Here is a 121,896-nt window from a genome sequence, read left to right on the forward strand (position 1 = left end):
ATTCTCCAAGCCTAAAATTAAACCAATGTTATAATTTGAATATATATAAAAAAACCTTAAACAATATTTTTTCTGAGGGGAAGAATACGATGCAAAGCTTATGTAATGGCAACGTTGTACAACATGGGTTAAACAACCATTGAAAAGGTTTAAGCACCTGCTGTTAGCCAGCCAATACTCCTGTTTATATGCAGTGGGTGTTTTTATAGCAACAAACGGTAGGGTTCCTATTGAATTGTATATTACAAACGATACATAACAATCTTCATCAACGAAGAGTTAAAAATTTAAGCATTTTGACACGTTATACTTTAATTTTGGACTGACGGCAAAATCCAAAAATTATCCAATAAATGTGCAATGTCAGTCTTCACAATGCATAAAATAATATAAACAATATGCCTAAGTTTAGAATTTACTATTTACAGTACTTCGGTTGAGTGAATTCTGACAAGTTGCGATAAATATTAGTAATTTTACTATTGCAGTACAAGTTAATTTTAAGATGGAAGGAAAAACGTTATGAGCGAGTAAGTTAAAGTATTGATTAAGTTTTCAAATCAATAACACCTTAGTGAAAAAAACCATCAATAACCTAGTGAAATTCAAAAAGAAAATATTTAGCAACACAAATGCATAGACTAGACCTGCTGAATAAAATAGACAAACAACGTAATTATCCTTAAAACGCCAGTTTAAAGAAGATAGCTTTTCTTAATGATGAACAGCTTATAAGGGAGGTACAATGCTAATTCTATTCCTCCAGTAAAGGTGCAACTCAAAGGCGAATGTGCTAATATCATTCATCCATTCTGAAGACAAATTAGCGTATCAAATCCGCTACCGTCTTAATGATCTCTGTTGAACGGCGGAACTAGTCTTCTTTACAAACCTGATTTAACTGTGAAATCTCCACTAAATCATTCAGGTTTGCCGTTACCTTCCCTTGTTGATTTCCATGTTTTTGGCCTGACAATATGATTAATACAGACAGATTAGTTGGCATGTTAACTCCTAACTTGTCACAAAAAGAATGGTCCAGATTGTTGATGAAAGGTTCGTAAACTAAGATAGGCAAGAGGATGGTTCTAAAAATGTATACTAAACAAAAATACTACTTTTTGCATGAGGACGAAGCATTTTACTACAGTATTAGGTTTCCAGGATTTGTTGTAAAGCTCTCAAAAGATAATAAATTGTTTCATCCTGACTTACGGTTAACTATTCATTAAGTATTGATTATTTGCCCATATATTTGTATTTTGGCAGTTTCAATGATAATCTACTTATAAATGTTGGGTGAACGAAGTATTTTTAATTTTTGCTCCACTTAACAGCAAGTTAAGTCATAAAAAGTCATTTAAGTTGTTTTGCAGCGCACATTGGGAAGGCAAAGAGGCTGTACAGTGTACATGTCCAAAAGTCTGCTGCCAGAGTCTGCAAAGCTGTGCCTCGTGCAGTCACTGGTTCTGTCAGTGTTTACATATTGTCTCCCTGCTTATGGAAATAGCATCTCTTGAGAGACATGCACTGATTAGAAAAAATGCAAAATTCTGCAATTCATTTCATTTTTGGGCTCAAAAGAAATGTCTCCCCATTCAGAGCTGTATCAGGGATAGTAGACACTGTTTGCAGGATTATGACGTGCTGCATGGTACACAAGGCTCTTGTCCTACAGGACTACATGAGCCTCAATGCCTTCTTGAGAGGCTCTCTTTCCGGCAGGAGATCTCTCAGCGCAGTACCCGCCATGAAAGTCTCCAACTATTTCAAAGAGTGAGGCTTGAGTTTGAAAGGAGAAGCTTTTCTAACTTTTGCCCAAAGCTGTACGAAAACCTCCGCTCTGGCCTAAAATACATGCCTTGACATATTTTACAGTTAAAATCAAAGAATCGTACAATGATGGTTAATTGGTATTTAGACTGTCTTTTTCTTGATTTGTTATTGTTTCTATCTCTTTATTTGTTATTTTAATTATTGCTATTTATTAAGACGAAATTTCTCTGGGGAGCAGTATGTATTGAGAAGCGTTTAATAATTTAAGGCGTCATTATTTATTTCAAAATTTAAAGTCTTTAAAGATATCCAAAGTGTATTAAAATATCCTTTTGATTTAGATACTGTGTGATTTTTTCTTAACATTTCCAGCATTCGACATCAATTAGATTCAAATCCATGAACATTTCTTTTACAAACATACAAGTCAGGTTATTAGATTTTAATTTCATTAAATACTCCATAGCCGATAACGGCTAGATTTTGTTTTTGTGTGAATCACTTCAACAAACAACTCCTCAGTACATATTAATTTAATTCAATCAACTCAGACAAAAGAACCTCGTATTCCCGCGATTCCTTTCAATCAGAAGGAGACACTCCCATCAATTGTACAGGTAACTTGGGCATACTTTACTCAATGGAGGTTGGACCGAGTAATTATAGTACAAACCGGGAATCAGCCGAGTTGTTCGGACCGGTGAAGAACAAAACACGTCTACTGGAAGTCTTTTCACCAGTTGTACAAGTTTGTACGCAAGCACGCTTATAAGTTTTGGGCGGGTTCCGTAAGGGTTGATTCGGGCTGACATTCGTACAAAGAACCCTGGGGTGTAGGTCGTTGGGGTTTACACGGATTAATTATAACTTACAGGAAGTCGAAAAACTCAGGCTGAAAATTTAGACTTCTCACTCATTGTTGGGCCTTTGACCTCAGTTGAACTGTATTAGGTCAGTTTTGTCGGGAAGATTGGGGTGCGTTTCTTGGTATGCATTTCAAATAACATTATATTTTACGATCAAAAGAACATTATTAACAGCTTTAGACTCAAATATTGTAATCAGCACAACCCTTTTTGAACTCATTATAAAGGCCCTCCTAAAATATAGGATGATTACATATGAAATAGACAAACTGTATATTAATTAAATAACAACTGTCTATTTCATTTGTAATCACCCTGTATTATATTACTAGATACTTTTGTAGTATTAGCATTGCAATGGTAAAGCCTTGAAATGTACTATTTAAATCATAGTTCGGTTTTAGTAGGGTAAAATATATACAGCCGGTCCTGCCTGAGCTTTTAATCCTGTTTCAAGAACTATAATAGTGTTTTTAATTTATCAATAATTTATATAATAAACGAAGTACCTTACGAGTTATGAAAATGTTAGAGAAAAATTGCTCGCTTTCATTGACTAAACAGGTACAACCCTGTCAATTTGTAATATAAATTTCCAATATAAGTCACAAATTATTTTAAAAATTTATAAGAAGATTTCCTGTCAATAAAGCAAAGACTAGGTTATTAAATGAACTGTCGTGTTAAATGGATATTGAGATTTTGTCACTCATAAAAATTAACATTTATTATTATTGAAAGACTAAATACATGTGTAATTTATTTTCAGTGTCCTCATATGTTGGTAGAATGGTAGTACACAAATTCTCTCTTGGACATAGAGTTCATTTTATAGTAGTTTCATATTTTGTCAAATATTACAATTATATTTTACTTTTTAAGTAGTCTATTCAAGTAACAAAATCTGGAACTCCTCTTTAGTTTGAAACCGAAGAAGAGGGAAATACAAAAGTGCAATGAACTATGACACTACATATCTGAGCTGTAAAAGAATTTATTTCTCTTTCGCTGGACAACAAACAAAGATTTAGAGAATGTCATTCTGTTAATCATTGGACAAAGGTTTTTTTTACTAAAACCGAAAGCAATGCCACAAACCATACTTTAAAAGGTTCATTGGATAGATCATTTTTTAATTAAACTTTAATCAAAACAGCATTGAAAATGCAATGCATTTAAACTTTTACAGTGGTAAGAAGGTGGCTTACCTCTTAAATTTTTGGATGATGGGAGGGGGTTCTTTAGAATTTTTATTTTATTCCCTATTCATTTCAAAATTATTTTAGCTCCAACATTTTATGTTTTTAAACCTTTAAAAGTAATACTGTACAGCTCAAATATAATTTTCTATAGTTTATTTGCACTTTACAGTCAAGTATGCAATAGTTATCAGTTAAATAAGACCTGTGTGCACCATTTCCAATTAAGTTGTTCAAAGTTTAAAAAATACCCCAAACGTAATCCCACCTGAAAACATAAATGTCATCATTATGATTATATGTCAAATTGGGCAAAAAGGAGGCACCCTACAATCAGTGCAATTTCTTAACCTCTACACCACACAAGAACACAACCTAGAGTTCTAGAGAAGAAACTTCGGTAGCCTACGGTCAACAGCTCGAAGCTTGTGTTTCTTTTTGGACCCGCTCCAGCTCCCGGAGGTTAACCGGGCCCAAAAAATAAAAAGGTCTAGAGGACTCGTCGTTATTCAAATAGGGCGACGGCGGCGCGAAATTAATAGCAAGGTGAAGATGCGACCTTGGGCGACCGCGCGTTCAAGTCTCCAGACGTCGCGGTGCGGTATTGAACCACTAACATGTGCCAGCAAATCATCACGTGTTACGTTGACTAGCCGCAGTGGACTAGGATATATTGAAATAAAATAAAGGCTAGTGTTAAATAAATACTTCTACACACAACGTAAATACCCAAAGAGATGTGGTTTTGGTAAACGTGAAATCAGAAGTTACAAGCAGTCAGTTACATGGTGCAAAATTCAAATTCTCTTCTAGGTACTGCGACTTTCTATGATGCGGTTTGACTATCTTGATTTTTTTGTAATTAGCAAGTTGTTTCGAGGTTAAAAATTATTTAATATCAAGGTAGATATGCTATTTATGTTGACGTAATAAATAGTTTGCGATACTTAAGAAGCAAAGTCTTAATCAATGTAGTTTATTTTACATTTCCTTGAACAACATCCTACATTTAATTGAATCCGAACACATTGCCACACAATGTTTTATTCAAGTAAAATCCAAGTCAAATTCAAATCAAATCCAAGCCAAGTCTCTGTAATATACATAATTAATTTATAAGCTACTAATTTATTTCACCTGAGACTAAAATCAATGATTATTATTTTGGAAAGTGGTTATCGGGTTTGTTTTCATTGGCGTTAGTTGGCGTTCAGTTGTTTTCCTACCAAGAATTTAACAGTTACGAGAAATACTTTTAACTATGTTCTGTAAAATTGTTTCATCATTATTATTGTGTTCATATTATTGTTTTATCAGATATTATGATTTCAAAATATATCTACCTTCATATTTAAAAAAAAAAAAAACTGTTATCACATTGGACACAATTCATTCGCAAAAAAACATCTGTCTAGAGTAACTCGGAAACAGGTTTACACCTTTGAATTCCGGAAGAACAAGATCATACTCGAATTCGAGCATCAGACATGCAAACAAGTGTTGCAGGTTGCATATTGTTCCCATGCGATTAGAAATCACACCCGGGTGGAGGGAGGGGATATCACAGAAAACAATAGCAGTGTCACCCAAAACTGGAGTAAAAAACCCTTCCCATTGGTCTTTTGTTGGGCAATTTTAACGGCAGCCGAGTCGGCGCGGTGGAGGGGGGTCTGCTAGTGTGTGTATGTGTGTGTAGACCGCCGGTCTGACTCGATCCCCAGACCTCAGCTCAGGTAGCTTAGTGACTCTCTGTCGGCTGGAATGTGAATGTCGGAGAATAGTCGCGAGTGTTGTGCTTGGAATATAACCTATGTATGAACGACTCAGGTAAGTTGTGTTGTGTTCCTCATGTTGTCAATTATAGTTTATGATTGTTTTCTAGTGTTTTGTGACTTGCTACTGAGAAACCTCTACACAATGTTTACTTTGAAAATATTTTGTGAAGTTTTTTTAATAGTACGTGTTTGTCTTCGTTGATTTTGATGTTTGAAATGTCTTGAACTCTGCTTTTATTCATTATACGTGTTAGGATTGTATCGTTTTCAAATTGGTTTTGTTAGCTTCGATCGTTTTACTCTATGTGATATTAGGCATTACTTTTCATAAACAACACTACCTGTACCTAAGATTACAGGAATTTGTTGTTAAAGTACCGTTTCGTTCATGCACTAGTTTCTATCCAGTCAAAAAGGTCTATCGATGATCGGTATGTGCATTTCAACTAGTATTTTACATAGTCTTAACAACCAACCAAAACATATCAAACATCTTTTTTCACCAAATCAAGGTGCTTGATAGGTATTACAAAATATTTTTACCTTGCTACATACAAATAATTCATATTAGCTTAATACCGTGTTGGTAAAAGACTACAATATCTCGTGTTATCCTGTATTTGTTCTCTATATTCTTAAGTTTATATTTATTGCAAACAGTCCTCTACAACTCATCTCACCCTATGCTAATTCTAAATTGATCAATCATTAAAGCATTTACGACTTAATAATTTGTCTTCACCTTCATGCGATCTCGAATACTGGCATTAGGAACACGCATTTCCTAAACTTAGATATGAAAATACATTTCTAAAATATCTAAATAAAAAGATTAGAAAATACAATCAGCAATGGTGTTTGATATTGATTAATCTAAGCAAACCAACTTTGCATTGGAATCGACCTCATAATAGAATGCAATACACTCAAGTAGGTCTAGAATTATGAAGCAATTCTAAAAGAATCTTACTGGCATAACACATAATAAAATTAGGACTTTCATATTTATGATGGTTTATTTCTGTGGTGTGATAGAGTAGATACTTTAAACACCCTACATTTTTTCAGAATCTTATTTGGATTGAATTTGGTCCATTTTTGTCATCGTTGATGTTAATGTCTAAAAACACGTATCAATTATGAACACTATGATCTTTTAACATGATGTTCATAGAACGATCATTGGTCTATAAGCAATTAATTGTGTTCATGACGAGGTAGCAAGGCACAACCGTTCCACTAAAGCAATAACACTTTACAACAGGTTGACAAATAAACATTAAGGTCTTTGTACAGAAAACAACAGAACCAATAGAAAGTTCCAAGTTTTATATGTATATCTGGAAACCTATAGAACGTCAGAAGTGCTAATCCTCCTAGCTATTGGCGTTCCACAGACAATTAAGTGTGGACTATAGTACGCTAAACATTCGTGCGTGTGTAAATAAACTGTATAAAACATTTCTTTACTGTTTAGAAAACTAGCTTCCAACCATCGAAACCATCTCTATAATAGCTAGAAAACAACGAATGTTAAAGAACACTATTTTCATCAACGTATTGTAATAAATTGTCGATTCTGTTGAGTTTCTTAAAGCATGCAAACTCAATAAGCTAACTGCTCTCCGAAAAACCAATAAAATATTCACGTTGTACGTTGACCAGACACACTAACTCAAAAACTCTCCCTTGTACACGTGGATTCGGTGATAACGAATTTTAAAACTCGCTCGAGGTTGATCGACTGCAGTACTTTTGCATGCTCATTGTGACATGGCCATTGGACAAGATACAACCTGGCCTATATATTACTCGGCATACCACCGTAACACCGACTCTGTCATTAAATTTTCTGCTTCAGCTGCCAATAAATTATGAAAGGGTAGACACCAGTCGGGGGTGACGACCAGATGGTTATGGTCTGAGACGTGACGTACTCCAGTGACCACCCTTGACACTTGAGGAAGTGGTCGACTGTTCCTTGGTCATGGAATGTGCTCTTTACCCAAATACCCCAAGTACCCAAGGCTTTTGTGGCTTGTTCAGAAGAAGGAAGATGGAAGTGGTCAACAGTTTTTTTTTTTTTTTTTTTTTTTCAGTAGAATATGTTCTGGTCTAGCATAGGCAAAGGTTTCTTTAAAATCCCCTTGAAGGAAAACTCAAAAGTGAAAACTACGAATGCACCCTATAGGACTTGGGGACTAAAAGTCCTTACCAGGCGCTTAAGGGGAAATTGGAGTGGGTTGATTATTCCCTGGTTATGTACAATAGGCAATGTACTGGTTTAGGCAAATGTTGGTGTGGAACCTTCTAGAAGGCAAATTCAAGAGAACTATGAATGTACCCTTGGTTTTGTGACCCTGTTATTTATCAGGCACGAGAAGGAAGTAAGAAGATTTTTGCCAATTTTTGGTAACTGAATATGTTTTGGCATAGGGAAATTTTCCTCTAAAACTTGCTATAAGAAATAGTCAAGTATGTAGACTATGGATGAATCTAGGACTTTGCACCAAAAAATGTTAGTGTTGTGGTGAAAAATGTTAGTTTGAGATTGCATGATGTTAATGTATCATTCAAGTAGCATTGTAAACAAAAACTATACAAAAAATAAACATTATTATTTAAATATAAGATTTACGTGGTTAAAACTGTCATACTCTCGTAAAAAAAACTGTTAAAAACTGTCATACTCTCGTAAAAAAACGGTTAAAACGGTATGTATACTGGAGAGTATACATACTCTCACTGGCTACATACATTATCCCTGATAGCCAAACCCCAAATAACCATGCCTAACTTCTATGTGCAAACGACGTTACTTCTTTCCTTTTATCACAAAATCAATCCTTACATCATAAAATAAAACCATCAATTAGAATGGCACAAATAAAAATTTTAATAAAGCGTATGCGTGGGCAGAAAATAAAAGTCCCTTGATCTTTTTAATAGATACCTACCGTAGTTGACTGTTTGTAAATACAGCCCCAAATGCGTGCTCCAGCCCCAGACAGACAATGAAGTATCGATTACGTCATGTGGGGACAGTGACATTATGCCTCATGTCGGTTGTCATGTCGTCACGGTCACCTACACTCCGGCATGACACGCCATTATGTAATTACAGTAAACGCCAACGATTTAGCCTGTTAACATATGGCCTATTATTGCTCCCCTACAAGACAAGCCCTCGTCAGTTTTACGGGATTTTTGAAACCAAACTCTGGTTGGGAAATTCATTTGAGTCAAACCAACCGTAAATTTGGAGAGTTTCGGATAAAGTTTCGTTATTATAACGGACAGCAGGGACTAGACGTGCTAGATTTGTGCTTTGGTTGGATTATAACATTTACTGTTTAGTTTTAGAAAGTTATATAATACAGTATATAACGTATTAATTAATTTTGTAAAAGTAACAAAGTATGCATTGTTCATATTTGTTTATTATACTCCCAATCTCCATCAACCTCATTGAACACCTCATAATACAGAATCTCTTAATCAATATGTACGATTTCGCATATTTTCACCAGATGAAAGCGAACTTTGTATGAACACAGAGAATAAAATGAACATTTTCGGAGGATTTCAAATTCTATTGAATTGAATGAAAGTTTCGAGTACAAATAACAAGTTCATTTGTTTTCATTTTAATTCAAACAATTCTTGATTACAAATAAACACGTTATTCTACCAGTGGACACGAATCGAGCTTAACGTTCACGTGCTGAGGCAATTCTTATAAAATACTAAAATGACATCTTGTAGTTTAGATAGTCGTGACCAATGTGGCTGCCAACCTCTGAAAAAAGCATCAGATGCAAAAAATCTATTACTTGAGATTATAACACAATTTAACATTGGTACAAAGAGTATCGATATAAAAACAATCCAAAAAATATACTGGTATATTGTTTACCATTTAAAACCTATGTAGGTATTTATGATTTTGCAATTGTTTCCAATTTAAGTACATATTTTTCTGTGTAATGTTGGTTCTTAATCATCCTCTCAAAAACTATTCTTTATAAAAATAAGGATAGTTTCGATATTTAATAACCAGTTAACTTCATGAATTCGTAAACTTTTTTCCATACGAACCCCGTTACTTTATAAAAAATGTATTCAAAGAGCTTCCGAACAACCCAAAACCCCCACGAACAGCTCAAACAATACACAACATTGTTAAAGCTCACTATATCTTATAAGTCTATTACCCCTCGCCGTTACAATCGGACACACATTAACACCCAGCCCATTTAGCGTTCTGGTTAACGTAATAAATCAACAGACACAAACACAGTGAAGTGCGGACTACCAAAACTAATGACATCGATGTAATCGCGCGCATCTGATCGTATGTACCGCGATAAGGGACAATGGCTCAACCCTTTTGTGCAGCCCATTGTACTGGACATTCGGACAGTGGCTCGGGGCGAAGCTGCACCCACATGCAAGCAATGCTGAGATTAGCAAAACTGTCATTGTCCTATTGTGCTCCCAGCTCCACCTAGATATGCAAACATACATGCTAATAAATGCTAATATTCCCATTGAGCGATGTGGAATCGAAATCGTTCAATGGAAGTCAAAACGATGCGATCTGTCCAGCTGTACGTTTGATTGTTCCCAAAACGCCGCCGGCCGGGTTTGTCATTGACGCGTCGAGTTTAGAGCTTAATTTGAAACTAGTTTGAAATTAAACTCCCGCTGTTCCATCACGTTGTATAATGAAACAACTACAATTTTTTTTTTTTAAAGATATGATTTTACGTTCCTAATGTAATAGACATTCAAGATCATGTGCAGGTTTTGATAAAATAAATCGTATACAAAATAAAATATCCCCAACTCAAACCTACAATAACAATAAAATAAGGTAAATCGTATAGTTTTTGTTGCACAGTAAAACTTCAAAAATATTGTAAACACACCATTAGATTTTGGTCTGTGCTAGTTTGAACACGTTTGACAGAAAAATAAAGCATTTATTTATTGAAAAAACAGCAAATCACTCCAAATGTAACACTTCAACGTCCAAATTACAAACTATATCCATTTTAAAACATCAATTAGTAATGATTTATTTAATTGTTGATTTCGAACTGTTTCGTTGTCTATAGAAGGTTTTATTGACCAGAAACATTTTTCCATCGCCATAATGACGAAAACAGATCAGCGTGTAGTAAAAACCACGGCACCATCAATAGAGTTCAATAGTTTCAATAGAGTTTGTTATCCATCTAAAGAGTTCACAAATTATTAACACAAACAGATATCACAAAAACATATTGAAACAGTAAACCACCAACAGTTGCAGCTAAAACTTCGCATTAAATCAGACAATTAACATGTAATACTAATTTGTTTAAATACTGTACCATGACATGTTATCATCAAGCACTGACGTCTGGCTAGTCCAATTAGTAGACTGAAAAGATCGTTCCAACCAAGGTAACATTTACAGCAATTACTATAAAAACCAGAGGGTTGGGGACATGAAGCACTTGATGAGTGAAATCGTTACATGAATATGTAGCAGGGGCTGCGGCTGCTGCGGCCTTGTAAAAAGTAACATAGCAAAAACTGCACTTTGTAACGTACTGTTGGCTTCCTGCACTCTGCACTCGGTAAACTATTGGTTATGTTTTGTATGGCGTGCAAGTTAGTTATGTATTGTTTATTGTCAACAATCCTCAGCTAACGTGGTTTGAACAGTTGTTGTGTTGTGAATATTTTTATTGCCTTACTTTAGGAACAACATTTTGACCAAAGTTAACTCTAATTTGAACACCAAGATCTGGTATTCATTACAGAAAAACATATGTTCATTAATTATGTACATCATTGGAGTAACCAGGATGTAGGTCAGAGGTTGAGTAGTTGAAAGTCCTTTAATGAAAATGATAGCTAACTGGAAACGTTAAGCCTGAGTGTAAACCACGAATTTCTTAACTGGAATCAGTATAATATGTAAAAAATATTTCCAGTGGTTGTCGAACTATTGAGGTACAACACGAGCTGGTCGATAACATACACGTTTTCTTGATACATACAAACAACTATAAAATACTATATACCTACGTATACGTAAGTGATAAAACCACATTACCTCAAGGCATCTCAGTACGAATTCAGTGGAGTTTTATGGGGTAATAATGATTTTTCCCATTTTTGACTCTAAAAACAATTAATTTCAAAACTTATTTCCAGACCATTTTGTAGAGCTTAAAAAAAGAAACAATTTTGTGTATTGCAGCGTTGTTGTATGCCTAACGGTTACGGAGATAATTTAAAAAACTCAAAATTCACATGTTATTCTTATGGAAAATAAATAAACTGTTGCTTGTTTATGGATATATTTTGATCAAATTTTTCAATTTCGTTAATTTCATAATAAGCTATTCACATTTCAATAAAAAAAACACATCTCAATACCTTCCCTGTATTAGCAAACCTAGGTACTCATTAAAATTAATGTTAATAGGAAATAAATCTTACCATTTTCAAGGAACATTTTAGTAGAAATCCAGCTAGGTAGATGGAAATTCGCTTAGTCTGTAGGTTTTGGCGGGACATTATTTAAAGTAGAACGTATTCAATAATTTAGAAACCTGTCTCAAGTTTTAAGTAATTATTTAGATCGACAGATCAACCATTAATAAAATATAAATATGTTTATGAAAGGTCTAATCACATTTGTCGTCACCTATAAACTATTTATGTTTTCAAATAACAAGTAATGTAGATATATTTGAAAACAGGATCTTTTCTTCGTGTTTAATACGTAAAAAGTACAAATGCATTTTTAAATTATTAAGTCAATCTTATTATTTTAATCGTATATTAAGTAAAACCTAAAGTAGCAAACCTTGGCAATCGTCAGAATTTCCAGTTGCTGGATTGAATATTTCTACATTTTTTAATTACAATAAATTAATAGATTGATTCCCATTTCAGATACTAGATATTTACACACATTGACTACAGCAAGTGCGTAGGTTTACTGGTAATCCCAGGTTATTCAGGTTGGCAACGTGTGACAGGTGTAGGCTATTCGTCCATTACGGCGAACTACAGCAATTAATTAATTGTTCTCCGTAAGAACAACATTGCTGGAGGCAATGTCCTCCAAACTCGATAACTCTAAACGAGATAAATTTCGAACAATTTATGCTTGATTATTTTATACAATTAAACTGAAACTTCGTTTTAGTTCAGATAAATACTACCTAACTAGTTTGCATATTTATAATGTAGCAAATATACAGGGTGAATAAAAAGTCAAGATTCGCCCCCCTCTAATATTTTTCCAAGTAAATATACAGAGATATCCTTTTGGTGGTCAAGCACTCCTACCAAGAAGTTTCATTTTATCATTTTGAAATTTTTGAGTGTCCCCCCAAAAGGGGGGATTTGGGGGGCATCTCAAATATTTTAAATGTAAACCCCCTTCAAGTGACACCTCATTTTGAAGTGTTTACAAAAACTTAAAGAATGGTGAAAACTAGAGGTCGCTATCTCTTCTCTATCCAAAATGGTAGCCCGTAAAATGTTGTGGAAAATCAACGGTAAAATTGTTAATATTGGCTGCCATTTTGGATAGAGAAGAGATAGCGAGCTCTGGTTTTCACCATTCTTTAAGTTTTTGTAAACACTTCAAAATGAGGTGTCACTTGAAGGGGGTTTACATTTAAAATATTTGAGATGCCCCCCAAATCCCCCCTTTTGGGGGGACACTCAAAAATTTCAAAATGATAAAATGAAACTTCTTGGTAAGAGTGCTCGACCACCAAAAGGATATCTCTGTATATTTACTTGGAAAAATATTAGAGGGGGGGGGGGTTCTTGACTTTTTATTCACCCTGTAGTTATAGATTCTTTAGTCCATAGTTTCAGACACAATCAAATTTACGTTAACAATTAAGGAAAAAATTGAATCCCGAACAACACAAATAACAATTCCATCCAAAGATGTTGTTATATGTTAAATGTTTGACGTTATACTCTACAAAAATAATACAAATAAAGACCAATTTTGTAAATGCAACTTTATACATTAATCAAACTCGTAATTCGTATTTAAATTAAATTTCTTTTCGGGAAAACAACCCCCCCAAAAAAACTGAATTTAAATAGTCCCCAAAAGTATAAAATGTATCCAAGTGTTAATTTATCTAACGACATTTATCTTGCAACGTCCGCGTGTCCAGTATTGTTATACATGGCAGCTTTGTATAGCTTAGTCAGGATTTACGCTTATTTAGTGAGTTTCAAAGATTTCCGAGGATGTGAATCGAAAGGAATATAAAGCCGCAGCTGCAACCCACCTATTTGTACCACGTGCTGGGGCGTCTTGAGCATGGTCTTGATTCTTAGCCCGTGCCCCCGTCGCCGTCGTCGGCTTTTTGGCGGTCCGCCCCTGCAAAACGAGTTTAAAGGTTCACCCCTCTTTTTTATCCCGCCCTTTGATATATTTTTTGCACCTCGAAACTGGTTCCTTTAACTTATAAGTCGTTTTAGAACTGTTGGAGAATTTAGCTTAAAACGTTAAAGCAGAAATTGAGAGGAATGCAAAAAGCTTAACATTTTTATTTCTTTAAACATGTTGTTAAAAGAAGTTGGCATATAAGAGAGTGACGGAAAATTGGCTCGTAAGGGATGTGGTACGTAAAATTATCATATTAAACAACTAATTCTGTAATAGTAGGATGTGGAAGCACTGTGGATGCGATGCTCCCTGGTGTGGATTAACGTCCGCACTAGTGAGTACTACGACTATCCGCAGTACTATCCTGTTAATTAGACCAATTTGTTAATTACAAGGGAAAATGTGGTTCGGATTCCACTATAAACTGTAGGTCCCTTAGTTCCCATTGGCTGTATAGGTTCTTAATTAATAGCTGCTGGCTAAGGAACATGTCGGCCTTAGTCACTGACAAGACTACAAGATCGCGCCACTCATCCTACACTCATCCTTCACTCATAGTTGGGTTAAAACACGCACATAGAGGCGTCCCAATCTTAAATAATTAAAATAATTGATTGATAATTGATATGGTCCAAGGGCGTTAGATCATAATGCTTGCCAATGAATCATCTGAAAAAAATTATGACATGAATTAATAATACTTTACTTTTAGAGTATCAGATACTTACTGATAAAGTATAAGTCTACTATTTACACAGGATGTTAAAGAACATTAGGTAATTTATCACCATGTTAAGATCCCAGGGGAATTTCAATGTTCTGTTACTTTGTATGATATGGTATAATAGGATCAACAATATGTAGATCATAATCGGAACAAATGTGGATAGCGTCATGCTCTACTTTACTAGCTAGAAAATCATATTGTGTTTGTCGCCCCAATAAATTCAATATTATACATTGAATCTATCATATTATTCGATCCTAGAGTGAAAATTAACGTAGAACTTGATATAGTGTGAATTAATTTCACTCCCTTTCCTTCAGAACCGGGTTGGATTTTTTTTCATAATTGGGTACAAAATTGAAATCAAGATGGGATTTGCATTGGGGCAATCAATAACAACATAAAATGCAGCATTTATTTGCTAATTTTTCTCTCACCACTTCTGTAAAGGCATAGTCAGGAGGTTGGTGAAATGCACATTGCAGCCCCAGACAGGTCAACCAAGTCACCACCATTGTCTCCACCGAAGAACAAGACCGACATTATATGCGTCTCGCCGTTCCCATGCTTCCTGTTGGAATCGGATATCTCCATTGTTTGGGGTAACCAGTTTTACTAATCTTCGATTCTGTATTTCACGTCGACGAAAACCAGGGCGAAATTAAAGAATAGCGAGAGTGAAGCCTGAATAGAAGGGAAAGAACTGGTTCGGAAGAACGAGACCGAGGGGAGTTTCAACGGAGTTTGTAGATTCTAATGGTCTAGTATTGATTTATGACTAGGCTAGAGAATCTAGTAACAGTTGAGGTAGGTACTAATGCGGTTGGGTCTAGTTTCACCTGCGATTGATAGTAATGTGGCGTGTATTATGAATTATTGAACTGGTTAAGGGATAATTTAGTCTAGGGGACATCTATAGACATTTTAAACGTTGCGAATTGATTATAGCTCTAGGGGTATGGGATACATTGACGAGATACACTAACGAGAATTTTTTTAAATATGATAGGATGGACCATACTCATTGAACCAATTCGCCGATGATTTTTTGACAATTGTATACAACGGTTGATTTTGTGAAAATTTTGAATGTTGATTTCAAATTATAATTAACGTGCTAAAAGTAGGAATGGAACAGAGATGACCTTAAAATACAAAAAAATACGAAGCATTGGTGCATACGTTTTGAAAATTAAATTAGATTGCGGATATGCAGGTAGGAGTGTTTTCCTTTAATGTTTTCCACATCCATCAAACTTTTGAAAATCTATAGATATTATTGGCTTTAAGCAGACACCGACTCCAGATCAACGATTTTATTGGATAAGCACAATTATCAACACAATCATTGACAATTCTCAAACTTTTATATTGTTAATCAGCACGATTCGAATGCTCTGTATTTGCTGGACCACTGGACCGAAACTGACTAAATTTTACAGTCTGTCAAGCGATTTTGAATACTTGGATCAATCATAACTTCGGACCGTAAAGGTAAAAGTCGCGGGCACATTGTGTTGAAGGGCAGTGGGCAAAGCACGTTACAATACGGGCAATCAAGGGCAAAACAGCTGCGTAGTGCGTCGTAAACATTTCAAAACCGCTCGTAAACCCGGCATCGTACACGTTTTGGGGCTTATTCTGTAACAAAGTATTGTTATGTGGACGGAAATGTTGGGTAAATAAACTAGTGGTAGAAACAGTTTGGGGTAATTTAATCAATTTGTATCAGAACTCTGTGGGGTGCGCACATAATAAAACATTATTCGTTATTTTTGTTTATTTTTTCGTTTTAGTATCAAAACCAATAAATTAGATGTCTAAATACCAATAAAGTATATGGATTGTCTAGGAATAATACTTTTTAGTTTTTTGTTTCTTTTTACTTTTTTATAGTGTTCATAGAATGCACACAACAAACAACAATAATTCCATAAAAATAAATACATTAGGTACTCATGAATAAATCCAATACAAAATTTAATATAACCTACAGTTTCCAACTTCTTTAGTCTAATTTAGAAAAAAACACGAACTCTTCTAAGTAGTTCGTAAACTGACTGATACAGCACGGTCTTTTCAAAGAGGGTGACATGGGTTCAAAACTATATTTTGTACACTAAAGTGAGACGTTGAAAGTGAATTTAATTTAGTAAGCTTTCATTGTTAAGTTTGAACAGGATGATGTATTTTGTTTTATCGCTATAATTCTAAGGAATATTTTCATAAATTGAATAGAATAATGTAAAATTATCAATATAATCTGTTTCGTTTACACAAAAACGATAAAACAACAAAAAATTAAAATTGTCATAGTCTCCATGATTGCTGAAACAAAGGAGATTGATTAAAAATAGTGTTGGCCGTTTCAAGGTTGAACTCAGTACAATAAAAGAGTAAAGATACAAGTATTCTCTCCAATACCAGCTGATTGATCATATGATTGGTCTTTGCGGTCACCGGTTCAATCAATAAACCATTACGAAACCATCGACTTATTTTGACCTTGAGAGGAACATGGAATTCTTCAATGTTAGTGAATGTGTCGTTCGTTAACATGAATATTTTGCCATTGTAAAACCTCCATAACAATAGTTAGTTTTAAACTAGTCTACTTGGTATCTGGAGGAATGTTCAAAAATATTGTATGGTTTAAATCTGGTTACATTCGATTTGGCATTCACTTTTCAATATAAAGTGTATAAACACGTTTTTATTAGCAACTTAAAAGGGATAAATTTGTCGCGATTAAAATTAATATGAGGTGTTTCTACCGTTAGGTCAAATATTAGACAATCACATACGAGGTCTGATCGTTGCGTTATTGTTAAATATTACATCATGGAATCATATGTTTATATTGTTGCAGTTGTTGAATAATAAATCACTAGAACAGGTGTTTCGTTGGTTGTGTTGCAGTATTGTTTAATATTTTAACAGGTGTATATATTTTTTTACTATGAACTTAACAATTTACCAACTTTAGAAGAACAAAATATTTCTAATCTAAAACATGTAGGATGTTGTTGCAAAATGCAACATATAATGATTTACTTCGACTCACTAAAATAAGGGGAAACAAATTTGATTGAAATGTTAAGCGTTTTACCGGTTGTCTCGTCGGCTGTAGACACAACTACGACCTCTAACTCCAGACGGCAGGGGCGGATCCTAGATATGACAGGTGTAAGTGTGTGTGAGTGTGAGTGAATCACTCAGTCACTAAGTCTGTCTGTCTAGCCACTCAACAGACAGCCCTAATCAATGCAGGCTACAGGTTACCCCTTCATGTTTTTGGTAAACCCCATCGTCAGGCCAGGGGCAATTCTACAGGGTGTCCCATAAGTAAAGTGCCAAACTCTGGGAATAGGTTCTATGGGTCAAAATAAAGAGAAAATCAAGAATAAAGTTTTTTTCAAAAACGCTTCGTTTACCAGATATCCGCCATTTTGTATTTTTTACTAAATAATTTATATCTTCTGATTTTTTCAACCGATCCTTATAAAACTCGGTAAGTATGTTTAGATAAAAGAGACCTACTGTAGAAAAAAAATTCAACTTGGTCCAATTTAAAATTTCAAAATGGCGGCCATTTTGAACATTTAATCTAAAATTACGGGAAAACGGTAAAAAATACAAAATTGTACTAAGAACACTTTTTTTTATAAAATTTTATTTCCAATCTATCAACACCAAAAACATGAAAATCGAACAAAAAATAACCGAGATACATTAAAATGTGTGTTAAGAGGCAGCAAAAAATCCATTTGTTGTAAATAGCCCCAATCACCAGATCAGCTGTTTTTAGAAAATAATTGTAATTGGTATAATTCATATTTTTTCAACCGACCTGTATAAAACTCGATAAAAGAGACCTACTGTAGAAAAAAATTAAACTTGGTCCAATTTAAAATCTGAAAATGGTGGCCATTTTAAACTTGTAATCTAAAATTAACAAAACAATAACCGAGATACATTGAAACCATTTATTGAGTGACAACATAAAAAATGAGGAAACTAATTAAATACAAAATCAAATCTTAACAAATGATAGCTTTTTTGAAAGTTATCAACTACAACAAATGTTCCATGTGTCCTCCATTCATTTCTACGACACAAACCATCCTCTTTCTCATCGACTCCCTCACTCTTTCAAATACCCCAGGCTTTTGTCTTATCACTTCACAACCTGCTACAATTCGTTCCCTTAAGTCCTCAATACTGTCAACAGGGGTATGGTAAACCAAAGATTTTAAATAGCCCCATACAAAAAAGTCCAGGGGATTAAGGTCAGGAGACCTGGCAGGCCATGGGATGGGCCCCCCACGCCCTATCCATTTATTTCCAAACACTTGATTTAAATGTCGCCTTACATCCAATGAAAAGTGTGGTGGCGCACCGTCTTGCATAAACCACATATTGTTTCTCAAATGAAGGGGTAAGTTTTCTAGCAATCCGGGAAGATCTTGTGTTAAAAAGTTTAAGTAAGACACACCATTAAGTCGGTTGGGTAAAAACCATGGCCCTATAAGATAGTCCCCAACAATGCCTATCCAAACATTGAGAGAAAAGCGCACTTGATGCCTTCTTTGTGATATCTCATGGGGATTTTCATCGGCCCAGAAGTGATTATTATGAAAATTAAAAATTCCTTCTCTCGAGAACCCAGCCTCATCGGTAAATAAAATGTTGGAGAGAAACAGAGGAAGTAATGCGATCTGTTGCAAGAACCATTGACATAAGTTAATACGGGGTGGAAAGTCCCTATCGGTTAGGCATTGCACCCTTTGGATATGGTAAGGATACAACTGCTGATTATGTAGAATCCGCCACACAGAACTTTTTGAAATACCATGTTCAAGCGATATTCTTCTAACACTAGTACTTGGGTCTTCTTCCACGGCCGTCAAAACTCTTTCTTGATTATTTAATGTATCTACAGAAACAGCCCGTCCGGTCTTCTCAGTGAATTTTAGTGTTCCTCGTTCCCTCAAATTCCTGTGAACATTTACAAACACTTTCCTACACGGAATTCGTCGGTTGGGGAACGTTTCTGCGTAAAGGCGGCATGCCTCACGCGAATTCCCATTACCTAAGCCGTAAAAAAAATGAATATCAGCTAGCTCGACATTAGAATAGCTATGGTTCGGCATTTAAATAAACTTAGAAAATATCAACCTAACCTGATCACAATGATGATGTTTAAAGTAAACAGAACAATAATAACAACAATGCAACTCAACAAACACATGTTTTTCAATCAGCTGTTCAGCTGATTGGGGCTATTTACAACAAATGGATTTTTTGCTGCCTCTTAACACACATTTTAATGTATCTCGGTTATTTTTTGTTCGATTTTCATGTTTTTGGTGTTGATAGATTGGAAATAAAATTTTATAAAAAAAAGTGTTCTTAGTACATTTTTGTATTTTTTACCGTTTTCCCGTAATTTTAGATTAAATGTTCAAAATGGCCGCCATTTTGAAATTTTAAATTGGACCAAGTTGAATTTTTTTTCTACAGTATGTCTCTTTTATCTAAACATACTTACCGAGTTTTATAAGGATCGGTTGAAAAAATCAGAAGATATAAATTATTTAGTAAAAAATACAAAATGGCGGATATCTGGTAAACGAAGCGTTTTTGAAAAAAACTTTATTCTTGATTTTCTCTTTATTTTGACCCATAGAACCTATTCCCAGAGTTTGGCACTTTACTTATGGGACACCCTGTATAAGGGATGACAAAAGAGGGGTGGGAACTCGGACGTTATCAGGTACCGAGTGGTTTCTCCCCCCCCCCTCCCCCCCTGGCGGGGTGGCAATAGAAGCAATTTAACAGTACTTAATTTTAATCGGCTCGATTCAATGGTATGGGGATCTTTATTGCACAATCCACACTTGCTACATCATTCAGACATGGAGATGTAGTCAAAGTGTGGCATTGAATTTTGATTATTTTTCCAATTCTTCGTAAATATGTTAAATATTATAATTTACACATAAAAAATATAATGTTATTCAGTTTTACACAATTATGTAGCCTACCAATTGGCGAACACCTTTTACATAATTGTTCAAACTATTTTTAAATTTTGCTTGTATAGTTGGAAACCAAATTCTCTACTACATCAAGATTTAAAACAGTAAATTAGTTTGGATTATTATTTAAAAAAATGTATTTTATTTGGGTTGTTAATTTTGCAAAAAAAGTAGTTAATTTATATTTGAATGTTCTTCTAAAATTATTAATACAGTCGAGTCATAACAGTTTTTTGTAAGAGACTTTAACAAAACTGCAGGCTTGCCTATATAATTTTTCACACAGAAAAGGGATTTTTACCTTCATGCAGCCTGTGCTACCTTCATAACGTTGTTTTAAAGACCAAGTTTGGCGCAAAGGTAAAAACGACGAACCTGAAGCACTATTTCAATTTATTTTAAGTATATCTTCACGTACCCTAAAATTGCTTATTATTGAAAAACTAAAAACATTTCATATATTTATGTACCAATGTATGTATCAAACTCACAGAGCACTTAGTACTTCACGACAATTAAAACTTTCTAAAGAACGACTCCAAAATGGGCAGTCTAGATCGCTGGGAAGATCAGAGCTCCCCTTCTTTTCAACTCGCGGTCTTTCGAAACCGAAAACCAATTTAAATTGGGTCCCAGGTGTTTACACGGGATTTCAGGACCTCCCCTCCAGACGGTCGCGGGATGTTACAAAGTCCCAAATCCCAGGCGCGGCTGGACTCGTCCCCCCGCGAAAGTCTTTTCTTATTCAAATTATTCAACCCGTTTGAGAAAAACGGGAGATATATTGAGCTCTTGTATTGTCTGACCGCGAGTTAGTGTGACCTCGAGGGGTTGCCGGAGACGTTGAAAAAGTCACATATTTACTTTCCACGGTTCATTATTCGTTGGAGAGCGGTTACTAAATAAATCACAGTTGTGTGATTGTGAGGCGCTTCTTTTTAAGGTGTACATTTTGGTTTAAAAAAGGTTATGTCAAATAAGTGTTAAAATTTAAGGATTTATATAAGTCCAAGACGCTAACGATTCCAAAAATTGCAGTACAAAATATATTTTAATTCAAAACACGTCAGAAACCATTTTCACAATTAAAATATCTAAAAACATTTTACCTATTTAGTGTTGCCATATCATTACTACAAGCTTGAATATTTGTTTCAATTTGTATTCCAACTCCAAGCACAACGTACATGATGATGTTAGCACGGCACAGTTTTGAACACTGCTGTTATAGGAATGTTGTGTGATAAATCAAGTGTGCATGACTGTGAAACATATGGGATGTCGTGTCTCTTCGGGTTTGTGGCTTTTAATGTCTGCGGAAACTGTTGCTTCATTGGGTAAGTTGTTTAGTTGTATCTCAAATGTAAAATATTGTATTGTAGTGTATAATATATTGAGTTTAAACGTAAGTTGATTTTGTTTTTGGAACATAATAAAATTAATGTAAACTACTTATACAAAGAAAATAGTGTGAAAATCCTAAGATTACAGTAGTTGTGTTCAATCTTAATGTCTTGTATTACAATATAACATTGTTTCTTCAGTAACTATTGTCTTCACGCTATTAATTAATGATGTGATCTAAAAAGATACTTTAGGTAGTAACTATACCTGAGTTTTTAGACGGCTCCCTTACAAAAAAAACATAAAAATACCAATGGCGTCGAAGTACAAGTAAAAAATAAATAAAACGTTTACGGTATATGGAACGTAGTGACGGCGACGCTGTGTTCGGCACCTTGTACCCATATCACGTTCCCCGCAATTCAGGCGTTGTCCACTTCAAACTCGAGTGATATCGATCCTTGCCTTTGTCTCATCTTTGCAAGCTTTATGCAAACTTTTCGTGAAAAATGTTTACATTACACTGCTGAGTCAAAGATAAATGGAACCTGTAGGTTTAACAACATACTATGCAATATGTATTATGAAAATTGATTGCGTATGGGTAATATAAAATGATTTCGTATAGTGGTGTGTAGGTTTAGAATAGCTTTTTTAACGTATATATGTAAAAAAATCAAATTTAATCCTTTTTCAATCATTTAAACATTTGTATTATGGATTTTCAATATTTTAGACAATAGCTTTTAAATACCGTCGCTGTCCATAAACTGATTTATCTATTTTCACCCCACGCTGTAAATGAAAAAAACATGTGACTGTAATTAATTTCTTCCATTTGTTTAGATTTTCTGTTTATATTTTGTAACAAGCATGACAACCCATAAGGCCCATGTTAGTTTTTTAAAATTTCAAATTCAATTTTTGTGCTCATTTTTGAGCCTATATTAATTTATAAAGGGAATTCTGCGCATCTACAGGTAAATATCTTTCTAACAGTATGCGTATATTTTCCTTGCAATGCACACGAGCTGAGAAAAAGGTTTTAAAGAAACATGGTTGCCTATAAAGATTCCAATTTAAATAACATATAAATGTGTTCATGTTATTTTTATCGAAAAAAAAAACTAACTCTATGCATAAATAAAACATTTTACTCAATAATAAATTTTGTAACCAATCCCACCCACCGGTTGAGCCATTCAAGATTTGAAACAAAAGAATCTTGAAGTCATGTTGAAAGTCTTTCAAGTGACTGAAATGCTTAAACTATTCAAAACTCCGACAGGAAATTGACAACTAAACCGGAAGTAAACGGAGAGAAATGTCCGACTAAGGACTTATCAGCTGATCGGCAGCTGCAGTGCCACTGCGACATTTGGAAATAATAGTTTCTGGAGGGCTGCTCCAGTTTTTGTGCTGAGATCGCAATCTGTGCGGTGAAATATAAGCTGACATTGATATCGGTGAACTCGACTGCTAGAAAGGCAAATTCATTAAAATGAAACGTTTGAATGTATATGAAAATGGTGATTTGTATTTGTACTTGTTGAAATATGATTTGTGTGAATAGTTCATTTTGGTATCACATGTGTTCTGTGTACAAATTAGTTGTCATGGATACCAGATGTGTTTTGTGGAAAGCTATGTTGTGGTTTTGTATTGAGTAAATCTTGTACCTAAAACACCTTTCTCTTTATCATTCTACATAATTTAAGTCCATTTATAACAGGTTATGGGCCCAGGATATTTTATTCAGTGCTTCATTTAAAGAATACCAACTTCGTAAGTTTGTAACAGCAATATGACTCAAAATTCATTACCAATTGAAAGGCTTAAAGGTCGTGAGAATTTTGATACATGGAAGTTTGCAGTACAAGCTTACCTGGAAGATTTGGATTTGTGGGACTGTGTATCTGGTGTAGAACAGGATAAGAAAAAGGACACTAAATGTCGATCAAAGCTGATCTTATTGGTTGATCCGGTGAATTATGTACATATTCAAAACACAACCACCGCAAAGGCAGCTTGGGACAATTTAACGAAGGCTTTTCAAGATGATGGTTTAAGCAGGAGAGTTGGACTTCTCCGTATTCTAATAACTACAAAGCTGGAAGATTGTAGTTCTGTTGAGGAATACGTGAACCGCATAGTCACAACTGCTCACAAGCTTACAAATGTGGGTCTGCAGGTAACCGATGAATGGGTTGGAACAATCTTACTAGCTGGTTTACCCATCCGGTATGAACCAATGATAATGGGAATTGAATCTTCAGGCAATAAAGTCACAGCGGATGCAATAAAAACAAAGTTATTGCAAGATGTGTCTCCGGTACAACGTGATATGACTTTTGCAGGAACTGATTCTGCACTGTATGGTTCCAGTTCAAGAGGGACAGTTCACAAAGTGTATGAAAAGAACAGAAACACGAGTAGTTCGGACAAAAATGTGAAGAAAGGTCCGAGATGTTATAGATGCAATGTTTACGGTCACATCTCAAAGAACTGTACATCTACAAGAGTAGTGAGCAAAAATAACGTAAACTCTGGCAAATCTAATACGTCACTCTTTGCTGCATTTTCAATGCAATCGGGCGTTAGTAATGAGTTCTTTTTAGACAGCGGTGCATCTTGTCATTTATGTGTTGATGTTAACATGCTTCTGAACGCAAGAAAAGGCCAAGCACTAACGATCACCACAGCAAATAATGAGACAATGGTGACTGATACCGTCGGTGATTTGAAGCTTCCAATATGTATTTCTGGTGAGGTCTCGGAAGCAAATGTAAGTAATGTACATTATGTGCCTAACTTAAAAGTAAATCTTTTATCAGTGAGTCAAATTGTAAATAAAGGAAACTCTGTGGTATTCAATAGTGATGGAGCCAAAGTTTTCAATTCAACAGGACAGCTCATTGCTTCTGCTAGTTTAATAAACAACCTGTTTAAGTTGGATATGCCTATGAACACATCTGCATTATCCATGCAAAGCAGTGGCTTAACGCTCTGGCATCAGCGTATGGGACATTTGAATTTCGATAGCCTTACAAGATTAGTTGATGGCTTGGCTGATGATATCAAAATTTCTGGTAGTAAGCCAGAAACTGTTTGTGATATCTGTATGATAGGAAAAAGCCATCGTTTACCCTTTCCTAAGAGTGAGTCTAAAAGCAGTCATTATCTGGAGCTAGTGCATTCTGACTTGGTAGGTCCTATGGAAGTGAATAGTCTTGGTGGGTCTAGGTATATTTTGACCTTTTTAGATGACTACAGTCACATGTGTTTTGTTTATTTTTTGAGATCAAAGGACGAAGTCAATGGTCACTTTAAAACGTTCAAAGAGTATGCTGAAAAACAAACTGACAAGAAGATAAAAGTGGTGCGTACAGATAATGGTACGGAGTACTGTAATCGAAACTTAACTAAGTATTTTAAGTCATCAGGTATTGTGCATCAAACTACATGTCCTTACACACCTCAGCAAAACGGAAAGGCAGAGCGTCTCAACCGTTCCCTCCTAGAACGAGCAAGATGTTTGCTGATAGAGTCTGGGCTTCCATCTAGTTTTTGGGCTGAAGCTGTGAATACTGCTGCTTACCTTCTGAACAGATCACCATGCAGGTCCGTGGAACTAACTCCAATACAAGTGTGGTCAGGTAACAAGCTTACTCTACAACATCTCAGAATTTTCGGTTGTAAGGCATTTGGTCACATTCCTGCCGAGAAACGTAAAAAACTTAGTCCACGATCTACTCCTTGTATATTTGTTGGTTATTGTCAGTTTAGTAAAGGGTACAGGTTGTATGATACCCAGAAGAAAATAACTTTCATATCTAGAGACGTCACTTTTTCTGAAAATCAGTGGGGAAGTTCTTTATTGAAAAATGTGAGTAAAGACTTTAGATTTTTATGTGTTTCCCGAACCAACAGGAAGTTTGTCTGATAGTCAGGACAGTACTAGTGGTCAGACACAAACCGGTCCTGATGTGTCCAATAATGATGATGTGCTTCCAACAGGATCTGGTGTAAACCGAAGTAACGACGATGTTACTGATGTTACTGACATGAACATTATTCCGGACACAACAACTCGACCGCAGCGCGTCAGAAACCTCCCAGCTGCGTTGAACGATTATGTTACTTATTTCTCTGGCGAGCTATCCGATCCAATATCTCGCGAAGAAGCATTGAATAGTGAGTTCAACAGTACTGAAGAATTTGATTTTTATAACGTTTTCTACTTTTGGGGTTCTTCAGCACTATGAACGATAAGTAAGAGTTCAGAAAAGTAATGATTCAAATCGTAATTTCAATATATTTTGTCTAGATTTTTTACTAAAAGTCAAAACTACCTCGGTTTACTGATTTAATAGGCTAAGTTATATCTTTACAAACTCCGTAAACCTTGGAAATTGTGTGATGTGTAATGAAATCGAAAAGGCCTAAGTACAAATAGCAGTAATTTAATCAAATTTATCTACAGTAGGCCTACTTTTTCACCAAATAAACAATTCAAGTAACAAATTGGTAAATTAATAAGTCATACGATTGCTTAGTGAATATTACATTCATTTGTTTCGTCTTTCATTGACTATTCAAAGTATGTAAATTACTATTAGGTATTAAAACTTAAACTTGTTTGTCCTCAACGACAATACCTTGTGGTTTTCTAACTATTTGTTTTCATGCAATCATTATTAGATGTGTTTTGATCAAGTAATTATCCTATACACCAAAAGGTTTTGTAAAACGTTTGTTAGATGGTTTTTTTTTCAATTATGTTGTTTTTTAACGAAAAGCACTAAAACACTCACTTAAACCACTGCTGCGTGACCTCACGAATCATCTTTAATTGCACGAACTGCTCTAGTTCTAACGAAGATTCTCACACTGTAATCCTTCGTGACTTGTACTGAGTGACTTGGACCGGAAGCCCGAAGGAGGGACAGATCCTTATCAAGGAAGGACGAACAGGTGCAAGATATCCTGCAGGAACGGCTCAACAAAGAGTCCTTAGAGCAATTAAAGGACCGCTGAGTCAGTCTTGTGAAGAACAATTGAGTTTATCTGCGTTATCAAGCGTAAGTCACGCCTGCCGCCGTACACTCGACCTAGTTTTGTGTTTGTCAACTACGAAAAAGACTACGAGACTCAACCCTTCTAGAATACTTTTGGCATTCTGTGAAATTTAGCGGTTCTGAGCTGCTCCTGTTTTGGAATTCAATATTTAAAGTTGAAAATATAACAAGTGGTGGTCGCCTTCAAACCCGAAATTGTTTGTTCGTCTCATAAGGGATGTTTTCTGGACCCAGATACCATTTGTCATCTGAAACAATAAGTTTTTAAAACTTTTTTATTGTGAATCGTAAGTCTAATTACGTCACCATGTTGTTCCTAAATTGGTTTATTTTAATACCCTAATACCTTAATACCTATACCTCCTTCTTCGTATTTTACCCACAATGTGGGATTGACAGCGTCACTTTATATGGTTACTAATAAAAAAAAACTATACTTACAACAATTCACATACTTCCGGCAAGCTACAGGTTTCTTAAATCATCCCTTAAATACTCTGAGATATTGTAATAATAAATTTTAACAGGCGTTTCGGCCACACGCACTATAAATTTGGACAAATTTTATAAAGTAATAAAACTGCAAAGAAAATGAATGATTTTCCATTGTTTTGTTTCTTAGATTATATTTTACCAAGTATCCGTGATTGTAGCCTATAAAAAATTGTTAAGATTTTCTTTAGACAACTTTTTTCTTCTGTAGGTCATAGCCCCGAATAGCGTATATTCAATTTTGTAACCAAGGGAACAATATATTATACTTACCACATAGTCACGTCATCGGAGTACAGTTGTATAAACAATGACACACTCCCTACAATTCCTTTTCCCAATAACCTTCCTGATCAATCCTTACAAAACGTCATGTTGCATTCCCAAACATAATGTATCCCTTGCAAAATGAAATATGCCCAGGCTAACCTGGCACAAACAATAGGAATCGACAATGGGACTGTCATATTGGCTCAAAATCGAATCCGTTACGGAAATACAAGAAAGGCGCCCTTCCCCAGGCGCCCAGAACAATGGGGGCGCATCTTTTATCCGGGCGCATTCATTGTTGATACGGCAACAACTGTCGCATCTTCAAGGCTTTTCGATCGCTCCCATGTATTCTTGTCCCCTCCGGACTTGAGTTCGTGTTTTGTTTTTCTAGTACAATAGATTGCGTTTTTTGAATTTCAATTTTCCCAGGGATATCGGGGTTTGAAACGTATGACTATATTTACATTGGATCTTTTAGTTTGCAAAATTAACAACCCAAATAAAATATGTTTTAAATAATAATCCAAACTAATATATTGGAGATTTTTGTGATGATTTTTATTGGAAATTTAAAACATTTTGCAACAATCAATTTGTATTTCATTCTAAGCTGTTTGGGCATTAAAGTTTCCCTTTTCTGCACATGTATTCCATTGTGTTATAATGACACCATTATCAATTTTGTCAAATTCCATTGTTTATCTAAACTAATATATTTAAAAAATTTTTCTGTCAGATAGCTTAAAAATATTTTGAGCACTTCATAGCTTATTGCTGAGGATATATCTTTTTGCTTCAACTCCTCAATAAACTTGTTGCCTAAGGTAATAAAAATTGATTAAGTTTCAGGTGGGCAAAGTATAATATTTTTAAAAATATATCCATATTGTTGTTCTTTTAACGCCTATTCAAATAACTTAAGGGGTTTCTCTGAAACTTCTGAATAATTCAAAAAGAAACCTGCCCAAATATAACGTTACCTTTCAAATTTCCAGTGAAAATATCCCGTATACACATTATCCGTTGACCACCATACACTCAACACCTTGCAGATCATAATTTTCAACGGCAATATCTCCGCACCTTGACCACTATACGTTTACGTTGACCATGTCTACACCTTGGCCATCATAATTACGTCCCGCATCCCACATACCCAAGACGGTTGAGGAAGTCAGCGCTCTTTGCTCCAATCAAATAAATATTAGGAATTACGAATGACTTGACAATGCTACACCGGAAGTGGCTCACAGCTGCACGCGTTTCCTGGGGCGCGTGCCTTAGTTTCAGCTGACAGATGGCCAAGTGTGAATTCTTAAGCAGTTTCTTCACTGGTCACCACCGCGTCGTCCGCGTCCACATCCTGGTATCACTGGACCTGGTCATGCGCGGTGAACCGGTGTTGTACTGAACAGACCTCCCACTAACTGAAAACACCGCTCGTGCTCTAACTGTCACTAGGGTTAAGAAGTAGATTGGAGAAATATTATTTTTGTAATTTTAGAAATGCGAGATGGTGTGAGTTTGGAGTTTTGGAGGATAACAACTTAATCAATTCACTCAAACGAACTAGTTTGTTTCCAAAAGGCATCATACGTATGTGAACCGTGGGTGCCTCCACCGAAACCACTCCATGTGAACGCAGCGTGGTTGAAGAATGGAGTGAGATCATCTTTTATAGATTATCTGTTTATTTGTCGAGGATTTACGACCTAATCCTAATTTAGGTCGTATATACCAGCATTTCAAATAAGGAGGGTGGTGAAGATTTCTTTCTAATTGTCTACATTCTTCTAATGCTTCTAAACATCGGAACTAGACTACTTTACTACAAAGTTCCGATCAAACACAGATGGGGTAAATCTATATATTAATAGGCAAGCATGTTTCTTGAAAACCCTTTTTCTCAGCTCGTGTGCATCACAGGACATATCGACGAATACTGTTATTTCCTTGTAGATGCGAAGAATCCCTTTATAAATTAAAAAACAAGCTAAAAAATAAGCACAAAAAAAGTTAAAAAATAACATGGTCCTTATGGGCTGCCATTCTGGTGACGAAATAACAACAAAAGATATGGAATTAATTCCAATCTCATATTTTACTTACAGCGTGGGGTGAAAATAGGGAAGTCTGTACATTACATATTTTTGGTCGAGTTTTTGACCACTGGAAAACATCTAGTACAAATTAATCACAAAGTAATCATTCACGAATTTTTTTGAATACCGATTTAAAAGAATAGTTTGGTTATCCGTTGCGTTTAAACTTGCAAACAACAAGTAAATTGGATTATAAGTCGTAACGAATCAACCGTATTATTTGGATGCTGTAGTTTGGCTATTGAGAAATATGTTTATTATTTTATTAGGAATATTAATTATTATGCAGATAATAATTTATTATTATTACTGGATTCAACAGTGTAGTTAAGAGTAAGGAGCAATACGACCTCCTATACGACACTATACGATCATGGAAAATTAAAATAAAATATTGAAAAGAAATTAGAGTACACATATGAACACAATGCAAGAAGTTATTGAAACAAACGTTATAAGCAAAGTTTGACTAATATACAATAAACAGAAACAACAATTAAATTGGGTATAAGGAGACCAGTACAACCATTTTTGACTGCTATCTAATATCCTTATAAATAGACATAAGTTAACAAAATTATAAATACATTTTGCATAGTCACTTCAGAATTCGTCAGTTTGAGAGCCTTTCAAACCCACCCTCAGACGTGTGATGGATGTACAATAAATCAGCTGTGATACCTCCCCCAGCCAAAACACCTTCCTGTACACCCTCCCCCTCCCCCTCCCCCAGTGACGTCACTCAATCATCCATGACAGTGTAGTGTGTCAGTGGTGACGGGCGTTTACACTTGAACTGTTCCAAATCAAATTACAACTAGTCAAATGATATCCCACTTATCCAGACGTGTTAGATAAATGGACCCATCATTTAGTTTGGATAGTGAAAAACTAGTGATAAAACCTGAAATATTTTGTTTGCAAAGAAAAGTGTTTACAATGACTTTGAACACGAACACTACAGTAGACTTCTTATGTTGTAGCATTTAAAGCTTGTTTTCATATTTGTTTCATGACAAAATAAGTTTGAATGAGTTTTCAACTACAAGTCTGTTCTCTTGGGTTGGGTGAATTATAAAGTGATCTTTGGTTATAATACCATAGAAAATATTTGAAATGTATCGCTTTTTTTGGTAAAGCCAAGATTTTATCATGGCAAAATGATAAATTGTGATGGTGAAATCTTTGAATACGTTTTAACCACGAAAATACATAAAAAAGTGTCATTCACTGTTAGTGTTTGAAAAAGTTTATGTAGGTTGAACTAAAAGGTTAATCATCTTTATTGATCAACTGGAGAAAATGTAGATGCCTCAATTATTACACAGAACCAACGAGTAGGAGTAAGAAGATAGTAAGTTTTAAACGCTCTTAGATGAGTTTTGCCAGGTCCGCGTAGAAGACATATTGGTTATCTATATACAATAATGGTTCTCTCTGTAACATCTCTTTTTCAGCTGTCCTATTTAACCGATTTTAACGATTGAGATGTTATTTTAAAGCTTATGATCTAGCGCACGCTGTGAATGGTAGCTACAAGGGAAATTAATTACCTTGATGACGCCTGCCTTGTGTTTAAATAATTTCTAGAATTCACTTTCAAAGATCCAGTGTTGCTGACATACTTTCTTTTGAACGATGTGAAAATGAAGTATAATCTAACATCTGAATCCTTCAGTTGATTGTTTAACCACAGTTAAATTGTTAACAAGAGAAATATGAAACGGTTATTGAAAATTGATTTTAAATATGCTACTTTTTTATAATAGCTTCATGATTGAGGTGGATAAATTACTCTTCAGTCTTTATGGTGTAGATATAGATCTTCAAAAAGTAAAATGGTATTGCATTTTTTTATTAAGTTTTAAATCCGATAAAAATGTGTGATTTGCACATGAGTTCTCTGGTCGATTTTATAACTGAATGAAATGAACTCATTTATTCTTACACTATTTCCTTTTCTCTGTTATTACATGCATTGGCCCAGAATCGTGTAATTGCATTTTTTTTAAATCTTTGTACACGAGACAAACATTGCGCACTCAAACGCAGCCGACCATGAAATATACATACAAATAAGATTATGCAATTAAATGAACAGTCTACAACATATCATTATATAACTCAGTGGTACACGGCATTTGACACATTTGTTCACTACACTCCACAGTTGAAACAATTGATTGCCAGAAGAATTACTGTATCGACCCTAACATTCGCTGATTGTACTGGTGGAGTTGATTGTAATTAATGCTATTGAATGGCTTAATGCATTCAAGACCTTAATTAAAAGGATTTAGGGCGGATAACACTCATCAATTAATTTGCAGCGTTGCCTCGTCAGCTGTTAGTGTATAGTGTACAGTGTTATTGACAAAATGTATTAAGTAGTTCAATGGTTAACTCATGGCTTATCATACTTTTGATGAGAAATATGCTAAAGTGTGAGGAATATATATTTGCATGCAATATCTATTCCATATTTGTTGTTTAAATTACACTGTCATTGATATTTGTATGTCTAATTACGATTATTCGTTGCTAATATTAATTTAATTATAGTAACAAAACAATCAACTAAATATATAAAGTAACTAGCTGTAACCCGCGGGCTTTGCCCCGTTTAACTTCTTAATTTTCAAGATTATCTCGTTCGCATGGCTCAATCAGGTCCTGGTTGAAGTTTGTTCGCTACGCTCACTCACCTTTAGGTTGGAGCTCGTTCGCTACGCTCACTCACCTTTAGGTTGGAGCTCGTTCGCTGCGCTCACTTGCCTTCAGGTTGAAGTTCGTTCGCTACGCTCACTCACCTTTTGGTTGCAAATTAGCTGTTGTCATAAATGTAAAAGAAATAATAGTGCTGAACCCTGTTGGTAATCCTTGTAACTTTAATGCTATTGAACATCATAGAACAGAACCAACTTGTTTAATTGAAACAGCTGATAAGATTCAATAATTCCATTTCTCATAAGGTTAACATGGGAAACTCCAGAGCCACTGGGGCGGAGCCCGAAAGGATTTTTGAAATAAGAATATGCCTATATGTTAATCGGGAATGTGAGCTATCATCATGCCAAATTTCAGCCCAATCCGACCAGTATTTTTCGCATTCATTTGTCACAAACATACATCCATACATCCATACATCTAAACTTTCTCATTTATAATATTAGTAAGATAAGATAAAGTACACCACAGCATACAAAATTCTAAATTATGTAGTCAACCGACACATATTACGTAAATACAAATATATTACTTCATCCTTGGTTAACTCTCACTATAGCTTGGTAGAGCCCACTATTTTGACAAACACAATAACAGCTCACTAAACTATCACTGTCACGTCGTATACCTAAGCTACCAACATGTCGCAGAACTTTGTTATTTGTTTAAAAATATTAAATTATATGTTTTCAAGATACAAAAGAATACACCATCAGTTTTTACACCTGTACAAACACTTTCAAAATATAAAGCTTAGCGGTCCTTTTCAACCGAGCCGCACTAATAATTCAAAAAGCTTCTATTTCACCCCGGAAGCATTTCGATTAAACTAACAAGCTGTTATAACTCTATAAAGAGGTGAAATATATTAATCGAATGAGGGTTAATGGGTTCGTTACACGCTGTATATCAACTCTTGTCAAATTGCTTCCTGTATGTTGGCAGCCCTGCGTTCCACCTGTTCCATCCCTAGTCCAGGGTTCCGATTCTTAATTGTCCATTGTTGCGAGTGATCGGCGTTCAACAGGTGAATTCCTGTAATTACTTCCTACAGCAGATTGGAACCGTACGATCGTAGAAGAGTTTAATCGGAAGAAGAACGTTACAGCAATGAAGATTAAACTCGTAACATAATGGCTAAAATAACGCTTAAATTTTGCAATATATTTTATGAAATGATACATATAATTGTTAAGGTTTCACCTTAGACTCTGAATAAAACTAGACATTCCATTTCCTTTTTTAAACTGTGAACAGTTATGGATTAATGGAATGGCTTAACTTTTTAACCAAGCTCAATTTAATTTACAAAGACGTAAACTACCGTATCTTTCATAACACATCAACTACTGGTAATGCATCACAGTAGTTGAGGTTAAGGACTAACATTCTGTGACTTAATTAAAAAATTTGTCCTTGAATAAAAAATTGGCTACAGCTTGTCTATAGTAGGTGGGTCTTTGTGCGTGAATTCCGCTAATAAGGTACTAATTAACATGTTTCCTAATAAAATTCAACTCTTTGTTTATATCTTTATAAGGGTATTTACTTTAGCCTAAGAAGTCAGGGTTTTACTGTTTAGTTCTTCGATCAATTATAGTGGTAAGTCATAGTTTACATTGACAAAGTTAATTAAAGCACTATAAAGGATTCTAATGTTAAATCACGGACAACAATGTTCTAATTAAAAGACCGCGAGAACCTTGTAAGAACTCTCTTCAGGTAGAAGTATTATTTTGTTTCAATTGCATTAAACGCTCTATTGGCGTGATTTTTCAAGTTGTATATTTTCAATTGTAGAATGATGTTTTACGATTTTTTGAGCTCCTATGCTGTTTATTTTTTACATTTTTATTTTTATTTGTATTGTTTGTAAATAATTAGGTGATTAAAAAGTACGTATGTGGTTTCTTTTGGGATCTAAATTTTTTTTACGTCTAAAGATAATCGTAACAGTTCAGATGTTTTGTCAAATCTATATAACTAATACGCTACATGAAACTTTGTCGGTTGAACTCCTCCTCCATTTCTTAACAGATTTTATGCATTAACGTCTCATTGGAAAGAGCGTGTAGCGTAGATTTGCAAACTGGTCTTACATTTTTGAAAAATTCCCTTGGGCTCTGCCCCAGTGGCTTTAAAGTTTCCATGTTAACCTTATGAAGAACATAATTGTTTACATTTTTATCAGCTGTATAATTTAATTGCTTTAATTTATTTTCCATCACTCCTCGCCGAAAGTATATATTTTCGATAACAGCTGTCACCAACGAAAGTAGCTGTTTCCCTCGCTCTAATTAAGGGCGAGGGAAAATCGATCAGCTGATTTTCCCTCGCTCTCAATTAGTTCTCCATTTACTCACTACGCGTGCTAGTTTTTATTACAAACAACTATTATTGATTTATTGAAAATGCTTGTAGTAACAAGCATTTTCTTTGATCTTTTTCACCATATTATCTCTAGTCACCTCAAGATAGTTTTGCATACGTTGTGCGTGTTTGAATGCTATCCGTGAACTCTTATCAGCATTTCGTGTTTTTGCTCAATGTGGATTTTATCTTGACATTCGTCTGATGAAGGTATAAATATCCCGAGACTGTCCGATACCTCACTGACTAGATATAGTCAAGATTGCTTTTGTCTATCACGGTGTGTAAGAGGAATTTGTCTTGTAATTTCGAGATTTAAATTTTAAAATCTGTGAAGTTGTATAATTCACACGTATTGAAACATTTGATTGCAACTACATTATACAGGGTGGCTGAAAAGTAACTTGCACCCCCCTTAACTTTTCAACCATTAGATATATTTGAAATCTGTTTGTAGTAACCTTCTTAGCTATAAGGGGCTACCAAACTTTGCCCTTAGGCGTAGTGGGGGAAGGGGGTAGCTCAAAAATTTTCAAATAACAAGAGTTTAGTATCATTTTACAAGTCTTGACGAAACATACAAATTGACATAAAGAAACCGAAAATCGGCCCACTAATAACAAAATGGCACGCCAAAACGTTTCAAATCCAAATAACCAGTTAATGGCTGAAAATTAACTTGCACCCCCTTTAACTTTTTAAATATTTAATATATTTGAAATCGGTTTGCGATATGAATCGGTTTGCGGTTGTTTGGATATATGGCTACAATAATTATGGTCAGTTTTGAAAATTTTGCCCTAAGGGGTAGAGGGGGTAGGGGGTAGCTCAAAATTTTCGAATAGCAAGTATAGTTGAGTTAGGTATCATTTTACAGGTCTTGACGAAACATAACAATTAACATAAAGAACATAGAAATCGGACCATTGATAACAAAATGGCAGCTAATAATGATTAAGACAATGGTTATTAAAAGTAATTTTGAACTGCCATTTTGATATTAATGGTCCGATTTATATTTTCTTTATGTTTGTTTATGTCTTTATGTATTGAATCTATGGAAATTTAATATATATCACGCACTAACATCATGGAAATTATTCATAGTATGTCAAACGAAATTATCTTGTGTAATAAAGTAAAAATGAACCAAATGTTCAAAAAATATTGTAAAATATCATAGCAACTTTCCAAGTAAATGGATTCTGTTATTGTGGAATCGTCTAGAAAAGTCTGAATGATTTGAGTAAAAACTCAACTCGTTACTTTTATGTGAATTGCCTGATACAAATTTAACTGAACTACTGTGGATGAATAGTTATAAAGAGTCGCTTGTAGTTAAAATAACAAGTGCGGTATCAGTAGGGAACGCAGCGTACCTGTGGCCAATGAATACAAAACTTATTCATTGGTAGCTGGTTGGCCACATTCCCAATAGCCTTACTTATTTGAACAAACTATAATTGTTTCAATTTCAAAGTTATGTAGTACATTTATAACAAGAATACTATTCATTACAAAAATTATAAATCTACTTAAGCATTGCTAAACACTCACTGCGAAACCCAGGAAAGTTAAGACATCAATAGAAACTCCACCAGCTTGTAAGATTATTTCCCCCGCACATTTTTTTCTTCAGTATTTATCTCCATTGCTACTGTCCTAACAGTAACATTTACACAACAGCTCAATATATTTCACAGTTATTTTCAATTATTTCAACCCCAGGGGCCCTGGAGTCCCTGGGGCCGGAAGTTTGGGCTAAGTTTTATCAGATCCGGACGAACAGATGCCACAACGATATCTTCTTCGCTACTGTTGGATTGTTTTTGTTTTGTCTGTTTGCAGAACAAAAGTAAAATACCTCCGCCGCAGCAAACCTGCCGTCTAAGCGAATTTCCATTTGGCTGAATTGATTTTCAATTGATCTATTTAAATAACATTTATGTTTAACGAGTACCTAGGTTTGCTGCTACAAGGAAACTAATAAAGTGTGTGTTTTATGTCAAATAATTATTGCTTAGTATAAAATGAATATATTTGGCAAGTTTGATCAAAAGATATCCATAAACAAGCAAACTACAACATTTTACAATATTCTCCATAAGAATAACATGGGAATTTTAAATTTACCATTTTTTTAGTTTTCTCCGTAACCAATAACCGTACAAAAACACTTTGATATACTGAATTGTTTGTTTTTTAAAGCTCTTTAAGAAGGTTTAGAGAAAAATTGGGAAATTTTGTATTTTGAGGGTCTAAAGGGAGAAAAACCTATTTTTACCCCATAAAACCCCCCATAAAACCCTGTTCCCATGGTCCGATCATGCTGGATCGCGAACTCATTCAAGTTTATCCCACCTTACACCTTCAAACCAAATTTCATCAAAATCGGATCAAAATTACTCAAGTTATCGTGTTCACGGACACACACATATATATATATATATATATATATATACATATATAAAAATTTGAACGAATGGTGTTTTTGGCCTCTGGGGACACCAAAACGAAAAAGTAAATCGGTCCCGGGCCTAAGTCTTACCATGAGACCTACGGTAATAGCTACTTCCCTATAGGGAAATTCGCTAAAAGAATTCTACGATTTACCAAACCTTAGGGTCCTTAGTGAGAAAATTTATGTGAAAATTCCGCCTGTGCTTAAAAAATGAAGACATTTGACGATTAAACAGTTAAGTGTTAACAAATTGTTTAAGTACATCCATTTAAATTGTACAATTAAACTAGTGTTTTATTATTTAAAAAAAACACTTTTGCACTTATAATCCTGGTTCGTATATGATTCCAAATTACAATGTAATAATTTCATAAATAAAACACATTTCCTATGCTGTATCTAAGAGATACCTTTATTAAAAAAAAAAAAAAACTTTATCAACTATTTAAATAGTCATTTTTGTAACTATTAAAGGAATGGCATGTGGGGGGGGGGATCTAATTGATTACATGACTTTCATCGAACTGTTATTTTCCGCACAAAAGAAACTTTTGAACGTGTAAATTAACAAAAAACAGTTCAACTACGAAGTTTTTATTTCAAATTTATACGATTTGTAGTTGTATATTAGTGCTAAGAAATAATAACTTAGCAATAAATGTACACCTAAACGATTAAAATACAAACGCATATATAAACGCAATTTATAAAAGTTTAAACGTCTTAAGTTTGACGAACAAAGCATTAAAAATGGAATTCACGGAATAATTACAATTCATCCAAAATTTTAAATTCATAAAAAATTAATGTAAACCCCCAAAACGTCTTTTATTTAAGCAAATATTTGTTGCAAAACAACAATAAAGAGGAAGGTTTGGTATTAATTATGATTCTGAGGAGGTTTACTTACCGCTAAGCTGACCTTTTGCTACTCCTTCGCCATCCAAACCACAAATCCTACCTCAGATTTTCAAACACTTTTCTATCCTTTTGGTAGTTTAAAAACGCATTTGTATTACTTCATGTATTTGAGTGTATCATATTTTATGTTTACAGACTGCTAATTTACTACCACCTTTATAATTTTTTGTGGATTATCACAATTTTCACTGGCGGTTACGTGAATGTCGCATTTATTAATAACAAAAGTTATTAATAAAAAAAGTTAAAAAAAGTTAAAGTTATTAAGTTAGTTTAGTTTATAAAATTAATGTAAGTTTTGTTACTATATATCGTTTAGGAAAATACAAGGGGTTTTCATAATGGTGGGGTTTAGTTATCAAATGAAAAGAAAACGAGAAAAGATACAAAAAACTATTTATTTAGTTGAATTCCTGACATAAAAAAAATTATACGTAGCTGGTGGTTATACCATTTCTTGATCTACGGACGTCTAAATGGTGAACTGGTGATCTACCAGGCCTACTCAGCTTTTTGACCTAGTGTTTATAAATTACTCCAAAGACAAATATTATTTTCATGAGGTGGAGCTTTGATGTTCTTCTAAATTCCCTTTGTATTAGAGTCACTGATTTTAGTTCACTTAATAAAATTATACACTTAGCCTTTTCTTGATCGGAAAACATGTTTGTGAATAAAACACAACTTGTTTACTTTAAAGAATAAGTAGGGGTTTCGATAAGCACAACAATCAACACAGCTGTTTTTTATTAATGTAAACAAAACTCTTTAAGCTGCAGGGGTACCAATATGAAATATTTAATTCGACTTACAATAGTTTTACAGACGGTAGAAACCCCTGTACTTTGGAATAGACTTATCAAGTCAAACTGGGATGACTATAATTGTTCTAGGACCAAAAAGAAAATAGTCATAAGAAATCTGTTAGTTCGCTTCCATCCTAATTTAGACACAGTAAAACCTACACACCCGGTAAACGTTTAAAGAAAGATGGGTCTTTTTTCAAATCTTATAGGTGTACGGAATTTAAAAGGCCTATACAAAGTCGTTCACTGAAGATTACGATTTAATGTAGCATTTAGTACACAACCTCCCGCTTAAAATATTTTGAAGTAAAAACAATGGGTTAAAACACCAGTAAATCCCGCCAGTATATCCAGGTGACCGGTATTGCCTATCGTGTAGTATCAGTCCGTACTGTTCTAGGGTCCATACTAATCAGGTAACGGCACGCCGACCTCACCCATGTGAAACCACACATGTTCTCAACGGGTTACACGTTATACATATAACTTTGTACCAGTTGATGCATTCAACAAGTCCAAAGTTTTACTCGGAGTTTGGAGTTTTAATTGTTTGGTCAAATGAGTTTTGCTTTAGGCACTTCAGGCAGTCGTTGTGTGTTTATCAGTTTCGCGATTGTTTGGTGTTATTGTTGAGATAAAAAATTTTCGGTAGATAGTTTTCATAAATTTTAACAATATTTTAACAAATTATGATTTAGGAACTCGTCATACAACGGGTAGTAGGGTGTGTCAGGTGTTGATTTGATCTACGTTGTCCTACAGTATCCGATTTCTCATTTACCCTTGTTTCATTTTAAGACAATAGAATTTGTTTACGTAATTGTGTCCAAAGCCCTGGTATTGATACTCTCATAAGTTGACATTTTTGTTAGCATCATGATAGCTCAATGACAATACATCTGCATCAAGAATCTATCTCGTTTATGATTTAACTAATTTCCCCATGTCAATGTAAGCACTATAACCTACTCTGCTACACTCTAATGAAGTTTGGATGGACAAGCAATTAATTTACAATAACACAACTCTTGTTGTTTTTGTGTTTATATACAACGCTTTTGGAAAATATATTTGATTATAACATTTCAACAGAGTACATTCTATGTATTGGGTTCGTAGCTTTATCTGTTCACAATTTTGGTTATTCTACTACAAATACAATTTTTTTATGTATCAGAGCGATTGACGTGTTCAGATCTTATCATGAAATCACAGCATTAAATATTTAAATGTATGATTATTTGTAAATAAATATTTGTAGCCTATTTTTACACTTGTTTCTTAAACTATATAAAGTGCTATATCAAGTGTATTTCCAAGCCCTATATTGATTACAAATATTCATTTATATTTACATAGTTACATCGAACAATTAAAATCCATATTTGATACCAGATTTAAACGATACCCTTTTAGACACACTTGAACAGCTTTTCCATAGCCATTTAATCCCGACACAAAATAATTTACACCCCAAAACACCAACACCTGCTCATTAAAATTCAAACGACATTTTGCGTTCCCTAAACGTCCCCCTTCAACCGCTTCGTACCCTCCCACATCAATGCTCGGACTATGTCTATCATTGCTAAATCTGTTACTCATTTAATTAAAGCGCTCACTTGACCCCGTCATGTGACAATGGAGCCACTGAGCATGTAATTAGATTATCAGAGACAAAGTGGAGAGGGAGTCAAAAGTCAAAAGTCACAGTAGGCTGAGCGGCGGCGGCGGCGTAGGCGCGGTGGCAGTAGATGTGACAGGCTATCAGCTGTTCTAAACTACAGCTGGCACTGCCTACCCACCTGGCACCTAGGGTTGCCAACCCACGCACGAATATCAACATTTGAAATTTAACGATCAATTAAACATAATGTTTGTTTTGGGAATTTTGTACAGCCGATAAACATTGAATGTTTAAAGATCAAAACTGTCCTCATTACAAGTCATCCTAATTGCTCATCCAAATCAGTTTGGGTTTTCAATATGAATAAAGTAGCAAATGTGCATGTAGCTTTCCATATTAAGTAATAATAACTTGGCAAGAAACTACCCGAAACTAACCCGAATAGATAGAATGTACTCTGTTGAAATGTTATAGTCAAATAATATATTTTCCTAAAGCGCTGTATATAAACACAAAAACAACAAGAGTTTTGTTATTGTAAATTAATTGCTTGTCCATCCAAACTTCATTAGAGTGTAGCAGAGTAGGTTATGTGCTTACATCGACATAGAGAAATTAGTTAAATCATAAACGAGATCGATTCTTGATGCAGATGTATTGCCATTGAGCTATCATGATGCTAACAAAAATATCAACTTGTGAGAGTATCAATACCAGGGCTTTGGACTCAATTACGTAAACAAATTCTATTGTCTTAAAATAAAACAAGGGTAAATGAGAAATCGGATGCAACCAACAGAATATTTTTGCTCCTTATTTCTAAAAGAGTCCAGTGGTACGGACCGAGATCTCTTGATGAACACTACTAAACATTAATCACAACTTCTCTATAGAATACGTTAAAACAATATAAGAATATTTCACAAAACATTGTAAGCACACAAACAACACATAATTGTGATGTTCCCATGGGAGAAGTGTTTCCAATTTCCCTGGTGCTGGACAGAACAACATGAACATTGTGTAGCTTCATAACAATGAACTGAATGTTTTGTTCCATTGACGTATGGAAAGTGTTTCGGTTTCAGGTTTCAATCACTGTGTGTTTATCTTAAGCGCACCAGCTGATGAAAACCAACCAAACAATCGTTTAGTTTCCACTCAGTTCAGTCAATTGTTTACAGTTGGAATGTAAACTCTATTCACTCAATTGTTCAATTGCTTCGGGTTTTAGGTCTAGAATCGCTAGGAGCAAAGACGAGGTCTTGAGCGTTTGACTTTGTTATGATACAGAATATAATGGAAAAATGTAAAATAGGATTAGGTTAAGATCACGTAGAAACTTAAGTACATTACTATATTCCAACAAATTATGACACAGGAAATAGTCTCTATGTAGATAGTGTCTATACCCACAAGTCGAAGTACAATAATCTACGGCACTGTATTACCTACCATCATCATATATATTAAAACGTGACAGGGTTTTTTTCACGATTCTGAATCAATTACTTGACGGATTTTCAAGATTTTTGTGTTGAACGAAAGATAATTTTGAGAATTATGGAATGTCGAAGCCATAATTTTAGTTTAGGGACTTAGTTTTTTAGAAATTAGGTTTTAATTTTTTTAAAGTCTAGCAGCCGACGTATACATTCTAGACTAGCGTTTGCTATAATACCATTTGCTTAACGTAACAGCTGTAAACATTCAGCGCTCGCATCACAAATTCAGCATTTGGATGAAAATGAAATGACATACGTAGAATCATAAGGGAGTATGTTTTATCCATGGTAGAATTGACCATTGACTTATTTATACTATGTGTAATGCTATAATCATTGATACGTTCATTTATTCAGTAAGAGGATGAGTGTATATAAAATATACAGAGTAAAATACTAGAAGTTCTAATTTATTTTTGAGCAGTCTTTAAAATATTTAGTTTGTTTTAGTTTAGTGCAATTTAATTTGTTATAACTAACAGCTGGTTGAATAAAAAAATATTCTATAGAACTGTGAGGTCAGTTTATTTACTCATTTTGTCATTGATTATAGGAAATAAGTAAGATTCATCACAGATATTTATTCATCTTAACAGCTTTTTCTTTACTATACATTTTTAACTGCTTAAACTATGCTTGAATTAGTAATAGACACACTATACAGTTTTAATGGACTACTCGATTCCCGTACGTAGGACGGACCAACAGCTCGTCATTTGTAAAGATTCAAATTGCCACTTAATCTTATCGGTAAGGAGTATTGACACGTATTGAGTACATACCTATTTATTGTTCTGTTCTTTGCAATTAAAAATACATTACCTATGTCAAACCTTTGAGGTTTTCCAACATTGATCCTTTACTCATATTCTCTCCCTGGTTTTTCGGCTCATAAACATCTGATGTAATCAGAGCATACTTTTTTTACAGTAGGTGAATTATTTTGCAGTTTTCCCTTGCAACCAAATACAACACTCAGTGTACAAAACTGAATCCTCCTGTTACAGGACTCGATGCTAAAGTGGACGGTGCACAAGACTGGAGGTGGCTGTGGAGGTGGCGGCGGGGGCGGCAGGTCACCGTCGCAGTACGGGGGCGGCGCAGGACCTTGCTACAGCATCAGACGAGCCGCCGCCAGGCTCTCGCGTCACCGCCCCCGAGGCAAGGAGAACTGTGATGGCGACCAGGAGGTACACAAACCTAGCACTAAAACTGCTTACAATTCACAAAACACAAATCTTTGTAAGCGTACCTTAAAGCTGAAGGAAGCCAGCTTGAAGATAAAAGTAAACTTACTTGAATAGAGTTTTTGACAGAGTGTTCTGATATAAATTACTGATTTTCGTCGAATAGCCGTTTAGAAAAACAACTTTTTGTAAAATTTTGCATTTAAATTGTTATAACCTTTGACTACTAATAAACAAATTTTCTTTTTGAATAAAAGTTTAGCCTCAGCTGATCCATTTTTTTATATCACAACTATCACAGCAGTAGGTTGTTAGACTGTAGACTGTGGCTCACTATGTGAGCTTTAGCTAGCCAACTATATTTATTACTTTAGTAAATTTGCTACAGTTCGTCCAAAGTCAATAACAGAACCTACGAAAATTCAAAAACAGAAATATTATGCAAACGAAGACTCACGTCTCAACTTAAATTGTAATTTGCTATTACTACTACCTATATGAAATTTGTACTCATTGTCATCTTTGCAGAACGACTACAGGCCTTCGCCCCGCAAGCGAGACAGTATCTACATGTGTCTGGACTCCATCCCAGTGGCTCTCAGGGACGTCAGCAACTACCAGAGCGTCCCTCGGACACCTGAGAACCAGGCGAAGTCCCTGGGTAGGGCCAGCCTGGGGAGTCAGCCTAGACCTCGCCTCAAGACACCTTGTTCGTCTTGTTCGCCTCACAGGAAAGAACTGCTGAGGGATAGACAAACAGGAGTGAAGCGTGGCAGAAGACAAACACCTTCGTAAGTGTGGCTTTATTCCTTGAGGCGTTTTATTAAACAAAGAATTGAAAGAGCAAAAGATAGTTAGAACAAAAATAGTCATTGGTGTAATCAAAAAGGGGATATTAAGCGTTTAACGAATAAACAATTGTTATTTTAAATTTAAATGCATGCTACTAAAGTTTAGAATGATATTTTAATTTGAAGCTAGATAAACATAATAGTTGTGGAAGTTGCTTGAGCATAGGTTCACCGAATGGTGAAATTAACAAGCAAATTAACTTTGTGTACCCTATTCCAATTTACCTCTATAAAATCTATTACATTGGACACTGCGTGGGTTTAATCTTATTTGTTTTTCCTCTTTTACAGGCATCTGGTTGCAGGAGATCCCGATAGAAAGTGTAGGGCAGAAAGCTTCGTCTGCGATAGTGTGTCTCCAGTAAGAAAAAAACAGCCTTGTTCAAACTTCAGACACCAAGACCTGGCAGCCTTCTCAGACCAGACGCCGTCGACGAGTGAGAGGTCCACCCCTGACCTGCCTCACATAGAGTACTCCCCTTGTCCTCTCAGGACAACACAGAGTCTGGTAGCTCTCAGACAGAGGATGACAGACACCTTCCCTTTGATATCACAAGGTATAAGCTTGGACAACCCTCTGTACTACGCGCTCAAGCAGTCGCCCACCCCCAGTCCCGTGGACCTGGTGAACAAAGAAATACCCACCTTCAAGAAGGATGCTTCGGAAACTCCAGTCCATACGAGAGAGTTCATGTCGAACTTTATCAAAAATTTGAATCTGGGGTCAAATGAGTCTGACGAAATCAAACTGCGGCCTAGGCAATCGATTCTTCCCTGTGATAAGTTTCAGTCGTGTTGGCTCTCCAAGGAGAAGGCGAAGACGTGTGAGGTGTCGCCGTTGGCGAGGAAATTAGCGTGGCTGAGACTAAACAATGTAGATAAAAGTGCATCGGGGAAAAGTCCTAAGTGCGATGACTTACTTTCTAAAGAAAACACTGTAAATTTTTCCATGTCGGATTCAATTTTTGAGAATTATAATTTTTCTCAAGGACGTAGTGTTTCATGCAACCTTAAAACGTTCGTTCATGAACACGAGGATTGTGAAAAGAGGAAGGACATATTGAATCAAAGAGTAGGTGATATAGTAGTAGGTTCTAGTGTTATAAATATCCTAAACACCAACCACGACAGGAAAAAGTGCGAAAACGTGTTAGCGAATTCATCAGAGCGACCTGAAAGTGAAGTTACAAATTTAGATATAAGTAGGAATAGTATTATCAAAAATTGTGTGAATCGGTCTAATGAGGAACGCGAATTGAATGCTGTGCTGAAAAGACGCGGTGTGATATTTAATGAGCGGACATTTGTGTTGAATACCCCACCGACGTCTGACTCCGACGAGAAAAGAACGAAAACATCTTCTGGCTGTACGTCAATAGACTTGGACGAACCTTCTACATTGAAAAGACAAAAGGTCATTCGTAGACGACGCCTGCGGAGTATTAGTGATGATAATCTCCCACTATGTAAAAGAGTGGCTAATAGACATCCAATTTCCTTTCTAACGCTCCCAAAGGGTCTACCAAGTCCTTTCGACACCAAGAGTAACCAGGGTATAGAGGAAACTCCAAAAACCACAAGATCGAAATCAACGTCTCAGTTGCAGCTGACTAGTCCCAAAAAGGTAACATTCGGTTCCCTTTACGACATTGAATACTCTGACAATGGAGATCCGAGCCTTTTGGGGTTAACACTTCCTAAAGGAATACCAAGTCCTCCTAGTCCTAGTGAAGAAGAAATACCCGGAGTCAGACCTCTTGATTTAGACATGGCGAAAGCTGGAAATAAAAGGAAAAATGACGTCACAACAACCGCTTCGGATTGTTCAGAGGAAACGTGGGACTCTCACAGACATTACTTGAAGACTCCGAAACTGTCAGAAAACTTGCTGAATGACGGTGACGTGTCGTTTGCTGAGTCTTCAAGAACGAAATCACCCGCTTCTTCTAAAGCCAATGACGAAGATGACAATGATGACGATTTTTCCAGTCTTGGTAAGTTTAGACAATTATGATTACTTGCTATTCTATACTCAAGGAGGTTTGATACATACCTTTGACCATACAATAGTAAATGGTCAAGCTAAGAAATAACTTATTATATAAGGAGTACATCCCTTACAATCTAATTTAGTTTAATTTTTAACTTTTTGCATGACTCTGTCACAAACTATTATTTCCCTTCTAGCGTCCAGCATAGTGACTGACAGTCCACTACGTCAGTCCCGCTCAAGAAGATGTTTGTCCTTTGCTTCGCCCAACAAACTGACGAGGTCGAGGAAACGGATTTTCGGCAGAGGTAAGTGAAACTCCCGGAGATTTAAAGCCAATTGATATTGTATCACTACAAAAATGCAGACTTTTCCAAATAAGAACAAATTATAAAACATACTTGCAAACTTTTGCCGATCAGTTATTGTACTAAAGTAAATACTGCAGACAGTTTGATAAGACAAGAACATACGGAAGTTGCAGGTGTTTACATCATCACTACCATAATGCAGTAGTGTAGTGATAAGCCATTTACAGGTGATGGGATGGAACTTTGACAAGACTCACTAAAACGTTGGAAATGATAAGCAGGTGCAGCGGAGATAAGTAAATACTGCAGACAGTTTGATAAGACAAGAACAAATGGAATTGGCAGGTGTTTACATCACTATCATAATGCAGTAGTGTAGTGATAAGCCATTTACAGGTGAGAGGATGGAACTTTGACAAGACTCACTAAAACGTTGGAAATGATAAGCAGGTGCAGCGGAGATAAGTAAATACTGCAGACAGTTTGATAAGACAAGAACAAATGGAATTGGCAGGTGTTTACATCACTATCATAATGCAGTAGTGTAGTGATAAGCCATTTACAGGTGAGAGGATGGAACTTTGACAAGACTCACTAAAACGTTGGAAATGATAAGCAGGTGCAGCGGAGATAAGTAAACACTGCAGGTGCCGCCTGGCGGTTCCCAGCCTTGTCGATATTGTCGATCAAAGTGCGAGTTGAACGGATGGGATTTTGTGAAATTAATTTTACCTACGACCGTTTTTTTTTTTTTTTTTTAAAGTAGGCGTTTCAGTACAGTTCTTAGAATTGAAAAGTATCTCATAACAGCATTGTTTATTTTCATAACAGCATAGTTTTACTCATAACAACACGGGTAACGGACCAATGAGGTTCAGGGATTGAGAGAAAAGAAGCAAAATTTTAATTATTCGAAATTCAACTAATCAGCTGTTCAGGCCAATTTAATTGTTGATTGGTGCAATTAGTGTTTGATTCGTTGTTTCACTGTCAGTGGCAATGAGAGGTTATAAACAAAAACATAACCTCTCTTAGAGGTTATGAGTAGTGATTTTTAGTAATTAAAACACCGTCGTAGGTAAAGTAGTGTACGCAACTCGCGTAAATAGTGTTAACGACACTCGTAGAAGTTTTTAAGGCACTCGCCAAACTACTATATTCGGTTACTTTAGTGAACATTCATATACTGATTGGTAAGAACCACGTGTTACTAATTTTATTACGAGGTACTTTTTTATAAAACGTAAAGACATCTTCAAGCAATAAAAAGTATATTTTTTTAATATAAATATAATAATAATATAACGCACCTTGGTTGTTTCAGGTGAACTGGAAGTTTCGCTGAAATGTTTGGACAACGTACTTACAATTCACGGTAAGTCTCGTTGAAGTATTTAGAATATTTCATGATTGTTATTAATTGTGTAACGTCGTTTTACTGTTATATTTTTATATACATCTATAAAGCCAAAAGTACCCATGAACTTTTGAGAAAACTATAAGTCGCAACTCCATAAACCATATACTTAAAATGTTCGTCATGACGAGAAACCTTGCGCAAATCTATCCATTATTCCAAAAATTGCCCTTTAAGGTCATAATTCCTTTCTAAAGGGAAATTTCCATATACATTATGTTAAAATACCTCAGCTGTACTTATTTGTATGTTGTTCTTTCGATTTATTACCTTATCAAAATCAGGTGTCATTATTTGTTTGTATTACTGTATTCTGTTTTGTTTATTTCAGGTTAACTTAACCAATCAATAGTTTTATTAACACTTATCATTTATGAGGTCAAACGGGGAGAAGCCCGTTAATAACAGCTAGTTCTACTTAAATTGCATTTTATTTGCGTTGTTTGTTTATAACTATTCACTTATTATCCTAAGATATTTGGTTATATTTGATGAAGAAAAGATGTTTCGTCCCTCAAACGGAAAGATTTTAAGATGCATCATGTTTCTTAGTTATAAACAGAAATGTCAAATAAAAAAAAATAAAAAAGCTCTTAAAAATATGATTGTTTTTCAGTAATTCGCGGTAGAAATCTAGGACGACCAGGAGCAGAACCTTGCAATGCTTATGTAAAGGTAAGTTATTTGACTATATAAAAGTTATTTGAAATTTCTTTAGTACCGTATGTATTTCAAAACTAAAACTACATTTTTGAAATTTTTAACAATAATGCTATGCCATTTAATTTTTATGAATGCATACAAATTGAATAATAAAATTAGAAAAAATATTGCAATTTTTTAAATGTCCGTTTTTAAACAGTTTGGTACCATAACAAAGTTTTCATTTAGTTGTTAATTATATTGATATGTGTTTCACTTTAAATGTGCAATATTTTCGGATCCAACCAAGAAGAGGGTTTGCAACAGGGGTGCGGGGTTTCCTATGAATGCTTGGGTTTGAGTGGGGGGTTTGTATTGGCACAAGTAAAACATAACTTGGTACAGTTCAACAAAATTAGACTTTATCAGTGACTATTAGTATTTAAATAACTTTTTCTGTAAACTGAAATAACGTTGTTCTTATATTTGATTTTAACAAACGATGTTGTAAACGTTTTTTAAGGTAAGTTATGTTTACCTTAAATAACGACTATGTGCGTTTTTTAGTACTCTCGTTCAAAACTGAAACTCTTAATTTAAAGGTGTATCATTTCTAGATTACCAATTGTGTGCTTTCGTCAAAATCGAACTATTCTACCAACAGTTTTATTCGTCTTAAAACTTTAAATGTTCGGTTAAAAACAAATCAAAGGGTCGCCGGAAGACTGCCCCCCGGAAAACTACCCCCCCAAACAGGTCCCTACGTCATATTGACGTCAGAGACCGGGGGGGGGGTAGTTTTCCAGTCACGGACACTCAAATTTAGTTGTCAAACAGTTCTAATCTAACCTAACCTAACCAACCAAACTTGCTGTAACATTTCGAAATCCTGTTTTATATTCACCACATCACCTTTCTATTATCCAATGGAATTACTCGAATTAAAATTAAAATTAAATAGCATGATTTGTCCAGGGGGGGTAGTATTCCAGTCGCGGACACGGCTTCCATATTGGTTAGTTGGCAGATTTTGTGACGTCACGTTTCACCTGGGGGGGTAGTTTTCCGGGGGATAGTATTCCGCATCCCCAAATCAAAACTATTCCCCCAATGTTACTAAATAAATTATTTGATTTTTCAAAGATATTCCAATAATAAATTCCTATAACACCTCTAAGTGCTACACAAGAAAATCAAACATTTGCCTAAACTCACCCTGAGTAAGATAGTTTCATCACGCGACCGGGAAATATTCCCCGTCGTTTCCCCACGATTGGCAGCCCTGGCGATGTCGGTCATGGTGACGTCATCGGTCGATGGGCCTCAGTCTCTTGTGGGGCCTGTAACAACACTTTAACTATTCATCCTGCCTCAGCCTGCCATCCCATCTTACCATCTATTTATTATTTTTCTAAGACGCCGAATCAATCAAGCCTCACTCGCGAGTGTAGGGCCTGTAGATTAAGGTGAACATTCTGAATAAGAATTGACTGGAAGACGTTTTACAGAAAGGTTAAATATGTAAAGCGAATTAATTTTTCTTTTGTGCTTTAGGGGAGTCAAGTAAAATAAATAGTTTTGCGGCTATTTACTTTAAACATCATAATAATATTCCCATTATATTAAAACAGTTGATTCTTTTTCTTTCCGGTTTAAATTTTCTGCCATGATAAAATTTGTTTCGTCTTTGATCTAGTGGTTTGACGTACTTTTGCACTCCTGTAACATAATATCCAGAAAGCACTAGAAGAGTGGACATTTTGTTGATTGAAAGACAAACAAACAAAGAGATAGTTCTCGATCCAACAATTAGATATGAAATCAACATAAATCAACCTAATGAAGTGAATGAAGAAAATAAACAAATTCATGAATCAACCTTTAAATATTTCAAGCAAAATTACAACTTTTCAAAAATGGAGGTGATTGGATAGTTTATTGGTTCTAGAGGAACATTATCAAATTTGTTTTTGAACTTTTGAAAACAATATGATTCGGACAGATCCTTTTTGAAAATTTTTATACATGAAACATTAAGAGGCTCATTGACTATAATGAGAAATCATTAAATGGCAAACATGAAACTTAATCGGTCTTATAGCTATTATAATCATTAAATATTTTAAGTGTATGTTTTTCTGTGTCATTGGCAACCTTATTTTTTAAGCAGACGTGTTTATTTCATTAATAAATACTTTTCTCTCGCAAAGGATAAATGTATGTGTGTATTTCATAAAAAAATCATATCCTCTCTATAAATACTCAATACAAGCTGGTGTTCTGCACGGTACAGTTTGATGAGCAATTTATTGTACTGTATTCGATTCGCACCACAACTTCCACCGTAAAAAATACATAAACGGTATGTTCCGTTATTCATTGATTAGAAAATCATTATTTTAATCCAATGTTGTGAGACACAATCTCCAAAGCTCCTTGCCAGGGGGAACATAATAATATGTAATTCTTTATTTGAGAAAGGTTCAGATAAAGGTCTACAATCCTAGAACATGTAGGCCTACACAACTTGTTAGCAAGGGATAGAAAGAGAAGTTGGGGTGCAAAACGGGTTACAAACCTAGTCTCCCAACCTAACTCAGGCTCTAAATTTGACACTGAGATTATTTTATTTAAGTACCGGTAACCGAAATTTTTTCCAGTGTTCAATCATTTTGACCTACTTCAAAAAATAGTTCCTGCCTATAGATGTTTACCAGTTCGTGCCTGTGTCTCTGATTAACCGACTGTTACCCAGGTCTGCCTCATCCCCGGTAACACGGACCACCAGTTCCACCGTACCTGTGTCCGGAGATATTCCAACAACCCCAGGTTCGATCACCGCTTTCTGCTGCAACTTTGTGACAACGACGCTGATCGCAGAGTGCTCGTATCCGCCTGGCATCGCGACAGGGCGAGGAGGTTTGTACCCAAGTTTGTAGAATTGTTTTTGGCATGAAGATGAGTAGGTAGTATGAATGGTTTTCAGAGGTTCTTTGACATATTTTGAACATTCACTTTTAAACTCCTGTGTCCCAAAAAAAATTAAAAAGTATAATATCATTACAAAACACTACAATTGCACTTCTCTCTCTTTACCTAGGTTTTATTTAATAAATTATACTAGGTCAAAAATACAGATGCATGACAACTTCCGCAAGCAGAAGACATTAGCCAATTGACAGTACACGTAGACAATATACACAAAGTATATAAACAACAGCCAACAAACAGTAAATTTGATGAGAACACCAGATAGACAGAATTATAAGTGGTTTGTGTCGTACCAGTCCTAAGATTTATCATTCCGTCGCTTCAATAGCCAACGTCGCGACTCGGTTACAACTTTTTATTTCTTATTGTCTGTCGAATCTCTATTTTGTCTTTTACTATTTTCTTTTGTAACAATAATTAACTGAGGGTATTTGGTGTTGAGATGATCGATTGTGAATAATCGTACATTTTGTACTTGATACGACTTTGAATGTATTCAGACATTACTTAAACCCGTTAGATAGTTGTTTTTAAAACCGTTAATTTAACTTTAAAATCACTAGATTTTATTTGAAAAGCGAGAACTGTAAGAATATACGGTGCCCTTTATATAGCCAAGCTCACCTCCTGTGTGAGCGTAAAAGTGGTCTACTGTCGTGTAGGGCAGCGAAAAGTGAACCTTTGCAATTTGTACTTGTAATAGATATAGGATATGTGGATCACACGCACTTTTGTGGTATTGAGTATCTGGGCTTAGATCACTAAAGTGATATTCCCATTGCAAAGCTCGGTCCCCAGTGTGCGTTTCACGTATACACATTATCTTAGGTCAGAGTAAAGTGCTAGAGGTAATTAGTTAGGGTTACCAACTGACTGAGGTACAGCCTCGGCGATACTTAAAGAATGGATCACATAGCGGCTCACCTTTGTTATATTAAGGATCTGAGCTTTGCTCACTAAGTATTCTCTCTGCCAAGCTCGGTCCCCCAGTGTGAGTTTCACGCATACACGTCATCGTAGGTCAGTGTAAAGTGCTAGAGGTAAAATTTTGGTGATACTTGAGATATGAATCACATATTGGTCTTGAGGATCTGGGCTTAGCTCAAGTAAGTTGGTAAGTATTCTCTCTGCCAAGCTCGGTCCCCCAGTGTGAGTTTCACGCATACACATAATCGTAGGTCAGTGTAAAGTGCTAGAGGTACAATTTTCTTTGATACTTGAGATACGAATCACATATTGGTCTTGAGGATCTGGGCTTAGCTCGCTAAAGTGATATTCCCATTGCAAAGCTCGGTCCCCAGTGTGCGTGCAGCGTGTACCCGTAGGACAGCTAGGGATGCCAGGGGCCGGGAAGCTGGGACCCGATCGATCACAGATGTACGCGCCAGCGCGGGAAGCCACGGTGGGGGATATTTTCCCTCATCCGGGAAATATTCTCTCACTTGGGATATAATTGCATTTCATTCCACAAATACAAAAACTACGATTATACCGTATTTTTTGTCGCGATCACCTAACCGACTCCATGCAAAATTAGTTGAAAATCAATGTATTAAAAAGTTGTTCACAAAATGGAAATTTATCTTCATGTTTATTTCTAAGAGGGATATAAGGGATTTTATGTTCTAGGTGGGGATAAACATTTCCCCCTGTGGAAACTCGGGACGCCAGTCGTACCCGGACCCCGCGAGTGAACGTTTTGTGTGGAGTTTTGAGAGTTTTCGTTTACAAGTGGCACATTAGTTAGTTCAGTTTCTATTGGATGGGATACTTACCTGTTTTACCCCGGATTACAATTGGAGTATGTCCTTTTAAATTATGTGTTGTGATCTAATTTAGTCGTCGTATACATAGAAAATATTTGGTCTACAGTATTTGGTTTGATTAGGCTGTAATTTTTATCAATGTACAATCAATTATAATTTCTCTTGACTCTTTTTGTAAATGTATCACCTACATAGTTTTATATTTTAGTTAGAAAATATCGGCACTTTTAGTTATATTTAAAAAAATATTTATTACTCCTTATTATGTTATTTATTTGCTTCATTTGCACCATGGAGTTGATTAATTCTAGTAGTACAACGTTTCAAACCTTGAAATCTTTGTTTACAAACCAATTGCAAATAAACGATTAAATTCGTAGCCTACCACAAGTCACGCCGTGCAAGAGAAATGTGTGTACATGATTATTTTACCTTACATAAGAGCAACAACGAAAAAGTTCATTTATCTTTTAAAAGCCTTAACTAGTATCTACCGAGAGAGAAAAAAACGCGAGAGTGTTCTAATTGGGCTATTTACCAAACCAATCTTAATAGCACATCTATTTAAAGTAGCCTATTGTTTGTCGATGGAAACGTGTTTTATTTTTAGGGTTTGAATGTTTTTGCACTAAGTTTTCCTAATAAACTAACAGGGCAGCTAGATGGAAGATATATCGTTTCACGACGTGTATATAAAAAAATTACCCTTAGATTATAACCATTGTTCAGTGGAGATAGTTGGACGCCTCGATAAAAAATGAGTTCGAAAACATTTTAATATGTACTTAAAACGCCAGTTTCCATTACATTAACTTTTTAAAGAGAATTACTAGTTGAGTAAAATTGTTAGGTTTGGTTACTTTTAGTTTGCGTATTTATAGATAGTGTTACATCGTAGCGACAAACGTGCACATGTCCGACGAATTACACACTTTTAGGATGTTTTACCCTTATTTTAGCCCACAAAATTACAGCAGGTACCAACTTCAGTAATACGCCTTGCCGTTGCTATTCATATAGGCAATATTATCAATCGCACATTTTCAGTTACTAAAATAATCTATTGTTATTGCACATACTGATTGATTGTCTCTTAACCCAAATTGATTAAATTGGGTTTAAATTTAATTTAGTTGAAATAAAATATTTCAGAATTGCATAGCTTGGAGCATTGAGGATTTTTTTTCTTTCATGTCCAAAAACAAAGTAATCATCTCAATTTCGTAATGCACTTATTATTAACAGCTTGTAATGCAAAATAAGAAACATTTTTGAATTTAAATAGGTTGTATATTGTTTGTACTAGGTGTACGATTTTGTATATATGTGACATGTGACGTTCAACCTCATTGCAAGCATAACCCAACAAATAATCGACGATCGTCATAGCCGTACATATATGACAAGACATGTAAGCAAGTTGTTGTAACTCTTCATCGATCGTTCGCCTTTATTTCCAGCGATCTTTCTTGAGTGAGGCTAGAAACCTTTTTATGTATCGTGTTCAGACATCTTTTAAGTCTTTTTTTCGAGCACGATTGTTGGTACTGTTTCTAAACTATAATGATGCTCTATGATGTCTTGTTTTATTTATTGAGTTGTATGTAAACTTTTAATTTCTAAACTTCTTGTTGAACAGAGGTTATGTATAATAAAATTATTTTGTTGACGTTTAAAGTACATTATAAATACGTATAAATGAAATTGCTATTTGAGGTTTCAGGTAATTACCTAATTAAATCTTGGTATTGACAGTTATGCTCCTATACTACCATATCTGCTTCTGCGATACAGTAAACATTATATTAAATTTATCGACGATCATGCACCATTTATTTGACGCGCGTTGTATTGCACGGTTAAAATATCATGTTTTATATCCAAATAACATTAGCTAATTACATAGCCTATCATATAACGATCGACTCTTCAGTAGGCCCCTAGCTTATATTTGCACCGGACATTTTCGATCACCGATATTTGTTGTTTTGGAACAATTTGTTTATAATTTGGTACGCGATGATTGATAATATATTGTTTTAGGAAACTCAATATGCTCAATGTCATCCTGCGTATCATTTAACAAATGATTTATTTCCATAACCTAAATTTATTTGCCATTACAGGTTGTTTTAGTTTCAAAAGTAAAAATTGAATTTAATTAATGTTTATTCACCAAATTTTCATATAATGTATACAAGCAGACTATGAACATATTCACAGCAGGCTATAAATAAACGCCCAAGTTCTTGAACAATTATAACTGACACTGACAAGTCTCCATTTCCAAAAGAGGAAAGACTTTCAGCAAGTTAGCCAGAATGTCCTTAGTTTCCCAAGCCGCCGCAGGATGCAGGTCTGCTGCTTGTAAGGACCCTTTACGGCGTGTGTACAAGTCGGAATTCCGCCGGTAAGAAGTAGCAAAACGTAGTTTCATTCAATAATATAGGATAACAAATGGACTTATACCTTATACCACTTTAGAAAGCAGTCGTTACCGGCTATAGCACAATAATGTTTACTTTTTCAACCAAATGAAGCTGCACCAATAACTACACAAATAGACACAAGTTATCAAAATGGAGGTAGTGCTTACACAAATCAGCTGATAGTAATTAGCTCACAAATCACGGATACACGATGAGATTTTAGAGCAATCTTGTTGAGCAAGCTTTAAGGTTTGACAAATTTTCTACGCTTACCATAATTAAAAGAGGCTAGAAACCGCCAACACACAATTCATAGACACAAATCTATATCATTTAAGTAGTACACTACACTACACCTGGATCGTGGTTATAGGTCACAAATCATAAAATCAAGACGAGGAGAACAATCTTAGCAAACATCAAGTTTTCCTAAACTTAAAATGAAAAAGATCAGGGATAGGAGAAAAAGAGGCTAGAAAAAAGGCAAGGAGCCTACTCATTTTATGCAAAAACTCCGAAGCCCAAGAACCATACAAGTACTCTCGTTTTTATTTTTTCAAGGGCAGTAATTAGATTGTTATACTAAACCCTAAACCTAATGCGTTCATAGGTGTGATTTTATTTAGACGTTTCAATGAATCAATTCAATAATACAGTACGAACACTTTGTTTTATTGTGGTTTGAATGAGTACAAGACAAACGGTTCAGCTATAAAATTAAGAGCACGAAATAATCTTTAACTAACCTGTCAATTAGACCATTGACTATTTACTGAAGTTGTATTAATAGTCAAAGTTTGGACCTAGTTCGCCAAATTACTCTGTAAATTTGAAAAAAGCGTTATAACCTAATCTGGTAATTTATGGCTAGAGCTTTATCATAATGGAATGCATAGTTCTACTCATAGTCAAAGGTAAGAGTTTCTAAAGGCGAAAACTCCCCAATTGAGACACCAAAGCATGTTAGGCTTGTTAAGTGTAATTCACTGTCAAGTATTTGCAGTGTTTATGTTGATTGGTTATGTTATGAACTACGAACATGCGGCGTGCATGTTCACATTGCATGCGACATAGCGCTAAACTGCTCAACTGCTGCGGTCTGTTTACACATGACAGACGTTCAAAGCACGCTTCTATTAACAATCTTCATCTCTCACGGGAGAATCACTTGCCTCATTCCATATTCATGACTTTGTTACCGAGTTGAAGTGATGACCGTCAAAGCTGAGTTGGTATGAGTTGTGCAAATTTTTTATTAGTTAAACAGTTTTCAATGGGATATTGCCTTAGAGTTGTTCTAAAACAGTTTATTTCATGATAACAAGGGGAACCTTTGCGATTTCGCATGTAAAGAATATTGAACTATGTTCTTGCATAAAATGAATCAATTTAGTTAGTAAAGTAATCAGTATAAGGTAAGGAATAAAATGTATATAGTTGAGCTTAAATTCACTACTTATCGCCTATTTTTGAACGTTGGTTAGGATTTTACAGCGTTTGCGAATATCAATACTTATTAAAGTCAAATAACACTCACTCACTGATCACTATATCTCAAATACTACAAGCCATAAAACCTCAGGAATTGGCATGGAAGTTCCAATCAACCTTTAGGTGTGTAATAAGAAGCGTGTTCAAGAAATGCCATCATGGCTCTGCCCCAGTGGCTTTATAAGTTCCATGTTATCCTTCTGGAGAATAGATTTGTTTACATTTGAACACATGAATACGCATTTGAATCTGCATTATTAATTAAGGGAACAGCTGGATATATTTTATTACATGAAATGAAAATATTCGTTGTGGTTTTTAAGATCTGCGTGTTCTATAATTTAATACCAGTATATTACTCACGAATACTAGAATAAACGTATTTTTATAGTATTCGTGGAATAAACCCTTACTTTTTAATTTAAAATTTCGTGAGCGAAGAGACGACGGGTTTACTAGTCTTTTATAACAATCCTTGGGCATCAAATTATTTTGAAGGTTTGTCCATGGGGGACGCAGGCTTTGTTTACTTAGCGGATGGTTGTTTACTTGGAGGACGTAGGCTAAGTTTTAGCGTTACTTTTTTAGGGCAATTCGCTAAAAATGAAGATGATTTACAGGTAAAACTAATAGGTTATATATTTTAATTAAGGGGTTAACTGGAGTTCCAAATTGATATTATTTTCACATGTTTGTTTTATTTAGACTTCTTCTAAATGGGGTTCAGTATAAAAACTAATCTCTTCACACTCTTGTAAATCACAACACATAAACTCTAGAGCATAAGAGGCTATGCATTTTTGTCTCGCAAATCCTTAAAGTTCGACTTTGAAAGTATTATTATATAGCCTATAACCATATCTTAGTATTCAGAGAACTTAATTCATGAAGAGTTTTTAGATTTTTTAAAATCTAGATACAATTTTAAGACTTTTTTACTCTTTGCATTCTTTGCATACTCTTGCATTGTATCTAGATTCTAAAAAGACCATAACATACACAGTTTTCCTATTTTAAAATTTCCCTGCCATTTTGGAAACAATGGAATCAATATTTGTTACAATACAATTTTAAGACTTTTTTACTCTTTCCATTTTCGCTCTAAACGTACTCGTTTAGGAACTACATGATGCAGAATGTACACCACAAGGCATTTTTTCGTAGTTGTAACACACTGTAACTCCTAAGAGAAAAAATCCCAAGAATAAAAACTTTTTTAAATTGCATTTACTTTCTTAAACACTCATAAACTAGAGGGTCATCCATAAGAAAAATCAAAGTTGGCGGCCATATTAGAAAAATGGTGGCTAAAATTATTGTTTAACTTGACCAAATTGTTTAAATAAAAAATCCAAGGAATAACTTTCGAATAAAATAGCCTGTCACACTAATATCAATCACCCTGCATATAGGCCTATATTTTATTCTTAAACCTCTTGAACAAATTAAACACCACGAGCAATACTCGACCCCCCTGGTACTACAGTTATGACCACTAAAATGTACTTAGTTAGATTTAACTGACTACTCAATACAAGACACAGTCACAGCTTGACGTTACTTTAAGAAGTATATTTTTTTCTTAGTAATAAAATTATAACGTTAAAAAATAAATGCAAAATAAATTACTATGATATAAAAATCGTGTTGCTAACATAAATGAGCAAAATAGTTGTTTATGAGAAGGGGGTTGGCATTTGCCCAGCAGTCAGTTTGTTGCCAAATGCAGTCTATGTCGGTTCAAGTAAATGTTTGTTTACTGATTGTATATACTAAAAGCTTCTGAGCATTAACCTACAACTTATTTCCATTGACTATTCTGTAAATATAAATATATATATATACTTATAATAAAATGTATTTTATTAGGTATCCCTAGACTGAAACTTGTGAATGAGATTACTGCATTTCCGATAGTCTTCTTCTTTTAATTTATTTTTATGCGGATGATTGGCACATTTCTAAGTATTTGAAAAGTTAAATAATATATACCTATATATGTTACTTTATGACTTTGTTACACATGACAATACAAAGTGCTGCACGATGCCAAACATAAAACAGAGCTACACGAGCCTTAACATGAGGATATTCATGGCACATAACAAAAAGTTAAACAAGATATAACAAAAGACTACACGAGGCAATATTAAGCATAGCACAAGGTTAACTAGTCATCATATCACAATCACAGGTTACAACACAAGGCTGGACGAGTATAACGTGAATTAAATAAAGGCATATAACTTACTACCCGGTAAAACTCAAGACTATATAGCATAAGTGACATAACTTATTCAGCACTCATAGTACACTTAAACTTGTCCATATATACTACCTAACACTCATATTTACTGTGTAGCAATACCTTTAGAACCTTTCTACAGTATTTAATTATTTCCTGTTGTTAATGTTGTGTGTTGTGTGTTGTGTGTAGAAAATGTCTGTAAACGACACTTGATTTGAGGACAAATGTAGTAGACTGGTGTTCTGGAATTTTATTTTTAAGTTTTAACCTCTCTAAGGGTAAACTTTGGATCAATTATAGTGGTAAATTAACAAATTACTCTTGAAATTATCTTAAACTATACATGTTTTAAAACATAACAGATTTACATAAAACAACTACTTCATCCAATTCTTCGTATTAAGTTCTTAAAAGTGACTTACCTAACCTCTTTAAAATCAATTTTTTTGACTAATTGTTAAACATTTTAGATGGGAGGAGATTCTTGAACTACAGCTTTAGGAAATATTTTGTTGTATCATTAAAGTATGTACATCTGTGGCATTTTTGTTCCCTGACTCTTGAGCTCTCATTTTTATCTACCCTCAGGATGAGTACAATGCACTCTGCATCGGATGTAATATTAAACTATAAATAAGATATCACACACAAAGTCATCTTTATCTGCATTTATCAATCACTGTTTTCTCCCTCTTCTACCATCTGGCCTCAGACACGAATGCTGTCAGATTTACTTGTATATAAAAGCCAGAAGCCATGTGAAGAAGCCATATACCGTGACCTGACTATTCAGGGTGTTGCTGTGATCTGTGTTTCTATAATATACGAGACAGCTCAGTGAGCCAGCAAAACTAGTGTTTGGTGTCATTGTTTAGCTGTTATTTTTATTGGCTTTTTGTTTTTCAGGAGAAGTGAATTCCTGGGATGTATGTCCTTTGCTGTCAAAAATGTCACAAAAAAGGTAGGTTTAAGTTTGGTTACTATTAGCTTTGACTACCAATATTCAATTCTATTAGATTTTGGGGTTTTTTAACTTGTTCTCCCTTTGAAAACACCAATACATTAAAATCTGTTAATTTCAATTAGTAAGGAACTAGAGCTCGCCCCGTGGTCGAAAACTTGACCAAAAGTATGTATTGTGCAAAGCAAACTTCTCCATGATATGATGATGGTATGATCAGGATAGCTGTCATAAGTTTTGCAAAAGTTATTTTAATATAAAAGACTTAATTTTTTACGAAATGAGTATAATGTTAATACTGTAGGCCTACATGCGTTTCCTTGAATAGCATCAGCATAGGTTGAGTTTGGTATCAAATTAAAGGTTTTATTTAGTAAAATACACTGCTGGAAACTCAAACTCAAACGGACAACCGAGTCAAAATGGCAACCATTAAAATATTTCTTGAATCTGCCATGTTTTACCCAGCTGTTATTTTGAAGCTGCTCGGGGAAAATCATTAGTTTACTCTGAAAGCAATCTTAGTATTGCAGATCCATTAATCCAACTTCCACAAACGGATCCCACACTCCGCACTGCTCGCCTTTACTACTTCCATCACCACTTCCTACGTTTTGGACCTGTTTCCCTCCCTTCCCATAGCATTTAAGTATTGCAGATCCAGATCCATTAATCCAAATGCCACAAACAGTTCCCACACTCCAGACTGCTTGCCTTTACTACTTCCATCACCACTTCCTACAATTTGGACCTGTTTCCCTCCCTTCCCATAGCATTTAAGTATTGCAGATCCAGATCCATTAATCCAAATGCCACAAACAGTTCCCACACTCCGCACTGCTCGCCTTTACTACTTCCTTCACCACTTCCAACGTCGTGGACCTGTTTCCTTCCGTTCCCAAAGCATTTTAGTATTGCATACCGGTATACATTAATCAAAATGCCACAGACGGTTCCTTCTTTGAACGACTCCGTAAAATAATTACCTAATATAGTAAAATAGAAGTCTTCCAGTGGTTGAAAACTTGACCCAAAAAATTACAGACTTCTCTATTTTCACCCCACACTGTAAATAAAACATGTGATTGGAATTTGTTTGGATTTTCTGTTTACATTTTGTTGTTATTTTGTCACCAGCATGGCAACCCAAAAGCCCATATTTTATTTTATTTAAAATTCATTTTTCGTATTTATTTTTGATCCTATTTTAATTTATAAAGAGATTCTGCATATCTACAGTAAAATATCTTTAATTTGGTATCAACCACGTGTAATTCGGTCCAGTTGTATGGCCAGGCTAGCTGTCGTAAGTTTTACTAAAGTTTTTTAGTATATAAAAGATTTCGCTAAAAAATCCTTGATTTAGTCATAACATAGTAGATTCGTTTGGAACACCCTATAAGCATAGGTAATTTGTATATTCTGTAAGCAAATTGATCTACAGCTTTGGAAGAATCTATTACCATACATGGTTTCATGGTAAACCAATGGTAGTACTGATACACTTGTTTTAGGATTTGCAAAAGCCAAAAATTATTTTTACTCAATTAATCTTTTACTTTTTTGCATAGGTTAAAAACAAATTTTCATAATTAAAATTGATTTCAAGAGACAGTCATATCATATTAAAACTTGGATAATTTTTGTTGTTGTAAGATTCCAATCAGTAAATTTTTTTTATTTCAGCAGCAAACCTTACTAATCTTAGAGCAAATGTTTTTTGCTACATAGGTGAGGTCTGAATGGAAAATTCATTCTAATATTAACCTCTAGTAAAAACATTTTAACCACAAATTCGCCTATTACGCTGCAAAAGGAGTGTTTAGTGTGTGCTCAAAACAGTTTTTTTAGAAGTTAAAAGCTATTTTTAATGGATGATAGTTTTGAATGAATCATTTTTTTTTTACATTCAGTCTTAGGTGTTAGTTCATCTTTAAACTACTTACAAATGTTTAAAATAGCTATCAATCTGTAATACAAGCTTGTTATTAAACAATAACAACTTATGTCTATAAAGCTGATATACAGTTATTTTTATAACCCCGCAACTGCATTTCAGACATGCAATTGTTGTTTCCCCCAAGTAACTATATTAGGCTATTATTTTTTGTAGCCAATTTAGATTATATTTTTCATTAAATCATGACTGTGGTTTCAAGTTACTAAGACAATGCCTTCTTGTTATATTAAAGGGATCAATTTATAAGATTAGTCTCTGATAAGATTCAAAGGTCAGTTACATTTGGCTTGAAATATCAACGACCCACAACCACACCCATAGTAGATTTGTGATTACAAAGGGTAAATAAAGCTTCTGTAGGCTTATTCCTCCATCATGCATCTAGTTTACATACAAGATTGGTCTCAAAGCTCAATATATCAAACTCTGGTGCCTGTTGTGTTTAGCAGTTCTGTTCTGGGAGTTTAAAATTGTCTCATAAATGTTTATAAATCTACGCGTTTCAACAAAACTCACCAGTGATGATTATAGGCTTACACTCTATAAGTTTGATACAAAATTATATTTAATTAGTATAAAGAGACTCATGGATTTAAGAATGAGAATTTGGCATTTATCTTGTATCTCTAGCTCTTGTCTGCACATTAAAGACTTTAATGGGTATAAAAAATCAATACCTCCGCCATAAGTTTGGAGTGAATAGCTTGTACTGTATTTAGTAGTTTCTTTATTGAGATTTAATTTAAATTATGTTCATGATAAAATGAAATTATACTTTCTTATACATCCCATGGATCAATGAGTTTTAGGTTTGCTGCCAGAAGGAATAAGTTTACATAACAATTTTATTTTTCTTAAATTTATAAAGCTTTCAGTAAGATTTTTAGTGGCTGAAAAAACTTTGATAACAAGGTGGAATCGGGAGAGTCTGTTACAATTTTATCTTTGATCTGCAAAAGGTGTTTGATGTGATTGCTTACTGATGAATTAAACATCCAGTGATCACTGGCTACAAAAAAAAAAAAAAAACATCCAGCCAATTTAAGTTGTATTGTGTATGTGCTATAAGCAGTGTCCGTAGAAATTTTGTTTACATTTGTTTAATACTTTGCAACCTCGATAAAAAGGCCCTCCATAACATGTCATCCTTGATAACGAGTGTCATTTTCCAATCCCCTTGAATTTATTTGATCTCTAATTACATGTTATTCTAAACCTCAATAAGAAGTCGACCTTGATAACAAGTATTATTTAATAAATCCCCACGAGAGTCTTGTTATCGAGGTTTTACTGTATAATAGATTCGATCGAACAACTAATAAGTGAGCTGGGAAAATGTCTAGCGTTCAGGTGAGGTTCGCTAGCAGCCAAAAAAAAAAAATAATCTAGAAGACTTTTTTTCCAAAAAATATGATAAAAAGTGTAAAAGGTTTTTGCATGGAATAGCCGGTGTGTTTCCACTGTCTTAAAATCCATGAATTACAATCATATTTATGAAATGCATGATTGTTTTTTTGTTTTTGCAGGAGATAAGTGGAACGTTCAGACTCTTGTCACAGCAATGTGGCAGGACACAAAATGTAGCCACCACATCCACAGCTGCTGACCATCCAGGTGAGATGAAATACATTGATAAGAAAACATAAGATAAGATACATTAAGATAAGGTAAGATAAGATTCATTGATAAAATAACATATTATATATTATGTAGCATGAGTCAAACATTTGTCTATCAAAGGTGAATATTCTAATCAAACTAGTCCATGTTGTAAATAGTTGAAGTATATATTGAATTAAAAAAAGCTGATTGATTTTTAATCATAAAAATAAATTGACTAGTTATAGTTCGGCCTGCGCGCTAATGCTAAACCAATGCTGGAGGAGGTCGCTTTCTAAGCGGCCGAACTATAGTACTGTGTTTGCAGGATAATTCCTGAATGCCAATTGTTTAACTTATATTGATTTACGAATTGTACACAATTTGAGGTGTCTAAAAATTGTTATTTTGTGTTACAAAGTTTAGACTAAACCTTCTCCTTGGTTGTTATAAAGATTTCTTTCAATTATCAATCGATTATCATTATTCAAGATGGGGACGCATGTCCGTATTTTAACCCAAATATGAGTTAATGATGAGTGCAGGATGAGTGACGCAATCGTTTAGTCTTGTTAGTGACCAAGGTTGACATATTCCTTAGACACAGCTGTTAATTAATAGCTCGCCAATGACAACTAAGGGACCTACATTTTATGGTGGAATCCGAACCCGATTTTATCCTTGTGAACGAATATTGGTCTAATTATCAAGATAGTACTGTGGATAGCCGTAGTACTCACTAGTGTGGGCTTCATGTTAGAACAACTAATTAATCCACAGTTTTAAAGTCTAAAACAAAATTAAAAAGAAATCGTACATGGAAAATAACCGTCAATCAAATAACTTTTCCCTCAAAGAATATTCTTTGACTTTTTACCTGGCAATTACAATAGCATAGTGTTGCAAAAGAAAGTGTCATTGATCAAGCGATACACACTACTTATGATACCAACATTTACAATTATTACTAATGAATATCATAGTGATTGTCAATGTCGACACTGTTTTCCTGATGAAGTTGTATTGTTTCTGCAGATGTAATGGCAAACCAGTCAGAGTCCAGCGTGGAGGAGTGTGTAAGCATCGAGGAATCGGATGTCGCACCCACTCCCGACCCTGGTAAGTAAAATCATTTTAGGCTATTTTATTTTTACTATAACTTGACTAAAGAATTTTTCCCTAAAAGAGAATGAGTTTTAACATTGTTTTACAAAACTGCTATACTATTTCTCAATTTTGCTGTCTTAACACTTTTTTCTTTACAACTATTGTTTTCTGTGGGTTTTCGGCTGTTGGCCAATAACAATAGCAAAGTCATCATCATCAGCTCTTATCTTAATGGATATATTGATCCCCTATAATTGGTAGCCTGTAAGCTCAATCTTTAAAACTTTTTAGCTTTTTGATTGTTCAAAACTGGACCCAGCTTTTCTTAATTGTTGGATTTTAGTATACTATTTTGTCTAAGGATCTTTGTCAGTAACAAAACTTATCATTTTCACCCTTTTAATACTCATCCTCCAGACATCTTCACCTTAAATTAGTTAAAATACACACCCTATGTATGTTGGCTTTGCATACAGTCTAATCTCAGAGTTTTCCTGATTGAATCTCTCCCATGCTTGTCGCTCTAAAAACAGCCTCTCCTCTTCTTCCACTTGCTGTGTTTGCCATTCAGCATCAAGTCCTATTTTACAATATCTTTCCATTCTACTTTCAACTGTTCTCATTCCAACAACACAATTTTCTCTCCCGGACTATATAATAGCAAATTTTCCTTCATATGTCCTTTCCTCGAGACTTTTCCACCTTGGTCTTACTATTTTCACTTTTTCTAATACTAATTTTTGTGTAATAGTATTGATGGGAGATAAGATTAACTGGAATACACTTTTGTTTTTCAGCTCAAGAGAAGCGGACATCAATATCGAAGAAAGATGTGGATAAAACATGTAAGTTTAAATACCATAATATCGTCAATATTTGATTTTTACATTCTGAAACTGTAATTAAAATACTTATGTTAAGCTTGTACTTCTTTCTCTGCTCTATAATAATGTTTCCCCTTTTCATACAGGAAACTGTGTTACACAGCTCAGCTCGGGAAAAATAATATTATAAAATTCAGCATAAGAAAAATTTAAAACTTTCTTTTTCAATAAAGAGACCTGTTCCAGAATGCTGTTTCACTGCATCTAGTAAATTGAAATCTGGATGTTGTTATATAGTATGCTTCTTAAATTATGTGGAATATTAGTTAATTTACTGTGCTGTAGTTAATTTAGCTGCAAATTTCCACAAAAAATGTGCATATCAATTTCAATTAATCACACAGAATCATCCTAACAACTAACTGTTTTGCTGCAGCAAATGAAGACAGCATATTCCTTAAGCATCTGGAGCTGGACCCGCCAGTGGAGAACGGTCAAAGCAAGGGTCAGCTGCAGGGCAGCAAGGGAGGGCGAACACCTTTCACCACGACCAAGAGGCTGTCCAGACAACCGGGGACTAGCTTCGGCTTCTCAATAGCGTGGACGCATCCCCCGAGGTAACTACCGCTGTCTTGTTAGAACTTGTATCACACTTTAGTGCTGTAAAGATATTGTAATGTTAGTTGTACCAGGGTAGAAATTTTTTTGTTGTGTTGGCAGAATAAATTGTCTGTGTACCGTTAGAGATGTACTGTTAGAGACGGCCTTATTAACCGTTAGAGTTAATAAAAAAAAGCCCTTCGGTAGACAGATTTTTATCCTCACTTTAAAACTTTGTAATTGTGAGGTCTCTATACTTCTCACACATGTTACTGTGTTTCTACATTGGTTTTATTTACATCCTGACCATCTCTAACTGTGCATACAACAGACGTGTTGCCAACACAAAATTAAATAGTGGTTTACTCATAAGCCGTGTTTACACGAAGCCTGTCGGCAGGCAGGTTACTTGCCCCAGGTAATTTGAAATACACTAGAAGTATGTAACCTGACTGCTCTACTGAGCTCGTGTTCACTTGGCTTTGCAACTACAGTAAAAACAAAACATATTACAGATATGTTTGTGATGTAAAATGGTTAGATCTTAGTTTAATCATACTTACATGTCCTTATAGAGCTTTCAGAATAGGGTTGAAGTTCATGGAAAAGTGTGATGTGACTACAATAGAAACTAAATGGGTTAGAAAATAAATGCCTCATGATTATACTAGGAAGAAGGAGGCAAATATATATCTTTAGGTCAATGAAGCTGATAATTTTGTAATGTAAGCCCATTAATTGCATAGAAAACAAATTGTTTATTTAAAGAAATATAGTAATATGGTTGATTTTTATATATTAAAACCGTGCCACATTTAATCCTTATTACCTTATTTACCTTTGAATATTAAATATATTATACCTTGCGTAGCAAGAGTTTTAGAAAATTAAAGCAGAGTTAAATTCAAATGTAGTTTCTGGCACGTTTTTCATGACACAGATGTGGTAAAATCATAAAGCTTCTAGCGTAAGAAGGATTATGAGTATTTTGATCCATAAATATACTATATGACATTGGAATGAAAAAAGCTATTTTCAAAAATAGCATGTCTCTCAGTGGTGCTGTATAGCAAAAGTATACAATTTTTGTCCATTGTGGATATGTAAACAAAAGATATTGTAAATAAAAAGATAATATAGTCTAACACTTGTGGTTTGTTGACAGAATAGAGCGTGTGGAGGCAGGGTTACCAGCAGACCAGGCAGGGTTGAGGCCGGGGGATTACGTTATCTTTGTTGACAAGACCAACGTGGTAACACTGCCTGAAGAGGAGATCCTTAAGCTTATCAAGTAAGAGAAATAAAAAACAAAGAATACCACAGAACAACAAAACCTCCATGCCTAGCCCCCAAAAATAGCATCCCTTGGACAAAATGTTGTAATTTTCCAATCCTTAAACATTAAAAAAATTTATTGTGGTACCATAAACAGCTTAAATAAAGTTTTTGCAACAATGAGAGTATTGGATTAAGAGGCTATCAAATTGTTTCTTTAAAATATTTAAGCTTGTAGTTCTGTTTTTATGTGTTACTAGGTTTAGTATCAAAATCATTGAGAGTAATTCATACACGTATAACTAATATGTGCTTACACATTTTTTTTACTCTGAAAACATAAAAGTTACTGTTTTAGGAAAACAAAAAAGAAACTAGCATATGGCAAGACGGGGTGTAATAAAGGGAAAATTATTTATAACAATATTGTAAAGTTAAATGAACCTCTCCCACACACTTTAAGGTCAGAGACATTAAAGGTAAGGTTGGAGTCATACTATATGTGTATTTCCAGAACTTTGTTACAAGAGGCAATGGTTTGATTCCATGATACCTAAACAAATTTGACTGAATAGATTACTTTCCTATAAAGATGTTTATAGTTTCTCCATTCTGGTTTTGGGTTTTCCATTACGTCTTTCCTTGTTAAACTTGTATTACTACTGATTATATCCTTTTATCTAATTCTTCCTAAACTATTACAGTAAATCCCTTGTTGATCTAGTAATTTTGAATTCATAACTTTATATATAACTAGATATTATTTTAGAAAAAACTTGAGTCCATACATTTTTAAAAACAACAAACTGTTTATAGGTCATGTGGCAACACTTTAACGCTGGAAGTATACAGGAAGGTTTCGGCTAACGGAACGATTGCCCGAAGCTCGCTTGTATCCACCGTTGGTCTGCCAGTGGCGCCTCGACAATACACCTCCACCACATGTTCAGCAGCCACTGGCGCCACTACGACAACCGCCTCCGTCCCTGCAGACATCACCAAGAGAAGGCTACACCTGCCTCAAGTTACCTTTACTAGCGAGGTTGGTTCAGGGATAATTGTTTAGCAATTGGCTGTAACAAGTACCGGTCACAGTCAAAATCAGTCCGAATATAATCAACAAGCATTTTCACCTATGAATGATATGGGATCAAAACTATGTATAGTTCGGCCGCTTAGAAAGCGACCTCCTCCAGCATTGGTTTAACATTAGCACGCAGGTCGTTTTCTAAGCGGCCGAACTATAGTTTGTCCAACTTTCAGAGTGAGCTACAGTGAAATATATTTTACCAAAATGTTTCTCCATGGATGCCTTTGTTCTTGATTGAAGTTGTGAAGAATGACAACCAATCAAGAACTAAGGTATCCATTGAGTGAATATAACGTTTAGTATGTTTCTTGAAATTGAGTCCAGAAATAATTTATTTTTACCTTAATGGTCTTTTAAAATTTGACTTTCGATGATAACAGATTTTTTTTTCCTTTTAGTCAGCCAGTCAATGATTTGTAATAAGTTTATTGTAGTAAGATACAAGATCAGAATTTTTATAACTATCTGTTTTAACACCGTCTCTGTTAAAAAACTAAACACATAAAAACTGAACAACTTCAGTTTCAGAGGTACTTTCAGAGGTAAAGTGGGCTGCTGTCAACCATTTTTTACATTTTTTTTGCTCTTTTAACACTTTACTCTTGATAGGGGAAGATTTTTCTCTCTTTATTATTGGTGGATGATTTGTGAAGTTTATTAGTATAGTATACAAGATCGGAATTTGGATATTTCCTTAGTCTTGAACCACCAAAAAGTAAAACAAGATATAAAAAAAAACTTACTCTTTAATTTGATCAAATCTCACATAGAGCTGAAAGAAATGCAGTAAAAAACAGTCCGTGGAAGAACACACTTCATCAGTGGATTAATCAATCTAAAATATCATAATTAATTTTAGCTTACCATTGTAGCTCACAGATTTACCTTGTAAAATGGACTTAGTAAAACCCCACTACCCAGTAAGTTTAGACTGATATTGTTTCTTAATTGTAATTATTTATGAGGTGTATTGTAAAATGCTGTTGAAGTTCTGATTATGACAATTCATTTTTAATTTGATTTACTTTGTTAACATTTCTCAAGACTATGATTATTTTTTAGTTGATATATTTGATTTGGGTATGTTACAAGTACTCAAAATAAATATCATAATTAAAAATTGTTAGAAATAAAACCCATGTTAGGTGCAGTATTCAGCCGTTCCCATTTAGTAGGTTTTCTGAATTCAACAAATAAAATATTTGTTTTGGGAACCAAAAAATTTTATTAAAAGAGATAATTTAATTTGCTAAACAATTATTAAATCAGCTAGAACTTAAGATTGTTTCATACAAGACACATGTACAGTGAAACATACTTATAACTTTTGTATATATATTTCACGGTGAATTTGTCAAACAATTCTTCACATACTATCTAATAACTTGTTGTACAGTTTCTGTAAGATAAGTAAAAAGTTTCCTCGGAAAAAGGTAACTAAATGTAACTCTGATAAGACTTATGATAAGTATTCAAGCCAGTCATCAGGGTATTATAGGGATTTAGTAACTATCTTGTAGCAATAGCAGACCATTTAACAGCATTTTTCCACAGCATTCAAATCGTGGAAGTTTATTTAACTAAACAAATGTTTTTTATTTTAGGCCCATAATGTATTATTTGTTACCAAATTTTCCCTTTTGTATTTATTTCTAGTTATTTTCCCCTTTGGAGTATTATTTGTTTTTGTTATCCTTAGTATGAGTATTTTGTTTCATGTTTGCGATCGGAATTTGATGTTGTTGAATGTAGCTTGTTCCTATTTTAGAGTACAATGCGGAAGGCCAGTATAGCAGTTATTGTTATTTATTATTTGTGATAGGTGCTCTGACATTACATTCTGCTTAGTTATTTATTTTACGGTTTGTAAATAACTTATTATATGTTGATATTATTAATTTTATGCTGCTGCAGAACATTTTTGTTTCTTAGTTATTTTACTTTTGAGAATGATGTCAGTTTCACGTGTATATTTTTGTGATAAACCTTTTTGTGTATCTTGAGTTTCTTTATTTTTCCTTTAGTTCTATTTTTATTTTTTAAATTACCTATAAAGATGGTATTGAATATGTTCACTATGTTTTGCTTCATCTTTTATTTTTTTTTTCATCTACATTCCAAGATCGATTTTTTTGATTTTGTTTATTAAAAAAAAAATTGTAATGGTATTGTAAGGAATTGGTCCGAACCCTAAAATTGTTACAATCTAATGTCAACCTTATGTTAGGTAGCATTGATAGCCCAATGACACGTGGCACTATAACCAATCGATCGGCTACTCAGACCAGACAAAATGTGTATACTCCACCCAAAAATTATAGTATTTAATTCTCCAAGCAAACACCAATCAAATTTAGAGATAAATTATACTCATCCTGTCTAATATATTTTTTATCCAAAAAAGGTAAACAAAAATTGTAAAGGTAAAAAAACCTGTGTATGGTAAAGAGATTGTACAATAGCAATGCAGCACTGCATAGCTAATAATTGCATCAATGCAATGTTATAAGTAATGTTAATTAATGTTTTCAAAATCTGAAAATTGTTATGTTGTTTAGCCTCATGAGTTCCAAAACCGTGCAATCTCAAACTCTTAGAAGTAAAGTAAAGGAATCTCTATAATTTATTTTTCAGTTTACCTTACAAAATTTACCATTGGCCAACCTGTTTGAAGTTAGGACAACTCAGTGAGTATTTCAGTTAGCCCAGGTAGCATTCTTCGCTGAGAAGGATTCTTTCACTGTCTGTTAGTTAAAGTTGTTGATTTTTAAATAGTTTTTGATCGCCCCCTGTAACTAAACAATAAATTATGTTTTACTTCAAAATTGATTTTGCAACAAAATATTGTGAGATTTTCTTAACTCAAGCTTAAGAAAACAACCCCAGATGGAGGAGAATAAAATAAAGTAAGAAGTAATGGCGTTTGGCTTAGAGGCTTATTTTTTTAACATTTTATTTCTTAAAAACTAACATCAAACCAAGCACGTTGATCAGATATTCTTTTACTCGGGTAGAAAGAAACATCACGAATATGGAGAGGGTACAACTGGCTTTAGATTCATATCAATGATTTACCTTTTTACCTTGTTACTGACCAGCGTTGCCTGAGCATGTACATACTATTTGCACAACCTCCTGCCAACAAAGGGTTTCTTTATGATTTAATCATTTCCTAATAAAAGTAATATGATTTATAGATGCTAAAAGCTAAAATTGTCATTCAACTCTAAGATGTAAGATGTAAGAAATGTGAAAAAATGTTAACAAAGTTTGTTTACTGAATGGCAGTTTAAAGATTTGGCATTTCCCCACAAAGAGTATTTATAAGAAATAGCTGCAAAAGTGCCCTTTGACTATGACTAGTAAGGATTTTAGAGAGTACTTGAAAATAGGATGTTCACTAGGGCATGCAGTAGCTACAATGATAGTCAACAAGAGTTTATTTTCTAAACTAGTGGAGTTCTACTGTAAAAAGTCATTTCAATTACTAACTGTCAAACAATCGCTACTTTATGGATAAGACTATAGATATTATGTATCTACATTGCTTTGATTGATGTGATCGCTTGATTGTTCACTTTCTGACTGAATTTTAAATCATCCTAGTCAGTGTATTAGCTAGGGGGTTAGAAATGTTTTGATGTATCCATCTCCCCCCCCCCCAAAATAAAAATGTGCAAACTATTCACAGGAAGTCATTGATTACACAGTTTACTCCCGAAATAGAAGCATTAAACAACATAGCTCAATTTTACACAGTTTTCTGGGAAAGGACTTCCCCCCATTTTTGAGAAAATTTGGTATCGATCCACACCCTCCCTTGAAAAATATCAATGGCTACGTAACTACACTACTGAGTGTTGTCTGACAGTTTTGGCAAAACTGGAGCTCACACCTGCTCTAATCAGTGAGAAGCGACTGAGACTAAGACCAGGAACCTTCAATGTGAACTAATAAAAATAGCAAGCATTTACAGAATAATTTAGATTTAATTTTGCCAAAATCTTAATCTAACAACAGCCCCTATGTTTTCTTGGCTAAATCAATATTTTATATTTTCATCTTTTTTATTGTTAACCTCTTAAATTTAATATGAAATATGTAGAGAATATTTACAGTCATTTTAGTAACAGCCTAAAACTTAGGACATCTTATTGTTTCTTACTGGAGCCCTTTTCCGGATACCAGGGTAATTTTAGTAAGATTTTAACTGTCCTGGAAAACCAGGACATATATATAGCTACAGTAGCCAGACACCATTTTTATTACTAAAGTCTGAAGTCCAATCACTAAATTTAGGTGGTTTAAGGGGAAAGTGGGTTCTTCCTACCACTTCTTTTAGCTTAATGCAGGGGTATCCATATTTCCATATCCAACCTTTTTTACTCAAGGGCCATATTGACAATTTTTGGAGGAAAGGCAGGCTGGACTGTCAAGTAGAAAAGTGTTTCAGTGTAGGAAAGTAGCCCACCTTCCAAATTACCCACAAAGATGAGGTAGATTTCAAAGAGCTCAGCAAAGAAGTTTGAAAATTTCTTGCTGATTTTTTGTTGCTATATAACCTACTAACCTACTATAACTAACTGAAATTCTTAAGGTGTTTGTGTGAATGATGCTGTATGACCAATCAAAATAATTTACCTACCCACATATTTTTTTTATAAGTATATAAATTGTGTTTGTCATTTTTATACTTTGTCATAATAAGTAGGCTTATGATTATTAGAATCCAAAAGAAAGTTAATATAAATTAAATTTACAGTATATTTACCAAGATATTAGTGTTCTATAATGGAAGTGTTTAAGTAAGACTGATGAAAACACAGGATGGTACAACACCAAATATTTTTGATGTAGGTACCAATCGCAGGAGATGATCGCGGTATCGCCAAGACTGCAAAACTTACTTACCGGTGTTGCCGCGAGTTGATGTTGTCAGCTGTCAGTTGTTGTTTCCAAGTTAAAGTGAAGTGGTGGAGGGGATGAAATCGCTTCCCCTCAAACCGCCTAAATTTTGTGAACCAAGTATGGATCTATATTCCATATGCCACAGCAATAGCTGTTATTAAGTATCTGTCAATTATTTTTTCTTCTGTTATTAGGTTGGTGGCCAAATTCAAATCAGGCGTAGGCTAACCAAAATCCCTATTTGTTAAACAACCTTGAAAATGAACTCTAGGTGATCATTACCTCTATCATTTGGTGTTGGTGCTCAAGATGGTGGGGTGTGCATATGTAGTATGCACCAAATCCTAGAATTAGTGGCATACCCTCTTGCTGATTGCAAATTACATCATCCATCCCCTCAGAGGATATTTATTTTCTCCTGGATTTGGGAAAGGATATATGGAGTCCAGGCCGACTTGTATTGTTGCCAAGGTATCTATTTGTGAATTCTGGAACAATTAAACAATGACTGTGTGCATGAGTGAACGTATGCACTACCTATATCAAATTAATCAAAATTAATTTATCAATTTGAGACAGGAGTTCTCTTATGGTTCCTCTTCTGACGCAGAGTTCTTGGAGTAGAGCTCCTCATATAACTCCTGATCAGGACCACTTTAAATCCTTTGGTGTGGTGGGGTTGGCTTTAAGATTTGGAACTTAATTCCTTGATATGGAGGATCTCCATGTCCCTCCACCATGATGCTAAGATCCTGTCTTGCCTAACCTGTATCCCTGCTTGAAGTTGGAGGAAAACCTTAATCTTTATTCTCTCTTTTAGGCCTGGACATCCTGACAAAGAGTTGAAAGTGTAAAGAGCTCTCTCCCCTTATGTTGTTCCTTTTTTCTTCTGGCTGAGAGGTTAGCTTTGCCACATAGGGATCAGGTTGTTTGTCTCAGGGATAGCTGAATTCACTGCCTGTCACAAAAACTAGATGTGTGATGTTGTGCAGGGCAGCCCTGAGAGCTCCAGTGAGGGCCGGAGACAGGCTGTCTACCAGCTGCTACACCTAGAGCAGCAGTACACTCTGTGCCTTCAGTTCGGAATAGCCAGGTTCCTGTTGCCCCTCTCAGAAAGGAGGGACATCATTACACCACAGGATCACAGTGTACTTTTCCAAAATGCTCAAGAGGCAAGTTAAATTTGTTTTGTTTACTGCAAAATAATTACCATCAATGCTAAAATATACTGTAGAATAAAAGAAATGGGCATAGAGGTCTGATTTGGCGAGCTTAGTGTTAACTTATTGTGTGTGTTTTTAATTAATGTAATTTTCTATTTTGCTCCAAGCATTTTTAATTTGGCTGCTGGGCTAGCTTATGACATTGAACTAGACATTTTATCTACATGGACCAGATTTAAACTCAAATTAAACACACGCTAAACTTTCTTTCACGGATTATTATTCCAGTGTGGTTGATAAGGATAATAACAAATTTACTTATCAGTTTGGTACTGTTGAAAATGTTTTGTGTAAAAGAAATAGTATTTACAACAGCATATTCTTGTCTCAAATTAACATTGATATTCTTTTGTTCTGAAACTGGTTCCAGATAATATGAAAATAAGAGCTCAATTTGAGAATAGAGAACCTTTGGTCAAAGCCAATGGTTGTACCTAAGCACTGTGCTGAATTTGAATTTTTTTCAATCCAACCAAATAAGTTACTGTAAGTTTATTGTTGTTTTTTTTTTGTTTTTTTTTTCAAATCGATGTTAACTTTTACATTTTATACATCTTAAATATGAGTATATTTTTTTGGTAATGTAAATCTGCTAATGATCATCAGGCCTGTAAATTAAATGATGACAACAGTATTACGGGAAAAGCAGCAATATTGACAAACTGAAGGCCAATAATAAAGATCAGTGAATGAATAGTATATTTCATTACTAGGACCGAAAGTGGCATTTTCCGTCGCGTGCTCAAGTTTTTGTGTGAGGCGAAGCCGAACACAGGGAACATCAATTTCACGTGCGAGGCGAAGCCGAGTATGTGAGAGCTATTTTCACGTACGAGGCGAAGCCGAGGACGGGAATAATGGAGCAAGTGCCGGATAATAACTTTCGGTACGAGTTATGAACGATACTTTTCATCACAACGCAAAAATACACAAACACAGAATAGCAGACCTCAGTAATATTACAACTATTTTATTTCTCAATTAATTTGATTGAACATCAAAATAAAATAAAATAAAATAAAATTTATCTAAAAGGAAACCTACGTATATTTCTCAATACATTTTGTTTAAATATCAAAATAAAAGAATAAAACAACTTTGAACAATACATACAGCTGGTTCAAATCTTTAAATTTAACCATAACAAAACACTAGCGCGCGTAGTGAATAAATGGAGAACTAATTTAGAGCGAGGGAAAGTAAATTTAGAGCGAGGGAAAATCAGCTGATCGATTTTCCCTCGCCCTAAATTAGAGCTTGGGAAACGACTACTTTCATTGATGTAATCTGTTATCGAAAATAGTTACTTTCGTTACGGAGTGATGAAAATAAGTTTTTCACCACACTATGATGTTTTTGGCTGTATTACATACGTTAATTGGTGGCTGAAAGTTACGTTTTGCTGGCCATGCCAGCTGTCATCGTAGTTTGGGGACCGAGCAGGTTTTTACAGCCCGGGGCCGCAAAATCAGCTGTCCGCTTACCTACTTAATTCATGAATGCATTTTAAATACACAATCAAAATCCATAGCACTGCAATAGAATTGTGTTATTGTCACCGTTGCCTAGCAACTATTTATTTTTTTTTTTGCTGATTCCTCAAATTATTTCCTCACATAACCTTAAAGTTGTAGTTGTGTAGACTATCAGTGTACATTATTATAGTGGTGAATAGTGGTAATAGGGTATAGTGTGGTGAAAAATAGCGTTCGTACCACGGACCGAAATGGTTTTGCAGCTCTCGATTGATTTAAGTTCTCGACTTCGTCTCAAACTTAAAAACTATCTCGAGCCGGCAAAACCTAATTTTCGGCCCTAGGTACGAAATATACTGTTTTGACTTGACACATTCATCATATATTTATAATATCTACTGTAAAATGTTTAGGTATTTTATAAATGAGTGTTGCTCTATTACAGTTATTACGACTCACTGAAGATTTGTTAGAGATGATGATTCAAGAGGAAGGTGAACACTTTGGGATGTCAGTAGGAAGAATATACTTGAGAAAGGTAATGCATTACTTAATATTGTCTTTTGTAACAACCATTAGAGCTAAATCACTAATATTTGTTAAGGTGAACTCTTTTGGGATGCAGGATGAATATACTTAATGAAAAGGTAATACATTACTCCCCGACTTGTCTGTAACAATCATAGTTTAGAACTGAATCGCTAGTACTGTATTTAACACGGTGGATGCTCTGATGTCAGAAGGAAGAATATATTTCCACCAAATCAAAAATCTGTCCATCTATCATTTAATACAGTAAGGGGTTTCTATGTAGCACCTCTATTTTGCCCGTCCTACTAAACGATTTAGATTTTTGACCATTTAGATATCGTTTTAAAGTTTATGATCTAGCAGAGGTACTAATGATGGCTAGGAAGTTAATTTCACTAAGAGATTACTGCCCCCCCCCCTTTCTCTCCTACCTGGTTATGTTCCCAATCATGCACAGACTTGGAATTGGACTGAGATTAATAATTATTATCCTGTACATATTTATCTTATTACCATATTTATCTGTACTATATTACTATGTTTTACCTCTAAATGTTCAATGCTGGTGAGTAGCAGAACCGTATTGCAGCAGTAAACAAACTAAATTAAAGGTGAAATGATTTAAATAATGAACAAACAAATCCTCCTTATTATGGGCTTGTAGAGTTTAGTTCATTATAGTCTGATGTCACGCATGGTTTTCATAATACAAAATCAGGTTCAAAGATGAAATAAAACATTGTAATACATATGATATATTTTTTTTATCTTCGGGGTTATTTTGAAGTCTATTTACTATCTGAATCCTCAAATATATCTATTACTATAAAAACAGGCTCAACAACTTTTCTACCTTTTGAGTGTATGCATTTTTTCCCACACTTACATATGTTGTATTGTTCCATGGTAGATGACGGCCATGATGAGTGGATACCGACGTTACTGCTGCGGACTCAAGAAGGCGGATTGCTTGTTAGTGGAGAAAACAAGAAACTCAGCTTTCACAAAGCTCATCACGGAACCTCCTGTTCCTCGCAGAAGACCTGACCTCACTACTTTTGTACATAAACCCTTAGAAGTAAGTCAGGTTATCCTTGCTCTACATGACGTATTTGTTTTATTGTGATTTTTTCACTTCTTCAACTGCAATATGATAGACAAAAATCTCACCAGTACATCAATCTTTAATTTGGAATCATAATATGTGCTCTATTTAGTACAGTAGACTCCATCCGGACACCTTTTAACCGGACATCAGTTTAACCCGACTAGATCGGCAGGAAGTGGGCGGTACTCCGGTGGGTGGTAAGATTTGAGAGCAGTGATCACGTGTCTAAATACAATGCTCTCCTAAATTCAAGTCAAAAACTGTATACAGTATGCATTTAAATGGTCCGTTTTAACGAGTCTTTGGGGAGACGGTTTAACCGGAAAACCCGTTATCCGGACTTGCCTCGGTCCCGAGGAGTCCGAATAAGAGGGAGTCTACTGTATTGCTTATTTTGATTGTATGCTGTCATTTGTTCACAATTTCAACTTTTATGGTACTTTATACAAAAGTTTCAATACGAGTACGTCAATTTTTAATTAGGGTTCATGATCTATGCTCGTCTGTAACTTGAAACTTAACAGGAGAATAATAAGTTTTGGGTCAAGTTTAAGAATTATAACCAAAATATTCAGAGATATAATCATCCTATACTTATGAGGATAAGAAAAACAATAATTGTACATAACAATTCTAATCATTTCAAAAATGATAACAATTGTATATAAGCTTGCAGATCATTAGATAATATTTGATTAGATAATAATTGCTTCAAAATGTAATTATATGTCTTAGAGAATAATACTTTAACTTTGAGAGATATGATAAATTGAAGATGCACTAACTCATTTCTTATTTGCAGCATTTTCGTGATATTTTAAAGCTTTTACAAACAATACAAAACACTACTTCCTCAAAAGATGAAGACTATCCAGCCATTTCACGGGTGGTTCATGAATTCCAGGTAAGCTTATGAAGTTAGAATTCAGAATTATTAATCCTTAACAGGCTACATCAACCGTCTTAACTATATACTAAAAATGTTGCTACACTTCATTTATTTGGCTTTATTTGGCTACTTCATTTTTAATTGCTTCCCTCTCCTAATGTTTTGCAGTCCGTAAGTGTCCTCACTCATTGTCATGATTATAGTTTTGACTTAATTACTTATTTGCTCAATGTTGATTGTCGCTAAGTTATTAATTATTATTAACCCTCTATCTGTCTCAGAGTTTCCTTTTAATAAGATTAATCACTGTGTAAAATTGTACAAGCATTTACAAAATTATCAAAGGAAATAAAGACAGGTATTTTCTAATGTGTGCCAAAAAATATGTCAACCAGAAAGGCCAAAATGATTGCTAGTAGATAGCATAAATGAAATTAAATTAGATAAATGAAAAACTATTTACTTATACAGCAAAATTTCTTATACTTTACCTGTACACTTAAAATACAGCTTTGTAGTGATTTTAATGGGTCGTTTGTACTGATTGATGGCATCGGACACTTTGTAGATATAGAAAATTTGAATCATAGCTATTACTTCTTTTTTTTTCCTAAAATGTGGGACTGTATCAGAAAGTACCACACTTTTATCCCTCCATAGTTATGTTTGACATTATGTTGATGTGTGTGTGTGTGTGGGCAGGCTGCCTACAGAGATATAACAGTGGAGTCTGGCCTGATGGAACCAGAAGTGGAGGGAAGGCCTTTGTTGTCACTGCAGGATCTAGAAAGCAGACTAGTCTTCACCAGGTGTAAGGTTAGTCTCATAAATACATTGTCGATGATTGTTCTAAGTAAACGTTAAATGTGTCTTTTGAATTCACTTTGTAAGAATAGGAAACTTTTTGTTTAGTTTTGATGGTAGCCTTTACCACCAGGCTTTCAATGGCTAGAGAAACAGAGCCCCTCAAGTCATCTCAGTACATTTTATACTCGAATGCATTTATAAAGACAAGGACACGCAAAAAGTCTATTGCTGTTATAATACAAGTAATAATATACAGTACCGGTATGGGTTGATATCTTTAACATTGTAATTTGAAATAAAGGTTTATTCTCATAATATTTCCATACTAATAGTAAGTATAGTAGGCTAATATCATTACTCAGCCCCGCTGACAACAACAAACATTTTTTCCTCAGTAAGTGCTTTAGATGACATACATTGGTAAGTCTAAGTCTAAGTGTTAACATTAGCTCAATAGTGGGGAACTCAAAAAATAACCTGGTTGAGAGTTCCATATCCCTTGAAACAGAAAAAAAAACTTATACCACTGTTGCTTGATCTTATACCTCTTTAAACCATTAAATTCTATGTTTGATGTAGCCATTTGTCCTGAGCTCACCTGGCCGACAGTGGATATTCGGGGGCGACCTGAGTCGGGTCGAGGGCCGATCCGTCCGACCATTCTGGGCGTTGCTCTTCACCGACCTACTACTCTTTGCCAAGGTCAGCAGAGACAGAGTTCTATTTGTCACGGAGGAACCGCTTTCACTTCAGTTTGTCAGCCAAGCTCTTTTCTCGATACGGAAAAAAGGTAAATTGTTTTTTAATATATCCACAGTTCAAATATAACAATCTAGGAAAATAGATTGTGCTGGGTGCTGATGTCAGTTTAAATAACAGTGATACAAATCTGTATGATAGGTACAAATTTCAAATAACATTGTTGCTTTTTGGGAGGGAGAAATCGGGCTATATCTGTCCTGTCACTAGCTACTTCGTATAGGTACTACTATTGGATGCTACTTTTAGATTCAGTCAGCACCCCTAGGTAGCCTTATATAATTCTTTCCTGGATAAGCCATTTTTTTCAGATCTTGAAAACAACATCCTTCAAGTGACGTCCTTGAAAATGTTGACATTCTTCAAGTCGCTTGGAAAGACGTCAAATACTCTTTCAAGCATTTCTTGAGAAATTGCTTTAACCTCTTCGGCGATTTTCTGCCTGAGTTTGACCAGCCATCTTGTATCTTGTAGGGGTGGAAATGGAGGTCATAATGCTCCAAGACATCCTTCCAAGAAATCTCCTAGAAGCTATGGACAAGCTATGGACGACTGGACAAGCCAGCCTCTTTGGGTTTACCCAAAGTGAGAGTACCCAGTGACATTCCCTCCATTCAGGGTGGTGGGGGTGTTCAGCTCTGCTAGTGTTGATTAAGTTCATAGATCTTTCACCTGCCTGTAGCTTGTGGTTGTGACTGAGTCCTACCTGTCGTGTACGACTGACATTTTGTGAGGCATATCCTCGACTTTGGAAGTAGCCTCGTCCTGGGAGGTGAAATACCTAGCCCCCAGAGGGGAGGTAAATGCTCCGTGTTGGTATCGGCATTTTCAAGTTGGCCACAGACATGGACGACTGGGCATTGGGTCCCAGTGACATTCCTTTATCCAGGATGGAGGGGTGTTTAGCTCTAGGAGAGATGGAAGTACATCATAATCTCTAACCTACCTGTGTCTGTGGTTCTTTGGGCTTCGGCCTGCTTGTTGTGTGCGACCAGCATTCAGTGGGCAAATCCTCGACTTTGGAAGTAACCTTTCCTGGAGGTGAAAACGGGCAAGTACCCGCAGCTCACGGGGACACTCAAGGGCAACGTAACTTTCCGCAGTGTGAGGGCAACGGTTTGTAGGTACTTATGCAAACCAATCCCTGTCTCTGAGCACGGACGGTATGGTTATCTTGAGTGTGGGGGGTTCTTCCCGGAACCTCAATTGAGTCAAGGGTGTCGCCACCTCTGGTGGATAGGTTCATCCGGGTGGGTTCCACTTCTATACCTGCCTCCTTTTGGGAAACCCTGATGGCTTGGCAGTGATGTTGGGTCTGACGGGCAAAGGAAGTAGATCGGGTGCTGGGTCCGAGCCCGCCAGGGATATCTGGGGATCTATCGCTCTGGTTATCTCTGGTTTCCCAGCAATGGGTAAGGCCTCGATCGGGCAGCGGTGTAAATGGGAGGTTGGGGTTCCCCCCGTCAGCGTGCTGACGGTCCCCTTCCTTCTGGCTATTGATGGCGGGCTTGCCTGTCAGGGATTAGATAGGTCCCGAGTGTTGCTTGCACTAAATGCGTCGGGGCGCTCCATTATGGACCTCTAGGTTCCGACCTAGTGGAACCCAGGTGGAGTGACGCTTAAACAAGCAGCCGGAATCCCTGGTTAGGATTGAGGGGCAACCCTCTTTCCGAAGGGTCTGCTTCGGCAGCCGGCGAGCCTGATGACCTTAAGTCATCCGCCCATGATGTGCTAAAGGTTGATGCATAAGCTTCGGCCTACATCATGGGGCCCGGGTTAAGTCTCACGACAGGTACCGGGTACGTAGTCAGGGGGCTTCGGCTCTCATGACAAAGAATAATAATAATAATAATAAATCTCCTAGAAATTTGAAGAGCCAAGGACTAGTTCCTGGCTACTTTCTCTTTAGACTTTGAATGACTGCGGCTCGTACTCTCCCCACATTGGCTGGTGTGTGAACAGTTTTACGGCTTCCACCAATCTTTTTTGGGTCGACGCCGTTCTTCTAAATAATGATACTCTATCTTTAACCAACTCGGAAAACCCCGTTTCAATCAATATATTGAAATGCTTCCTAAACAAACTCTGTGTAAAAAAAAATCATTACTCTTAAAAAATGTTTCCACAGCAAAAGCACAGTATTCAGGATTCTAAAACGCCATATTTACTAAAAAGGTATCGTTCAGTTTTGTTTATGAGCACAGCTATTTCACTCATTGCTGCCATTTTTTAACATCTGGTAGCTAAAATAAATTGTATAGTTGTTCCACTCTGTACTCTGTTCCCTTTTTTGGCACTGATTACTTTTCCAATTCCTTCTATATGGATCTATATCAACATATTTACTCACGCATTTATTTATGCTCACCCCATAGCGACAGAGTTCAGACTGATCCTGAGTGCTAACCCACCTGGGACAGACAGTCCAGCAACGGGTGGTTGCGGCGGCCATCTACCCGACCTTCCTCTCACCCGAACACCCAGAAAAGGACGAGGTCGGCGCACCATCGCTTTGCGAGCACCCTCACCCGAACTGAAAGCTGTCTGGCAGAACCTCATACAACGGCAAATGTGAGTAAATAATTTAATTGAAAAGTAAGTAGTTTAGAAACACCATTAACAACAATTTTAAATTAAAACATTTATAATGAAGACCAAATAAAGATGAAAATGCCGAATGATCACTTGAACCAAACAAATCCAGCAGTATTTCAGGCTATTTGTAACTTTTAGGATGGTTACTGTGTTAAATGTGTGATCAATTTTTTTATCTTTTCGTACATTAATTGGATTTCCTTGTGATATTTGTAAAATAAAACTTGAACCAAACCAATTTTGATTGCTGTATACAGAGCAATCGATCTTTTACTATTTGAAAGTAAAGTATTGACAGCACAGTTATAGCACTCATACTTATAGCATAGAGCGTTTTAAGGTCCGAAAAAATAATTTTGAGGTACCGGTAGCTAATTGGTCATAGTGCTCACCTTTAAATATACTTGCTCAATTTCATGGATTATGGACCAGGTGCCATTTGTTACTGTGCTTTCCGAACTAATGATGTTCCGGCAAAAAGTCAAGGTTAGACTGTAATAATTAATTGGGGTTTGGACAGTTCCCAAATCGCAATAAATGCCAAGGTTGTAGGCAGATAAACACAAATTAAAACAATTGCAAATATTATGAAAAAAGTGATGAAAGTGCGGGCTAATTTTCTAATGTGTATGAATTGCCTTAAACCATTCAATGAGAAAGCATAAGAGAGGTTATAGTGGTCGCCTAGCAAGGTGACTGGTTTGATCCAGGGAAAAGTAAGTAGCGTTTTATGGTTTTCAACTGGACCCAGCACAGCTGTCCTGAATCATTGGTCTTTCAATGAATGGTCCTGGCTAAAGAACAGCTGGTCTTAAAGTAACAAATCTACTGTATCTTACAGTTCCTTCACTCATATTTTGGTTATAATACGCTATCTTGATTGGTAATATTTCAATGTGTACCACGATGTTGCAGTATTTACCTCAATACAGCCAGGGGTGGTACTCCTGCTAGCAGTCCACTGGACTCCCCCGACCCTCTGACAGCTGACTCCGTAGCTACTCTGGACTCTCTGTGTCTCAAGCGCCAGGTACATCACTCTCCTCCCCCTCCTGCCCCTCCACCATCCCCAACTGACTCTCCCCCTCCACCCTCCTGACCATCACTACCCTCCCATCCAAACAGATGCTGTAGCCCTACACGCTTTTAAAATATTGATAAGATACAATACACAGACTTTGATTTTCAAGAATGATACGATAAGATTGGCAAATAAAGGTTCTTTTAAGCTGTGCCATTGTCAAATAAACTGATTATTTTATAGCTTTTGATGCTTAGCAAGCAGGTATCTCGGTTTAAAAACATGAAGATAATCAATAACATAATTGCTTGGTATTGGGTAACTAACACCATGCATGGGAATTGTCAAAATGTATTTATCATTAGATTAATTCCATCCACAACCATATAGCATCAGAATCAATTATGCTATATATTATCTAACCTAAGGTCGACGTTAGATAGTAATATAACCAGATTTTGGACCGTTCTGTTACAAAAAACATAAATATTTCAAATAACTCAATGTATTGGACAAAATGTATGGACAATGTATTGCCAACACCAACACAAAGTTAAAGTTAAATTAAACACATTTAAAAAACACATACTGTACTTTCAGTAGAAATTTATTCACTCATATTGAGATTGTTATAGATGGAAAGAATTAAAAGAAAATACAAACCGGTTATTATGGAAAACCGTTTTCTTAACCTGATACTGCTGCCAACCACATTAAGTATTGGCTCACCTATAAGCAGCAGCACATCCACATTACTTATTGTCAAATTTGTTGTAATTGTTCCTCTATATCAAGTAAGTGTATTGAAATATAAACGCAGTTAAACTTTCAAAAGTTTTAACTAAAAATTTTACTTTATCTTGCTGTGCTTCATCTGTATTGCACCATATGTGATCGTAGCAGAAGCAAAAGAAAACCTTATTTGCTAACCTTATCATTCATAGGGTAATCCACCCAAAAAGACAAAATATTATTTGCAAACATAGTTCCTGATAGAGTGCTGTTTTATATTGATTCCTAAGATAGTCTTCCTATGTGTGCTCAGTTGAGGGGATACAGATGAATCAATGAGTTGTGGATCTTTAGAATCATAAAAGTATTTCCCTTAATATAATTATTTTGGCTACCATATCAAAATATTAACTGAGAGAACTGGAATACTATGATTTCTATGGTGCTTTTATAGTCCAAGGAGAGTAGTTTACTCAAATATAACCATCAATAAAGAGATTGGAAATTAGACTCTTATTGGTTTGTTTTTTTTCTAACTTATCGGAACTTCCTAGAGCTTGATGATAATAATACAGGGTATACAAAATATTTATTCTTTGACTGGGTGGTTGGAAAATAAACTTGGTTAAACACTATTTGTCGTATTTGATTAAAACCATAAACCAAAAAGACACACAAATACAATCATATATTAATAAAATAGGATTCAATATGCTGATAAATGTAATAAACTCTAATGTGCTTTAGTAAAATCTCTTCCTTACTTCATTCATCTTTATTCAAATTTAATGGGCTACAGAAAGGATGTGGAGGAAGTAAAATATATTCGAAATTGCAAATAATGTAAATACCGTATTATAAAAACTTAAACGTAATATATTTTAGTTTTAAAGATTAAATACGCTTTAAAATACCTGTTAGCAGTGTGTAAATACGAGTAATTTATAAGCTTTACATTTTTAAGAATCAAGAGTACAAATTGCTTTTTTGCAGTTTTTACAATATACCAATATGCATAAGTAGGACTACTGAATAGTTGTTAGTTATTTTTTTCATATTTTTACCAATATTATTGCTATGACAAGTTTGATACAGGTAGTAAACACAGGAGCTGCTTTAAGGGTACAAAAGAGGTTGATTGTATATAACATTTTTGTTGTAAAAATTTAGGTTTCGCTTATAAACGACGCTTATAATAAGGTTTTATTATGTACTTTTCCAAAACTAGTTTAGAAATAGGGACTGTATGTGTACAGGGAGCGACAAAATTATCTGACGGTTTTCTTTGCCGCCCTTTCAAGTGAGTTAGTGGTGGAGGATAGTAGGAATAGGGGCATTTTTAGTAGCCATGGAGCTGTGGACGGCTGAGCACTGTGCGTTCGTAGTGAAAGCGTTTTTTAAAGTGGCGATTCAGCGGCAGTTCCGTAGACGTTTCAATGTGGGACAAAGAAGAAAAGTCCCAAACCGAAACACCATTTGCTGTGGGTGGGTAACTTTAGAGCTACTAGTTCAGCATTGAAACTAAAATCAACAAAGACCAGCCCGGACGCCAGAGAACGTCAAGAGAGTGGGAAAGACTATGTGGTGTGGTTGAAATTTGTCGCTTATAATGACAATTTTGTCAGTTGTAAGCAAATCAATCACTTGTTCTGAAAACTATTTACGCTTTGCTTAACCATTTGGTTTCAACTGTTGCACGATTGCCATTTTGTGGATGAAAGTGCAGGTCGTATCATAATACTCTTCTACCAAGGGGCCAGACATGTGCAGAGCTCCAGCTTGTTTGCGTGCAGGCCACCACAGCTTCTCCCACTCTCTCAACGTTTCCTGGCGTCTGGGCTGACCTTGCACGACCTGTTCATTTTTGTGTCAATGCTAAACTAGTAGCTCTGAAGTTACCCACGAACAGCAAAATTGTGTTTCTAGTTGGGACCTTTCCTCTTGGACCCACATTGAAATACCTACGTTACTGCCGATGAACAGGTACACAGGAATTGCAACTTTTAAAAAGGCTTGTCCACTACGATTGCACAGTGGTCAGCCGTCTACAGCTCCATGGCTAATAAAAATGCCCGAACGTAAGATTTGGAACGCCCTTATTCCCAACACCCTTCACCACTCACTCACTCGACAGGACGACAAAGAAAACCGTCAGATCATTTTGCCGCTCCCTGTATTACTAAATTACTCACTATTTATTAGTATAACAATCATTTGATTCTTTCTATTTGAAACAACGTGTGAATGTGTTGATTTAAATAAACAGTAGGATAGAGGATAGTGTGACTTTTATGGTTATTTATTTATAAGTACTGTATCTGGGTTAGAAAAAACTTAAAACATGTTTGTCTTACGAAGGTGATGTTTATTTGGCATTTAACTTCACAAAAACTGTAGCAACTGAATTTTTGAAGGTTCACATGTATATGGATACACACTAAATAATACTGTATTCTAACAAAAAAGGTCAAAAACACTACTGACTTTTTTCCTCTACTAATAGTACAGATAATATGCAGCACAGGATGCAGGAGGTTTAACAGTTTATCCGTATAGTTATAACATAAAATCTACATTAACAAACAAAAATACCAGTCTGTCTAAAATCGTAACTTAATAAGATTGTTGTGAAAAAGTAAAACAATATTTTTTACGTTAATATTAATTTTAAACAAGCTTGGACCAAGCTGAAATGAAATTAAAAGAAATGAAAATGATTTCAAGCTGTGCCTTTTCATCACATGATGCAAAGTCCATACATGTGAACCTAGGCTTTGTTACAAGTATATTGGAGCATGCATATAAGTAATTTGACTATTTAAAAGAACAACGTTTTTGATTATCGCAGTACTTTTTAGAAAATTTAATTGTGTGTTTTTCTTTTAAGTTTAAGTGCAAGAAATAAAGTTGAATTATAAATAAATTTAAAAACAAGTTAGATAACTAAGTATAAATAATAGAATAGTATTTGTGTTTTAAAATCCCAAACTTGAAAATATTTTATCCATCCAAAATATGTCATTCAATGTTTATAAATTGGACCAATCTGACTAATTCATCAGTTGAGCAGCATTGATACATCTCATTTATTGTTTATTAACAATCAGATTAATCAGAAATTTATTCTGCGAGTAATTAACTGTGAAAGTTTAAGTGCATTTTTAACTGTTTGGATTACACACAATATATAAAAATTATAATACATAATAATTAATTATAACAAATTATATTATATTTATTTGTGCCCGTCTCACTCATACTTCCGTTTCAGGGACTAAACAAATGCAAATATTTAATAAAATAATGTAGGATTTGTAGAAAAATATGAATAAAATCCCGGCATAAATAAGGTGTGTATTTGCATTGTGATGAATACTTCTTTCATTCGTCATCAAAGAGCATGAAAACATCCGTAGTTTATTTGGCATTCAAAACTAACTTCATTAATAGGAATAGCTGCAAGAAATTTTCATTGATATTAAATGTGATATAGAATTCAATGTTGTGAACACCTTAACACCAATGAAGTGAAAATCTATGGTAATTCTTAGTTTTGTAACAGGCTCTAATAGGCTTACCTAACAACTAACATAAAATTTTTTATCAAACTAAACATAGTTAATGTAGGTTTCACTAAAATATTTACTTGAATGCAAGATAATGAAAATAAATAGCTTAAACAAACCGGGATGTATTTTTATACTTTTATTTTTAAATAGATTGTTTTTTACAAAACCAGATTGAAGATCAAACAATGATAAAGATCATATTTTTCAGTGAATCAGTTCAGTTTTAAGCTTGCTGTTCTTCTTCTTAAAGGTGAAAAATTTTACAATTAAAAAACACAGGAATAAAACATTTGTATCCTAAACTTTTAATTAGACCGTTTAGATTTATGTTTTGAATTTTTTTATCTCAGATTTCTCATTTGTGATTATTTCAAACCCAAAACATTTACCTGAGAGGTTATGAAAAAATAAATAATTACATATTTGCATGAAACTGAAAGCTTGGTTCATTCATGTGAGCCATTTTATTGTATTTTTTATGTATTTACTTGAGTTACCAAAGACTGCTGAAGAATACAGTAAGTGTAGTATTGTAAACTATGTTTTTAGTTGACATAGTTTGAAATTGAGTTTTTCAGAGAGGATAAAAAAGTAGTTATCAGGAGTATAAATTTTCATCTATTTTTTTAAAGCTCAAAATAACAATTTTGGTCTATAAACATAAATGATCATAATTTTAATCTTAATTCTTAACATATGTGTAATCTATTCACGCTTTCACATTGATTAAATGCTAGAATAGCTTGGAAATTGATTCTCTATAAGGTCCATCAGTGATTTACCTGCACAATATCAGTTAGAGTGTGTATGTTATATCAGTAATTTTTAAGTTGTCTTGTTTTCACGCTTTATAATGCACTAAGGATCCACTAGCAAACCCGTGAAAGGGGGGAGGTTTCAACTGATATCAATACATTTTTGTCATGTAAAAATAAAATTTGGAGAAATCTTTTATAAATATATTTTCTTATATATTACATTTTCTTCATTCCGTCTATTATTGTTATTATTATTATTTAGTGATTATTCCAATAGAGAAAATTTTAAGAAGTCTTAGCAATTCCTAATATAGACATTACTTACTTTGTTGAGTTATGTTAATAACTTTTACATAGTTAAAGCAAAACCTTGAAAATGAGTATAAAATCTTAATTATTGCTGAATGTATTTACCGTACTTTTATTTTGATTTTTTACTGCTAACAAGACCAGCTAAAGACCAGCTAAAGTTTTGTTGTTAGTTGGTTATATTATAACTTGTCTGGGTCAGGCCATTCAGAATGAAAATTGACAAGCTATCAAGTATTGTTCAATGATTTAATGATTACCAAACTATCTAGTTCTGATTACCAAACTACTTAGGCAAAAAGTAGTATATTGATTCCAGAATCAATTACTAGAATATTAAATATAAATCATATGAAATAAAAGTTACTTTTATAACCGTTTTTTACCAAAAATTAGAAACAAGATATTGTAATAACTCACCCCCTTTCATACTTCATATCAAAGTAGCTGAACAACAACACCATGCAATAGTTCAAAGTCCATTCTCATTTCATGTCTTGCATTATGTAGATCATAGACTTTATGTCTTGTTTGTCTTATGAGTGCAATGAATACCTGTCCTCTGTTACGAATGAATCATTATTACCTGTTCTATTTAAAATGCATGTTCAAAAAGAGGTTTTATTGATGATTAGATACAATCCTTTTCATAATAACAGTGTAATTAGTTTTATTATAAATTAAATTTCCTTAAATATTGATTCTTCTTAACATAGTTCGTTTTCTTTAACAAAGCAAAAACTGAAAGTATTGTTTCAGCACTTAATAAACTTATTCAAATCAAAGAAGATTTTAAAAATATGGTCCTCATTTTCACTATTTTGAAATATAACTTATACATACACAGAGATATGGATTAAACTGGTGATTTTCCCTTAAGTTAAAATTTAAGACTTATTGGTTAAAATATGGTACTTTTTACATACATGCAACATAGGCATTATAATTGCCTTTATTTAATGCTAGCGAAACCAAAAGACAATTGATTTATAATGTCAAAGCTAATATTTTACCTAGTAGTTTAAGTTTGTAGCTATTGGTTGCTAAAATACAACACGTCTAAATTTAGACTTTCATTTTATTATAATTTGATATATAAGTTAGGACGTAAAATCTCTTAAATATTTCATTCAAAATGTTTTATATTCTACCTTAAATTAATCAACCAAATGATTTACTTATATTAAAAACTTTTAGGAATTAGATACAAATACAATAATAATTAACCCAATTACCATCTCGATGATTCTAACACTCAGATTTCGTGCAGGTCCCGTGATGGCGCTCGCGCTCGGCGCTCGTGTCGGCTTGCTAGAGAACCAAACTTTACGCAAAGAAGATATAATACATCTGCACAGTTTTCCAAATTCCATTGTAGTAAAGTATATGAAAAACCTTAGAATAGTTTATTATTACTATAATTTTTTATAACTTATATTACAATATTATTATAATGCTAGTTGTGTATGGAAGTAATGTTATAAAGTATTCAAACTTGTTACTTCACAAAGTACAAACACTATTATAAGTACCATATTTTAAATCTTTAGAGTTCATGTTGGTTATTTGACAGTTTTAATAATTCCAAACTTTGATGTTTTTCCAATTCCCTATAGATTGTACGTTTTCAAATCAAAATGTTACTATCACAAAGTGTGTAGCCTATTAGAGTATTGTAATTAATAGCTTGAAGATAATTTTATTAGATTATAAATGTTTTTATTCTTGCCAGTTTTCCATTGCCTTAAAAGAATTTATTTTGAATCGTATGTGCCAAAATACCTATTTTAATACCAAATTATAATATCTGCCTTAATACAGTAGTATTCTATAACCCTGATATGTTAAACTACATTTATATTAGGAAAGGAATGTTGCTATTAATTTACAAATATTTGAAAATATTTATATTTATATACTAAGTCATTGTATTGTTCTTCAAATGATGGCAACAATTATTTTAATAATATTTTTTATAAAGTCTAGAATCCTTTTACTGAGGGGCAGGGCAGCTCTTATAGCTCTTATTAGTTAATATTCATGTTATACAACGAGCTTTTACACATAAAAAATTAATGTTTTAGCTATAACCATAAACATTTGTTGATATGTTCATAAGAAAATATACAAATAATTGTAAAACAAAATGTTATATTTTCAAACTAGTTTTCTAATTTAAAAATAATTCACCTTACCTTAAGATTTCAAACCAAAATAAATGATAGTTATGTTTTTATTTCAACATTACCCTATGAAGAACGAGTTGTATACTAGCAATGGAAATTTATACTTTTTAAAACCAAATATGAGTTTTTCATGTAATTAACTTAATTTCAAAGCTTAACTAATGAAATTAAAAAAAAAAAAATCTCTCCATTTTTGTATTGTGAAATTAAAGTTTAAACAAACTGTCAATCCTTTTAAAAATTAAGATTTTTATTTTTATTTTGTTTATTTAGCCAACCAATCAAATTCATATTTACAAAAAAATAATTAAATCTCTTAACAAATAATGTCACAGCACAAATTAGGATAATTTTACGAGTATTTAGTCTTAGGACATGATAATAAATATTGTTATTAAGTGACACTCACAAAAGCAGCACAATAATTTTAATTTATACTGTAAATGTAACAATAATCGACAGCACAATTGGTAGTTATTAATGCCATTTGGATAATAATCCCTCACAGGTTTAATTTGTTGTGAAGTACAATCGAAAGTTAGCGTTTACTAGTTTTGTAGGTGATATAAATTGTAGATTTTCACTGAGCATTCTTTAAGTAATGCCTCAGGGTCCTACATATCTAAAAAACTAGATGAAACTAACGACTTTTGTTGGAATTTCAAAATTTCATCAAACATTATGGTCATAAAACAGGTAATAATGATTTGTTTAAGTCCTTGAAGGCATTTTATTACATTTTCCTATGTTAACAGATGAATATAGTTTGCAAGGAGTCATTACACTGACAATAATGTATTACTGTATTTCAACATACCTGGATACAATATTTTCAATACTTGATGTTAATTAAATTAATTGAAATTGATTAAATTTAAAAAAAATATTAGTTAATAGCTGAAGGTACTAAAAAGCGAGTGAATACATCGAGTGAATTTTTATTTCAAAATTCTAAATAAAAGCGTTCTTAGCATTTTTTCATAAAATCAGCCATTTCTGAGTAATTTAAGTTTAATTATTGTTTCATGAAAGCATTGTTTTACAATTTGTATTTCAACTTTTATGGCATGGGTGGCTTATGGGATTTAGTAATGGGTTTGCAGTGTGATCTGTGCCAATGATAATTACTGTATTTTGTTAGAAAACTGTTGTAAGTTAGCATGTTTCAAACATGTCTATAGGATACAATTTTGATTGTCTTTAATCCTAAACAGTAACATAACTTTAATGACCAGCGCCTATATTTGTTCATAGATTTTAAATTTAGATATTACTTTTATTACTTCATTATAGAGCAACATGATCTTGTTTCATAATCCATCTTGTTGGCATTTGCACTCTTCAAAAATTATAAAAAATAGTCTTACTAAGAAATCAGTAGGCCTACACTTAAGAATAATATTGATAAATATCCTGACTGCAATTAGTATGTGGTAACTTGTTCAAATAAAAACAAGTTTATCTTGTTATGAAATTTTTAGTTGTTGTATGATAAAGAGGGTTTGGATAGCTAAAGCCACCTTACAGATCCTTACGAAACTGAACACTTGACTACTTGACACCTTCAAAAAAGCTTGGACTTGTTATGTTTTAATATGACTGAATTATTTTACCATTGTTGTAACCACCATAACTCTGTCAGTTTCAACCCATTCTTTGTTTTTTACAAATAAAAATTAAAGTGATATTTTTTTATTATGAAACAAGGTCAGTTGAAATCCACTCCCATTATCCAAGCTATTGGCAAAATATATTTCATGCTCCTAATAACCTAATTTAGTTTGTGGTATAAAATGTACACTAATTTTAAATTTTGAAATAGTTTTATATTGTTATGCAAGTGTTATGTGATATTTTTGCAACCAAAAGAATAAATTGTTTCAAATGAAAACAAGTTGTTTTTAGATCTCATATCATAGATTGAAGTGAGTTACTCTATCTCATATATAGCTCCATAGTTAATACTGTAGTATTAATTGACAAAGGTAAACGAGAACTATTTTAAAATATTTGTAACATTGTTTTGAAAGTGAAGTTAAAACAAAAATTCTCTAAAAAGCTTAAAAAGCAATTAAGGGGTTTTCTACTTCCAAGAAACAAGATTTAATGCTAGATAAATAGTAAAGTAACTTGAAGGAAAAATTATTGTCTAAAATTGATCTTGTTGTTCCTACTTTTTAATTCTAGGATTAAATTTAACTTTTATTATGACAATGTTTTGCTAAGCTGAGCTGATGATCTGCTATCAAAGTTTAAAAGCCATTTGTGTAGACTTCAGAAAGAACCTTTGTTTTAAAACAAATTTTAAAACTCAAAGTAAAAACACATACATAAGTTGTGTTCATATAATCATAGAATGTAAATTGTAGCCTATATAATGCAATGTGAAATTCCCAGTGAATTGTATTATCAATGAGTAAATATTAAATTTCATTTTTTTCACACTATCAGTTTGGAGGATATTCTGATGTTTTCCACCTTTTGAAAAAAATTTTAATATGGATATTCATATTTGAACCATTGCAAACATTTCTTATGTACCACTTTTAGCTACCTATATTGTGTACATAAATTTGTTTACACCAGGTTTTATATCTAACAAAAAAATATAATTAATTATTTAAAAATTTCAACACATTCTGAAAGGAAAAGAGACACTCCACAATGATATACCTAACACAAATCAGTTCTGGTTGAGCTGGTTTCATGTTGACAATCAATAGAATCATCAACATCCAGATATTGCAGATTCTGTTGAAAAAAGTGGCTAAATTGTGAACAAAAATTTAAATATTCAATTTATTACACAGGATTTTATGAGTACTGTCTTAGGATATTAAATTTTAAAATTTAGCAAAGCAACCAAAAAGCACCCTACATTATTTATGATAGTACTTTTAAAATACTTTGTTTGAAGTTCATTGTTGGTGATTGTGAGTTAATGTTGTTCAAAGGTTTATTGCGGACATTTTCCATCACGATGGTAAAAAAACAATACACTGTGTATTGTTTTTTTTACACGGTATATTGTCTTTTACCATCGTGATGGAAAATGTCCGCAATAAACCTTTGAACAACACTTTTCAAATACATCTGAAAAATGTAAGTTACATTACAAATACAAGTATAACTGTTCCCAAAATCCAGTTTGCTATTTTAAAACTTTAACAACACCAACACCTTCGTACAAAATGTTAAAAATAATTTAATTAGAAAATAGTTAAACACAATGGGAAATAGAGTCCCTTAATAAACTTTAAAATAACACATGTTTCAAATTACAGCTGATTTTCATTAATCAAAATTAATTGTTGTACTGTAGCAGTGTTTGATGCCTAGAAGCATTGGTTCCTTCTCTTTACATGAGTTTAAAAATCTCAATTCCATCTTTATTTAAAACCAGTTTTTCTGACATGCTTCGCAACAGGAAGATGTACTATACCACCTAATCCAAACACTTGTTAAGTAATTCGAATTTATAAACGAAAAGCCACCAAATTTATACAAAAAAATAATGACCTACATTGAACTGTCTTACTCTTAATTTTAAAATGTAGCCTATCAATAACATAATCATCAAAACTTACGGTTATAGAATCTCTCTTTAATTCCATAATCAATGACATAGTTTTAGTAATAATTGTGTAAAATATTTTATTTAATTAGTTTGGACCAGCTCTTTGAAATTGTCAAATAAGCATTCAACAGTTCTGATTGTTTACATTGAAATGTCAACAGAAAGGTAAACAAAGTTTGTGAATTTTCTCATGATCCCGGAGACCAATTAACATTTACTTTTGAAAACCTCACCTCAAAACTTTGGACATCCAAGAGGCGTAGCCCGACTTAGGGAAGTGAATAGGCCTCTATAACATTCCTAGATATGTGTGTTTAATTTTGGCTGTATCGATTTAGTATTTTAGTCATGGCAGCCCCACAGAGAAACAGACACCAATTCAGTTTTATAGATAGATAGTTTTTAAATTTTAAATCAGCACAGTAATTCGTTTTCTGTAACTGATTCCAACTTAAGTATGAAGATTTCCCCTGCATTATATTAAACGGTTTACCATGCATACATATGGTTTAGCTCGTATATGGGGAAGAGCCCAAATTCAGAACACGTGGGTTGAATAAGCTTAACTCTCACCGAGCTATAACACTTTCCAGCATGTGATCCTTCACCTAATTTAATAAACATATACAAATGACCAACTTATTCTTTAAATCAGGACTTACAATGTGAGTAAATATACTATAGTAAAAGTGTTTGGATGTAAAACTGAAGTAAGAAGAATTTGAAGAAACTTTAGTTGAGACATCCTGAAGAATCAGCCTTGAAAGGTACGAACCTCATACTCAACGGTATTGTTTTGGTGTGAACGCACGTCTGTATAAAATATAACTACCTTACGATGTTTGCATGATGATAACTATGTGTTCAAACTTTAGGAAGGGTATAGTAAAATATATGTTACTGAATGCATGTATTAACCCTGAACTGTAATCTCCTTATGCATTACAAAGATTTAGTTAGATCCTTTATAGATCATTTCCTCAAGGGAATTTTATATTATTATGATGTAACATTATAACAAATCTTCACTCATTTTGAACATTTTCCAATTTACAATTTAAAAGCATGTCTTTTATTTAGAGGATTAGCAATTTCTTTAAAAGATCTTACAGACCGTATTAGGTAGGAAATGCAAAATTTAGAATGATCATTGCATTTCTAGTGATATAGACAGTACAACAGTTCAGTATTAAAATTAAAATAGTAAAAAAGCTAAACCTGGAAACTTTTTCTATAAGATACCTTATTGAGTGTAATGTAATTTATAATTTCTGTTATTTTGTAAAAAAAAAGAGTATGTATCGAACCTTTTAGAAAAATCTTATCTCCTACACTGTTTTCTCACTATGATTTAATTAAAGTAATTCTATCTTCTTCTTCACTGTAAAAGGTAGATGCATACACAATTCAGATTGAATAAACCGCAAACCTGATATAAAAAAATTTATTATCAAGATATACTTACGGTATCTATTATAAAAGAGTCCATTATAAAGTTTTCAGAACATATGCAGTTTTTTTTATAATCTGCAATATTAAATGATTAATATTTTAAAATATAATTTTAACTTCCGTTATAAGCATTCTTTTATTATGAAACTTTTAGAACTCTAAAGTTCATCTCAACAATATAACGCTATTCTAAAGTTGGCTATTTTTGGATTTTGTTTAATGTAGTCTACCCACTAAAATAGTATCATAGAACTTTCTTCTATTATATTACAAAAAAACATACATACATGCATATTAAATTGTAGGTCTTACCTTGATGTTAATTCAAAGTATAACATCACACAGTGAATAATAGTACCTACCTAGTAATTTTATCTACTTAGTTTATAGTAACCGTAACTATTAAGATAAGAGCAAATATTTAACATAGTGTATATATTGTATAATGGTTTACACCTAGCTTAGTTTACAGAAAGTAGCTATTTAACTCTGCATTTTCACAATGTCGCTCTATTTTAAATTTAAGAATTTCTTCTACCTTTACTTAGACTCATATAATTAGAAAAACATAGTCTGTTAGTAGGTTAGCAAGATTTAGTTTTAGATTTTAGACTAGTAGGTTTTTGACTGTATAAATTTTGCTGTGTGGAAAACATGTATACATAAAGTGTATGGCCATTTCTTTTTTTATAATAAATTTTTAGGAGAAGCATAACTAGTAGTTAAAAATGTAGTTTTACAATTGCAATACTTTTTTTAAGGATTTATAATTACTAATCTGTTGACCATAAAGGACAGTGGATGCAATAAATTAATCATTTTTAGTCAAATAATTGTGCAGGATCAATAGTAACTTCAATTTAAGCTCTTAGTTGAGATTCACACAAATTCACATAAACGATTGTTGATCAAAGTTTGACTCATGCCCAGGAGGGAGACCCAGGAGGTTTCCTTTAACACTTTTACACCCAATAGTGCAACAAAATCCCACGGGACACCATGCCAAATTACCCTCGGGATTTCTGTTTAGAGAAAGAAGGAAACAAAGAGACCCAAAAAGTGGTGGAGTTGCATAAAAAAATAATAGGATCAGTGAAAATTAAACTAAACTGTCTTTCACTGTTATTGATTTCTGATTTGCACACAATCTATTCTCAGATCGTATGTGATCTCTAAGCAAAATTAAAACATTTGAAAACCAAAAGGACATGGCAAAGTATATTTTATAACCATAGAGGATTGATTGGTGTTGTGTTGTTTAGTTATTATTTTAAAGCATTTGTAGCTAGGAGGCAGTCATGTTATAGCCGCCGGATCTGGGTGTTACAACATAGAAAATCGATATTATCAAGTGATCAATTTCTTTATATATATATTTTTTTTTTTTTTTGCATATTGCAACTAAAATAAACTTAAGTTCTTTTTTTAAGGTAAATCTAGGAACTGCCTCTTCTATTGTACAGTGTTTTTAACTTTTCATTTTTGAAATATATACCTATTAGAGGCATATTCTTCACAAAATGCCATTCTTCAATATTGCTTGACAAAAACTCAAGTCCAGATGTTAATCATTTGCTCTTAATCATCAGACTGTGTTAGCTCTCAGTTCTCTATAAAAGAATTGGTTTTTCTTCTTTAAGATGTTATTACTACTTAGAGAATTCGTTTAGCTATATTCAAATAATTACCGGTGTTCAAAATTTGCTTCTGACCAATGGAAAAATAAATCCTTTATTTTCTTGTTAGATCTTTTTTTACAATCTGAGATACACTTTGAAAATGTATTGCCTCATAAATTATTCTAAAATATTTCTTTTTATCGGTCTGTAGGTCTCAGAAGGCCAGAAACGCACAGGATTGGATCAGCTGATAGAGCATCGCTGCCGGCAAATGGGCAAGTCTGGCAGCAACAAAGGTAGCGCTCTACACCTGGCGCAGTGGATGAAGGGACAGCTCGGTAGTGGCAGCACAGCAGGCCCCGCCACGCCCGACACCGAGCCTGAACCTGAGGTAGGACAAGAAACACGCCAAAATCCTTCACTTTTTTAGCTTCGGTAAAATATTTTTGTGAAATACGAGGTCTATTCATATAGAACAGAACACATTTAACATTTCTGTACGACATCATATTTTAGGGTACTGGGGACCTTAAAATAAAAAAAATTAAGAGGTTCCACGGCTAGGTCGTACCATCAATAGTTTATTATATAGAGTAATAGCCCTTATGGGAAATTTGCTAAACGTAATAAACTTGTAAAACTATTCATAATTTATAGGTATGGTCTCCTGCTACTCTCCGCCGTCGTAAAGACCAACTTGACGGACGAGGAGGGCTGAACCGCTTTGGACCGAGAAATGAAAGTCGTTGTGAGGATTTGGATGTGTCCGATTATGAGAGAAGCACCTCCAGATGTACGGAACACAGCACCGATCCTGAAGACAGCCAGGTAACAAAAAATTGATACAACAAAAAGATTGAAACCTCCATAAAAATTACTATAATGCTGCTAACGTTGTAATTTAGATAGTATTCAATTATTTTTTATTCCAGACCTCAATTTCTTTTACAGTATTGACTATCTGAAGTTTCCTTTTGTTCATCTCCGGAGTATTACTATACCTAATCCTTCCCAAATCTTCATAACACAAAATATCATTCACTGAATAAAGTTAAGATGTTATGCTCTATGGGAGATTCTTATGGTCATTTTCCATCATGATAAGTAAAACACCAACAAGTGTTTTAATGAAGTTTTGGAATCTTTAATCTAGTTCTGTACTCTGGAGAGAAAGAACAGTGAAGTGTAATCAAAACAAAAGAAACAAAAATCCTGAACAAAAAATACCTTCCTCGCCCTCTATTTGTACAACAAGGTGGGCGGAAAGTCCCTACCCACTGGTGAAGTAAATAAATATATCAAGTCTTAAAACAGTTGGCCTAGTATAAAATACATTAATATTTCATTATGCTTAAGTGGCCCAGGATCACTTATTGAATTAAATGGTTTGTATTACCTGTCCTTCAGTGATCCTATTGTCGTCTTATGTGACCGGTTTCGGGATTAAAATCCCATCATCAGGCGGTTAAAAATGTCATTTCACTCAAAATGAGGTCGTCTGTAAACACAAAGACAAGAACATAAAACATAAAACACGAAAACACTGATAGACATTGTACAGATATTAGTAACTGATGGAGAGTACAGGACACTACCACGCGGCACGGGTAGATGTGGTAGATGCCTGAAGTCGGTCGCCTAAGACGACAATAGGGTCACTGACCGAGAGGTAATATAAACCATTTAGTTATATTTCAATTATTTTTCCATTTTTTAGTGATCCAAAACATCTGTGTGTATCCCACCATTATCAACGCACAGTTTGATTTGGTGCCATGTCCGTTGATTCATTCTTTTTCACAAATCTTTTTGTCTCGTTTTGTCATATGATCTCTCATTGTCAACCGTGGAAAGTTAACTCTGCTGAGCATTTACGCGTAGATTTCATTGGCGATCAGTGAAATGACATTTCCACAGCAGCACAAGTCTCGAAACGAGTGCTTCTATATAATATTAATATTTTATTGCAGGATTTTAGTTTTTGTTTTTAATACTATTCAATTCTCTTTGTAGTTTTTCTTTTTCATGTGTGATTTTCCAGTTTGTGCTGGATTTTTATATCAATCTTCAATCTTGTAGTGGTTTAGGGCCATTCCCAACCAGGAATCAGATTTTAGAACAATTTATACTTCGAACACATTGTTTTACTTATCCCAAGGAAAATGTCTGAAAAAAATCCTTCAAATAAAAAATCTTTGTAACACAGCTGTTCATTTCCAGAACACGGTGAAGTCCACATCGGCCAACTCAGAGCATCCCCTCACAGTCTGCCGCCAGTGCCATAAAACGTGCCTTGTCAGTAACAATAACCAGGACTCGACCAATCGTAAAGATGTTAATGCTAATCGATCCTGCGTCAACTTCACTTCCCTGGACGATGCAGGATGGACTCCGCTGACCAACTCCCCGACTCTGAGTCCGACAGACCCCTTCAATCCGGTGCCACACATCTCGGTGCTTCCTCCCAGTCCTCCCACATCGCAGCCTATTTCTCCTGCCAACAACAACTTTTGGGAGGACGCTGGCCTTAGCTCAGCCGTAGACAATGGTATAACACCAAAGGTAAGTCTTTTAGTCAGACTTAACTTAATGTGCTAATGCTCCAAATCCATCATTTATGCTCTTTAGGCATGATAAAGGCATAAAAAAGTAAGGGTGAGCTAAAAGTTGCAAAATGCCTGAATTGATGTGCAGCTCACCAATAAAGCACTGATATCATCGTTCACCCGAGTCGTCCTGTTCCACGCTTACAGTTCAAATATTGATCAGGACTTATCTGTATACTGTAATTAATTACGGCTCCGGCCAACGTAAAAGTTCAAGTTTAGTGGTTCCTAACTTTACCTCCAGATTGCAGTACATGTCAGGTTGTAGCTTTTTATCTGATTTTGTTGTGTTATACTCTGATAGATAGTTGTTAGTTTGGTTATGTTAATTCAAACGCCCGATAAATCGGATGTTGGAGTTTAAAGGGCTAGAATACAGATCTGATCCTGTCAGTAAAAATTTAAATGAGTCATGGCAAAATACTTTTTATCTTTTAATAGTGCTTAGAATGTACTTTAGCACTTGAATTTCACTGATGAAAAGATTGTGTCAAAGGTGATGTCGCGAGGAGGCAGTACAGAGGAGGCGGAAGATGATTCAGAGGGTGATGGTGAGGGGGAAGGAGAGGGGGACGAGCCGCCCTACAGGTCGCTGTCTCCGTGCGGACTGCGACGTTATGGCACAGTGAGCAGCCTGGAGCGACTAGATGCTGATGACTCGGACGGCGACGAGACTGGCAAAGAGCAAGAAGACCTTCCAGCAGGTCATATAACTCATATTTAACTCTGTGTATTATGTCACAATAAACATTATATTCTTGAATTTATGGTTTTTTTGTAGATAGCTAAACACGAGCACAATCAATTAGGAGATCAATAGTTATGGTGTAAGATTTGTGAGTTCATACTATAGCTAAGTTTGGATATTGTTTTTTAAATTTCAACTGCCCTTCGCCAGAGACGTCAATAAGACACTGATTATGGTGTGTGGTTGCTCACAGGGCAATCCAGAGTGGTCCCAATGATAAGATGATAAATGATAAAGCCTTGCTTATCAGCCCTAGACATTACCACAGAGCTACTGGACTCGGTATGTTATCTATATTTAAAATAGAGGTTGTAAGGGTTTTTGACATTGTTGAGTCCTAAATTATAAACTAAAGATACCAGATATTGTAAATGCTCTTGGGTATCAATTCTTTAGGTATTCCATTTTTTGTTTACCCAGTGATTAAAAATTTGTCCAAACAAAAGTCTGAAGACATCTAAAAATTTTTGCTTTTCTGTTCCTGGTAAATAGTTGTACTTCCATATCACAAAAACTGTATAAAATATCAAGAAGACCATGAGAGCTTTCATTACACGGTTCCGGCAACGACAGAGTACCGTGCTGTTTGCAGTCATCCCCTGCCACTGAACTGGACGGTTATCGCTGTGCGTCAGTGGGGCATGTGAGAGCTTGCATACTGCACAGCTTGAAAGCCTGTCAGTCCTTGTCAATATGACGCTTATGCGTATTGTGACTGATGTGTCAGTTCAACGTTTTCAGTGTCTTTCATTATATTTTGATATCGTCAGCTGTGTTTATTGCACAGTATTAATAAACTTAATTAAATCCAAACCAATGTTATGAATAATACTTTGGATTCTTCTAAATATAGGATTGTAAAAGGAATGTCTGGGGAAATCAACTAATTTTGAAACAATCCAAATTCTTCTTGCCTTTGGTTTATTGGATGCACTCCAATAAACGGTTTTTAAGATGTCACTGAAATTGCCATAATTACGAAAGTGGATTACAATGGTTTATTTGTTATTGACAAACTGAATATTGCAAACACATTTATATTTTCCTACATCAGGAATTGTAGTGTTATAGAAACATGGACACAGCGTAAAATCGTTATGTTTTTAACCGGGTGGCAAAAACTGAATGATGTGAAAGAATCGTGTTCTATAGTTCGGCCGCTTAGAAAACGACCTGCGCGCTAATGCTAAACCAATGCTGGAGGAGGTCGCTTTCTAAGCGGCCGAACTATAGTGACAGAAATTCATCATGATGTGGAGAACTCTAACATGTCTTAGAAAAACTTCAATTTTATGTTACAATCGAAACCATTGCCAGTAAGATTGATTTACATAACGTTAGCTAATTTATGAAATCCAAGCAACTCCATTGAAGAAAAAAATATGCCTAATTTAGTTTCATTTAGAATCAAGTTCCAAATAAATGTGACATTATTTATTTACTAGTGGGAAAACAAGGAGAATTTGTATTTTTCATAATAATTTAAGATTATAATAACAATTTAAGACAACAGAGAAAAAACCACTACAAGGTTATCACTTACTCACTCAACTCATCTTTGTGGGAGCAGAAATATTGACTTTTTTTAAGATTGCAAAGGATCAAAAATGTATTGCTAATGGAACCATTGAAACAAATGTCAATATAGTAAGTTATATTGAGGACTAACCTATGGTGGTTTCCATACTATATAAATGTTTGAAATGATACAGCACATTGGTTTACTTTCCTCCAGTCAGGAAAATATTCCTTACTATAAACTTTAAAAACACCATTTCTATAAACTTTACCAAACCATACTCAAGGAATGTGAATATCTGCTGCTTTAGTGCCTACATCAGGATTCAACTGACTAATTGGTTCTGAAAAACTTGTGTATGTAGACCCCTTCTATGTCTGTTCAAATAACTCGATTCTAGATGTTGTACTTATTCTTTAGTACCACCAGTATTCTAAATATTGCCATTAGAATCTCATCTACTTTTATTGCATTGGTCCCTGTTTGACTTAGCAATTGTCACCATAGAAATTGTGTACCACAAACTTGACCTTATGCTTTGCTGTACTTGTTGTCTCTGTATCGGCTATTGAAGACCTAATAATTTGTACTATTCTAACGCTTATGTAGAATGTGGCATAACCAATTGTAAATGGCACACTGTCTACAAGACAATTTCCTAAATTAATAAGATGTTCAAACGATAAATTTAGCAGAAATCAAGAAGAAGTGGTTACATTTGTTATTATCTTTCGAAGCCTTTGTGTAACACTCCTAGTTGATAGTCCCTCTCCTGTAGTGTAGTGTAGACGTGTAGTAGACCTTGTGTGTTTAGATGGAGTGGTGGGGGGACAACTAGAATCTGTCAGTCAGTCTCTACGAGGCTGGACAATACGAGCTGGATACTTTGTCGCAGAGAAGATGGCGCTATTTGAGAGACTCGGAGAGGATTCTCGAGCTACTTCATTTTTCGATAGGTATTTCTCAATTTTACACGTTAAACATTCTGATCTATTCTTTTGAATGAACATGGTAATATATAAAAATAAGTGTATAAATATACACATTATTTTTGATTTTAAGTATAAAAATAGCCTATGTAAAAAGCATTCTGACAGAGCTAAATTGAAAGGCAATAATATTGAAGCCCTGCCTCACTTGACTTATACAGAAAAACCAATTCCATAGATTCAGCAGTGAGCATTATAGGTATACTCATTGACTGCAAGCTCCAGCCAAACAAGCCCTATTGGATATGTCTATGTGTGTACGTTTTGTAGCCTATCTGTCTCTGTTTTGAACTTCCAATAATGAAATAGCAATTAGAGTTAGTTATAAGACATATTGATCCAACTTTTGTTCTGATTTATTTTCCAGATATCTTCGGTCTCTGCCAGACCAAGATGTGTTTTCTCACGAGTTGGCAGCAACATCAACGGCTCTGGCGGGGGAAGACGAGTGTGAAACTTCAGGTGGAACCTCAGGAGAAGACATCTGGGGAACTCCTACCAGCGGAGACTCAGAACTCACATCACCTACGCTCGAGGTAACCAACAGTTATTGTCAAACTCTCAACTCTTTAATCAATATCATGGTGATCATATTAAGCTGGGTTACTTCTGATTATAGCTGGATTAGCTGGATAGATGTGTGTAGTGTTCACTAGTAACCGGGAGGTCATCAGTTTGATCAAAATCAGGGCCAGCGAGAGCCGTTATGGTCCCCTGGGCTGAGTGATCCCGGGCCCCTTATTTTCCTGATTTAGTCGAGCTGCCTCCGAGTCGTTTTGTTACACAAAATAATAATACATTTCTTAAATGCTTAATAGTTTGATTAATTCAAGTGACCACAGTTGCAACTATATTGAAGTCAAAAATTAAACACATCAAGACTTGAATTACACAATTCAAGTCAAAAATGAAAAATGACGTAGTGAACTGGAAAAATATTCTAAAATTTTTGACTTTAGCATATATGTGCAGAAAAAATGTTACATTTGACCTGGTCTCTTCGAAGGCCTGGGCCCTGGGGCTTTGCCTCCCCCCTGCCCCACCCTCTAGCCGGCTCTAATCATGATGAAAGTCAGAAGCTGTTTCGTGGTTAAAAACTAGACCCAGTTATCCTTCATCATTGGACTTTTAATAAAAACTAGGGGCCCATAGCAGACTTGCATTTTTAGTCGTTTGATCTGTGGTAGAAGATAAAAACACTTTAACATACAAACGGATTATATTTACTGTAGCAAGTAGCTACTTGCATTATAAAATGCCAGGATCTTTGATGGCCAGTGGGAAAGAGCAGAGGTAATTTTTTACACCTTTTTCCCACCGTCCTTGGACTTAAAGCTTTAAAATGAATCCTCAACAGCCATGCTACCGTTTTCTTAGCTCGAAATATTTAGTGGGGACCGATTCGCTTACGGAATTAAATATAGATAGATAGTCCCGACTAAAGAACCAGCTGATCTTAGACAATAACAAAGATGTCATATCATTCATTCAAAAACTATCTTTGGTGTGTTGGTGTTGTACAAATGTAAATATAATCTTCAAGAACGTGGTATGGTTTATTTTATCCAAATAACTTGATGAGCTTTAGAACATAGCAAACCTTAAATAGGATCAAACTTCAGTTAATCATGAGTTGACTAAAAATTAACTACCAAACTAAAAACTCACAATACTGAACTTACTTTTTACTCACATAACATGATCAGACTCAAGACCATATACTTAGAGCCAGATTTGATTGTTTCAAAGTAGTAAAAAATGAATGTTTAGTTTTGTATGTTTGCAAAACATACAACCAAACAGCTTAGCATAGCATTGTTCACTTATAATCTCTAATTAATAAATAATCATTTTATTGGTTGTAGAACACCAGTAGTGAGTTAAATAAGTCATAGAAGACTACTCGTTTACCCACCCTTGTAAACTAATGCTTGTCATTTTAGCAATGTCCTGACTGTCCTGGCCTTGGCACAGCCGCAGACGATGCTAGGGAGGCTCTCATGATGGACGAGCTGCTTGGCAGTGTCACTCTCATTCCTCTGATGTCGTCAGTGGTGCGACGCGAGGGCTTCCCACAGCGCAGACGGCTTGAGCCGCTGCCTGAAGACGAAGAGGACACGACAGAGAGCTCTTCCTCACCTGATGTCAGCGAATGTACCAAAAGCTACAGCACTGACCAGGTTAGTGGTGCTAGCTTAGTATCTCAATGATTAACATATGGAAATCATGTGATAGAACACTCATATTGGGTGGGTCAGACTGTGATAATAAGGCAACAATGTCTTGGGTTCTCATCCAGATACCACTGAAAATTTACCAGTACATTTTATTCTTACTGTACCTGCTCACCTTACTTTGCTTGTTTCATTCCTTGCACATTGGGACCAAGGCCCATGTAGAGAGGCAATATCAAGCCCGCCAACCTCTTAAAAACATATATGATCACAATCCAACATCGATAACTGTAAATATAAATGTTTTCGTCTGGCATGGTTGGTTTACTGTTGTGTTGCTGTGGGCAGGGCAACCGGTCTGATAGCTGTGTGACGAGAGTCCGTGCCTCAACTTCGCCCTCCAGCCCTGGGTTCTTCACGAGACTGCGACTCAGACGATCCCATTCGGCTGAGTCACGCACCAACAAGGGTAGTAAAATGTAAGTTTTTTTTTCCTAGGTTGAAAATTTAAAACTTTGTAATAATGTATAACTGCTAAGAATTTGTGCTCTTTGCTACTACTCTTATGCAACTATACCATGATTGAGGGTCTACAGAGCCACTTTATAATGTTTTCCTCTCTTTTTCTTTGTTATTCCACTCCTGTTGCAATCACATATTTCTTAATTTTATAGTTGCATCTTTTTTATATGTTTCCTTAAGGTTTCTTCCAATAACTGCAGTTCCTCTAGTCCTCATAAGACTAGTTCTCCCTAATTGTTTTATCAGTATCCATTCCCAGTGATTTTTCACAAGAGACCAACAAATGATTTCAACGGGAAATGGTCCCAACTACAATTTTTTTTGCAAATACCAAGAATTACATTTTACTATCATATTAAGCCTGAGTGAGATGCTCGTATCACACCCATATTCAAGTATTTTAATAAACTATGTGTTCTTTCTCTCTAATTATGTCCTAAAAATTCGAGTATAGGGGGGTAGGAATTATGTCAATTATTTTTTATTTTATTTTATTTATTTATTGCTCTTTACAATTTTTACATTGTGTAGCATTTTTACATTGTGTGATTCTATTATTTATAATTACATAGGGGTTATTTTATAAAATTACACTTTATATTAAATTTAACTTTAAACAAATTAATCAATACATTAAGAAATGGAGGAAAACTAAAAAAAACATTATACATTTATCAAGAAAACCTTAAAATATTTAACTCATAACCCCTGGGGAATATAATACTGTGGCCCTTAACTCCAACGGTGTGCAGTGAACTCATCCACCGAATAGAATGCCTGATTTATTAAGTCACGCTTCAGTTTCGTTTTGAATAGAAGGGAACTTTCCAGACTTTTAAGCCTTTCAGGAAGACAGTTGAGGAGTCTGACACCTACTTGAGAAGGAAGTTTCTCAAATGCAGCTGTTCGGTGTTGGACAGTGCGAAAACTTTCCCTTGCTCTAGTCCCGTGGCTGTGCACAGCAGTGCCTTGGATAGGCTTATGTTGAAACCGGCAGTATACAGCCGTTTCCAACATATACAGGGAAGGTAGGGTCAAAATTCCAAGCTCCCTGAATGCTTGTCTACACGACTCTCTCCGCCTCAGATTTGCAATTAATCTGATGGCTCTTTTTTGAAGCCTAAATGCCCTGTTAAAATTTTGTCTGGCACAACCCCCCCACAATCTTAATCCGTAGGAAAGATGGGGATGAATGAGGCCATAATAGGCCATGACCAAAACTTGTGTTGAACATAAAGGCTTGAGATTACGCAAGGCAAAAACCCCTTTTGCAATTTTTGGACAGATGCAATTTAAGATGGGGACGCCACTATGTGTATGTTAACCCAAATATGAGTGAAGAATGAGTGTATAATTTAACAATTACCATTCTATTGAGCAATTCTACCAGTTGCCTAAAATAGCACACACCATTATGGTCTATAGTCTGTGCTAATAGTAAGAAATAGTATATTTCATTACTAGGACCGAAAGTGACATTTTCCGTCGCGCGCTCAAGTTTTTGTGTGAGGCGAAGCCGAACACAAGGAACATCAATTTCACGTGCGAGGCGAAGCCGAGTATGTGAGAGCTATTTTCACGTACGAGGCGAAGCCGAGGACGGGAATAATGGAGCAAGTGCCGGGTAATAACTTTCGGTATGAGTTATGAACGATACTTTTCATCACGACGCAAAAATACACAAACACAGAATAGCAGACCTCAGTAATATTACAACTATTTTATTTCTCAATTAATTTGATTGAACATAAAAAAATGAAATAACATTTTCTAAAAGGAAACCTACCTATATTTCTCAATACATTTTGTTTAAATATCCAAATAAAAGAATAAAACAACTTTGAACAATACATACAGCTGATTCAAATCATTAAATTAAACCATAACAAAACACCAGCGCGCGTAGTGAATAAATAGATAACTAATTGAGAGCGAGGGAAAGTAAATTTAGAGCGAGGGAAAATCAGCTGATCGATTTTCCCTCGCCCTAAATTAGAGCTTGGGAAACGACTACTTTCATTGATGTCAGCTGTTATCGAAAGTAGTTACTTTCGTTACCGAGTGATGAAAAAGCCTTATATCATGTTGTTAGGTTTAATAACTCTATGTATTCTCACCATATGTACATCCTCAGTTGTTTGTAGTTTTTAAATGGAAATGTCCACCTTTTTCGACCTCAGTTCAGTCACATGTAATATGTACCTACTCTCTGAAAGAGGAACAATGATCAGTAAACAAAATACAGGACAAACTTCTTGTAAGACATTTTTATAATAGCATATAAGGTTCTTCTATGCACACCTGAATCCCAATAGGATCCTGGAGCAAGACTATGCACTGAGTGTCTTTGAGAAACGTCTACTGATAGAACAAACACCCTATAGTATAAAGAATATTCATTATATGTAGCAAAGCAGGTCGAAACAGGCAGTTCTTTTGGAATTTTAATTACAATTTTGAATTTGGTTTTATTTCTATTTAATATCAGTTTTGTGCCCGTACTGTATAGACTTACTCTGTGCATAAAGATGATTTGATTTAATAACGAATATTTGTTTTGGCTATGGGATAATCACTGCTCATTTCTAACATCCAAACAGTTGTATTCCATTGTATTCCATCTTCCATGTTTCTAGAGATGTATTTTTGTTTGCAGATTACAGTTTCTTCGTAGTACCAAAAGTGAGGACAACACACCTAGTACATCTTCAGGGAGTCGACTGATGCGATTATTTAGTAAGGACTCTACTGATGACATTCCCACGACTATTCCTGCACCGTTAGTGCCGCCTAAGCAAAATGTATGGGCTAAGACTATTTCAAAACATTATCGTTGAGTAAGAAAGTTGCATCCAGCATAGGTTGATATCCACATCAAGGTCTTTTGTTAGTAAAATACACTGACTAACTCAAACGCACAACCGGATAAAAAAATGACAGTTGTTAGATTTCATTGAATTTGCAATGATATTATACACTACCTCCACAGGGGCGCCCCTCTAGAGGTAGGAAGAAAATCCAAACGTAAGAATATTTACATAAAATAAAAGGTTCTTATTAGTAGGATACAATGTCCCAAATTTGAACTAAAAAGAACAACTGAGTATAAAAAAGGCATCCGTTTGAAAATTAAAAATGGCAGATTCAAGAAATCTTTGAAGAGCTCCCATTTTTGACTTTATTTCAGTTCAATTGTATAAGTTGTATAAGTTCATTGTATTTTACAATAAACAAAGACCTTTAATTTGATGTACATTATAAATATATGCACCAAGTTTTGTATTTCTGTCTTAATTAATTGTCCCGGGACTTTTTTCCAAGCATGTATAAACAAAAATTATATACAATTTGGTTCAATATATGGATTTTCTCTATTTATTTATTTATATCTATTTATATCTATTTATTTTCTCTTTTTCACTTGTCGTGGCGATTTTACTTAAAGATTGAAGTGTAATTTTAAAGCTTATGATTTAGTACTACATGGGTGAATAGTAAATAAATAGTTGTGTAACTAGTGTGCGAAGTGGCACTTTGCTGCAGATGAGAGAAATATTTAGGCACGAGTTGCAGGCGAATGTGGAAAGTTTCTCGAGTCCAGCAAAGGCAATGTAGCAAGCTACTTTACGTGCTATAATCAGTACATGAAAGCCCACTTTGTTAGGTAATCGTAGGAAAAATTATTTTTTGTCACTGCAGCAAAAATAGCCGTTTTTAATACATGCGTCTAAGTAGCATCTTTTACTCTCTAAAAAGTGTAAAAAGCGTTTTTAAACGCTAGGGAGTAAAATCAGCTGTTGTTAATGTCAACTCGTCCAAAAACATCTGAATATATTTTTTTACCACGTCGACTGCGCTCCCAGGTGGCGCGCGCCGACTAAAGTCGGCACCAGACCAACAGAAATATATTGAGTCAGTGTGAGCTTAGCCTCAGACGGAGACGTTATAATCGTTGCCAGCCTGACAGCTTAGAATGCGAGTTTTACTTTGGTGTAGGTTGGTACTAAAATTTCCCGTAAAATCCTGTCTGGCAATGCTTTTGTCCCGGTTTCGGGGATTTTTTCTCTTCAACCCACATTACAAAGACACTGGATACGGATCCATGCAGTGCTGCTACCTTTGGGGGTTTCAGTGAACTACATCCACTCTCGGGGTAACGCAGCACAGTCACCACTGCTCTTTTGTGATTCGTCAGACTGAAATATTTGAATGCCAATTGCGTTCGCTGATTCGGTTGCGCGCCGGGGCTTCGCCCGCCACTGGGGAGCGCCTGTAAAGTCGGCGCGCGCAGTCAACGTGTTAAATAGTTTTGCATTCAAAATCAGATTAGGAATAGAATTTTTTTAACACCCTTAATAATTTATACTTTCAATTGTAAATATGCATGAAAATAGTACTGTATTGTAAATAGATATAACACCAGGTTACATTACCTTTGATTTTGATTACAGGAAAAAACCCTGGAAAGAAGATTCTGGAAGCAGATAAGAAGAAGACGTACCACTCATTCAGAAAGTTTATCTCCTAAGTCAGCTTCCCTACCGGCATCATAGCAAAAATAACAATATTTCTACCATAATGTGTTTCAAATCCTAGTGGTTATTTAATTGTATATAGAAGATGAACATTTTTATTGTTACTTGGGGAAAAAAGGGAAGTTTTACTACAATCCAGTAGGCCTATTGTTATTGTTATCTTTTTATAAAAGGGTTGATCCTAAATAGTAAAAACACCACATAACAGGCTTGTATGAAAATTGCAGGCTTGGTGTATTGCAAGTTTATGTATATAATTCAATCAGCAATTTTTATATTTCATCGGTTTGCCAACACCTGAAATACACAGCATACAAATTTATAGAAGATGTGTTAAATCTGAATCATATAATCTACTTACTAGTTTGATATAAAGTTTCTGTTATCATTGTATATTTATTTCAGTGTATAAAACAACAATGGGTCAAGAAAATCCTGTTTTATCTCTCATTAATGTTTTTGTTCAATCCTGAGTGTTAGGTATATTTAACTATTACTGTATATTTAAATTTTTATTTAGATATTATTGCTATATTTTGCTACAGTTAATTCATAAAATAGGGTTGGTTTTTCTCTAAACTAAGAATAAAAAGTAAAACCCCCGCTGCAGCAAACCTGCAGACTAAGCGAATTTCCATTTACCTGTTTGGATTTACAATAAAATGTAGGTATCCTTAAAAATATCACATATATTCCCAATTTAAATTGAATTAGTTTAAGGAGTAGGGACTTAAGTTTGCTGCAACAGGAAGGGTAAAAACGTTTTAATTTTGTAAACTGTTAATAGTTATAGTAAGAAATAAATACTATTTAGTAAGAAAAAATCTTCCAAATTTGATCAAAATATGTTCATAAACAAGAAAACTACAACAGTTTACTTATTCTCCATAAGAATAACATGGTAATTTTATTTTCCATTTTTTGGAATTTTCTCCGCAACCATTAGGCACAATGCTTCTGTTTACCAAATTATTTGCTTTTTTAAGCTCTACAAAATGGTTTGAAAGAAACTGCAAAATTTTATGTTTTTGGGTCAGAAATAGGAAAAACCAATTTTTACCCCATAAACATTTTCAATAGTTTCCATAGTCCGATCATGCTGGTTCGCGAACTCGTTCGAATAAATGTAGGTTTACACTTTTATGCCAAATTTCATCAAAATCTGATAATTTTTGCTTGAGTTATCATGCTAACGAACACATATATGTATTTAAATGAATTTGAACGGATGGAATTTTTTACCTCTAGGGACCTCAAAACGAAAAAGTAAATCGGTCCTGGGTCCAGATCTTACCATGAGTCTTATTCCCTACCTATATGGGAAATTTGCTAAAACATACTTCAGAGCTGAAAATGCAGTTTTATCCCACTCATGGTCTAAAAATGCTTCAATTGTAGGGGGAAATGACCTTACAACAATCTTTGCATTCCTTAAAATATAAAAATAATTATTTTTAAAAATGAATTTGTGTGCTTGTAAAATTGCAGTTACTCTACGTAATCTGTTGAATACTTTGACTCCTTTGTATATCTTTTATAAACTGTGCCATCTGACAAATTTGTCATATAGTTTGAAAGTTCTGTTTCTGCTATTTCATTGTTAAAACCTTCTACATAGTTTATTAGCTAGCCTTGTTGATAAAATGTAGTATATTGACTGTTCAAATTCTTTGATTCTCAGTGTTAATGATAACAGCATCATAATGTCAGTGCTAATATGTCTGTTATGTTTTCATTAGTTCAATCAATTTTAGTTAGTTTTCGGTCCCAGTATAATGTTTCAGAATTTAAAAGTGTTTATTACTATGCCAGTTAAGTAATTTTGATTTTGTTTGAATGATACTGAGGTGTTTTTATCAAGCATTTAGATAAAGCAGGTATATTATGGTATAGAATATTCAAAATGAAGTATTACCACACACTAGACAGGTCGATAATTTTAGCATAGAGGACTTGATAATCATGTGAGCATTTTTAGTATATTCTGTATGGCACTAATGTACGGTAAAAGCATCAATTAGGGAAAGCCTTAACTTGTATTTTTAACTCTCAATTGTTCTTTTATCTAATTTTATACTTTCAGAATCTAAAGATGCATATATGTAGGCTATATCTCTAATGGTTGTGCAAAGAGTTCTCAACTTGAAGAAATAATTTTATTCCTATACATAGTTAGGGTGCATTTAAATATATTTTGATAAGCTTAAATTTCCATTAAGAATTTGTACCTGGTTACAGATAATTTTCTAGATAGCACTGTGAACTGTACAAAGCCTTGCTCTAGTTATTAGAACTGTTTTAGTTGTACAAAGTTTATTGAAATAAATTTACTTAAAATTTGTTTCATTTGTTCCAATAATTTTGGATTGCAAAATATTTGATCTTATCTTACTTAAGTACCAGGGGACCGAGCCATAGCTCAGTATAGTTTTTTTCCTCCGCATGGAGTATTGCAAATGGCCTGCGTAAAAAGACAGTTGATTTTTGGGCGAGGTGGCGAGGACAGTCCTGATGAAATAAACAACTATTTTATCAATGTTGTATCACAGGTAGTAAGATGAAGTATGCCACAAACGGAAGCCGCAATCACTAATATAGCTGGCCTAAATGTCAGACTACCATGCACTCAACTTGTGATGGGGTCCCTGAGATATCAGTTATTGTGGATGGAGCGTGGTGCAAACGTTCATACAAGACGAACTACAATGCATTGTCAGGCGTAGTAAGTTATATACCATTTTTATATTTAACGATATTTACTCATAGTAGAAACAAGTAGCAAATGCACAATGTGAAAATGGGCTAAAAATAAAGTTGTACAAAGTTCTCATAGCTTTAGAATGGATCAGGATTTTTGAACGGATTGCAGCATCGTATTCAGCGTGAAAATCAAGCTTGAAATGATGGGTCACATTCCTATACCTTTACATTTGAAAAAAATTGTATCCAATATGGCGGATACAAGATGGCGGCCAAAAATGTTTACATAAAGAAAAAGAAGTAATTACTACTACACAATGATCTGACGTGGTCCGGAGTTGATATCTTAAGAAATGTAGAAAAAAGTAGAGGGGATAACTCATTTAAAACTCAGCCTGTATATGATAATTTTGAGTACAAATTAATTTTATAAAACACAATGCTTTTATTTTTTTGAATTTGTAAGATGAAGCCTTCAACATCATAGTAAAGTGTCAGTATGTTTGTCTGGAAAAAAATTACTGTTTATTACATTTTAGACAGTCCGGTTTTTTCTAACATAGGCTTTCCGCTTACTTATTCTTACATTGTCAGCCGCTCTATAATTTGTATTTTATTACTATATAAGCTAACTTTCACTTTCAATTTTTCAGATATGGACTGGAACATGAAAGGATCGCTGTTGATAATCTTCAGGAATATCTTTGTATCCAGGTGGATCAGTGTGGCCTGTTTATTGACGAACAGTTTCCGTTCCTTGCTGCTAGTCCCGATGGCATCTTTGACAACAAGGCTCTTGTTGAGGTCAAGTGTCCTGCCAAAGCCAGCAAAATGACACCTGAAGATGCGGTCAGAAGCAAAGTAATAAAATTCTGTACAATAACGGAGGACGGAAGCCTGACGCTCAAAAGAGGACATGACTATTTTTACCAGGTCCAGGGCCAATTGCGCGTAGCTAAAAAGACATACTGTCTATTTGTGGTTTGGACTCCATCGGGAATTTCTGTTGAAAGAATAAACAGAGACGATACATTTTGGAAAGAAAGTATGGAAGACAAGTTGGTTTCGTTTTACGAAAAGTGTCTGCTACCTGAAATTGTCGACCCAAGGCATCCCAGAGGGCAGAGGCTTGCCAATCCTCGATCGTGTTTTGTAAATATTCAAATATGTTTTTTGTTTACATACTTATTAAAGTTCAACAAATTATTCGTTTGTTATTATACAAAGTTTATTCCATCAACCTTTTTCGTCTTCAATGTTACCTAATTATTAAATAAATTAATAACAGTTAGCAAATAACTATCAAGGTAGCATTAAGATTTGTTTTTTTTTCTTAAATATCAAGTACCATATTATAAGTCTACAGAATTATATTTCATTCAACAAATTGTGATAACTTCCCATGATAAATAAAGCATATCACTCCCACACTCCCAAGTTTTGGAATAGTGTAGTGTGTGGACACCGGACAGTGGAGTGGATAGTAGCAGAGCAGCAGAGCAGTCGTAGAACCGCGGGCGCGATCGATACTCCCCCCCCCCCCCAGAGACCCGCGTGCGCCCCTCCATATCCCCACCACCACCCAGGTGTAGCGCTAGCGCAGCTACTGGCAACCGGCTGAACTGCGTTGCGATTTTACTCCATCAGTAGACCGGATCCTTAAAGAAAATAAACGATCTCGTAGAGGTTTTTCTTCCAGAGGAAATCCTATCTTTCTACAGTGCGTTGTTTCGGATTTTTATCCGATTTTAATTAAATATAATGTTTGTTTTCTCGTGCACCTTTTCCTACTCTGTGGATGGGTAAATGAAACAAACTACCATATACTTGCGACTTGAAATTGAAATTAGTACCCGTATAAAATATTTGAAGACCGTGTATGAAATCCATGCTGCGTTACAAACATGGTAATATTTATGAACACAAAGATATCTTGGATAAATTATGTACTTTCCTACCAGATTGTCGTGCGGTTGAGCGGAGGCAATTTTAATGTATGTTTCTGTTCGCAGTAATCGCAGTGTCTGGGTTGTGTATAGTTCGTGTAGACTATTAAACCAGGAAATATTAGACCTTAAATAATATGGGGTTTAAACCATGCTTCTCAATCATTATTAGAAGCGTAACTTATGTTAAATTAACCCAAAATTTGCAGAAAACGTTTGCCCGACATCAGTAGGTACACTTGAACAGACTGAAACATGCATCAAAACACACATACAATTAGGTTTATAATTAATTTATAATAGGTTCAGAAGTCACCAGTATCTGCACCCTACTATAATTATTGTTTTCACCATCAATGAGGCGTAGACATATAATCGTATATCACACCAAGACAACGTACATCTCTTTGTAATCATTGTTTGAAAAGCAACATTGCTTAGCAACGAAAATCATTTCGAGATTCGTTCACTCAAGAGTTTTACTGGCTTTTAACTCATGGAATGGCTCTGGATTTAACTCCCGCGGATGCAGCTGCAGGTGGAATTATTAACCTTAGCCCCAGACAGACAGACGTACTATGATGACGTCATCTCATTAGTGGCCCACATGTGGTCTCCGGATGTTCCAGAGTTTAGGACAATGAACGAGACATGAACTTCCATCAAACGTGGTAAGTTCTTTGAATGTAATTAGACACGGTCACGGTGTTGTATGGTCATCAGGAGATCACAACCATGTAATTTAGACTCAGACAACCGCTATGTCGGTAATTTAAATGCTAATCGATATTTGAAACTCTCGGTCATGTTTATTCAATTATTCTAAGAAATATAATTAACGATTGTCCACACCTCGATTGTTTAACGTAAGCAAACCGAATGGGTTTAGTATTGTTTACTTGACGATTAAGGCGGGGACACACTTGTCATACACCCTTCCGATCCGACTCCGATCATACTGTGGTACGACTCGGAAAGAGGAATGGTACTTAACTTTGAACGCGATTGTTTACACCTCTCCGACACGCGTCACGTCATACTCCGATCCTACTCCGATTTTGGCTCCGATCACGCACTGACACTGCAGTCTATTCGTTTGTCGGATGCAGGATGGGTTGTTTCTTAAAAATCACTTTTATTCTTAAGATTTGAGAATAATGGTTTAAGATAAATATATGCCGATGCTTGATGTGAAATCTGTGCGTGCATACCTTCAATTTGAGACCTCGATCATGAAAATCGGACGGGTAGAAGAGCCAATCGAACTCGAGAGAGAAAACCCAATGTGCTTAATATATAAGATGGCCAGGCCCGTTTTTGACCCTGTCAGCGCCCTAGGCACATCTAATAGTAGCGCCCCTTTGCAATATATATATAACAGGGTGTCCACCGACCGGGAAATCCGGGAATCATGCGGGGGATTTTTGAACCATGAATTTTGTATTTATACCTAGAGTTTTCAATTCACCGTGATCGCGCATGACCAAAGTGATGTTTCCGTGATCGCGGGAGACGATAATATGTCTACACACGGCCGCGAGGGATGATAAGAATTTTCCGCGATTGCAGAAGACGATGATGGTATCTACAGAGCCGCAACGGATAATTAGAGTATTGCCGCGATTACAGAAGACGATGATAATGTCCACACGACCGCGGGAAACAGCAAGAATTTTGCCGCGATCGTAGAAGACGATGATGATCTCCACACGACTGGAGGACATTTAACATTTTCCCGCAATCGCGGGAGACGATTACGATGTCTTCACAACTGCGGGAAACGATTACGATGTCTACAGAACCGCGGAATACAATAATGATTTCTACGCGGCCACGAGGGATGATCACAATAATGCCGCGATCGCTCAAGACGATGATAATGTCCACATGACCGCGGGAAAAGATGAGAATTTTGCCTCATTCGCCGAAGACGATTATATCCATATGTCCGCGGGAGATGATTACCATTTTGCCGCAATCACGGGAGGTGATCACTACATGTCCAAACGACCAACGGGGACGATATAATGATGTCTTCACGGCCGCGAGGGGTGATCAGAATTTTATCGCAATCGCGCAAGACGATGATTATGGCCACACGATCGCGGGAAAAGGTCAAAATGTTGCCTAATTTGCGTAAGAGGATGATGACCTCCACAAGACTGAGGGAGATGATTACCGTTTTTCTACAATCGCGGGAGGTGATTACTATGTCCACACGACCGTGGGGCACGATATGATGTCTTCACGACCGCGAGGGGTGGTCAGAATTTGACCGCAATAGCATGCAAATACTACCACGATTTTTTTTTAATTTCCAAATTTTTGGCGCCCCCAAAAAAAGCCAATTGCCTCGCGCCCTAGGCACGTGCCTACCGTGCCTATTCGGTAAATCGGCCCTGAAGATGGCACTTAAGTAAACCACCTAACTTTCTTTCCATACAGAATGAACCCAAATTCTTCGTTTTCCACTGCCCTTCAGAGATGTCTGACTTTCTTCCTCTTCATCTAGACAAACCACCATCATGGCTGAATCCTGTAGTCCAAAGTTTTTGAACATGTTTACCACCTTCTGCACGTAGTTTACAAATCAGATTGGCAAGTGTTGATCGACCGGTGGAGGAAATCGGGCATGGGTCGGAAGCGTGTATGACATGTGTGTTCACCCCCTCCGATCCCGCACCGATCCTTCTGGAATCCCGCAAATCGGATCGTAGTAGGATCGGAAGAGTGTATGACAAGTGTGTCCCCGCCTTTAGTTGTGTGGTCATCGATAGTCTGATACTATCAAACGTGGGTTTTAGTTGATCGGCCCCTATTAATTGTCTAAGTACGGTATAGTTATTTTGTAGTGTCCTGATAGTTTTAAACGATAGATAATCTTGATAAGCGATAATCCAGAGTGATGATACAAGTTCCATATATTCTTTTTAGGAGGGATGTTTTTGATAGCGAGTTCAAGAAAATTCGATTTTACTATTTTTTCTCATTCCCCAGAAAAAATTAACTATTTGGGGGCGTGGATTCTCCAATATGCCGCCCACTTACAGGCGAGAGGGTAGGTCCGGGGAAAAGATTTAATGTTGGCAAAGAAAAACAAAGAAAGTAAATTCTGTTGTTGTCACTAGGTAATTCAACTAAACTGTTTATATTTTGAAATTTGTAAAAATAATTTAAAACCATGGAAACAATGCATTACATCTTCATTTATGGCGATGCAGTATCAACATATTCAACTCAGGATGGAATTGTGAGTAAAATTCTTAATATCTAGCGTAGGTTTCTTCATGAGTATGATATCCTAAAAACCTCATGGTGTAGTAAAGTACGAAGTATTGTACTATTATTGCTAACAATCGTAATTTCATTCAATGAAATTTTTTTTAAATATACGGGAAGTGTAACTGTCAACTATTTAGGAATCATATTTAATTTCAGTGTCATGATAATCAAGACGTTTGTTGACAAAATGTTTTTTTGGTATCAATTAAGTTGTAGGGGAAATGCCAGAATCAGTGGTGTAGTCTGTGTGACGTGCACGTGACTAATGGAGTTTATGAACCAGTCATGTATTTTTCTACCCTCAATAAATAGGAGATTAGTTCATGGTTCCTTATTTGCACGAGTCGAACCGAGGCGCGTCTCGATCCTACCCTTTCGAATTCTTCGGACGTGGGGTTGACAGTTGTTTTTCTGTCCGTTTCCCTTCCACCATCATGTGAAATGGTATTCAAGTTGGCATATTATTATCCTCTAACTTCCCTAAGGAAGTTGAGGATTTCAGATAATGGTAATACAAACCTCCAGTTGGACGTTGGACACAAAGAATAACAAATATGCATTGATGAGAGTTCATGTTCAATAATGAGATCTAAGAACTTGATTTTCATACTTTTAGTAGTTTTATGTGTATACGGATCATACATTTTGTACAAACTGTTTGTAAGCTAATTTGGAAATCTTTTAAAATGATTGTCGATGCAAATTACCCAATAATATTATTAGAAATCATCTCAGTTTAGACCACAAAGATAAAACTGTCATTTGTGCACATTTAAATATACTATGTTGAGCAAGATTTGAGTTGTTTGAACAAAAACTCTACAGAGTGTGCTCATATCAAATAGAAAATTGTTTAACATCTGGTAGACATAAATGAAAAGTAGCATTACCAAAACAAATATTGAGACTGACTATAAAAATAAGAAAATCTTTTACGTAAAAAAACTTTAATGATATTTACTTACTGTATACTGTAATCCTGTATACTGTAGTAGTCGGGGAAAATATTGAGATATGTTACAGTACTGAATCTGGTGTATTTAGTTTTAGATGTTTACTCATTTTTTACCAAATTTGAAATAATAGTAATTGAACTGAACATTTTATATGGAATTTATTGCTTTTGTAATTTGATACTATAACCACAATGAAAAAAATGCTGTGACATTTCTTTTACAATAGAGAAACAAAGCTATAAGTGGCTTTTTTATTAAGATTACAGTAAAACTAGCTAATTTGACTAAACTATATTTTTCCAAACGAAACTGATTCCATAGTATACCTATATTGAAATTAAGAACCAGCTTACATATTACTTTAGTAAAAAAAAATTTACAATATAATTTTGTTTTTCTGTTTCATCACTTCACATCAATAATTGGAGTGCACGAGTCTCTGTCCATAACAAAAGGAAAATGTTAGTGCTGAAATTGTATAGAAGAAAACTACGAGAAGCAAGAGCAGGGAGGTGTTGGAAATACTGGAACAGTACAACAAATGGAGAAAATTGTGAGCAAAGGCAGAAACTCAAAGAATGTGTCAAGGCAAATCAAATAACTAAATCTCTAAAAGTTTACGAAGAACTATGATACCGTGATTTTGCAATAAACTTTCAAATGTTTTATTGTTTAGTTACTTACAGTATCCTTTAGGTTATTCATGATGATTGTTGTTACATAAGTTTTTACCTTAGTTTTATTTTTTTACTTTCTCCCCCTATACATAGTATATGGAGAAAGTATCGTTTTCGTTAAAATTTTCGAGTTTGATTTTTGAATGGATATATCAATTTTGAGTCCCCCTGAACCCAAAAAAAGTGGGTTTCGAACTTGAAAACCACTGTGTGTCTGCGTGTGTACAGAGCTACAGACCACACCTGTAGTCCGATTTTGATGAAATTTGGTATGTAGGTACAAATTCATGGTATCTCCAGGCGTTTTTTAATTTCTTTTATTTAAAAATTAAATATAAAATATTTACTCTCATCGTTTATGATAAAAGGTTGATGACAAGCTTATGGGAGAAAATATGTGTCAGAATGCTGATACCATTTATTTCTAATTGTTGTACATACTGCACGTTATATAGGTAAATAATATA

At 34.7% G+C, this 121,896-nt stretch overlaps 1 protein-coding gene across 1 annotated transcript; it reads left to right on the top strand.

Moving 5' to 3' along the window:
• Positions 1 to 23,960: 23,960 nt before the first annotated feature.
• Positions 23,961 to 114,174, top strand: LOC128991751 (uncharacterized). Its single transcript, XM_054414921.1, has 36 exons — positions 23,961 to 24,941; positions 25,638 to 25,812; positions 26,174 to 26,350; positions 27,074 to 27,237; positions 43,526 to 43,708; positions 44,234 to 44,496; positions 44,848 to 46,550; positions 46,744 to 46,854; positions 48,182 to 48,232; positions 48,891 to 48,949; positions 51,672 to 51,835; positions 60,748 to 60,802; positions 64,289 to 64,376; positions 65,397 to 65,480; positions 66,266 to 66,313; positions 66,729 to 66,909; positions 68,058 to 68,183; positions 68,984 to 69,209; positions 75,158 to 75,337; positions 77,309 to 77,401; positions 78,305 to 78,472; positions 79,305 to 79,406; positions 80,094 to 80,207; positions 80,778 to 80,988; positions 83,333 to 83,528; positions 84,468 to 84,582; positions 98,987 to 99,166; positions 99,433 to 99,603; positions 100,996 to 101,337; positions 101,878 to 102,085; positions 104,463 to 104,604; positions 105,005 to 105,173; positions 106,581 to 106,817; positions 107,160 to 107,290; positions 109,990 to 110,134; positions 111,785 to 114,174. The coding sequence occupies exons 1-36, from the start codon at positions 23,961 to 23,963 to the stop codon at positions 111,884 to 111,886; spliced, it is 7,845 nt and encodes a 2,614-aa protein (XP_054270896.1). The 3' UTR covers positions 111,887 to 114,174.
• Positions 114,175 to 121,896: the final 7,722 nt, after the last annotated feature.

This window comes from Macrosteles quadrilineatus, unplaced genomic scaffold (assembly GCF_028750875.1).
Source record: "Macrosteles quadrilineatus isolate MER2022 unplaced genomic scaffold, UCM_ALF_1.0 Scaffold_4__1_contigs__length_99947679, whole genome shotgun sequence".
Taxonomy (NCBI): Eukaryota; Metazoa; Arthropoda; class Insecta; order Hemiptera; family Cicadellidae; genus Macrosteles; species Macrosteles quadrilineatus.

Bases quoted from the DNA above. Each gene is read 5' to 3' on its own strand.
- LOC128991751 (XM_054414921.1), top strand. From the start codon at position 23,961: ATGACTCAAAATTCATTACCAATTGAAAGGCTTAAAGGTCGTGAGAAT. The intron at 60,803-64,288 runs GTAGGTTTAAGT...TTGTTTTTGCAG, and splicing joins TCAAAAATGTCACAAAAAAG to GAGATAAGTGGAACGTTCAG. The intron at 78,473-79,304 runs GTAAGTCAGGTT...TCTTATTTGCAG, and splicing joins TTGTACATAAACCCTTAGAA to CATTTTCGTGATATTTTAAA.